The sequence below is a fragment of the Callorhinchus milii genome, unplaced genomic scaffold, assembly GCF_018977255.1.
Source record: "Callorhinchus milii isolate IMCB2004 unplaced genomic scaffold, IMCB_Cmil_1.0 Scaffold5, whole genome shotgun sequence".
NCBI classification, from domain to species: Eukaryota; Metazoa; Chordata; class Chondrichthyes; order Chimaeriformes; family Callorhinchidae; genus Callorhinchus; species Callorhinchus milii.
In genome coordinates, this window is record NW_024704746.1 from 36,420,836 (window position 1) to 36,539,277 (window position 118,442).

The window sequence follows — 118,442 nt, forward strand, 5'->3', positions numbered from 1 at the left end:
ACCCCTCACGCTGCTGAAACCCTGGTTCACGCCTTTGTCACCTCAAGGCTGGACTACGGGAACTCTCTCCTCGCCGGCCTTCCCGCCACCTCCCTCCACAAGCTGCAGGTCATTCAGAACTCTGCAGCTCGTGTACTGTCCCGCACCAGGCTTCAGGACCACATCACTCCCACCCTCGCTCGCCTCCACTGGCTCCCCATCCCCCAGAGGATTGATTTCAAGATCCTCATCCTCACCTACAAGGCCATTCACGGCCTTGCTCCCTCCTACCTCTCCAACCTACTATCCCCCTACCTACCTGCCCGTACCCTCCGTTCCTCTGGCTCCGGTCTGCTCCACGTCCCCCGCCCCAACCGCCCTACCACCTTCAGCCTCTCAGCCCCCAGGCTCTGGAACTCCATCCCCCAGTGCGTTCGCCGCCTCCTCCCTTTCCTCCTTCAAGGCCGGTCTCAAGACCTTTCTCTTTGACCGTGCCTTCAGCTCCCCTCTCGACTCTCTTCCCCCTCCTCGCTCCCTCCCTTCCCTCCCCTCACCCTGACCATTTCCTCGCTCCCTCCCTTCCCTCCCCTCACCCTGACCATTTCCCCCTTCCTCGCTCCCTCCCTTCCCTCCCCTCATCCTGACCATTTCCCCCCTGCTCGGGTCATGACCCAACTGTGCAGCGCCTTGGGACGTCCTCCTGACGTGAAAGGCGCTTTATAAATGGAATCTTGTTGTTGTTGTTGTTGTTGTTGATAGATTTTTGGTAGGTCAGTGATATGGTGAAAAAGCAGGAAATTGGAATAAGTTGAGGTACAGATTAGCCATGATCCAATTGAATGGTGAAACAAGCTCAAGGGGCTGAATGGCCAATTTATATTCCTATGTAGTAAAGTACCCGAATGAACAGTGAATGCATCAAAGTGAATATCAGATACCTTGAAAAACAGTTTCACTTAATAAATCAAACAATTTCTTTGATATAAATACTGAAGTATTTATTCAATATTACGTCTAATTACTGTAGATATTGTCTAGAAAAAACATGTTACTCTTCAGTGCATGAGCACATATTTTATTCCCAAATCAAGTGTGTATTCATCGGTTTATTTCATCATAGTCTATGAGTGACGAGCAAATCTCTGGGTTAAAATGTGGATAAGTTTCGCAAAGTATCATTAACTTTAAGAAGTCAGTTTGAAGTATTTTAATGTAGTTAGACATTCTCTGGTCTTGGCCCAAATTACATTTGCTGTAAGCACTGTACAGTAAACTTGGAATCACAGATGTAGGAATTAAATTGAAGGTTCCGAGTATCACAAACCATAGTTAACGCTACCCAAAATGCTAATTTAATGGCCCATTTACTTTGCTGCTGAAAACAGCTTTGAGGTTGGCAGCAAAGTGGTGAGCAACTAAGGTGATTGTAACTCTGCCAGAGGCCTGCACATAAAGAGGTGGGTGAGCTCCTCCTAGTTAAACACTTGCCAGCAGAGGGGATCTTGTTTCTTAGCCATGTTGGGTTGAGAAACTGAAGCATTCATTCATGCCAGACCCAGTATAGCGCAGCAAAGCATTATTTTTTCATCACCCCTCCCCCCACGTGCCATTGATTTTGCCATTTGGGGACATAATAGCAAGCCCTGACAAAAAAAATTACAAATGGTAAATCAAGTAATTAGCTAAAAGCTTGTTTAAACACAGTTATTTAAATGTGTGTCCAGTGCTTTAGGAACCATTCTGCAATGTAAATTGAAATGATCTCTGCAGGCAGCACAGCAGAACTGCATCCTAAAGTGGCTTCTGCACTACAAATCCAGCCGAACTAATCGACCCAAGTGAAGCTGAAGATTGTGGAATTGCCATCTTATCAGCACCACTCAACACTCCAGTCACACATCTCAAATGCCCAAAGAAGGACATTTCGCACATGTACATAATGTATTTTTGCTGAGGCAAAATTCAGAGCTAGAACGCCAAGTGATATCTCAGTAAGATATGAACCATTACCATCTTTAATTTTACAACAATAATAGAGTAAGGAGTCAATGAGCTAGGAAGTTTAAACCACTGCAGTGCCAGGTAGTTAAAATCTAATGTTATGGGACAGTGGTTGTCTGATGCTGGACTAGGGATAAGTAAAAGAGCAGTTTCCAATCTGTTCAGCTAACCATGTGAACGTTACAAAAAATATATAAAATATTTGGTTTTGCTACAGTGTAATTGATTGATTCAATATTTACCTTGCATGCGTTACACAGCAACGTTTTAGAATATAGAAGGAAAAACAAATCTTTCCTGCATATTTTAAGCAATACTGTAAATGGTGTATTTCTAAAACCTGGGACATATAGTTGTTGTGGTAATAGAGACAGGATCAATCAATTTTACTAACTGGACCTAATTTACCTAATTCCACTTGCTTAATTACTGTGTGAATGTATCTCTGGTTTACGAGATTGTTAGTTTAAATCTATTGATGGCTGCTGACAAGGTACTAGTGTCTTCTGAGAACTGTATCTTAAATTCATTCACCTTTCACTTGTTCATCCGAGCATTAGTTAACTGATTGTTTTTAATACTTTGGGGGATACATTTTCAAGGTGTTGGAAGCTAATCCTGCAAACAGAAGCGTCAGTAACAATCACACCCAGGATAAGCATAATTGATGGTTCTTGCAGATATAATCTGTTCTCAAATATATTCCACATCAGCCATCCTGGTGTTTCTGATGAAGATTGCCAATTTAGTCCTGAATGATGGCTAATTTATGGCGAGGAAGGACATCTATTGATAACTGAGTTGAGATAGCTCCAGGCTTATTTAACTTGGGATGATTACAGCCAGCAAAGAGATGTCAGAGTGTATTTGAATGCAGATGTGTCAGTCAGGGTTTGGTGCAGTGAATATCTATTGCTAAAAGTGGATCTCTCCTGATTTGAGGTTCCAGTCTGATTGGGTAAGTACCACTCTCACCTCTGAGTCAGGAGACTGTGAATTCAAGCCCCATGTCTGCACTCTACACTCACAGTCTTGACACTTCAATGTAGTGCTAGGGTGCACTGTATTGTCAGAGATGCAGTCCTTTGGTTCCGCCCTGTCTGTCTGTCTGTCTAGGTGGATGTTAAAGATCCCATAGCACTTTTGGAAAGAGAAGGGAGTTTTTTCCAGTTCCTGCCTAACAATCACTCAAAATAAAATTGGTCATTTAATTCATGGCTTCATATACATCATTGTGTGCAAATTTGGTTGCTGCATTCATCTATATTAAAACCTGTGAAGCACTTTGAGATGTTTTAATAATGTTTTGATGATAATCAAATGCAAGGAATGTTATTATATCACAAACCAAAACATTGAGTTAATAGATGTAAACATTTAACTTGCACCTCCAGCTGTGTTCAAAGAACATTTGTTTTGTTTTGAGATATTTAGGTTTGGTTTGCAGACAGAAGCCTGGAGTTTGTTGTTGTCTGTTGCTGAAAAATGTTTGTAGGTTGTTGAAAGACTGAATTGAGTGCATTGTAGAAGCCTAGATTTGCTTAAGGTATGTACAGTATTTCTGTTTTGGAAAAAAAAGGGATTTTGCATGCTTTGGAGTAAAATTTCAAAATGGATGTTAATAGGGTCCAATTTTTGATCTTCACAAACTGGATTCACCACAACATCTGGTTTGCAGAATTCCAGTTTGTGACTTGTAAACCGTGAATTCCCAGTTGGCAACATCTGAAAATAAAGGAACGCAACACTGGCAGGAAATGCTGATGGTTAAGCACAGAGGATGATTCAATTTAGAAGAGCTACATATACAGTTAGAAAGATTGACAGAACAACATGATTTATCCTGGTCTTTCTGAAGGAACAGTGTGAGAACGTTTTCAGATAATGCAGGGAAGTTGTTATTGAGATCAGAATTGCTTACTCCACAACTGGGTTCTGCTCCTATGAATCCCATTGTTGTGATAATTGGGACAAGGACTATCTGTGACAGAAGTACCTGTGATCCTTTATCGGGTCATCGAAACATTTCAAATCACCTCTGAGAATTGTTGAAATGACTTTATTTGTAGGCGAGAGCGAGAATCATGGTAGTTTTTGACTTTTTTTTCTCTGGTATGGTTCAAACAAACTTTTAGAATTGATTAAAGCATTCGCAAAGCCCATTTTTGCTTGATGCCTGGAGCTTTTATGGTGAACTCTTCATGCTTCATTTATCTGTTTTAAAAAAACAATCAATGACCATTTAAAGTAGCAGAAATTCTATGGAATAGCAGGATTTCTGAAAGTTCAGGGTCTTTTTGTCTGAACACATCAGGAAACAGACATTCTCTGAATTACATCAAATGTCAAGGAGTGTCAAGATGTCAAAATGTCAAGATGACTATCAATAGTAAATCTTTGAAGTGTAGGAATATCACACATTTGATACATTTAAGGAGGTAATGAATTTTGAGTGTGTGCTAAACTTTGTCTATCACATCACAAAATGTTCCTCGGTGAATGATTTAAAGATATGTGTGATCCTGGAAATAGGAAGTTGTGGAAACAATGAGGCACCTGAATGCAAAGCATGTGCTTCTGGAAAGGATATTGACACAACAATGATGAAGGAGTAGTGATATATGCTGATAACAAAATGGTGTGTGTGGCTGAAGAGGAGCTTGGAGGTGATGATGCTCACATAATAATGCTATTCTTGTTCTTCTAGACAATCATAAAAATAATAATCCATGCATTTAATGTTATATGTGACCAGTTCCAGATACAGGTATACAGTTTGGACTAAATTCCTAAAATGTTACTGTAAATGTTTGCACTACAATATAAGCAGTGTCCAGTGCAGTTCACTAATAATCCTTGAATTTGATATAGCATTTTGTCACATTGTAAAGATGTCTCAAAGTGTTTCACAGGGTACTGTATACTGTAAATTACATTCACTGTGGATTTTGTTGACGAAAAATATGCAACATGGCAGTCTTTGAAGCTAAACTAAGTTTGCAGAGTAAATTCTTCCAGGAGCTGATATGTGTCTTGTGTCTGAATAAGGGAAACATTTATACCAATGCTGATCAACATGTCTTTTCCTTCTTACTCCCAAGAGTAATCTATCTCATAGGAACAAACTACAAGTCCCAGAAAGCTATGAGCTGCTACAAAGTACAGCTCCCATCAGGGTTTAGATGACAAGTTCCTTCATTCAAGATGTCTGCGATGTGAAGAAAATTTGATTGTGAATATTTGATGAAATTAAAGCATTTGCACATTAATGATTTTAAAATTACCAAGCAAAAGAGAGTGCAGAAAGTGTAAGACTCTTTGTAATTTTTTTAATAAAAATAATTAAATAGGAGCACTATTGCCAATATTGTAGCTAAGCTGGAAGAATCTGCTCTGAAAACTTGGCGTTTCAACTATTTTTCCATTTAGATACTGCACAAATCATTCAGAGAGCTTCTTCTACTTACAGTAATTAATTGTTTGCTTCCAATTATACAGCCACAGTACATTAACGTAAAGTACATGAAGTGCTTTGATACAGTTCAGTACTGTGATAAGCTTCTATATCAAATAGAGATTATTATTTTTGATTAATTATAGGCTACAATTAGTATTCAAGAGACAAACTTCACATTCCTAAGGTCAACTTCTATTTACTAGATTGATGTCTCAATGATATATTTTTTTAAAAAACTATTGAATTTACCATAAAATTAAATAGTTTTGTATCTTGAAAATCTTTAGATCATTTTACTGTATTATGGACCAATTGGCTGAAACTGCCTAGGCTGAATAATAATAATAATAATCCTTGCTTTTGATATAGCGCTTTTCACGTCGGGAGGACGTCCCAAAGCGCTTCACAGAACACACTGTAAAGTGAATTGACTGTATATTTGTGGGCGAACGTGGCAGCCAATTGCGTACAGCAATGTCCCACAAACAGTCGTAGATTGAAAATGACCAATTTATTATTTTGGAGGGTTTTGGAGGGATTATTATTAGGCGTGTGGAGTAAGGAAACTTGCCCAAGGTTTCGCCCTGCCTGGAATTGAACTCAGGTCTCTCACTTGCAAAGCGAGTGCTCTAACTACTGAGCTACAGGACTCCACCAAATTATTAACCTTACTGGTATGCCTGTGCTAACAAGTGCATTCACCAGGGGTCAATGGGTAGTGATTAAGAGTGAAAGCAGTGAGATTAATTTTTGGAGCACCATCAACACTTGTTTAAAGCTCTCTGAAATCAGGTGTGTCTTTTGAAGGTTTTTTTCCTTTTAGCTTGTGAAATGTTTGGCAAGATGTACACATCTTTCTTTAGCCGTTCCTTTTGTCTAGCAGTTTATGTAGGTTCAAGATTAAACTGATTAGATTCTGCTCTTCTGGTTCACATCAACACTTGTGATGTGAACTTGTGTCGTGCTTTCAGCCACTAAACCCCAAAACTGTGGAACATTCTCCCTCAATCCCTCTCTTGCCTTTTTCAAGTCCCCCTGAAAACCTTCCTTTTCGACCACCCTTAAGGTCACCTTCCTCACTTCTCTCTGACTCGGAGTCAGGCTCCGCCACTGTTAAGGCGAGACGCTACCCTGCATGGATGGCACTATATAAGTGCAAGTTGTTGTTGTAGTCACGATTTGTGACCAATGTCACAGATCCTTCCTTGTGATCTATAATCTCAGTTCCCATTTGTGCTAACCTTCCATGACCTACAAAAGTGGAAGATTGTCTTGATAACAAGAATGCCTAAGAACACTTTCATCCAAACTCAAAGAACTACTCAAAAACAACTGTACTTTAAGGAGGCATTCTTTTAACTTCAGACTGAGCAGGGCAATGACTGGAGACAGGAATTGGAGAGAAGAATGCAGCAATGATGGTGATAATGAGGAGAAATGAATCTGAATTAGGAGCAAATCGCTGTGATATAGCATACTGGTTTCTAGAGCAAGTCCTTTCATATGAGGGCATCATTATCATCCAGTTAAACATTCCACATTGTGAGAATGAAAGGACAAACACCGTTATAAATCTAGGAATACAACTGCCTAAATATATCTTCCCTCAACACCTTATAGTTATAGTTATAACTAGACTTATAGTTTTCTCAATTAAAGTACATTTTATTTGTTTATTTCACTACCCTTTACCCTTTGTGTAGATTTAAAACAAAAGTAATGTGCGTTCAGAGAGGTGGAATACACTGGGTCTTCACTATAAATCCCTACCCAGTGTGTTCCACCTCACTGGCAGAGAACAATGCAAGGAAAAGGTGATGGAGATGGGTAAAATTTGGAAGTCAGAGAAGGCTAGACATGAGAGAACAGGTAAATGGAGATGAAAGATTGCCTGCACTATAATAGGTGAGCACTTGGCAGGTTCCCAGTGCATAAATCAATTGCTGGAAATAAGCCATTACTTTTGTGTGGAATTGTCTACCTTAACCAATCACTTGTAGTGTCAAGATACAATCAAATTAATAAGTAATTATTGTTGCAAACATGTGGGCCACCAGTGAGAAACTATTTCAGAAGTCAAACAGTGAATGCCATTTGGTGCAAAGTGAAGCCAACATTGGTTTTAACTTTGTCCAACCATGATTCTGTTTGCAAACTGTAGTGTAAACCAGTGAAATAAATTTAATGCACATGTTATACAATAACACAAATCTATGGTGTTTTTATAGTTTGCAATATAGAGGCATTAATTACACATATAAATATTGATGTTTCAAACATGAACCGTAAATGTTGATAAAACTGCTTGTCTTGGTTCTTACATATGTATCATCTGAACATGTTGTTTGTTGTTCGCTTGTAGCACACACTTAAATACAACAAACACAATTATCCTAGAGATGTTCCTCAGTTGGTTGATCATTGCTACAAACTGCAGATAAATGCAGTATTTGCATTATTGGCAGGAAAACAATGCTTTTTTATTGAAAAAAGTTGGAAGACATCAAACCTGATGCAAGACAACTCATAAAGTATACTGATACTCTTTTCAAAATGCTTTCATCAATTCCCCACACGCTCTCTGAAAGCACTGACTTTTGCTGGAGCACGAGTCCATAGGGGCAGGTGGAACATCCAAGGCCTTACCTCTGTGGCCATTCTATTTGTTTTGGTCGGCCACATGTCTGACACATGCAGAAACCCTTTTCCATGCTTAAGAGTATCCAAACCAAACGAGTTCCATGCATCCCACTTACACGGAAATTCCAAAGATATTTATTGAAATGGAATGTGCACTCTCTCGCTTGAGGGACACATCCTACTTACTTAATTCCAGAGAGTATAAGGTGCAGGTTGGCAAGAGTCAAGGCTTGGGGACCTCAAAGTGTGTGTTGAGATATTGCTGGAATCTAACCAGCTAAATCCACATAGCTTGCCATTGATAGTGTTTGTCTGGCAATCGTTCTCGCTGCTTGTCCAGGTAGGACCACGACACCCATTAGGTCTTTGGCTTGCAGGTTTAACAAGAGCTGAATGGGGAGGATTTCCTGCTCCCAGTGGCTAGTCTGTCCTTCCAAGTCCTGCCGATGAGCCAGGCTGGCTGTGCTGTCATCAGCAGTGCCGTGGTGTACTGTGAACCTACCTGGCTGAAGAACCAACTGGACTTCTGAGACTGCCAGAGGGCTGGCTTAATACTGACATTCTGTTACCAAACATATCACCTTGGAACCAGTTCAGCTGGAAGACCCCGCTTATCTTCCCCCCAGGAGGAAAGTCACTTGTTGGTCATTTGACATCCGACAAGTGTGGGTTTGAGCCCTCACTAGGGGAATGGTAGGTACCAACACAGCTCAGCATGAAATGCGTAAGAGCATTGCTGCCATCTTCCTGTCCACAGCTCAGGCACCCATCCCTGGGCACTGTCCTGAGTTGGGTGCTATCAGCATACATGTGGAAATTAACCCCATGCCTGCGGATGACATCACCAAGTGGGAGCATGTAGATATCAAAGAGACTGGGACCATGTCCTGTGGAACAATGCACATGATGGTACGAGGGCATAAAGAGAAGTCATTGGTTGATACATAGTGCAGTTGATGGGAAAGGTAAGATTGAAACCAGGAAAGGACATGCCATGAAGGTTGAGAGGAGAGATGGTGGAGAAGAATAGAATGACAATATTGAAGACGGCAGAGAGATCGAGGACAAGGAGACAAGAGAGTCCTGGTCATTGATGGACAGAAAGTCATCTATAACTTTGACCAGGGCTGTCTCTGTGTTGTGGGGCAGATTTGAGGGGTTCATAGAGGGAGTGCCTGGAGAGGAATGAGCAAAGCACAATTTGTTCCAGGATCTTTTAGAGAAAAGGAACTTTGGAGAGGTATGGTAGTTGGAGAACGATGGGTCAAGGGAAGGTTTCTTGAGGGTGGAAGTGGGTATGGTGCTTGTGGACAGAAAGAGGTTGGTGATGTCCATCAGAAGGGGGCAAGGAGGTGGAGCTGGGAGGCAAGGAGGTGGAGCTGGAAGGTAAGGAGAATGGTAGGAAGGATCTGCTTTGTGGTGGAAAAGAGAAGCTTGGGGTTGATCCTTGGCCTCCAGGATGACTTTGGAGTAGGATGATTTAGCTGAGGTGTGGGTAGAGCGGCAGTCCTGTCAGATCTGGCGAGGGACTGTTAGTTTGGATTTGTGCCAACTATATTCAGTGACGTGCACCTGTGACTTAAAGGAGATGGCTGGGGGATGAGGAGACAGGAGCAAGGATGACAAAGAGGGAATTGTGGCGGAGAGTGACTGAAGAGGGTATGTCGTTTCAGGAGGAAGCCCAGAGGGGCAAGAGTTCAGATGATTCTAGGGCAGGGGAGAACATGGAGGGAATTTTTTTCCTGAGGCGATTGGAGATAGCAGTGGGGTGAACGTCTGAGAGGGGTATGAAGGAGTTAAGGGAGATGAAATAGTGATCTGAGTTGGCTTTATAATAAATCAATAATAAACCTTGCATTTGATATAGCGCCTTTCACGTCTTCTAGATGTCTCAAAGTGCTTCACAGAATATACTGTGCAGTGAATTGACTGTACATGAACTAAATGAAAACCTGTGTTATTTGCAAGCATCACGACCAACCAAATGACAGCCAAGTTAAATGCCCTTGAGTAATAAACAGCCCGGTGTGCAACTTAAAAGAATGAAACATGGCTGTCAGTGAGGTAAGGCAGAAAAATTGTATCTCGTGGTTCTGATGATGGTGAAGCGCACCAGGCGTGAACAGAAACCCCTCCGTTGAAATGAAGATTTCTGCGCCACCGCACAACACTTGAGCTCCCACATTCAACCACCAACAGACATACAGCCGGGGAGAACTCGAGGCGACTAAACTCCCAGTGAAGCATCAACAAAACCTTACAAACCAGCAGAATAACCCTCCCCTGTCTCTCTCTCTCTGGTGGCCAGTAAACGGCTTTGAATGAAGTCACTGGATTGCCCCCCAAACACAAGACACATCTCTCTCTCTCTCTCAAGTAAAAGCACTCAAAGCAACTAAAGCTTATCCAATCCATCCCATCTCGCAAACAGGACGTAAGTGGGCAGGAAGGGGACTTGTTGAGATATATCTGTGGACCTTCTGTGATGTGAGAGAGAGAGAGAGAGAGGGGAGTGGTATTTACGTATCGTTTGCACCGAGAATATGGGGCCCTGTGTGTGTGTGTGTGTATATGTATGTGTGTATATGTATGTATGTGCAGGTGGGGGTTTGGGCGGCAATAGAGAGGCCGCTCACATCCTCCTCTGTCTGTCTGTCTGTGTCTGTCTGTCATCAGAGCTCAGCCATGGACTGCACCGCCTGGAAAGGAGGAAGGAATAAATATAAGAAATAAAAAGTGTTGGGTGGGTGGGGGGAGGGAGGGGGGGGGGGAGTGTTTTTTTTTGGTCTGCGCATTCTCTCTCTCCTTCTTCCCCCCCCAAATAATAATAATAATAATAATAATACATTAATTAACCGCTTGAGGTGTGGTTGAGGATTTTGTGGGGGGGGGAGCAGGCGGATAGGCCGCAGACAGGGGGAGGGCGCTGAGCTTCTCCGGGGTGGAGAAGAAGAGGAGGAGGAGGAAGGAAGGAAGGAAAGGGGGGAGGTGGGCAGCCCCAGGGCCCCCACTGTGGGCTTTGCCGGGAAGAGCAGCCCAGGGCCTGGGGGTGGGGGTGTGGGGGTGTGTGTGTGTGTGAGTGTGTTGGAGAGAGGGACGGGAGACTGGTGTTGGCGGCGCCTGGTGGCAGCTCCGAGACTGAGAGGGAGGGGGGAAGGAGGGGGGTGTGGGGGGGAGGAGAGAGAGAGAGAGAGTGAGTGAGTGAGAGAGAGAGAGAGGAAGGAGGGGAGGAGGGGGGGCAAAGGTCAGGGGGTAGAGAGCAGCGCCCAGCATCCCCCCCGTCCAACACACAGCCATCTTGGAGTTATTTCAGGGGAGAGAGAATTCATGCGGTAAGTTTTAACCTTTCTCCCCTCCCGCTCTCTCCCTCTTTCTTTCTCTCGTTCCCTCCTTTTTTTTCTCCCCCCACCTCCCAAAAAAAAAAAAAAAAGACTCTCTCGCCTTCATTTTCTCGCTCGGCTATCGCCGCCACCGCGCATTTCTCTCTCTTTCTCTCTCTCTCTCTCTCTCTCTGTGCCTCCCCCCCCCCTCCTCCTCCTCTCTTTCTTTCTTTCTTTCCTTCTCTCTCTCTCCCTCCTTTCCTCCTTCCCTCCCTCTCTTTCTCCGGGCCGAGACTTTTTCCTCTTCGGATGGGATGAGGGGGAGGAGGTGGTGGTGGTGGTGGTGATGGTGGTGGGGGGGGGGCGGGAGAGGAGAGGGAGAGGAAGAAGGTTTCAGGAGCCTCTCGGTGGCGGGGAGAAGGGAGGAAGGAAGGAAGGAGTGAGTGAGTGAGAGAGAGAGAGAGAGAGATAGAGGAAGAGGAGGGCGCCGTGACCGTGCGGATGTTGGGCGGCTGCTGATGCTGCTATTGCTGCTGTTGCTGTGTCCGTCTGTGTATGTGTGTGTGTCTGTTTTTTTTTTGTCCCCCCCCCCCCCCACCACCACCTCTCCCTCCCTCCCTCCCTCTCTCTCTCTCTCTCCCCCCCCCTTCTCCCTTTCCGCTTCTGCTCGACTAACGTTTTTTCCCCCCCAACAAGAAAAGCAGCAGCAACAGCAGCAACAGGGCCGACAGGGCCTGAAGCTGGAGTTCAGAGCCCGCCAATATAGCCCCTCGCAAACAAACAGGCTCCATCCAGCACCGACTTTGCCTTTCTCCTTACGCTTTATAACCGTCTCGGGTACATAATTTTTTTTCTTTACACACCGAGTCCCCGTGTCTGTGTGTGTGTGTGTATATATATGTGTGTGTGTGTGTAAGTGTGAACCCCTGACGTTTCCGCAGTCGTACTATTTTTTTCTCCCCCCTCTCCCCCTCTCCATCCGTTTATGTGCTGTAATTTTCCAAATTCCTTCCCTCTGGTGAATATCTTGGGTTTCATTGCATTCATTGTCTTTTGTGTGTGTGTGTGTGTATGTTTGTGTGTGTGTGTGTATGTTGTGTGTGTGTGTATGTTTGTGTGTGTGTGTGTATATGCTTATTCCCCCCCCCCCCCCCAAATGGGTAGGTTGATTTTGTTTTTTAAGTCTTGTTTCTTTTCGGATGCGACTGCGTTGAAGCTGTGCAGTGTTTTTCTTCTTTGGAAGTTGGTTTGGTTTTTTTTCTCTTGTTTCGAGCAGAAGTTTTGTTTTGTTGCATACTCTCTTCTCTATCTTGCCTTTGTGGAAAGTTCCTCGGTTCATTCACAACGTGAGATATATTGATGATCTCAGAGTCGTGTCACATGGCCAAGGTTGAACGGTGCATTCGATAAATATGTAGCTTCATATTTCTTTTTAGTGATTTGTGTACTACTAAGTATCTCATCTAATCCAAATATACACTAAATCATTGGTTATGCAGCATTTATGGTGGAAAGAGCTGAACACTTGTGCAACGTTTTTAGCAAATATCAGTTTTGTTTTGCAAATAACTTGCTATGATCAATCTTTGCATGGCAGTTTTAGGCATAAAAATACTGATCGTGAATGTGAAATGATCATACTTAGACTTCTGCTTGCAAACAAACATCATTTCATTGTGTAAAAAAAAAACCTTTCATATGTGTGCATGGATATTTTTGAATCTTCAGGCAAAACTTTTAGAAGTTGACTTTCAGAAATGTAAAATAATTTTTTTGAGGGTTTGTGATTATATTTATTTGTGTAAATTTTAATTTGAAATTTAGTTCCCATATAAGGCATACATCTACTTAGATTAAGCAAGTACTTATGTTAACAGTTTTGGTAAACTAACAGCAATTCTATGTTCAGATGTATTCTCATTACTTGGTGGAGCTTTAGGTATTCTGGGGAGTTATGAATTTTAATTGATTGGAAATCAGTGGATTGTGACAGCTGGTATGGACAAGCTACTGCATCTGCATTTGATTTGTCAGTAACACTGCAACTATTTGCAAACCAATTAGGTTTTTCAAACCTCGATACTTGTGTTGGTTTCATACACTAATGGAATGTTCAGCCTTATGTCATGCACAGTTGCATCAGTGGTGCTCAGATCAGACAAAAGGGGTGATTCTTTTTATTTAATGTATTTCAGATGTGCGCAGCTTTATTTCTTTGTGAAAATAAATACTGTTACAAGTCTCTATAATGGCGTTTTCTCACTTTTGAACATCTGTTTTCAGCTCACTTTAGGGTTGCTCACCTGATGTTTTTCAGTTTCATTGTGTGTGAGGAAATTTGGGGAGTGCTCAGCAGTCAGGGATTTTTCTGGAGGTAATATACAATTGGCGATCTTAGAGGCATTATATAAATTAAATGAATTGCAATTTCACAATTGAAAGGTTTCAATTGCTGTGTATTTTTTTTGTTTAGTTCCATAATATTTTTAATTTATGTATTCTCTTTGAGTTTCAAAAATATAAATATGCTTAAAAGTAATGTACTGTTGAATAAAATCCATTACATTAGTGAGAAAGGTCATTTAAACTGCATTGGAATGTATTCAGCTTGACATTAAGATATTAGTCACAAAACAATTGACACAGAATATTCTGTTTTTTTCAAACTGGTGAACTGTGAGACTTTAAATATCTTATTTAAAGAGGAACAAAAGAATTCAGTGCAGTTAAAGCTTTCTGAGTACTATCAATTGGAGTTTTTAGGGGCTCTCGGGGAGAAAGGGGACAAGACTAGAAGTTTACACATTTGTTGAATAGATGATCAAGAATGAATACATTCCAATAGTTATTAGAGCGTCTTACATTGAAAAAATGAAGCTGGCAGATAGTGAACCAATACTGATTTAATGTTTTCATATTTCTTAATCATTTATGAAAAGATTTTGTTATCCCCAAATTGCTTTTTTACACACAAGGCTAGTAATATTTCTTTTGATGGAAATGACAGGCAGACTAATCAGTAATATGTTTTTTCACTGACGCTTTTTCTTTTTTTTAAAGTGAAGAATGGCATCTTCATCCTTATTCTTGCTCAAATATAGACCAACTCACAGGCATACCAGTCTTTCATGACTCCATAAGGCGTATTTTCATTGCAAGCGGTTGACTTGGGGGTCACTAGAATCTGAATTAAGCGACTTCGCCTTCTGCTGCGGAAAGGTTTGGACCAGAATTCATGTGGTGTAGATATGAATTTTTACCTATGCATGTTATCCTGGGTTTAATTCTGGGCAGATTGGTTTCTACGCTGTGGTTGCTTAAAAGATTGTTGTGAATTTCCTGATACCTTCACCTGAGTGAGTTGAATTGGAATTGTTGCCTGTGCTTGTTGGTCTTTTATGCGGATGCTGGTGCTGACAACTTGTGAAATTTAAAGTACCGTTCAGCTTCTATTGCTTTCAGTAATTTGTGCTTATTTTTCTCGTTACTTTTCCTTTCTGAATGTTTTCCTTCTGGAACATGGTTCTATGGGCCCCAGGTACCATTTTATTCTTCATCCAAATGGCTGTTATTTATATGTGAGCCTATCCAGCCAGTGTTGGTTGGCTGATCAATTAGTGGAGACATTGAATCCTGTACTCAATCCTGTACTCATTCAATGTGTACACCTATCCACTCCCAGCAGGAGTGCTAGATGGTCTTGGCTGATTTTTGCTTTCAAACAATACTCCTTGCATTTGATGCAATGCCTTTAATATTGAAACGTCTAAAAATATTCCACAGAATTTTTGGTCAAGTGTTACGGCTGTGTATTTGTAGGCAAATGTCTTACCCTGGTGAGTTGAGGCCAATTTATAGCGCCCTTAATGCTGTGCTAACTGATATCAGTTAATTCAGCACAGACTAGAGATTGAACCTGGAACCTTCCCAGTCTGTATGCCTCAGCTACCAACTGGATAAACTCATTGAGTCAGCAGCAACCTTAGTCTATAAAAAAGCATGATGGATTGGGCAGAATATAAATCTAAACCTGTTCCATCAGTTTGGAAAACATTCCTACTCCTCCCATGCATAAGTTGTAGGCAAAGTATGATCTCCATCTCCTTGCTGCTTCTCCAGTTCCCCCCAGCTGGATCCCCCATTTTTCCTTACCTTTGCTCTTGTTTGGGGATTAGCTGAACTGCCGCAAAACAGTTTAAAATGTACCTTATATAGTGCATGAATGGCCTTTCTCTGAATCTTACCCTCCCCTCTCAGTTACAATGCAGAGCTCTTCAGCTTGTCCATGTGCAGTAATGTAAATAGGAGAGAAAGGCTACAACTTGGATCATGAGATGGAAGGAATATTTGGAGGATTTACTGGCAATTTTTTTGGGAGTGGGGGCTGGATACAGGAGTGGAATTCCTGTCTGTAATGGTAATGACTTATCTCAATGTATAGGTCTTAGATCAAGATCCAATTTGGGACTTGACGAGTTTAGACTTTGGGAATTCAGCAGAATTTTGAACATTTGTGGAGTAAATTTAAAAAATACCTGTGAACCCCGAGACCTGTTGCATGAATTGAAGGTTAAACAAAAGATTAGACACAACTTTTAGAATATCACCAAGTTTAGTACCTCTCGATTATTCTAGAAATCTGGATTCTTTATCAACCATTCACATCACGTATTGTATTTAAATATGTCAGCCATCACTGGGATTATGTTACTATACATGCATCTTGATCTTACAGTCTGCGACTCGAGTGCAGTGCTGTAATGCTGAACTGAAGTCCTGTATGCATTTTCTGTTGTTTGTTAAAAATCCCATAACACTGTGTGTCCTAGCTTGTGATCCTCAGGATTAATTGCTCATGCATCTTGTCCCTAATTCTGGGATTTTGCTTTGTGCAAACTGACTGCCCTGTTTGTCAATAAAAACAGTCATTAGAACTGTTTCAATGCAATAGGTTCAATATCAAATGCAAGGATTATCATCTGGTAGAAGTATAATCTACTTTTCCAAGGGGGTTAAAAGAATGCAGTGATCTTGTTAACAAGTACCTGTGAGTTTGTTGATGGACAGGCACAAGGCACAAAATTATTGGTGCACTTTTAGAACCATTGTCATATTCACTCCAAATAACCTCTTAACTTGCTGTTGAATTATATGGTAGCTGAGATACTGAATACATTTGTGATCTATCTGTAGTTTAGAAGCTTATGCATATATGCAAGGTGTGTGAGGCGTGTTTTGAAGTTATTATGCATTCTAAGAAATGGGACCGACAATGGATTTGGGTAATTCAGTTCCCAGAATGAAATCAATAAATTGCACATGTAGGTATTAAATCTTGGTCTTCCTGGCATGCAGTTCCTGACATAGACCTGCCAAATTTATGAGAGAAAGCCATTCAGCCCATCAAGGTTGCTGCTTCGATCTCGTACAATATACTTCATCAGAGTTTTTAACCAATGTGTTTAATCTCTGGAGGAAACGTTCTGTTAATTGTTTTATCAAACTTGATATATTGCATTATTCATTCTCAGTTGGCATATTACCATAGTACCAACCATCTTGTTTCACATAGCATTTGAATATCTGTATGTGTGCTTTTTTTATGGCTCTTTTTTCTAATCAGGCACAACTTACTGTTACTCCAGTCCTGATGCCAAAATCGTCTTTTCCTCTGCCTGACTTTAAATCTCTCTTAAAGGCCGACCTCTTCGGACTTTACATCACTCCTAAAAACGTACCTCTTGGATTGCACCTACAGTCACTGCCCCCTCTTCCCTTGCTCTGAGTCCGCGTGAAGCACTCTGCAAGGTTATCTTTTGTGAAGGGTGCTCTATAAATGCAAGTTGTTTGTGGTGTTATTGTCGCTTAGTGCAATTACTGTTAACAGTTTAAAAGAGCTATTTTGACATATCAAATGGCACCAGAAATGTAGGGAAACATTTTTGTTATACCTGAATTTGCTCCATTCTTTTGAATAATACTGTCTTCTCTTGTTGTCGCACTTCAGGTCTTGAATTTGACAGCCAACTCTGGCAGGTGCTGACCACTTATTCCAATTTGCCAACTCAAATTATGCTGGTTGGCAGCTGCACGACTAGCACAGTTGAGGTTTGTTGGTTCGACTGTAAACTAAGTATATCCTTGACCATGATAGCAATTTTGAAGCACACACCAACTGTGTATAACTGCTGCTGTTCAATATGTTTGTACAGCCTGCTTCATCTTGTGATTGTGTCCAATTGATGCAGACTAAAATATGAAAACTCATTTCTAAATTATGTCTTGAGGATTAAGAACTACTGGGGGAAAAAATCTATTTCTGCGAGTTAATATAAAATTAAATTTCACAACTGTGCTGCACTGATTGCAGCCTGTTTTTGTTTTTACGCTATGTTTCTCTTAATGAGTATTGTAAGTCGTGATTATGGTATTCTTGAGACTGTCCGCTTTAAGTCCCCATTCAAGTGTTCTGCTTAAAGAATTCAATACTGTACCTGAATCCAGAGCTGGTGATCTCCAAAAATGAAGCGAAATGTCTTGGCAGCAGAAAAATCCAAAAGCAAACTTCTGCCATATAATGATTTTTTTTGCTACGCTATTGGAGTCTTATTATTTTCCAACATTGGAAAATTTAATTGAGTGCATGTTTCTAGGCATACTTTGTTAAAATACGTATGTACAAATACAAACCTGTGCTGGTTGTTCAGGGTAAAAGATGCTGATGTTTTGTATGGCATTACGTTTAGTATGTTGTTGTCTGCTCGTTGATAGTTTTCCTGTTATGTTCGCTCCGTCAAAGTTATTGAACTTACTGTATTGAGCAGCATACCATAGATGTTTCAAAATGCCAGTAAGTCTTTGGGTTTGTAGACATTAGCTAATTTTATGGATAACAATGTGGGATGAAGTTTATATGCCAGGTGGGGGCAACTTTAAAAAGATGTAAATTTCAGTATAAAATAATTTATTGTATGGACCCCAGAGCTGGCTTTGAGGAGAATGTGTGGAAGATACTACTGTAATATGTTGCGAATAGAATCAACAGGATGCAACTAGTTAATGTTTCTAAATCTTTCAGATGTTCAAGTAAAACATAACAATGGCAGAGTATTGGACATATTGAAACTATTATAAGAAATAATGTATCTGTTTTGCTGAATATCAGTGTTGGGTTCATACTGTACAGATGTCAATGAGTTGTAGAATAAGCTTATCACAGTAATTCACCGATAACTCAACGGTAAGTACTGTGTGTCTTAAAGAAAATGTAAACCAGTATTCTAAATTAGATGCAAAGTAATATAGATAATGTTCGAAACCAATGTTGGGATGAGTATATGCTTGCAAATTTGTGCTTTTGTTTCATTTTCTTCTCCCCCACATCTTAGTTTTATATTTGAGGGTAAATCGTTTTAATTCAGCAAACCAATACTGGCCTTGGTGTCCACCAGCTGTCCCCTTTAGCACTAAATTCAGATGATTGACACGTCAAGATAGTAATGGAATCAAATTGCTTAATTTATATAGCACATTGGAAGAGCTCTATACCATTGAAGGTTCAAATGCAGAACAATTCATTGACCAAAACTTGGAAGGGTCTGATAGATACAATTAGGTGGATTTCTTTTAGACAATGATGTTTTACGATGAGTGATATGGTGACATATAGTAAGTGTAGTATAATAATAATAATCCTTGCATTTGATATAGCGCTTTTCACGTCGGGAGGACGTCCCAAAGCGCTTCACAGAACACACTGTAAAGTGAATTGACTGTATATTTGTGGGCGAACGCTTGGAATATATATATTCCAAGTATAGCTTGGAAGAACCAGGCAACTTTGGATCTGAGGTTCCCAAAGCTTTCTACTCTGTTGGGCAAGTTTCTTTACTCCACACGCCTAATAATAATCCCTCCAAAAACAACAATTAATTGGTCATTTTCACTCCACGACTGTTTGTGGGACACTGCTGTGCGCAATTGGCTGCCACATTTCGCCCACAAATATACGGTCAATTCACTTTACAGTCTATTCTGTGAAATGCTTTGAGATGTCGAAGACGTGAAAAGCGCTATATCAAATGCAAGGATTATTATTATATTAATCCATACAGAATTAATTGCTATCAACATCTCCATAATTGTAGCATTTAAGTACCAGGATGGTCGAAGGTGACCAAATGGACCTTGGGTCTTTTTTCGTCTAGCAATTCCTATGTTCCCACGTACCTAAATAAGGAATCTTAAGTGAGAACTGCTTCCTATAATCAGAACTTCAGTGTGCTGACCCGTGGTGACTTTGCCCTTAAAGTACATCTTGTCAGATATAAGCTAGATGGACAGTGAGTTTTTTTTTGTCTAGCAATTCCTATGTTCCCACATGTGATTTTAACTTGAAAGTTGTACCAGAATGTCTCTGGCTTTGGTTAAAGCTTGTAAATTACATAAAATTACATTTTCTGTTTGTATCACAGCTTTAGCATAGGTTGGGGTTCTGATTATATTGGAAACCACAAGAATAAAACTTCAAGTGCTTTATATAGTCATTGTTAGCCTTGTAATCATTTCCTATTTTCTAGGTAACACACTCATAGTTGCCTTATATAAATAACCTTTGCAAGTTGATTTGTTTGTTAAATTCAATATAAGATGGGAAGTGGAACATACTTTCTTCTCACAAATGCAAACACCTTCACCAAAACAAACAAAATGGGTTTGTTCATGCTTTTTACTGATCCTTTTGTGTTTATACCCGATGGTTTCAGCGCCAATGATCTGTCTTTCTTGTTTTGTTACATTACAAATTTAAAAAAATTGGCTGTATTTGCAGTAATGGTAATTTCTGCTATATGCACAAGTACAATGCACAGTGACCGAACAAGTAGTTTGATAGCACAGATTGCTATTTCAAACAGTTTTTCTTCATAGATAAGAATTCTTGAAATATTTTGTATGTGATTTTCCCGTTGGAATACTTTGAGAAATTGCCTGTTACTCTGTTTGTTGCAGAATTGTGGTTTCAGGTGACTAAAGCAGTAAAAGAATGTTTTGAGATCAGGTACTTTCCCTGTTAAAACAAAGGAACACCACAGTAACCAAACGGGTGGCTACTTGTATTTCTTAAGGAAATTAAACTCACAATATCAACCTTCTTAAAATATTTTCAGTATTGTTATAACAATAACTGTAAGGTCTAATTAATATAAATGGAATTTCTTAACATGGTTTTGAAGAGGATGCCTTCCTGCATTTCTTCCCCTCCCTCCCCCCGAAACGTTTCCTAATTAAGCATGGATTACACAACAAGGGATATTATATAGAGGTATTACTACCTTAATGGTTTAAGGGATCTTAAGTTAAAATACTCAATTAGGATGGGAACCATTTCCATTTGTACCACGTCTGTATCTTTATATCCTGAACATTTAGTTCAAGAATTTTGAATTTCTTTTTAAAAACATTTTTTAAACTTTTTTTAGTGAAAGAATTGTGAAGTGCTCTGAGACATCTCAACAATGTGATAAGGCACGATATCATATACAAGGATGATAATATTGTTATTATTAATAAGAAGAATTACAGAAAATTGAGCTTAGAAGATGTATGTTATTGCACTTATTAGGAGACTTAGTGATGCTTGATACTGGTTTTGTTAGGAGTGGTCCAGTGATTGCTTACCAGTTTAATACCTTGGCTGAAGGGTTACGTTTTTCAGTTGTATTTCATAGAGCTGAGAAAGTTAAGAGATGATCCGATTGAGATGTTTAAAATAATGAAAGGATCTAAAATATGGCAACATAATTTTAAAAGTAGAGCTAATGAGAGTATTTTGAGAGCTACTGTGGAAAATATGAATGGTAATTTCAAATTATAAATTTATGCAATTCATAAGAAATCTATTTGTACTTAGTGTCAGCTTTTCTTTTTTGTGAGTCTTCTATAGAGGAAGTTTTTTTTATCATAGGTATGCATTGGTGAAATGGGCAAAATATAATAATAATCCTTGCATTTGATATAGAGCTTTTCACGTCTTCTCGACGTCTCAAAGCGCTTCACAGAATAGACTGTAATGTGAATTGACCATATATTTGTGGGTGAAACGCGGCAGCCAATTGCGCTCAGGGATTGACCAATCGAAGGCTACCCACAAAGGGAGTCTCAACTCAGGCAAATGTGAAGGTGCTAATCTGTACTGGAATAAATCTAAGGATGTTCAAAGAACAAAAGCAGTGAGTCTCAAAACCAACTATGAGTCTCTGATAAAAAGATTTGGATTCAACTATTCTGGTAGGAAGTGTATGTATATCCTTTATGCTTGTAAAGGTGCTAACTGAAATTAATTTGGTAACCTCAAATGAATTCTTAGCAATGTGAATTGCACAGAATCCATAATTTGAGTTTAATTGGTAGAAACTTCATTTCTGTTGAGGGAGGCAACAAGGATAGCTGGTGTGGGAAACCTTAATTGGCACAGTAGGGTTTGAGCTGAATTGCCTTTCACACATTATTGTTTCACGTTCTGCAGGAGGAGCCAACAAAGAGAAGCCACTGTAAGATGTACGTAATTCTGAAAAACGCTCATCTGATTCTCACTTTCTACACCATATAAGAGGACACCATTCAAAGGGGGTGTGCTCTGATGTCTTTTCTCTCTTGTTAGTCATTCAACTCCCCTGTTAGTTGATATCTGTGTTCCTTTGTACTTCCTACTCAAGACAAACATTGCTTAGTCAGTGCTTCATGCTCTTAATTCTTCAATCAAGATGCCTTCTGCATTAATATCTTGCACAAAATATTATTGGGGCTTCACAATGGTAGGTGGCCACTGTTGGTGCTGGCAGTGATTTCTGTTAAAATTTGAAGGATAGTTAACAATGAAGGGCAGCTTGCCAGGTTTGAATAATAACAATATGGGCAATAGATGAATATTCTCAATTTTGGCTTGATTACATTTTTGAGAACATTGCTGCAGGCGATGAACTGGATAGTTTGAGGTGAATTTTATGTCGCAACTGAGTTTGATGAACCAGTTGACTGAATAATAATAATCCTTACATTTGATATAGCGCTTTTCACATCTTGTAGACGTCTCAAATGATCTTTTCTTGTCTATGTATTTTTCCGTTCTTATTGCGGTCTTAACTATTGTCACATTTCATATTGCTTCCTTGGAAGGATTATTATTTTTTTCAGGATTAAATTATATTAGTTCGTTGACCCCTTATATAGAAGTTTTGCTAGAAAATTAGTTATTTTTGGAAGAGCTCTGGTACTGATCCACTGGGATATAAATTTAAAAGCCTTGTAGGTTTAGTGATACCAAAGTTGAACAAATTTATGGAATTCATATGTAAAACTGTTAAACTATAGAGGAAATTTGATTTGTTTCGACCTGGCTTTCAGTCACCGCCCCCACCCCTCTGCATCATCTTCCTACCTTCCTCAGCTCTCTCAACTGCTCCCCCCCCCCCCCCACTCCACCCCACCCCAAGCTCAGGCTCCCAGTCAGCAGGTGAAGTGCCATGATACGATTGCCTAATGGGAAAGTAGCAGTACTGAATATAAATATAAATTGTTGTTGTTGATACTATTCTGATCCCAGAGTCCAGTTCAGGCAATCTGACGGTGAAGATTATATACAATGGAATCCTTGAAAGTTTATAGTATGAGAGGAGACCAATTGGTTAATTGCATCTAATCCATTCATAGCAGCTCTAGAACAAAGTAATATTAACTGATTGCAGTGATACTGATGAGCTTGGCAATATTCCAGACCAACCAAAATAGAGCATGGTATGTAGACTCTGATAGTGTGCAGGTAGTTCACACAAAAGTTTATTTGGTGTATCTTAGGTGAAAAATAAAACCTTGAAGTCAATGGGCTGTTTTATGCTTTTCAGATTGACTTATAACTGGACTGACATCCATTCCCAGTATCTTTCCTATCAGTCACATTTAAAGCCTAATCACGGAGATTATTATTGTTGACTCATCTCCAGGGCTGCCTTGAACGTTTGCCCAGCAGTATCATGAATGAATACATTTTGGTAGAAGTTTTGCAAATGTAATTTGTTTGCAGTAATCGCTATTAATCAGTCATGCCATTCATATATTGCATTTCATTGTTCATCATCTTAATTCAAATAATAAATGCTCTTTGCATAGAGTACATTTTCCATTCTTCCCTATCCTTGTTTACTGATATTATTTACTTGAGGAAAAAATATTGTGAGAGAGGGGAGAAAAGCATTATTTACTTTATTTTCAAGAAGATAATGTTCTTTTGTTGGAAGAATTTCATGTTATAGAGCAAATGCAATCCTGACATAGAGTAAAAATTGCTATAATTTTCATGGTCAGTGCCAATCAAACCTGAATAAATACCATTTAATGTATTTATGCAGTGATTGAGCCTCTTGTTCTTTTAATAGTAATCATTGAAGCGCTCAGGATGCTACCTCACGAGAAGGGAGCTATATAAATGCATGCTGTTGATGTAGTGATGTGCGGAACTTAATTTTGAGCAGTTTCATTTGTTTCTGAGCTGTCACTTTCAACCATCTTCAGACCTGCAAATGTTCAAGGTTTTGAATGTACTTTATAACACTTATTTTTAACATTGACATTTTATACATTCAGAGATTGACTGGAGTAACAACCTCTTCCTCTTGCCAGGAAAATTAAAAATTTCTTAGGTTAGGAAGAACTCATACTTTCTAACAGAGGAGAAAAGAACCTAAGAAAGAAAAAAAATCTCATACCTCAAGTTTTTTTTGTATAAGCAGAGATAATGAGGAAGTGGAAACATTTTTGGGGCGGGGGAAAGGAAGAACAATGTTGTAATATGGTATTTTCCTTTCTATGGTATTCAGTGGAACTGTACGACCCTGTCGCAGTAATTTGGAATAGAGAAGGAATTCAGAGTAATTTTGAAGTATAATAATAATAGTCTGCAACTAGCTGGGGCTGTAACTTGAATTGTTATCCCAAATCTAAGGTCATAAAGTTGAGACTTTCTAACAATTTGTAAGCCTCATTTGACTGCATTTTGGATAATTGCTTCAGAATGTAACCTTGGAATTATACCCAATACAAGAAAATAATAAACTCCATCTAGAACTTGGGGTATTTCAGCTTACATTATGTGATAGTCAATTACATGAAATGCTTAGAAGAGAAATATCAATTGCAGCGATTATTATTATTATAATGATGTGCTCTATTTTAGTTTGCCCAGAGTAGCAAAGTCCTGCAAATCCTCATCCTGAAGAGCATTAGCAATCGGTTTTCAGTGAAGAAACTGCGTTCAGTAACCTTTGAAGTCACGTGTGACAGTTGCTGTATTATACTGTTCGTATCACACTCAAGTTGGCTTTTAAGCCGTAACTGTTAGAAAGAAAGTGAAAAGTTTTGAATGTGGTGCTGATGACTGTGTGGAATAACTTTATTTGCCCTCATATTTCTTTGAACTATTGTGCTTTTTGAGGAATGATTGATCTGCTGGGGCCAGAATGAGTCATGTTTCCTTGTGATTTTGGGATGATGCAATTGGTCTCAACAGACTAGTGTGTTCTTCAAATCTGTAATAGTGAAATTTAAGTTGGAACACACATTGAAAGGTGAAATGGTACACCGTTATTGATAGGTTGTAGTTTTATACTTAATATGTTGTCTTCCAGAACTTTGAAATACGCAAATAACCAAAGCTAGAAATTCTATAACATTTAATTCAGGACAACAGAGCTAACCTAAAAGTTGCCTGAAAGTGAATAACCGCAAAAAAATTTACTCGAGAGTTGTAATGAATTTTAATGCCATTTGCTTGGTTACAACTTTTCTGCATCCCTTGTGACTATTTGTACCTTTGGTATTTTTGCTTTTTTAAATTAAAAAAAATCTTTTATTAAATTTAGCGTTTTTAAAACACGAATTGTTGATTTCATCAAAATGACAGATGTCAGTGCTGTGTAATGATATAATCATTTTTCTGTGTGTAAGACACCAGTTTGCTCAGTAAAGTGAAAGTGTGAACAGTGAAACATTCGTTTTTACCTATCGTTTAACAAAACAATTTATTTGGCTTTCTTAATGTTTTGTGTTTCTAATACAAACTTCAAACAAAATCATCATTGCAGTTAGAACTAATCATTGATGTTTCCATTTATGGTACATTGTAACTTGCACACCCAAGTTTCAAAGGGGTTTCAAAAATAAAATCACCAAACATTTGAAATTAAGTGAATGAAACGATTGTAAATAGCAGCCATTCCTATATTTATTGAGCTGAATAAGGTTAAATGAGTGAATGTCGTGATACATTTGGAATTCTATATTTATCTTAAAATCTGTCTTGTCTCTGATTGTTGTCCCATAGCTTTTGCTTGTGTTGATTCATATCTCCAGTTCATATCTTTGCAAAATGTGTGGAATGTGATATTGCTGCAAAGCATATTGAATGAAAGGAGTTTGATCCCACTGATGCTGTTTGGAACAGACACAGTCAAATGCTGATGTCACTCCAATGTGTTCATTTCTTAGGGAACTGTGATCCCATGCACACAAACATTCAAGAAAAAATATCCTTTTATGGATGGTCTTTTTGTCTTGTCTTACTATACAACTACTTAACTGTGTCACATTACCATCGTAATGATTTTTGCAATATTATGAAGTTGTAGAAATTTTCAAACTAGTATTAGTCCATTCACCATCATCGTTGTGTGTCTCAAGGCCTACTACCTCTTTTATCGTGCTTGTGGTCATCTTTTCCCCTCCCCACTCCAGATCGGGTATCTAGCCAGTACTTTTGAGTAGTTTGAAATGTCCTCCTGATGCGAAAGGTGCTGCTTCAATGTAAACTGTATTGTACTCCATTCAATTAGCTTTCTGATTAACTTGCGTGTTGTTTTCGGATGAGAATATAGTGAACCAGCAATTTGTATGTGTTCCACAGTAATGCGTTAACACTGAATACCTGAGTGCTTGGATTATGGTACGCTTTGTTAATCAAACGTTGTGTAATTAAATAAAAAACCCAGACACTCATTCTTTTTTATTGCAACTATGTTATCTCGTCACCCTAAAATAGGATCCAAATGACTTGAATATTGGCTGAGAAGTGAGACATACTTTAACCAACTGTTTCAGTTTTTGTGGGATCAGTTGTAACAGATTAGTGGAACCATGCTTTAGCTCTGAATTGTTAAACCACAGAAATATAGGAACAGACCCCAGGATAGAAATGTTTCATTTTACACAAAGGAATGCAGCACTCTGATTTAGTTTAGTTTTAAATTTGCTGAGTACAAAATTATTTGCTTTATTTATTTTCAGTTTATGAATGGTGGGCAGTTTTCATTTATTAACTAGGGGATTAGTGGGTGTAGATTTGCACATTGTACATTTGCTTAAGGGATCTCACTTCAATTCTAAACCAGATTGATTGGGTATTCCATTTCCTTGCAGTGAATTTCCTGTTAAAATTAACTCATTCAGGTAACTCTTCATCATTTTCCTTCTCTAATGCAGTGTTTATATTTCATTTCTGCTGATGGACTAATTTGCAGTGGGAGCATTTATGAAAGGTGGAATCCTGAGTGTGTGCAGCTAACATAACAACAACTTGCATTTATATAGCTCCCTTCATGCAGGGCAGTAACCTGCAAAGTATGAATGTAATGTACCATGGTCTTCTGCAGTGGGGATAGGATGGGAAGAGAGGATAGGGGTTGTGCACTTTACTGTGATTGGAGTTGAAATATGTTCAGAGGCAGTGTGGGAGTAAAAGTAATCCTTGCTTTGATGTTGTCAATTTCTCAAAAGGGCTTCACAGGATTTTACTATAAAGTGTGATTGTGTATCTGCAGGCAAACATAGCAACCAATTTGCAAACAGAAATATCCCATAAATAGCGATTAAGCGCATGACCTTTTTATAAAAATAAATCTGTTGGCCAGGACACTGAAAAACTCCCTTTTTTCAAATAGTGACATGAAATATTTAATGCCCATCTGAATAGAGATGAAACCTTGGTTTAATGTCTCATCTGAAAGATGGCATCTCTGACCATGCAGAGCTCATCCAGCACTACATTGGTGTCAGCCCAAATTATAATGTCGAAGCTCTTGATTTGAAGCTTGAACCCACCCTCTCTTCTGATTTAGAGGCAAACGGGGTCTCCAAACATGTCACCTGAAGTGGCTCCAAGGTGACGTGTTTGGCAATGGAAGGTATCAGTCTGGATGCACTTTTACCTCTGGGTTAGAAGGTTGTGCATTCCCTTTTGTTGAAGCTGTGAACTCATCATCTTGGTTGTCATGCAATGCTGGGAAAACACTATATCGTCAAAATTGTCCTTCTGATGAGACATCAAACTGTTCAGGAAAATGTTTAAGATCCTCTGGCACTGTTCAAAAAGAGAAAGGAGTTTCTCCTGGTATACTTACCCCCAGTCCTCTCCATAAAATTGGTCATTCAGATCATGCCTATTTGTGGGACATTGTGGAATGGATATTGGCTGCCATTTTCACCTACAAATACCATCACAATATTTACAGAAAAACTTTGTTTTGAGACATTCTTGATGTTTTACATGCATATCAAGTACAAGAATTATTATTGTTAACCCTTTTGCTACAGCTATGGAAATTGCTTTTGGAAATTGATAAACAGGAAAGATGTAGAGATTCAATGTGGAAGTGAGTACAGTATCTTGATATTTTATGTTTGAAATTTTTTTGTGATCATTAAGATGAGCGCTGTTGAATTTTTATACCAGGGTTAGCTCTATAGTGCACTCTGTTCTACCCAACAAGGTGCTTTAAATCCAATCTTAGAAGAGCATCTCCTCTTGCTCCAGTTAATTTTTCATGACAGTTATCCTCATGGGAGCAAATGTCAGTTTCCTGCAAATTAATGTTTAATTGACAGGAAACTGAATGATCAGTTTTGTACTGTGGACTCGCCCACAAAGAATTAGATTAACACTGTCCAAAATCATTTAGATAACCCACCCCCTTGGTTAGGATACCGTGAAAGAGAAAGGTAGTTTTAATAAGTCTGCGGGAAAGAATTCAGCAGCTTTTAGCTGTGTGTAAATTGCATGTGGAAACCCTTTATGTTCTCAGTATTGAGGATTTCATGAAGCACATGGAAACTGATTTGATTCCAAGACGATCATTTGGTAATGTGACACGCGCTAGCTGTTGCCACGTGCTGAGATGTTTGCAAGAAACATTCTTTGTTTTTACATTTGAATCACTGACTTGATGTGCAAGCTGCCCCACCCACCTAAACCGTTAAAAATTGTCCCATCTGTTTGAAATTATTTGTTAATCCATTTTAAATTTAGCACAGGAATTCTGTTTCTGCTGTCTGAAATACCATTTTAAAATCCTTGAATAGGTACTTTATTTTAATACTACCTTAGGTTGTCATAAAAACCTGCTAGTTTTAAAATTTTTACTCTTAAGACATTCCTGAAACACAAGAATGTATAAGTTTAGAGACACCACAGTTATTCAACCCATAGAAATTGTCTCATTTCTTTGGCCTCTCTGTTGTATCTCCTGATTCTGAGGTTTCTTGCCCCTTTATACCTACTCATTCTTTTCATAGATCCTAGTGTTTTTTTTCTGCAAGGCCCACTATAATTAAATCATTGTATGCTATCCTTAACGTCCAAAAGAAAGAATAGTCAGAGCCCTATGTAAACTGCTTTAAGTAGTTTAACTTTTTGAAAAAATGCTGTTTACTATAAAGATGGTATTGGTGCAGCTAGTTTGTGATTTGTATTGGCACAAAATAGTAAGATTCTTCCTTCAGGTGAAGGTCTTCCATTATTCATGTATTTTTTCACTTTAGAGTTCTTTTCTTGTATCTAAAAAAAACTTGCATTTGATCTAGCATTTTTCATACCAGGAGGATGTCTCAAAAAGTGTTTCCAGGGCTTTACTGTAAAGTGTAGTGACTGTATTTTGCAAATGTGGCAGCCAATTTGTACACAGCAGTGTCCCCAAATTTCCCAATGAATTGAATGACCAATTTTGTCTGTGGGGCTATTGGCGGCAATACCGGTAGAAAATCCCTTATCGTTTTCGAATAGTGCCATGGGATCCTTAACATTCACCTGAACAGGCAGATGGGGCCTCAGTTTAGCATCTCATCCAAAGGATGGCATCTCCAACAACACAACACCCATCCAGCACTGCGATGGGGCATCAACATAAACTGTGAGTTTCAAATTCCTTGAGACTTGAATCCGCAGCCACCTGACTTAGAAGCGAGAAGCAGAACTGACTGAGTTGGACTAACACCTAAACATTGAAGTAAATGAACAAAAGTACTTGCGCATCACTATTATTCTGTGAGGTTTATGTAAGCTTCTATATGCTCTTGCACTGAAAATAACTGGAGTCAGAAGTTCTTGATGTGTTTTGCGTAGTCAGCTTGTACATGCTGCATGAACCTAGCTGCTCACCAGATGTGTACAGTGCAAAATGTGTGAGTTATTTACTAAGCTGACTTCATATTATTAATCAAGTTTTCCATGTTGGGAATGCTACTAGTGGAGTCCTGCACGTAGTGGTTAGCGCACTTGCCTTGCAAACGAGAGGACCTTGATTTGATTGCCGGGTGGGGTGAATCTTTAGACAAGTTTCCTTACTCTACACGCCTCTGTTTACCCAACAGTAAATAGGAACCCAGTTGTTAGTCGATTCAGATCGCTTTCCGGGGTAATAATCCTTTCCAAATAAAAAAAATTGATCACACAGTCCACAATTGTTGTGTCCAATTGGCATTTTGCCCACAAAATACAGTCAATCTGCTTTACAATATACTCAGTGAAACGCTTCGAGATATCTCAACAGTGTGATAAGGCGCTGTATCACATGCAAGGATTGTTATTATTTTATTTGCAGAGACTGGACAAAATGTCAAATTACAGCCCTGAGAGGTTTGTCATATCTGGACCTAGGAGCTAGGATCAATGCCAACACAGTGTTCTTGTTTAGATGTCCTTGGCTTTGACGCACAGGGAGGTCCCAGAACATTCAGATAAAGGAACCTAAACTGCCTTCAGATATTGAAGCTGCTCTTTGGGGAGTAGGTCAAGGATACCCCTGTTAATTGCAAAGAAACTTAGAGCAGTCTGCATCTGAGGGCCTCGCTTGAAGAACATTCCCTGGAAAATCTGTTTAACTTATTAAGGTCGTTGAACCAAAATCACAAACAATGCATTGGAGTTGGAGAGTGTCAGCTATTATGGCACTGACATTTGCTCATATTGTATTGTAGCTGGTGAGGTGCCTCGCATGAGGACCTGGATTAAGCAGCTTGTGCTGAGTAAGCCTAGTACAAGACATTGGACTTGGACCTCAAGAACATCAAGGTGGCTTGTACCTCACAAGCTGTCCTGTAAAGTCCACCCGCCACGCTAAAGGCAGATGCCTGACAGATAGCTGATGAGGAAACTCTGAGGCCTGGGGCGACAGCTGTGGAAGGTATTACCTGGAATTCGAGTTTGTGAACACACGTTCGTCCGTCCAGCGCTGTGGAATCCACCTTGATAAGCTGCAGAGAGGGAAGCAGCTGCTGCTTAAATTCCACACCTCCAATTGGTTGAATCTTCGCTCAGTGGGAAGGGATTTGGTGGCAATATTCTCATGCATTCCATGCTGGGCTGAGTTGCCCACCAGGAAGCTCGCAGGGAGTTCCTTGTACCTACCGTCCATCTAGAGAGGGCTCAAATTCGCTCTAGTCAGATGTCGAATGACCAATTAGTGACTATCCTCCTGGGGCGGGGGGGAGATAAGCAGGGTCTCCTTGGAGCTAAACATGGAATGTTGGGATAGAGCAAACCCTCTGTGGCAATCTCGGTAGTCCGGTTCCTGAGCCAGGCGGGTCTGCAGTATTCCAGGGCATTGCTAATGACAGCACAGCCGGCCTGGCTCATCGGCAGGACCTGGAAGGGCAGATCAGTCACTGGGGGCAGGGAGTCATCGCACTCAGCTCCTGTTAACCCAGCAAACCAAAGCCCTAACGGATAGGGTGGTTCTAGCTGGACAAGAAGTGGGAAAGCTTGCAAGATCAATGGCAAGCCATACCATTTTAGCTGGTTAGACTTTGTACCTATGGTGAGCAATCTGTTTTCTTCAGAAATCATAGTTCATTTCTCCTCATGGTATTACATTTCATAGAATGGGGCCCTACATCAGAGGAAACTAAGGTAGTTCAAACCATGTATTACCTCTGAGCTGGCCTACTTTAAAATGAGACAAGATAATGGCTGTAGTTCTGTTGGAAAAGCCTTTAATCTTGCTGAAGGATCTGTCCCAATCAGCTGAGCACTGAATACAGTACCACAGCACATGCCACTTAACCCTCTATTGCTTTGTGCTGCAACAGATACAGTATATCACTTGCTGCAGTGCAGAGGTTTCTTTTGGTCAACATAGGCGAGGTCTATTCAAAGAATAGTGGTCTATTCGAAGAATTCAACTTGCTTGAAAACTTATTAATATGGAACAATGTGTTTTAAGATACTGCTTTGAGAGTTCTGATTAGTGCAAGTATTTATCTAATCTGATAATTTCCTTTATGAAAGACCTACTCATGATTTGCAGCTTTTCCTACTTCTGTCACTGCCCTGGTAGCTTGTTTGGTTACTGTTGTCTATTTGCAAATTATAGAACCCCAGTGATATTTTAGTAAAATATGATGTTTAAATGTATTGAGGTACATGAGGTCTTTGAATCTTATCTGTGAAAATTAACCATTCATAAAATACTTTAGGGCTTTAAATTAGCCCATGGCACGATTTTTTTGACAACCGTTAGACCATCTTCACATTGTGTTACTGTGTACTATTTGGAATATGTTTAGATGCTCTTGGGGTGATATTTTTTTTAAAAAACTTCAGATTGCACTGGGGTTGTTTATAGCAACCCCCACGCTTCTCAAGTATTGGCATGTTGAGGGCAATGTCTCGTCTTAAGACAGCTGTCAGGGGAAGCCCTGGGATTGCTCTTCTTTAGGGAATACTCTTCCCCCACCCCCCCCCACTCTATTTTATTATTTTATTTTAATGAGGGGTACTGGTTTAGGATGGGTCTTTTCTTGAATCATTTAATAGAAATATGCAAGGATTTTTCTAGGGCTGGGGAAAGATGGACCGGGTGATATGAAAGCTTGAGTGTTGAAGTGTATCTTCTCGAACATTACAGCTGTGTTTTTCTCCCCTTCCCCCCAACACTCATTGCTGCGCTATTGGTAAGGCGCATTCAACGCTAGACAAATGAATATGTTTAAAATGAAAATTGGGTTTAGTTTTGAAGAGCAATTGCTTGCCTTTGTAAAATCAAATACTATTTTGTCTCCTTTCTGATTGATATTCAAGATAAAGGCATTTCTCCCAATGTTCTGGCCAAAAAAATCATACAACTTAATGGTCTTTCATCTCATGGCTGTTTGTGGGACATAACTATTTGTGGGACTTTACTGTGCTCAAAATGGCTGCTGTGTTTGATGACAAAAGTGCTTAATACATATGGCAGTAATTGCTGTGAAGAGTTTTGAGAGATTAATCAACATTGTAAGCGCTATAAAAATGTAAGATCTTTCTCATGTTTTTGGTGGTGGTTCGTATGTGGGCTTTAGTTTCAGTTGATTTAGCGACAGCAATAAAGCTTATAGAAATCTTAGCCTTTTTTAATTTAGTTAACAAAGATCACCAACTTTTGATTATGATCACAGATAGTTAATTTCACAATGTTGTTTTTGAATATAATTATAATTGTTCCAAATTTGAATCGGAGAATAGCAGGTTAAGGAATACTTTAGAAAATTTTAAAATGATGAATGGTATTTTTGTTTGGTAAAATTATGTTTTGATGTGATATTACCATCTATTGTCCAACTAAATGGTTCCTTTTTTTAAAAAAAAGAGAACTGAATTGGGGAAGCCTTAAATGCTTTGATCATTGTATGACTCTGCAAATGAACTATCTTCTGTTGTAAATGAGGCTGCCCCCTTGACTGCACCCAAGCTGTGCTCATTTTTGAGCTATGTGTGCTCTCGGATCTAAATCCTCTCATGGCAAGTTCTTCACAATGTATTAAAATCGGAAGAAAATATCTTTCCAGCTAAGATTACATGATTTGGATACAAAAACTAATCACGTACCTAATTGGTCTTTCTGTGTAAAGTAAACTCTTTAGTCAGAATTTCAGCTTGTGGTGCATTTCTGATGCATAATAAAAGTTTTAAATGTTCTTAAACAATCTTTATTTTCAATATGTCGAGATGGTGTAATGCTTTCAGTTGCATATAAATTTGCCATTTATGTTGGCTTAGGTATAGTACACTGGAAATAGTTTTATGTTTTCATTCATGTCAGTCAATCAAGTTATAAACTCAATTTGCAAATCAATCTGCAAATACCATTTGGTACCTTTATGTCTTTAAAATGCCATTCAGGTGACTGGTACAATGCACTGGCTGATGTTGAAGTGCCCTTCCCCAATTGTACAATAATTTGCGTGAAAGTGGGAGGAAAAGTTGGGGAAGCAGGATGGGCAACAGCAAGGAGCATGGAAACACAGGTACAAATAAAACTAGCAGAAAATGCATAGAAAAGTCATTGGCACTTGAATTGGAAAGATAGCCTAATGTTTTGGGTGTGACCTTTCATCAAAGTTATTATGTTAAGTTGGAAAAATAGTTTTTCTAGGTCTGGCTAAGACAAGTTTGGACATGCCCAAGAAACACAGGGGAAGGGAGAACATTATTAAGAAGTCATAGTCATACAAAGACTAGCACAAAGGGACAAATTGGTGGGTCAGGAAGAGTGTTTGAGGTGTTGGAAAAAGATATAAATGCTGTACATAGGAGGAAAATCGGGTAGATTTCTAAGGTCTAAAGTTGTCAACATTATATTGCCATGCCAAAGCATGGCCAGGCTGAAGAAATGCTGCTTATGAAATGAAAAGGGAGTTGAAAGTGGTGAACTGCAGGCAAATGCAGATCTTGCAGGCCAAATGGAAATGCTTTGTAAAAACCATCACCGAATTTGTATTTGGCATCATTAAGATAAAGAGAAAAAAAAATTAGAGGAGACACTTCCAATTTGATATCTTGCATTGAAAATGTATGTGAAGTCGAGAGAGCAATGTAAAAAGATTAAAGGTGTAGGTGCTGCACCTGGTGTACCTTCGGGAGAAAGTGTCAGAGCAAGAGTGAGGAAGTCCATCTGAAAAGCAGAAAGGGATAGATGTATTTGCTGGGATCACGTTGAGATGCTGAATATGAAGTTGTGGAGGCTCTGGGATAGAGGGAGACTATTTTTAATGTGAGAGGGGAGGGGAATTGGGACACATGCAAACCAGATGAAAGAAAACTTAAGAGGAAAAAGTAAGCGATCTCACAAGCTCCAGTGCAGAAAATGGAATTTTTAGAACCAATATTGAGACAAATAGAATGGGAGTCTTTGCAGGTAGAAGTTCCTTGTGACCATCTTAGGACTATGGTGATAATGAATAACTAACATAATCCTTGCCTGCTTTGTGCAGCAAAAATGGGCTGATAGTTACTGTTAGCTTTAAGTATTTGTAATCATTTTTGTGGTTTGATTATATAGGACAATGAGATCTTTGAAAATGTCTCACTGATGATCTTGTTTTGAATATTTTGACAAACATTGGGCTGTGCCCTTTCTTGGACTTAAAAATTGTTGAATCCTGATGTTTGTTGTTATAGTGAAATTATTTGTGCGGCCTGGAATTCACGACTGTAAACCTTACTCTTCGATCGTGCTTATAGTTGCCTCCTCTCCTCCCCCCCCACCCCACCCCCAGCCTGAGGTCAGGCTCCACCACTGTTAAGCACTCCGAGACCCTGCCCTGTGTGAAGGGTGCTATATAAATGCAAGTTATTTCTGTTGCTGGAATTTATCATTCTGAGCCTGAGCCAATTTTGTTTAATTAATATAATAACTTGTGGGAAAGTACAATAATTTGAGTGAAATTAGAAACAGCTTGATATACAATATTAAATGAAAGTCACACAAAATGCGACAAAAATTATTTGATGTAATAGCCAGCAAATTATATCTTATAGCGCCTTCCATGTCAGGAGGACATCCCAAGGCGCTGAGTATAAGTGTTGAATGGTTTTGTACCATTTTTCATTCTGTCTTTTTGACGTATATTTTTAGTGCAGTATTTGCCATTTTACATGAAATGAGGAATGTGTTGTGAAGTGCGCGCAATGCAATCGCCATCCTCGCAGGGTTAGCCGCTTGACACTGACATGGTACATTATGTGAAATGTGATTTGCTCCTCTCTTTATTCTCGCAGGGCCAGCAATCTAGTGACAGTAGCAGAAGGATGTGTGGAGCTAACATTTCCGTTTTCTCTGTGAAGATTGTTTGTTAAGCCGTTATATTTCCAAAAGCACGAATATGTTTTTTCATGTATGTGCAGAAATGAGTTTAACCATAAAAGAAGCAAGCCCAGGTTAGTGGTGGAAATTACTAATGTAGCGATTCTACCACTAACAATGAGTCAGGTAGGGTTTCCGTTTTTCAGTGTTTATTTTGTTTTCTTGTGCAACGTTTTAGCATTTTACAATGGAAACTCACTATTAAGAACAGTTAGATTGACCAGAATGATACCAGGGCTTAAAGGGTTAAATTACAAGGACAGGTTGCACAAACTTGGTCTGTGTTCCCTTGAGTTTAGATGGTTGAGGGGTGATCTAATTGAGGTTTTTAAAATAATAAAAGGATTCGACTGGGTAGCTACAGAGAAACTATTTCCTTGGTAGGGGAATCTAGAACAAGGGGGCATAGTCTTAAAATTCAAGCGAGGCCATTTAGCAGTGAAATCAGCAGCATTGTTTCACACAAAGGGTTGTGGAAATCTGCTTCTCTCTCCCAAAAGGCTGTTGATACTGGATCCATTCAAATTTCCAAGATTAAGATTGATAGATTTCTGTCAGATAAAGGTATACCAAGGGATTTGGGGCAAGGGCGGGTAATTGGAGTTGAAGTTCAGATCAGCCATGATCTTATAGGATGGGGGAACAGGCTCAAGGGGTTGAGTGGCCTATGTTCCTTTTCCTGTGTTAGTAGATTGGATGATTTTTACCCATATTTGTGCTGACATTTGTGAGTATAGTATTATCAATTTCAAATAGGGCAAAAAATGCATACTGTTGCATTCAAATGACCTGAATTATGCTCAGTCCTGAGGTGCCCACAAAGCTGATGTTTCACTGAATAGGATTTTTAATGTTTTTTAAATAAATAAAAATTGGAGGCCAGTGAGCGGAAGTATTGAATACACGATTAAGCTGAGAAAGGAATTGTAAATACCTTCTTTCTAATGTGTTCACTGGGGAAAGGCAGCATTTTGTTAAAAAAATCAAAAAAGTCTAGCTAAATGTGAGAATTATGTACCATGCTCCCCCCTTCTCCCCCCCCCCCCCCCAAACACACACACACAGAGTTTCTCTTGGCAATGTTTTGTTGAGTTTAAACAAAATTCAGAAACTCTAGTCATAAAGGTACTGAGGCCTCTTTGCTCTCATGTTGCGGAAAACTATTCATAATTGTCACTGAAGGACAATTCCCAATTTCTTTTCTGACAGTATTTCTCTATACTCCATTTTGAAAAGTATCCTTTCTTAAATCCCGTATTCCTTTTATTCATGCAGGAATCTATTCTATTGTTTGTATGGAAGTGTGTGGTTTTGTAGCCTGTGCAGTAAATGTTCCAAATGCTAACCTATTAGGTCATCTAAATGGAAATCCTAACCGTCCAAGCATGAACTCGTAAACACAGCTTCAAACTGACATGAACAATTTTCAATATAAAGTGCTTTATGTTTGAGGATTTTAGGATATAAAATATGATTTTACTGTGAAACACATTCAATTATTCTGCTCCTTTCTGAAACCTTGCCATTCTTTGCTCAGTCCATATGAATGGATTCATGTTCACTAGGCTGTTTTTAACTCACTTTTGCTTGATTGGTCTCCAATAGCTTTGCATTGGGAACCATTGAAAACTAGCGGAGCCTCACTTCATAGCTTGGATTCCGTCTGAAGAAGTTGTGGGTGTGAATGTAGAAATTAGTTACTTTTATAGAGATGAAGCATGAAAGCTTACAGGCACTTTCGTTTAATCTTTGTTGTCCACTGGAAGGCTTTTTAGTCTTTGATTGCAAGACCATTTTCTCTTGAAATTTTCAGAATAGTGGAAAATTCTTAAATTGGTTTTAATTTGGTAATAGGATTTTGGAGTTCTTAAAGAGGCTTCCAAATTAAGACCGGATTTCACATTGTCTCACATTCTGTATAATAAATGTTATCACACAAAATGGTTTTACAAGGTAAGACTTGGTGGAATTAGGCCTCTTATTTATTTTCTCACTCACAGAAAATAATTCTGAAACTGCAGTGGCATCTTGTAGTGGACAGACTTGATCGCCACTAGGTTAATGTCATAGTGACATAGTGTCATCATAGTGACTAACGGAAAAGGATTCATGTCAACCGAGAATTGGTTTCTTCGGGAAATGATGGCTAGCAGAAAATGGTGATATTTTGCTTTCTAGTAGATAATACCATCTAATGAGGATGAGAATTGTATTTAGTATTTCACAAGTAGATATTCAAATATCTGAAGTTACATTCTAATTTTACATTTTATTTACTATGTAACATGCTTTACATGACTCGCTTTGACAGCACATTTGCTAATAGGTCTTCCTCGTCTCTTTGAATCTGTTTGTATTGTGCCTGGGATTCTTTATGTGAAGAAATAAAAATGTGTTTACTGAGATTACAAAATAATCGCTAACTGGCAGGCGCCAGTGACAAACTTTTTAAATTAAACAAAGCTGTATTTGCCAAATACAAAAACTTTGAGCTTTATAAAGGGGACATTTATGGTAATTTTATTGGTCTACTGTAATTTCTGATATAAGTATCACTTCTGTGACTGTGTGGGCTGGTGATGTCATCGAGACTGCAAAATGCTTGTTAATTTGTTTGCAAGCATGGTGCACCTGCATCCTCTAACTCAGAGCTACAGTGTATTGGAATTGCAGTGTTTTTGAACAGCATTGTTGTGTGATATCCTTGTGTAAAGCACTACTATATTAGTCAGAGAAGACAATTTTATTTCCCACCTAACATTGTTTGGATTTTCCTTTTTTCTTTCTCTGTCACATTCCTGACATGTTCCTTTCTCTTTTCATCTCTCTTAACCTCAAGTTAATTGAAGCCTTTTGCTTTTCCTTGGATCGCTTTAATGTTACAGAATTATGTAGCGATCTACAACTAGTAATTTACAACTATTTCTGTCAATTCATGAGGAAGACCTGCATTAAATAAAATAAAGAATAAGACTGCCCTTATGAAGTTCCTATTGTTGCTGCATTTTCACCCTCACAGCATGACCTAGTTTCCTTGCTCATCCCAAGTACAGTGTAAAAATGGAGACTTTTTCTGTGTTCTTATTATACTGCATCCTGAGTAACCTAGTCTTTGTGTGTAGGCCACTCCTTTAAAAAAAGAACTGATACCTGCATATGGCCTCATGGAGATTTGAGTTTGGTTTTCTTTTCAATCAATCTGCTGTAATGCTGCTCCTTTTCCGGACTTCTGTTTCATAGACTGCAATTTATCTCTGGTCCAGCTTGTGTAGAAATGATGGTACACTTGTTGAAGGGAACAAACTGTAAATCTTAAATATGAAATACTTGGAAGATGTATTGTGCCATCTTTATGTCCAGGAAGAATTTTATTTGTTCTGCCATATAATGGTTTGCTTTTAGTGGTCTGCCCAGAGGTTGCTGAACCTTGTTATGGCCTCTGATGGACAGGCTTTGTTCTCAAGGAGTTCAGCAGAAAGTCCTCTACTGGTTTCTTTTAGTTTGTCCAGTGCCGTTCTGTAGATTCTATCAGCTTATTTTGTTTTTGTATTAAACAAATGGATGTCAGCCCGTTCAATTGGTAGCACTCTTGCCTCGGAGTCGGACGGCTGTGGGTTCAAGCCTCATGTTGGTACTTGAGCTCACAGTCGAGACTGACACTTCAGTACAGTGCTGCTGGTGGATACATTGTTGGAGATGCTGTGCTTTGGATGAGGTATTAAACCAAGGTTCTGTCTGCCTATTCAGGTTGTCATTAAAAATCCCATGACATTACAACAACAACTTGCATTTATATAGCCCCCTTTGCGTGGGGTAGCATCACAGAGTGCTTGACATTGGGCGGGGTCTGATGCTGAGCCAAGGGAGAGCGAAGGGTGAAGATGACCGTAAGGAAGGCCTTTAGTCAGGATTTGAAAGTGGGAAGGAGGGAGCAAGGCGGAGGGATTGAGGGAGGGATTTCCAGAGTTTCGAGGCGTAGTGGCTGAATGCACGGCCACCGAATGGGGGTGAGGGACAAACAGGAAATTAGAGCCAGGTGAGCGGACCCAGCGGATGGTGGAATGGGGGGGATAAGTGGACGGATAGGTAAGGAGATGTGAGGACATGAAGGGATTTGAAAATGAGTAAGAGGATCCTGAAATCAATCTGTTCTGTAATTGGGAACCAGTGAAGCCTGAGAAGGACTGGTGTGATGGGGGTATGGAGTTTTGTGCGGGTGAGTATCTGCATTCAAAAAGAGAAGGGAGTTTGTCCCAGCGTCTCGGCCAACAAACCCTCAAATAAAGTCATTCACTTCATGGCTGTTTGTAGGACATTGCTATGTGCTAATTGGCTACCATGTTCACCCAGGTAAATACACAGTGACTTTCCTGTGAAGCACTCAGTGACACTCACCTGACATGACTGACATGAAAGTTGCTGTTTCAAAGTCCAAGGACTATAGAAAGCATGATTGTCGCTACATGCTTTCACTTTTACATTTCCGTGTTGTTTAGTAGAGCGATAAGCTACAAATCCCTCCTTGGCTTTGCCCTCCTGGAACCCTATCAGCAATCACCGTCAGGCTTCATGTCCCAGTTAACAGTGCTCTGGAGTACTGCGGAACTACCTGGCTCAGGAACCATCGTGCCATAGAGGGTTGACTAGATTCTGACATTGCCAAGTTCCAAGGAGACCCCACTTATTCCCTCCCCCATTAATCGCCACTCAATGGTCATCTGACCCTGAAAATATCTGATCAGAAAAGAGAGTTTTTCATGTTCTTAAGCCTGTTTGGAGTCCTGTAGCTCAGCGGTTAGAGCAATTGCCTCGCAAGCAAGAGACCTGGGTTCAGTTCCGGTCAGGGTGAAGCCTTGGGCAAGTTTCCTTACTCCACATGCCTGATAATAATCCCTCAAGAAAAAAAATAAGTTGGGTCACTTCAGTCCATGACTGTTTGTGGGACACTGCTGTGCATAATTGGCTGCTGCATTTCGCCGACAAATATACAGTCAATTCACTTTATTCTGTGAAGCACTTTGAGACGTCTAGAAGACGTGAAAAGTGCTATATCAAATGCAAGGATTATTATTATTATTTCCAATGATTTATCCAGGTAGATTCCACTGTCTTGTTTAGATGGATTATCCACAGTCTTGTTTTTGCTACACTGTTTTTATTGTACATCCTATGGATTGCTAGTGTGAATCCTTTTTTTAAGATCACTGGGCTCCCTGATTTGCACTTTCCAGTTGGCACTATTAAATTCAGATAGTTATGTTCTTTGTTCATTTCTTTTTCCAAGTGAAACTGTGGTTCTCGTTTCAGTTTTATATTGTTGTTTTGCTGCGAGAGAGGCACCTTGTGACTGACAAGTTCTTGCTTGTGGTAGAAGATTCATTTTTTCACTTATTCTGTCAGCTGCAGGTGACTTTGTGGTGTTCCCAGCATCAGAACTTTTTAAAAAAAGTCTTCTTGCCATCTGTTTTGAAGGTATTCACTTATGTTTACAGTATGGTTACACCGACTGGCAATTCTCTTAATACTTCAACTAAGTGGGCACTCTTTATATCTAATAAGTACAGGCAATAAGTTTTAGGCTATTTTATAATGGGTTGGAAGGGAGGGAGTTGAGGGCTTGAATGCCAAACAGATCTTGCATTTACCTGAAATGGAGACCTTTATATATTCCAGAAAGCATTTTCGATAGATTTGGAGATGGGAAACTAGGTTGTTTTTCCACCCCATTCTTTTCCACTTATTTTTCCCTCCACCCCATCTCCTTCAAATGAGGGCAGTCGCAATAGACCTGCTGTTGCGCTATTTGAGCCTAGATCTGCTGTGTACAAATTGACTGCTGCAATCGCCAACAAAACTGCCACCTTACATTACAATAAATCCTGCGGCATGCTTTGTGACATCCTCCTGATGTGAAAAGGATGATATTAAATGCAAGGATTACAACAACAAAATTACATTTGTATAGTGCCTTTCAAGTCGGGAGGACGTCCCAAGGCACTGGACAGTCAGTGTTTCAGATTATTAGTTATTAGTGAATTACTTTAAATTTGGCACCTTCCTGATCCGTATAGTTCAGTTGCACATATGGTGATGCATCTATCAATTGAGGAACAAAGAACTATTATAAAAAGTGGGAGTTTTTCCCAGCTGTAGGCTTATCCGTCACCTGAACCCTGAGATTATGTTACTGCCCCTGACTTATTTTTTTTAAAAAAAGGAAACACAGTTAACATTTCATGTGGTTGTTTGGTGCTGAGTAATGTAGGACCTCACAGAAACTGTGTTCTCCATGGATGATCATGGATGCCTCTCAATGAAATAAAAGGCAGAAATCTGACAGATGGGTTCAAAGTGGTCTTGTAAACTTTAAGAAAGTTTGATCAGTTTGTCATCTGTATCCTAAGTGTGGATTTGTGACAGAAATCTAGATAAGTATCTTGTTTATGCTAGAGTTGAAATTGTTGAAATGACGATAGAAAAATTGTTCATTAAGTCCCTTTAGACTTTATTTTAATCATTATTTAAGTGCAAGTTGTTTTACCCATTGTCCTGTAATATAGGGCACAAAATAGTTCCTTTATGGCATCCAGGTACACAAGTATTTTTGGACTATTTGCAGCAAGCTTTTTTTAAAAAAAACTTTGATTAGCTTAGAGCTCACCAAGTGAGATGTCAGTGCTGGAGAATGGATTATTTTGCTCACTTGGCGACGACTATCAACATCAAACACTCCTTGGTCAAGTACAAGATGTCCCAGATGCAGTATAAACCTTTCGCTGCTCTCCCTCAACCTGAGTCTCAAAGAATGCTTAAACTGCATGACCCAGTGAAACGTTTTCTTTTCCCACGTCAATTGTACTTTTGGCCCTTCTGAGTGCTAGAACGGCAAATTCAGTAATTAATTGAAAAGGTTTGTTGTGTGCCTAACCAGAACCTAGATTTCAGACTTAATAGTTTTAGGATCTGTGTCGCCATCAGTGAGGGGGATTTTTAATCCATTTGGAACAATGTGCAAAATGGGTTTTTGTGTGCATTTTGTAAATCCGTTTATTGTTATACTTGCACAGTAGAGCTTCAAGCATTCACCCAAAATTTCTTTGCTTATACAACAGCCACAATTTATTATGGGGATATGTAGTGATGCTTCTTGCAAAATGATTTTGTGAATTGAAATAATTGTGCACAAATAAAATGCAGCTTGAAAGGAATTGATTTAGTTAACTCTATTTGCTTTTTTAAAAAAATTGAAGTGCAGAGCTGTGCTGCATGCAAAACAATTTTAAAAACACCATTTAAAAAGTAAATGTTGACTGGAAAATATTTTTTTTTCCCTTTTACTCCTTAAGAAAGCTAGCAATAAATCTGTGACACTGAAAATAAAAAGCTACTTTTCCTGTGGGAATACACTCTGAAATCAAGAGGTGTTGAGGAATGGCCAAGTCAACCCTCATCTCAATTAAAGACTTAGTCTTTGCAGTTGTACGTCTTTGCTCCATGCTGCCCATGAAGTTTGTATTTTCCATTCATGCAAATAGTCTCTGCACCCTTTTGTGAGTTTTACAAGCAAACATACAAATTAAATTAATGTGTCCCTTTTATCCTTGACATTTTCTGCACCTCAGCAATCATTTTGTATAAAAATATGTCAAAACAGTTGTTGAATGTTCTAGACGGTTATTTTGGATATTATAACCATGCTAAATTGGACCAAGGATCAAAAACACTGCAACTCCTTTATTATATGTGCTTATTCAGGTAAGCACTTTCCCCTTCTAATTGTGATGCGCCACTCATTGTGCCTGATCTGACATAAAGGATGCTTTCCATCCCCGTAAGCGGCTGCCAGAAACTGCCAGACTCCTCGAGCATGAATTTCTTTTCTGATTTCCCACCCTTTGCTGGGAGTTACTGGAATGTGCCTTGATGACCACAACTCAAGATCTGAAACTAGTGGAACAAACCTTGAAACTGATTTTGTCCCTGTTGCATATGTTGAATCTCAAAAACTGGAGTGATGAGTGCAGTAGAATTACTCCTGCTGTCCCTTCACCTAGATTAGCTTCTCAAAAGCTAAAATCCAGACCTGAAAGATAAATATACAATATACCTCAATTGTGTTTTTTGAAAGAAAACTCTTAACTAAGCTTGAAAGCCATGTTGTTTTCCCGTATTCTATTCAATGACCTCTAGACTGATTGGAACAATTGCACAAATTAGAAATTTTGGAAACTTGCTGTAGAATCACAAGAGTATAGTGACTGTTTTGTTGACAAATGCATCAGCCAATTTGTGCCCAGCAGTGTCTCACACATCAAACATTTAGTCTACCAGGGCTCAAGGGCATTTACCAGATCCAAATTATTGATAGAGTAGAGGAAAATATTTCAAAGAAGTTATCAAAATTATACAGATGACATTCCGTAAGTTTGTTTTCAAATTTCTTTGAAATGCAGCTGTTTTAACAGATGTGAAAGTGTAATCTACCGTTAACTAAATTGTTGATGTTTGATGTAGTTATTGTACTGTACTGAGAACCTGGTTGAAGTCTTGTCAATTGCAAGCAGGTATAGACTGAATTGAGCAACTAGAAAACAAGACTTGTGTTCTAAGTAATATCTGGTGGAGATATTATACATTACTTTCATGTATATGGTAAAAAGCTCTGGAATGCTAAAGTACTTTGAAATGTCTTTCATGTGTCTTAATTGATTGAAGAGAAAGAAATTTCAAAAGGCATAATTTTAATCCACGTTGTTGAAATAAGTTGTGCCAATAATTTTTAGTGATTGAATAGTTTCAAAGACGTTATTAATTTTTAAATAAATATCTGCAGTTGATTCTTGTCAAATTTGAAGCACGCTGATTGCCCATTTATTGTCTTGTAGCTTCATGTTTTAACATTTCCTGAGTAAATGTCAGTTGTCTCAAATTTGTTGTTCAGCTGTAGTTATTTATCATTTACCCCACTTGTTTTTTAAACACACAACCTTTTGCAAATTGAGTTCAGCATTACAAATTTCCCAGTTGTATCATATGGGACATTTTCGACTGCACAAAGGTTTTTGTACACATTGCCTTTTACCAGCAGTGCAAGTGAGGAGTTGTAATTCCACCAGTTGTTTATATTGCAGTGACGTAGGATATCCCTGCATGTACACAACACTTCAAATGTTTGCTTTTTTGAAGAATTTGTGAGCTGGTCAGATCTTTTTCAATTATTAGTGTTAGTATAGAATGCTGCCAAGCGATTTTTCTTTGGGTAAAAAAAATGTACCTGTTGCAAACTGTTTTGGTAATCCTACCATTTTGTTCCTTGCCCTAGCTGTTGTACATTACCACCATTTATAGTTAGTGTTCCATGCAGCACTTTAAAGCACATATTCCTGTTTTACCTTGCACTTTGTAGTCAGGTTTGTGTCAATGGGGTTACTGTAGCAATGCTAATGATGCAGAGGTAAAGCAGCTTCAATGCACTATTTACCTTTTTAATGTTCCTCTATCAATTGTCATTGGGGGATGATCTTTATGCTCCAAGTATTATTCTCCATTATTATCAAAGTTATATAAGTGGATGTTGGAGAAAATCAATCATTCTAGTCAGCTTCTCCTTTTTTCCAAAGTTTGTGTACTTTGAAAATGGGATTCATTGTGGAAGCTAAGAGTTACTGTTTTTCATCTGGAGATGCCAAAATGTACCCTGGTGTATCTGCAACCATGCTGCATCCATGCTGCATGGATGGCTCAGTGGTCTGTGCCTTGTGTGTAGTACTTTATGAATCAATCAAATTGTACTTTGTTGTCCAACTTGGTGTGGAAAATAAATCTCAACCCCTTTTATTGGAATGGTAGATTAAATATGAAAAATTCAGGTTTATTGAATAATACAATTTTCTGGATTTTAAATTTCTTAATGGTTAATTCTTGTATATTTCTGCACCTGACTTTTCTATACAGTAATTTTGCTAACTTTTCAACGGTTGTCAAGGGTGTCTGCCTGAACTTTCCTATGAGGTTATTTGTGCTCTTGTTGTCTACCTTGCTAAAGAAGGTTGCATTGATTTCTAAGATCATGTCTGAACTTTTGTGTTATACGAGCATTATTTAGATTGATTTTTGAAAATCTTTTTCTTAACAGGTGACAAACAGCATGTTTGGTGCTGCGAGAAAGAAGTTTGTGGAGGGAGTGGAGAGTGATTATCATGATGAAAGCATGTATTACACCCAGTCTTCAATGTTTCCTCATCGAACAGAAAAAGAGGTAAGGACATGTTTTCAGTTCGATGCATTTTGCAGAACATTTTCTGATTGTTAGGGTGATCCATGAGTCTGTTTGGGAGTTTTCTAATATCTTTGCAACAATGGTAACAGAGCTGAGTATCAGACCAAAATAAACTGATGAAATTAAACCACTAACGCATTCAGTAATCTTCTGGACTGAAATTTAGTCAGTTATCATCTGAACCAGCTGTGTTGTTTGAGCAATTGATGCAATTATTTCAAGCCATTAATTATGTTTTAACATAATAATTATCAGGATCGATTGTTTGATACACTTAATGGAATCAATTGCGGGCCTTCTGCCACTCTGCCCCTACACTCTGGAACTCCATCCTGCATCGCCCCCTCCCTTGCCTCCTTCAAGACCCACCTCAAGGCCCTCTTACTTGACCGTGCTTTCGATCACCATGCTCCCCCGCCCACCCTCCCCTGAATCCCGACCCCCGGCTCGGTCCGAAACACTGACTCTCCAGCATGTTGGGACGTCTTCCCGACGTGAAAGGCGCTATACAGGTGTAATTTGGTGTTGTTGTAATGCCAATCTGGCATTTTATAGTTGTATTGATCCTAGCTCTGGAGCTGTAATCTCATTGTGCTTTTTCTGTTCTGGAGTTGTCAATCATGATTGATTTCTTAAGGTGGTATTGGTCAGTGTCTCTTCACCAAACTTCTCCTTCAGAAACAAATTGCAGGTCTCTATTCCCTTGAGTTCAGAAGGTTGAGGAGTAATCTGATTGAGATTTTTAAAATAATGAAGGGATTCGAAAGAATAGATACAGAGAAGCTATTTGCTCTGGTAGGGGAATCCAGAACAAGGGGGCATAATCTTAAAATTAGAGCTAGGCCATTTAAGAGTGACATTTAGGAGGCAGTTTCTCACCCAAAGGTAGTGGAAATCTGGAACTCTACCCCAAAAATGCTGTGGATGCTGGATCCATTCACATTTTCAAGATGGAGGTAGATAAATATTTGTTAGGTCAGGGTATTAAGGGATATGGAGTAAGGGTGTGTAACTGGATATGATCTTATAAAATGGCGGAACAGGCTCGAGGGGCTGAATAGCCTAGTCCTGTTTCTATGTCTCTGTATGTATGCATGCATGCAGCTCTTCATTGGGATCCTGCAACTTCTTTATAACTTGTGGATGAAAGGCAAGAGATCCCAACATGCTTCAAAAGAGGAGATAGGATAGATCAAGAAGCAGTGGTTACTTGAAAGCTTGTAGGTTACAGGGGGAAGGCAAGGATTGAGAGTGATAAGGAGCTGACACTTACCAGCTGCAGTGACAGAGGTGAATTATGCATGTGCGGTGTAGGTTATTGATTAAACCTAACTTTATATACGACATGTACAAGTTTGTGTGTGTGTGGGGGGGGGAAGAGAGGAAAAGATATCCTGAGATCACCTCATTGTTAGGTTTTCCAGTTGCCATGGAAACTGAAAAATGGGCGCTAAAGAATCTCTGCAAAAATGTGAAAGAAGCTGCTGCTTATCTTGGGGACAAAGCCAACAGGGACTCTGTGTAAAAAAAAAAGTAAATAATAGTGAAGAAAAGGGAGTGAGAGAAGAGAAAGAAATGGCCAGAAAAAGGGGTGGGGAAAGACAGCACAACATGTAAGACAAATAACAGTAAAGGAAGCAAGAAGTGCAAGGTATAAATAATCTTTCAGTGAAAGCATAACATAAGTTCTATTTTTCCATTTGCATTGTGTTTTCCAGAATGAAAAACAGAATAGTGTTATGGTATGCTATAAAACTTGATCAATGAAAGGACGATAGCACTTTGTTATCTCCTGTTATAGGCAACAATTCCTATCCAATTCCTATCTTAGACATCTTCTGTAAGTGTTTAGCACTGAAAAAAACTGTAATAACCTTTAGCTTGTGAATTTGAGATTCAGTTGAAAATGTTTAATTAATATGTTTTCCAAGTGACGGCTTTAAAACCTACAGAAATTGCAGGTAACCCTCATGTTCTTGAAATCGTCACTAAAGATTTTTCTACTGCCTGAGGCTTGCCTAGTTGATGTGCAGTAGCCTTTTATAGGATGAAAGAGTCCCATCAGTCCAGACAGTTACGGGGACAAGTAAACACTTGATTGAACCAAGGTTTGCATGTCGTGTTGTAGATGTCATTGTGGTTGCTCATCAACAAAGTGACATCTGCAACACACGAAAATCTTGGCAAGCTGGGATCCACCAGGGTTTACAGTTGCCCCTTAAACAATACATATATGTTATGTGTATGTTGTGGAGGGGAGATAATCTTCCAGGGTATATGTGCTAGGCAGTGACCTGAAATGGTATGCATACTTTTACTGACCGTTATTGTCTCAATTTGACAGTTCAGGATAAATGCTGCAGGCCGTCATAAGCTTCAAAATCTATATAACTTGCCATTTGAAGTGCTCAGTCATTGACTGACATGACTGTTGCCAATGGTGTCTGCAGGGCAAATGATTTCTGATAATCAACTTAAAACGTTAGGAAAAATCTTGTTTAATTCAACATGGCCTTCAAAAAACAGACCATTGTATCCACATGTCTTCATATTACAAGTAATCGGGAGCTTTCTCGAGGAATTGATCTTTCATGTTCTCGCTGAACCCAGAATAATTCTAAGAATAAATGGCTGAATGGTGTCCTACTTGCTGTATGGGTCTGATTTTTCACATTGATGAAACTAGGAGAAAGTAGCAACAGACTTTACAGCAGATACTGTAGCTGGATTGAGTTTCTAATAGTGTCAAGGCTTCCTGGTTCTTGGCAATCACTTGACTTTCAACAATGACATTGATACTAAACCATATAGATTATTTCCTCGGAGTCACCCAACCTTATTGACAGCTATGATACAGGTATTCACTTTAGGGGGTTGCACAGCACTGTTCATTTGGGGGTGTGGGTCAAACATTGGAAATTGTTTAATTGAAAGACTGAAAATTAACACACTCTCAGACACAGAGAGACACACACTCACAGACACAGAGAGACACACACTCACAGACACAGAGAGACACACGCTCACAGACACAGAGACACACACTCACAGATACACCCACCCACTCACAAACACACAGCAGAGGGGGTGGGAGTAGTGGAGTGGGTAGCGGAGGTGGTAGGGGTAGAGGAGAATTGAGTTTTTTTTAAAAGGAATAAGTACTATGTTGAATTATATAAATGTACACAAATATATTGTGTGTATATCCCACACTAAATTTATCTTAGCGCTCAATCTTCGATTAAATCTATCATTTGTTTTTTTTTCTTACCCACTTCCTCTCCCCAAACACAAATTTGGTATTTTTTAAGATTAAGGAGGAAGACCATATTAGAAAGATGTGAAGCTCAATGTTGCACATTTTATACCAGTTCCCTTGAAACCTGTCAGAGAATATTGATATAAACAACAAAGGGATGCTATTAAGACAATTAAATTAGCTTGTTGAAGACTGTCTTACACAAGCACTGCCAACTGGGATTGTAAGATTAAAAATGAAAGGAGGGTAATTTAACTGTGTCTCTTGAATGCTTTCTGACAACCTGTACTTAAAAATGTAAATGGCGTAATTGCTTTGACACCAGTTATTTTCCACAGACCTAACATTGCACTAACCTGTACATTTGTATCGAGCAAGGAAATAACCACTGCAGACCTGGACAGGGCGAGCTATTGCAGTTCAAATGTACATTACCTGTTAACGGGACTAGTTCCTCGCTTGTTTTCATACATAGTTTTCTTAAATCTTTTAAATAATATTTCAAAATAGATTGCAGTGCCTTCCAATGGACAGTGCACAGTATATTCCATACAATCATCAACATTTGCCCAGTCCCAGTAGTGCAGTGAGAGGCCTTGCCTTGGAGCAATGTGATCACAAATGTAGGGAAGCTAGATTTTGTTGTAGTGTACTATGCTGACTACCAAACAGTTTAAGTGTACATTTTACAAACCAAAGTAAGATTGCATTATAGTTATTAAGTATCTTGGGTTTTGTGGTACAAAAAATAGATGGCAAATTATGCTTTTGTTGTGATATCCCCACTGTTGAAATGTTAGTGTTGATGAGTGTGTATCTTGGCACTTTACATGAGAGGCCACTTAAGAGTGGTTTCCTTTTGAACTATATCACTAGGTGCCATTGTTTGGATAAATCTGGTGAAAGCAAATTTTCCAGTCTTATTGCAGGGAGAAATTGTGGGTTATGGTGATGTTTTGTGCGGCTTCCTTTATTTACTTTATAGACAGGAAACTGCAACTGAAGTGAATAAGATCATTATGGTGGCAAATATTCACTTTCTATTTTATAGAAATGAACAATGTTGAACGAAATAAAATTTTCTAATTCAAGAAAGTAGTATTTCTAAGGTCTTTAACTTTGATTTTAACAAAAATCTTTATTTTTAAATACATTTTTAATCATCTTAATTTTTATTTTATTACAAAATATTATTTTCTAACCTGTGATGAATTTATGTAATTCAGACCATCGCAGTATTTATGTGCTGTACAGAGGCATGGTGTCCGTTAAGATTTGCAGTATGTTCTCAGTATTTCTAGTTCTAGTATTTCTTGTGCACCATCTAATCAAATTGTGTGGGGAGGAGATGCAGGAAGATTCCTGAACCAGATGGGTTGAAAGACCTGCTTCTGTGCTGTATAATTCTATGATTTTATAATGTACATTAGAGATATGTGCTTTTTGTAACCTATAGATTCCTTTGACTGGTTGCCAGTGTTTGAATCCAATTTTCACTGTGTTGGGCTTATAATGCTATATTCCGAATTATCGAAAGATGACATTTACAAGGACCTATTTCTGTTGTGTGTACTTCAGATTCAATTCTGTTAGATTTAAGGTTCTACCAATTTTATTTCTGACTGCACCTAATTATTGTTTCCTAGATACTGACATCGCCATCACCATCAACATCAGGGCAGCTATCTCAATTTGGTGCAAGTTTATATGGCCCGCAAAGTAAGTACACTTGTTTGTTCAGTTGTTCTTTAGGTTACCATTACCATGTTGGACACCTATTAATGAATGACATTTATTTAAAGGTGAAGTAAAATGTTTGCTCTGCCATTGAATTCTTATATATTCTTATGGAAATACTGCTGTCTTAAAAGGAATAGTTTAGACAATTTTTGTTGCTTTATTAGCAGGATGTTTAGGCAGCAGTGGAACTAATCTATTACCAGATTAGCAAATGTAAGTACTTTAAATAAATGAAGTATAGCTATTGTTTCTCTAACCACCTCTTATTATCTTTGAATAGACTTGTCCTAAGGATCTGAAAAAGTTTTACACCCAATGCAAACTGATGTTTATAAATGTTATTGCTCTTGAGGAATATGCTTTTAATATTTGATATATATGATTTTAATATTTGATAAGATACGTTTGATAATTGTAACAATCTGCTTGCTACCTGGGTGATCCCATTTATTGCTGGTTTAACTTGCGTGGAAGATGGTAATCAGAGCAGTGTGTACAGGGAAGGAAGCTGTGTGTTTTGCTTTCTGCTGCACATTTTATCTTATTTGATTGCCACCACTTGGATAGTTTCTCTTCTATTTGTGCGTGCAGTGAATGAGGTAATTGAGGATACAGCATGACAGTGTCACTTGTAAGAACCAGGACTGGTGAACAATAAGTTGTAGAGACCTTGGCACGATTAATAGATAACTTTTCCTTTGTGCCATTTTCCAGGTTGCCCCATTACTTTTGTTTTGGGCTCTAAAGGGAATCTGTAAATGTGCAATAAGTGACATCATGAATTCTGTGTCACATTGCTCTCTTAAGTGTATTACCGTACGAGGTACATGATATGATTGCTCTGCACTCAGCAGCAGACATTTAATTCCCTGCAATATCCCAATAGCTACTAATTACAAAACACCACTATTTGAGAGGACGCAAACCATGCAGCTTCAAATATTTCAAAGTGCATCAGCAGCGTAGGGCTGTTGTTGCCTGTAGCGTAAGCTAAACCAGGCATAGAAGGCTTGTGCTGAACAAAACTACTGCGTAATATCGATAAATGACTGCAAAGGTAACTTGATGCATAGTTGAAAAAGATTATATTCCTGTCTTCACAGGTGCATTAGGCCATCCGGTGAGGGGAATGGGCAACAATAACCCTCAGTTAAATCGCAGCTTATCACAAGGTACTCAGTTACCTAATCACGTAACGCCAACAACAGGAGTGCCCACAATGTCACTTCACACTCCTCCTTCACCAAGCAGGTAAAGGGACAAACAACATTTTAATGTTCTCCTACAATAATGCTTAAAATGTAAATGTTTGTTTTTCATACTGAAGCCATAAATTGCATAAACTGGGCAGATCTATTTGTTGCGGTAGATATTTTTGTAGTGGAAAAATTGCTGGAAAAAAGCTTAAAGTAGATACATAAATGAATTTTATGAACTTGGGAGTATTCTGTTGGATTGTTTTGTATTTTTTTAAAAAAAACAAGTATGTAAACAGCATTTGTATGCTTTATGAAATTATAACAGTATAACAATATAATATTGGATTTATCTCCATGCCGGACGGCATCTCAGAGCGCTTTACAGTAACCGATCCCGGGGCTGAGCCAGGGGGAGGGGGTGAAGGTGACCAAAGGCGCGGAGACCTGAAAATGGGAAGGGAGGGAGCGAGACGAAGGGAGTGAGGAAGAGAGTTTCAGTGCCTTGGGGCATAGTGGCTGAAGGCACGACCACTGAGGGTGGAGCAGAGGACTCGGGGGACGAGGAGGGGGTCAGACCCGGAGGAACGAAGGCAATGGGTACTGTTTTGAGGAGAGAGGAGGTCAGAGAGGTAGGGGGGTGCAGAGGAGTGCAGGGACTTGAATACAAGGGTGAAGATCTTGAAATCGATCATCTCTGGGATAGGCAGCCAGTGCAGTCTGGTAAGGACTGGGGTGATCGGGGAGCGGAGTTTTGTGCGGGTGAGAATGCGGGCGGCAGAGTTTTCAATGATTTGGATTTTATGGATGGTAGTGGGTGGGAGACCGGTGAGGAGGGCGTTAGAGTAGTCCAGCCGAGAGGTGACAAAGGCATGGACCAGGGTTTCAGCGGCTTTTGGTACATAAATATTGTTTCAAAGCCTAATTTTGGAGGCGCTGCCATCGCAGCACAAATAACAGTTAGTATTTGCATAGCAGGACACCTGAAAGGGCTTAATGAACAATACTATTGTTTGCTGTAGTACTAAGCCATGTAGACCAGAAGGCCACCAGTTTGATTCCAGGCCTTTTCTGAATTAGCTGAGACAGTTGTTTGAGACTGTAATTTAACATTGGTGCTTTTGGATTGGATAGGCCAAAAACAGACAGGTACTTTCTTCAATTCTGATCATCACCTGAAAACCCATGTGGGAGAGCTGGTATCCCAGTGACGTTGCTTCACTCCTGGCAGTGTAGACATGTGGAGCAGGAAGCAGCAGGCTATACTTCCTACTAGATACTTCTGTGAATTGAGACTTTTGAAAAAACAAAGAATGTTTTGGGCGTATGTGCAAAACACCAAAATTGTGTGTTATTTAATATTATTGAAGAGGTAATTTCATGATCTTTTAAAAATTGAACTTAACAAATAATGGTTAGTAATGTGTAATTTTTGACAACATTTGGTAAGTAAATTTCATACTAGCAGCCATGTTTGTTCCTCACTATTGTCTCATATGCCAGCATGAGAGATAGCATTTGTATTATAAGGCGCATCATAAAGCAAAATGGTTTTCTCTAATGTTTTTTCTGCAGGAGCATTTTGCCTATGAATCCCAGGAATATGATGAATCACTCCCAGGTTGGGCAGGGAATTGGAATTCCAGGCAGGACAAATAGCATGAGCAGCTCTGGTTTAGGCAGTCCAAACAGAAGCTCACCCAGCATAATATGTATGCCAAAGCAGCAGCCATCTCGACAGCCTTTCACAGTGAGCAGGTAAGATATGGTCAGAGTTCATAATAATCAAATAGTAGTCTTCTCATTACGTTCTTAGATTAAAGCACTAAACATGATTGAAATCTACTGCTGGTTACACATTTTTGTAAGTGTTAGCCTTCAGTAAGGAATCATAAAAGAGTGGAGATCCACTGAAGTCATGTGTTTTGGGCACATCTATTTCTCTGGCCAATATGTAACTTACCACTACTGCTTTCTTTTTCAGTCACTATTACACAGTAAAACTCACGTAAGTTGTATCAGTTGGGACCATAACATTTAACGACTTATGTGAAGTATGAGTTGCAGGCAAATTGTGTTTGTAAGTCGTTTAAAATCCGATTTAATCAATCTACACAGTGCATACATAATTCAATGCAGCCAGTAAGTGCGCATCCGGTATTTCGTCACTGGAGCTGGTTCATGTGCATGCGGTGATGGGTCAAGAATACGTTTTCTATAATTAAATGCGCCTTGACCCATCACCACATGTGTACTTACTGACAAGCAATGAAACTGCATTGAGTCTCTGGAGATGAAGTTATTTTGCACATACGTCCAAGGATTAAGACTACGTTTCTTGTAATTCAATGCAGCCGTCCAGTAAGTGCGCATGCGTCGAAGAGTCAGGACGTCATTTCCCGCAATTCAATTTACGGGAGTAATGGAGGGTAGGAGAGTGGGGTTATGAGTTAGGAGATTTTTAATACCTGTTTTGATAGGAAACTGAATGGGTCTTGGGTGAATGTACGATTTAGGTGATTATACGATTTATAAAGATAACACTTATGCGAGTTTTACTGTATAATCTATTGCAGGGTATGTTATTCCCATGTAAGAAGTAAGTATATAATTCCGCAGCCTAATGCTGCCCATTTTAACAGCTCCCTGTTTTGAAAGATAAATGGTTGCTGAGAATGAAATGCCATTGACTTATGACTTCTACAAGATTTATTTTGAAGACGAGCAGACCATTCAGTTAGAGGGTTTCAAAGACTTGACACATCTAGTGGTGGAATAGTGTTGATACACCACCCTATTTGCTAATACTTGGTAAAACATTCCGGCCGGTCTGGTATTCCCTTTCCCTTAATCTGAATGTGAGTGAAAATTAGAATTTCTACACCTCTTGCAATGGGAATTTATTGTGTGCATAATTGTGTACACCTGTTGTGGTTTTGATCCAGTGAACATAACATAGAATAGATGGTTGGGAAGTATTGTGAAATATACTTGTGTTGTGTTTGATATATCTTTGGAACATTCAGCATTTATTAAGATGACAAGTTTGAACTAGGTTGAACTGGAGAAGGGTGATGTTTATATCATTACAGCACAATATTTTATTTTGACTTACTATTTAAGAAAACATTTACTTCTTGTTCAGTCAAAACATTTAATTAAACATTTAATTAAAGTTTAATTTTGTTTAAATAAAGTTTCTTAAATCTTTATTGAAGTGTGTGAACTTACCATAAATTTCTGTACCTAACCATAGTTTTATGTATCTAACTGGAATAAATATCCCCAGGATTATATTGTGCTCTGCCAGAATATTACTGACATTGTTTTTGCTTTTTACAGTATGTCTGGATTTGGAATGAACAGGAATCAGGCTTTTGGGATTAATAATTCAATTTCAAGTAATATTTTCAATGGCACAGGTAGGTTTTTTGCTGGCTTTCTTTCCACTTCCGGAGGCATTTGACTATTTCTACTCAGGTATAGTTAGTTTAAAAACAATACATTTTGGCCCAGCAGTCACTTGCACAAAAGGTAGTTGTCAACAGAAACAGGCAGCCAGGAAGGCTGGTTGAGGCCAGGAAGGACCTTGAACTCTTTAGAAAAGGCTTGTACAATTTTTTTTAGGGTTTGTGAAATCCATTTATCAACAACATTGATATGTGATACTTTACACTACAAGGTTAGGAGCTGATAACATCTACAAGTGGGAAGATCCTTTCTTGATCTGTTTAGTGCCTCAAAATATGAAGTACATTTTATTACTATTTTATCTGTTGGAGTAAGATGAAATTGTTCAAATTAACATTGTGTTAAAATATTTTTTGTGTTTTTCCTGGCCGAGAATAGTTTTTTTTCCTGTGAAATATAATAAATTAAGAATGAGGTTGTATGTTGAACCTATTTCTATAAAGATTAGTTTAGACTGATAGCAGTTTTAAAGTGACTTTGTCTTTAGGGGCTTTTGGTTCAGTAGATCTTCAGCTCATGTGCTCAAATGGTGAAAAAATACTAATGGCTATATCATAAGATGAAACATGACATAGCCTTATGGCTGCAATATAACCCCAGCACTCTTTAAAATAATTTTCTTAAAAGATCTGCATTTAAACCCTGATTTCATTTCCTTTTTTTCTGCTTGTCTCTTTACCTTTTTTGTTTTAAATCAATTTTATTTTTATAACATTTGAATTGATCCAGCTTTGTCTGGTGGATCAATTCAAATGTTCAGGATGGAGGTTGATAGATTTTTGTTAGGTAAGGGTATCAAGGGATATGGAGACAAGGTGGGTAAATGGAGTTGAGGTATGGATCAACCATGATCTAATAGAATGGCAGATGAGGCTGGAGAGGCTGAATGATCTACTCCTGTTCTTATGTTCCGATTATTTTACTACCTATGTATTTCGCCCACAAAATGAAAAATCCAAGGATTATTATTATCTATCTGTATCCCCTTTTCTATTGTTTCTAACATTTACTGCTGAACTAATGTTGAAATATACTGCTTACCTCTCTCCTGATGAAAGATGAAAACAACTTTTTTCCAAAATAATTTTCATTGGCTGAAAAACAGCTATTCAGAATTGTTTTGTGCACAATGAAAAGTTAAAAGATGTAACTTTTCATTGTCCACAAAACAATTCTGAATAGCTGAATTCAGCCGGTCTATATCAAGAGCATTTTGGGGGATTTAAAGCAATAAATAAGGGCCACAATCAGCCATGCGTATTGAAACTTCCTCAGACCCAGTTGTCAGGTTTCTGAATTTGTCCAAAGAAAACCATAGGTCTTTTCACACATGCATGTACAATAACATTTGATTGAACTTATGGTTGTGAATATTTTGTAAACTACATTGTTGACGATTGTTTCTGTTTTAGATGGAAGTGAAAATGTTACAGGGTTAGACCTCTCAGAATTTCCAGTGCTAGCAGATCGAAGCAGAAGGGAAGGAAGTGGCAATCCAACTCCATTAATAAATCCATTGGCGGGACGGACTCCTTACGGTAAGGAAAACCTTTATTTTCTTTGAAAAATACATTAGAGTTGTACTGTTCCCTCTATTAAGATTATTATTCTGGGCGCCAGATGGTTAGTTAAAGACTAAATACATTGCATATGTGGCACTGAGCCATAGAGCCAAGGTTCAAATTCAGGTTAATTCCCTGAATTTGCTAAATTAGCTAATCTCAGCTTGGAGAGCAGCAAGGGAGCTGGAGTTGTTCTTCAGTAAGGAGAGGAAAGAATGGCCAGGTTAGGTAGCCTATTGGGGAGATTTTGTTTCCGTTGTTAACTAGCCCACCTAGGGCATGTTTCTTTTGATTGACAAGCTCATTGAGGTTCACAGATCAAACTCTCAGTTCACTTGGATGAGCTGCTGGAGAGAGGTCTCCTGTAAAATTGAACCAGTTGTGCTCTTCAAGGGAAAACAATGAAAAATAAACTATTTAAAACACAATTCAGGGTCCCTGATGTCTTAGTGGGTAAAGAAGGAACATGATTGTTAACATCAATGTCTTTGGGCTGGAAGAGGGGTCGGGGGAAGGGTACGAAGGTGGAGAAATTAGCCAGGGTTTCTGCTCCTGATTTGTATCCAGTCATTTCTTCTGGAAAATGTGTGAACGTTAACTGAGGGCAGTATTACCCCCACCACCAGCTGATTAGTTTGCTGTCACAGACCACAGGGGTAAAATGACTACCTGGATGGCTTGCAGGTCTGTGGAGTTGTATCCCAGCATGATGCAATGCCTTGAAGACAGGAAGCATTGATGTGACAGGTCTATTTCCTCTCCTGGATTTCACCTCTTTTAGTTCTTCAGCACCATTGCTGTTTTTCCAACTGAGAACATTGCATCCAACTTGTTTATATGCTACAGTCACCGTCTTCCTTGAGCTGACTGTTCCATGTACAGGGTTATTTAGTGGCCTATGCTTTGAATGAAAAAAATGCTCAGCTCTGCTTCACTCATCTTTAGCTCCTAGCAGAGATCACGAACTTGCCACGTGCAAATGCCCCCACCTATTAGTGTAAGCTAGAATGATCTGTGGTGAACAACAAATTGGGAAAAACGTAACATCTTTAATTGTATTGGTTCACAAATATATACGGTTAGCAAGACTGCTTCTTTAAAGAGTTACAAGTTGTAAAATGTTGCTGGTATTTTTTTCAGCATTTTGATGTGTCTGAATGTTTGGAGTAAAATTATTTGAAGATTATTCTGTTTTTTTCATTTGTATTCATCACAAATAGATCTCTTATCCATTTATTTAAAAAAATCACAACCATTGCTGCCTATTTGAAGAGACTTTTGAGGCTGAAACACATGATCTTCCCCTTTTTGTATTGAATAAGAGAACAATGTAGGTACAGTCTTTAGTTCTTTTTCAACAGTTCAGTTGCCCATAGCATTGTGCCTGCTCAATATTCAAAGAAATTTAGGAAGTTATTAAGGGAAGGGCTACTCCCAAAGAGGAGCTATCAAAGCTTGGATCAGGAAGGTTATATTCATGAGTGCACTGTAATTTTTAGGAATACAAATACAAAGTGTGTGTTCTGAGAGGTGGGGAGATTAACGGTATAGAAGAATTTCAAGGCTAGGTGAGGTAGATGTTTTATTTAATAGTTGCCAGGAAAATTGGTAGATTTAGACCTTTCCTTGACCCATTAAGGAACAACAACTTGCATTTATTTAGCATTCTTTATGTAGGATAACTTCTCGGAGCACTTAACAATCAAATTGGCCAGCTGCTCTGTCCATTGCATTGTACCAATAAGCCAAGGGGCTGATTAGCACAATTTGCTGAGTTTTGCTGAGTCTGTTTTCACGCCACCACTTGTATTGCACTTGCAGAAAATATAGAATATTAGTATTATTCCAAAGTACTTAACCGCTTTTAGTCCTGGAAAGAAAAGTCTTCAGAAAGAGCCTGCCAGTATAGCACATGCACACATTCAATCATTCTCCAGCTACCTCTTTCTTGCCATGTTCATTATTTCAGAAATAAAACAAAATGCTTGCTTTCAATAAAATCACTTTGTAGTCTAGAAGACATTTGAGAACTTGGGAGATTTAACATTTTCAATACCATGTTTGGATATACTAAAACTATGGTTTACAGATAAAAATGTTCAATTAGCTGAATGGCTCAGATAAAGGTCCAAATCTCAACACTCAGCTTTCATCTTTTTGCTAAATTGGTGTGAAGTCCCTCATGGGTAACTTGGTGGTTTCTTGCAGACTGAAGATTGCTACTACAAGGTGATCTAGAAAGAGGATTATGTTGTTCTCATCAGATGTCTCTTAAAAAGGCAAATACTCCTGTGATTTTTTTTCTAGTTGGATGGATTACTTGCCTATGGCATCTGGAATGTATCTCATTTCAAAAGCTGATTGCAGCCAGAGTTGTGAATTATATTATTTGAAAGTTACACAGTGCTCCAATTACAAAGTCTGGTTAGCACTGTGGCTAATGACAACAGTATCTGTGCTGTGAAGAGTAACACAACTACAGGATTAGACTTTGCAAAAGCTCATTTAAAAAATATCTGTTTTTGGCATTTTGCTCAATATCCCTTAGATAGAATCTGATGAGCACTTTGAATTTGTGAAGCTGATGCATTAATTTAGAAACTGATCGGACCAAAAGGTACTTTATACAATAAGCATTCTGTAGTCTACACACAAATGTATCCCATGGGTAAGTTACTGACCAAAAGATTAAGGATTTATATGCATTTATAATTGCTCTTTCCCTCCTTTCCCAGTTTACTTGTTCTTCCTCTATCATCTAAAAACAATTACTCTTGCTGGGGTATGGTTCTGTGTGTCAGCAGCCCTCTTGTACATTCCCTAAATTGCCATTCTTCGTGTGAGCTTAGACTATTAGTTGACTGTATGCTATTCAAATGTGGGGGACATTATGACAGCCCAATACTGTCCGTCAGTTTAAAATTATATATCTGTACTTACATTCTAGGAGAGGTCGTTGGACAGTGATGAGGATGGGTAGCCTGCAGTGTTTCTTCCTCTCCAAACCTTTATTCTAGCTCAGGAATACTGAGAATCATTGATCACCCACTGACACCATGTCATAAAATAGCACAGATAAATTATGCCTGAGATTTTGCTAGTCTGTACAACTCATTGCAACATGTGCATTTACTGCCATCAGATGAGTTCTTTCTTCATAGACCTCTAAAATGACAAAGTGTTTAAGCATGGAAAGTAAAAATGATTGCTTTCCAAGAAAACTTCTTGCCATTAACTCTTATTGCAAGAATGTTGGTTGAGCCAGTAACTTTGTTTCTTTGTTGTAATGAAAACCGTATTTTCTATTGCAATTATTGGTTTAACCAGTTAGTATAATTTGTTGCACACATTAAAATTTGCAAGCCTGCAATCTTTATATATTATTTAAAATGTATGTTCCCTCTGTCGCAGTGAAATATTCTACATAAACAACCTTGCAAGAATAGCACACTTGAAATGCAATTTGTTCATTACATGTCAGGTCATTGTTAATTCATTATTTTATTGTGGCAATCTCCTTACCCTGTCTTGGCTGTGTTTTTTATATGTTTCATTTCTGTTTGTGGGATTGGGTCTACCCTAATAGCTGTTAACTGTTAAATCCTCAGCAGCTGAAGAATATTCCAGGCTTTCTTTCTCCCCCACTACCCCCTTTGGTTCTTGGCTCGTGCCATGAACCTGAAAAAGTAAATCCATTTGTTAGAGCTGCTCGGATGTTGGCACTAGCTTTATTACTGTAATACTAACTTTACACAACAAATATTTAAGAATATGGAACACTTTTGATCATTTTGCCTTTCCTTTATTCCCATTTTAATTTGACTTTATTTCTAACTCATGGCTTTAATTCCAATATCTAAGACCTTTCTTAATGTTTTAAATACGTGTTTTTCTTTTTGGGTGCACTGGAATTTTTTTTAATGGGTCCTACATTGTACAGTTTTGCCTTTGGGTATCAACTGCATCGAAATGACAAATTTCTCTCTCTTTCCCCATCTCATCTGCAATTTTCTGTTGTATGCTGTTGAATGCACTCTCTTGAATGCACAAATGATGATAGGCTTTGATGCATCACCCAAGTGCTCATTCGTCATCTGTGAGTTTAGACAATGAATATTAGCAAACTATTTGACTGTTAGCACGTGTCACTCCAAACCCAATCCTCTCGCTCCTAATGCCACACATCCCTTTCCCATTGGAGATCACTGTATAATCAAGAATGAAATCCTAACCAATTTTTCCTACCTATCCTGGACCATTAAAAGCTCACTGTAGCACCGTAGTGTTGCTCCCGCTGCTAATAGTAACAGTACCAACAAGAAATCTAACATGGTACTTTCTGGATCTGTATTGCTTAGTTTAACAGTGACTGTTTTTACCACTAATAGAGGCTTAGGAATGTAAAGATTGTCATGGTTGCATAATTGATCTGACTATGTGAACTTTTGAGAACATTTTTAAGAGCATCAAACAGGAAGTGTTCAACTGTAAATAGAAAAATCCCTAAGGGTTTGAAAAGATAATGAAACAAAATGCAATGATTATTATTAAAAAAATTAAGTTTGTGGATGTCTTATCTGTAAAAGAGGTGTATGCTCATAAAACCTATGCTCCTAAATTGAGGAACATTTTATGTGATCCCTATATAGTATTTGTGGATGTGATGTGAAGTATATTTAAATTCAAGTTTGCAATAAAATATGATTGTAATGAAATGACAAGGAGCTATGATCTTAGTAACTGATGCAACCATGACTGACATGCTCCAGTATAAACTCCATGGGCCAACCTGCCTTCAGATTAATTGCTCATTTACATTGGCCTTTTATGGGGCCTTTCTGGTGCAAATTACTAGTGTTTTCTTACATAAACACTCACTACACTCAACAGTATTTACTTGTGCAGCAGCTTGAGATGTTTCAACATGTCAAACTCCTTTCTTTAAAAGGAATATTGCTGCTTTTGGCCAATTGCCATAATCAAAACTCCAGAGAATATGATGTTTTGAGAAGGTTTCTTCTGTTAGAAAACCTCATATTTGGTCTAGGGGGGCTTTTAAGTTCAATATCTCCAAATTTTAAAAACATTCTATATAATTTTACTTTTTAAAGTGGTTTGGCAATTTTTGCCAGCGGATTGCCAAATGGCTAGAGTAGCAATTCAGCTACTCGGAAGCTGTAGTTATCAAAATGTCTCCAACATTGTGGACACATTTGAAATGTAAGCTTAGTATATAGCATTATTTCCATTGGTAAAGTTCTGGCTGTTCTGATAACCAGCCTCAGTGCAGTTGGCATTAGTTATAAAGAACTTATTGGGAAAACTGTGCCTCTGTTCTTATTGGTTAGAGACTAAGAAGAGTGTCAGGAGACGTTTCCTTTTATCTTCTAAAATGTATAGAAGAAATCACTACAACAGATATGTGATGCAGATGGCTACAGTAAATTATTTAACTTCTATGGAAATGTAACAGTAATTTCTGTTTGAAATTAGCACTTCCTTTAAAAAGGTGCAACGTTTATTAAATTTAGGCAAACAGATTTACACAGTACCTTTCTTTATGTAGTGCAACTCGAATAGTAACTTTGGTATATTTGAAATGATTGTTCCTGCAAATCTGTTGCAATTCAGCTGAAAGACAAATGCACAGCAACAGCAAAGGAAGAATAGGACTGTTTTTCACTTTGTAATTTTATATGGTCTTTATAAGTGGTTCTCAAATTTACACGTTTTCATAAAGTTGGGAGAAATAAGATTATTATAGGGTTTTTACATTGTAATTGTAAACTTCAAAGCTCCCAAAATATTGGCTGTTTAACAGTACATTGATAACATGTTGAATAGTTCATGTTAGCTAAAAACACGAAAAAGCCTCTTTTTGATTGATCTACATTTCTTCTATCCTTCTATCCATTTATACCCAAGAAATAATGTTTATTCAACACACTACAATATTCCAAGTTTTTTTTTTAGATATTCTCTTTTTAACTTTCCCATGCCTTTCTCACTTGAGAAAACAGACTGCAGACTTGTTCCCAAACTATTCCAATGATTTAAAGAATAGAACAAAGAAAGGACATTCAATCTTACACAAAACCTACTGTATTATGGACGCCACAAATCCATTCAGCTTCCTTAAGGGAAATGCCACCTAGGCACTACCTAACGCTTCAAAGACAAACAAGCAAATCTTTAGTGTTTTCTTCTATCCCAACTTTTCAAACCAAGACAAAATTCCTCCTCTGTTCCTTCAGTCCCAGCAGCATTCTAATATTTCTATCTTTGGCTAATTATGTCCTTGGATTATTTGTTAATTTCAGTCTGTCCTTGTATACTTCAATAGTATTCTTAACAGCTCCTTATCCCTTACTTTTCTAAGTTCTCTGAGGTGGATTGGACGGACTGATGGGGGTGTGGAGGGAGAAGAGAAACTAGTTTCTAGCCTCTAACTCCACTTAATGCCTTTTACTTACCCACCACTATCCTCTAGCTTTTCACTATGCTTCATCATTTTAAAGAACTTGCCCCTCCCTTAATTTTCTTCCTTCTAAAGAGCACAAGAAAAGTTCCTCAAGATTACACTCATTCCTTCAAAGCCTAAGGCTTTGTATAATCCCTTCACTTTTTGTTGAAACGCCATTGATATCAAAGATAGGGACCCAAAACAGCAATAGTTCTATATCTCTGCATTTAGAATAATTTTTTTGAGTCATGTGCCCTAAAGATACAACCCAAATATTTCATCAGTTTTGTTGACAGCAAAATGGAGTTGGTAAAAATGGGTATTCAGATGATTGGGATACAGACAAAAAGACATTATACTGTATCAGAACAAATGCTCTACTCGTTTATGAAAGTTGGGAAGAAAGGGAGACCCAGAAATCTTGTGGAACTCTGTTAGTCATTGCCACAGACAAAATGTTTTCCCTTTTGGCATCATCTTCTGTTGTCAATTAAGAAACGTATTTTACTATTAATTCCATTATCTTGAATGTTCTTTAAAAGTGTGGAACTTTATTCCATTCCTTCCGAAAATCCAAGCATATTCATAACCATTATCCACTAACTTGTGGAAAGGTTAATTTCTTGCTCAAAAAGTTCCAGTAGCTTTGTGAGGCATTTGCTTGTTGCTTCTGAATTAATGTTGATGTATTCTTATAGGTTCTGTGACTCTATCAAGATGAACATTTATAACATTTCAAATAATGCTCTCAAGCCTTTTCCCCCCACTACAGACATTAGGCTATGATCTATAATTTTATCCACAATTTTAGGCTTGGTATCTCACTCCATTTTGAATAACTGTTTTGGCATTTATTGTTCTCCAGTTCTCAGTTAGTATTTTTCTGTTTAGAAATATTAACCCTGGAAGACAAAGCCCTAACTGGTAGGGTTGCCCTAGCTGGACATGCAGCAGGAAAGCTTGCACGACAGTACTCTCAATGGCAAACTATGCGGTTTTAGCTGGTTAGACCGCAGCATTACCCCAATGCACACTCTGGGGTCCTCAAGCCTTGGCTCTTACCAACCTGCATCCAGTACTCTCCAGAACTAAGTAAGCAATCTGCGTCCCTCCTGGAAGAGTACGCATTCCATTCCAACAAGTTATCTCTGGAATTTCTATTTATAGGTAAGATGAATAGACCCCTGTTTAGTTTAGACACTCTTTAAGCATGATGATGGGTTTCCGTATGTATCAGACACCTGGCTGAGAAATACATTAAAAGAATTCTGACTTAAAGTCAACTCTTAATGGACTTTTCACTTGGAACTTCCCTGCCCCATCTACTTTTTTAAAAATCTGCTCCAGTGAACAGATATTTAGATATACTGAGGAATGCTTATTGCTGAATACACAATGCCTTGTTGCATCGATCAGATTTCTTGTGGATTATTTTACTCTTCTGCAGTTTTGCTTTGATTAATCATAGTTTGTCCTTACTTTGGTAGTCTATTAATTAAAATAATCTGAGACTTTATAAAATAACTCCTAAAAATGAAAGTTTGTTAATTAATTTTGAAATGTTAAAATGTAGTTCAGTGAGAATGTATTTCCTTTGCCCATGGGTATGAATGATTTCCTGGACTACTGCTGTTAGTCAGGTTGTGCTGTGTGAGTTAGCTGTGCACTTTTTCATTGTGGTCTGAAAATCTGAGCAATTAAACAAAAGCATTTGATTTTAGGAATTCTTGAATATCTGTAACATTCAGATATTCAGTAACATTCCGAATGGAGCATTCCTAAAATTGGAAGTAGGAGAAGTGTTTGCAGCACACACATTTGTTCCCTTCTGTGACTCACTGGATTTGCTTCTTTGAGTTGTACCTATTAAGCTTTTTTTGTTGTTGGCGGGCTATTCCATTGGATGTCACAATTGCATTTTATGGCAGCAAAAGACCTGGTTTCTCTCAAAAATAAGTATGGGAATTTTTGCTAAAGTCCTGCTCATTTTCAATGAATGCCTTTAAAGGGAAAATCATGGACTTTAAGCACATCATGGATGCATTTGTTGAAGATCCTCTTGTAGGATTCAGCAAAGTGCTTTGGCATCCATAAAATAGTCCTTCAGTGAAAGATTAATTTTAAAGGGTACACTCTTGCTTGAAGAACTCATGTCACAGGGCATATAGAGGGTAAGTATTTTCAATGAAATTGCTTCTTTGGTTTTTTTAAGGGCTTTTTTTACATAATTGGCTCATCAAGATTACCGTTTCCAACATTTTATATTTGCATAGCAGTCGTAAATATCCTGGAAGGTTCTTGGAGTTCATGTAATAAAATGCAATACATGATAAAATCACATCAGTTAAAATACCAAAATAACATCTAAAAATCTCCATTTTAGCTCTATTCAAGTTCATTATTAATTCAATTAAATTATACTGTCTTGCTCTCCTACTGATATGATCTCAGAAGGTGTTTGCCCTATAATAATGTGGCTACAGGCTGATTAAAAAGAAATCAGCTTTTCTGTAACACAGTTGAAGCCTCTTAATGGGAACATAACTTGGCTTGTAAGCAAATCATTCTGATGTCTAAATTTGTATTCTGTAGTCAGAAAGGCTGGCAATGCACTCATAGTATGTGTCATGTTTGCTCACCTTGTCGCTTGGGAGCAACTCCTGCTAGCAGCTATTGAGAAATCACAACTAATCTTGTTAGCTATCTTATGACCAACGTGTGTCTATCCTCCTTGGTGAGGAGGGTCTTCTTGTGGTCTAGGTGATTCATTGAAAGCTCTAGAGTATTAGCTTGTTAATCTCCAGCAGTACCCCCAATGGATGCTCTGGGGTACCCAAACTTGTCTTTCACAAACCTACTCCAATTACTCTCCAGAATTAAGTAAGTAGGATCTGTCCCTTCAGGGAGAAAGTTCATATACCTTTCCAGTGACGGGGAAATTTGCATGTGTAGGTGGCGTATATGTGTGGAACGTGCTCTGATCCAGATACTCTTAAGCTTGGTCAAGGGTGTCTCCGCATGTCTTGGATACCTAGCTGATCCAAAAAGCAAGCTCTTTGATGGGATGGTTGTGATAGGGAGACAGCTGAGTGGTTGATTCTGTAATCTGATACCTGAGTCGGGCAGATCTGTAACACTACTGAGTACTTGTGATGATTGACCATCCTCTCTTGGTCATCAGTGGAACTTGGAAGAGTGGTTATGTAATTGAGGAGCAAGGTTCTTTCCAGTAGACAAATGATAACCCTGTAAGACAACATTGAAATACATGAAAAAAGGCTCCTTTTTTAAAGCCTCAACTTAATATATTACAGTTGGATGTGGTCACATAATTAAAGTGATCCCTTTTTTGTTCATCATGACCATTGATTGGACCCTTTGCTCACTTAGTAAGGTAACATGTTGTCCCAGTATAGCAGGGCAAGCAAAATGAAATGGAGCTTTAAAAACATGTGTTTATTATCAAGCATCGAGTGTTAAATGTGGCCTGTTGAAACGCTTTAAATTGTGTCAGTTATGTAGGAGATTGTGGGAAGTTTGCTGAACCAATCACAAGTTGCACTAAACTTTTTTAAAAATGGTTCAATTTGTTAAACCAATAATGGACCAGTTCAAAGTGTTGCTCATAAATAAGGAAACATTATATTTGATGAGAACTGATGTGTGACTGGATGTTTTAATGGAACATCCCCATTAATTGGCTTGTGCTGCATTTCAGAATTGTTGATGTATAAAATATATAATACAGTGATTTTATTTTTTTTCCTGCTATTTTTTGAAAATATCAGCTGCTTACTTGAAACTGTTCTGAACCTATTTAACAGTCATGTTGCCACTGAATATTCTCAGTAATGTAATGTCCTCTCATGTCAAGTCATTAATTCTTTGTATTGGTCCATAGCACTTGCAGGACTGTACCACTGTATTATATATTGTGTAACATAGGGTAGTTGGCAGCAATTGTGGTTGGTAACAGACCCAATTGTTTTAGATATTTGTAGTTTGAATATAATTTTAGCATATTAAGCAATGTTTTAAAGGTGAATTACATAAGGATACTGTTTAATTAAAACATTCCAAACATAAAATTGAGTTTGAATATTTAAAACTTTACCCAATTCTGGTTCACCTGTGGTTGGATGTGAAAAACTCTGGCGACGATTATTATAATGGGACTGAGTCGGTCCCCTGCCCATTCTGCTTGCTGGAAAGGGAGTGGGAGTGAACAACTTAAGAAAGTGAGTGGGAGATATTATGGAAGTCCAGAGAGGGAAGAAAATAGTGAGTTTAGCAGATCTGTTTCAAATCCGTTAATACCAGGACACTGGACTCATTTAAAAAGCAGCTTGACGCAGTGAATGGAGGATTTTGTACTGGAGGGATTCTATTGGATGAGCTGAAAGCTCTTCTGCATCCAGACCGATCTTCTGATTAAGTAGATCAGATGTTTAGACCAAATGTTAATTGGCATAGTTTTTTTAAAATGCATTCAAATACTCACTTATCATGATTCAATCTTAATGTCAAAGTTTGGAATGTTTTAACTATTCTCCCTTAACATGTTCTGAATAACAATGTGCATCTTTAGTTTATCCTGAGATTTAACCATTTGGATTAATTGAAATGCTTTGAAATATCTGTTGGGTCAGAATTGTGTGTGAAATTTAACAATAATTTATTTTATATTTGCAAAATCCTCCTCCTGCGCCATTAGACACAAGCTTTGTTACAACATAGTCTATCTGAACACTAACTTACCACCTCAACTTTTGGCAACACTTAAGCCTTTCAATAAAAAATGAATTTTTCATCATTAGTTGTGAAAATTATCATGCTAAAAACATTCATATCTTGTTCATGTGTCTGAACACTGACAAATCACTTTAACTCTCTGTATTGAATTGTCACCAAATCTCTCATCAACCTGTTTTTTAAAAAAAATAAGTTTATTTATAACCACAATTGCATCAAATAAAAAAAACTCATCAAACATTAATTTTTCCATAACAAACTTACTGCAATTTCACCCAACCGGAATAGGGACTTTCTCTTACCTGACCCTTGATTCCTTTTGAAAGCAGATGTACACGCAGGGCACTTATCACCTCAGTAAGTTTTTTTTAAAAAAATAAACGCTTTAATAGATTTTAACCAAACTTCATAAGTGACTTCCTCTCATCAGACACTGGGTTCCTTTCGAAAATGGGCATGCTGGGAACTGTCCGTGTGTCCCGTCTTCAAAAATCAGGTAGGGACCTTCATTGTAAAAGGCACCAGCACTTCGTTTTTAAAAATGTCTTGAGCTGTGTGATTTTGGTTAAAAGCTCGTTCAAAAATTACTTAAGCATTTTACCATGTACTGATATTGATTTGATGCAGAAAGAGATCTCCATAAGCACAGAAGTCAATTTGATGCAGAGCTCTGCAGATATTAATGAGTTTAAGAAACTGTTGCCAGACATTATGTCAAATGAAGTGCAAGAAAAGAAAATTGGAAATCATTAAGATTTTTTAATAATTTAATTCAAATGTTGAAGAGAAAGCAGTATTTTTTTAGTTTTCTTTTGTACTGTGCTTTAACTGATTAATCTGATTTTTTTGTTTTGAGTATTCCTCCATTGTCCTCACATAACAATAGCATGGGATTTACATTAGTGGCAGTGTCCGTATATCTGTTCTGTCACAGACATGTATTTGCTGTCTAAAAAAAATTGAATGTACATTAAACTAGAATTCAGTCGGACTGGATATAATCCCCCACTGTGGGTTTAGTTGCTTTTAGAAACATAATCCACACAGTGCATTTCAAGAGGGCTCTTCTGGCTGTTTGCTTTTTTTCAGGGTCACTGTGTAATTTTGATATTTTTCCAGCTGTTTCTTATTCTGACAGCACTGTGCTTACTGTTTTAATTCTCCTAAATTAGTTTTTTTCTTAAGAATTGCCAGTATTTTAGTCGACCACCTGTGGTTAATCGATCAGTTTAACAATATATATATTTTCTGGAACACTTTCTATTACACATTGTTTGCATATCAGAAGTTGTATGAATAAATGGATTTTAAAAGATATCATGGGTGGATATATAGGAAATAATCATTAATTCTCGATGTAGCTGATTTTTTTAAACAAAAAATCCAGGCTAGCAGGTCCTTTGTGAATCCCATTTTCTGCAATGTTCTACTATTGATGTCCTTTGGGAACTAAACTTTGTACATAAATTACTTGATAATATCATTTTATCCATGTTTTTTATTAAGCAAAATTGTTTTGGTAATTTGAATCTCCTAAATAGCAAGTGTAAGGAGCTCTGGAGGAATGAGATAAATGAAAGAATCACTATCATGTAGCGTACCATGAGTAACACAATGAATGACGTAACTGCCAGTGGGGTTTAAGTTACCATTTTACTATTTCGATACATTTAGAGGGAAAGTAATTTGATCACGTCATGTTGGCTGTTCAATGTCCCCGAGTAGCTTGAGAAAACTTTGGACTGTACCAAATTCCTTAAGGATCACATTCTAGATCTTTTTGAAAATTGGGTTACTCTCATGAAATGCAAGTTGGCTGTCTGACTTCGTGTCACTTTCTGTAATTTTTTTTGTATCAGATTCTATGTATTTAGATCTGTCTAATTTGTTTTTAAATTGGGCAGCTGTTCTGAAATTAATCCAGTGTTGTCTGCTGTATTGGTTTTTAATATTGTCTGAATAAGTTGATGATTCTGTCACAGACTGGCACCAAGTTAATTTAGGTTGACGTTGATGTGCCTTGATGAAATAAGAACCCAATCTAACACCAGCAATTCTCCCTTACTCGTGCCATTTTCACATGTAATTTAGCATTTTTACAAGTATCACTCATAATATTTATTGATACAAGCATCAACATAATGCATTCCATTATTGATTCAATTTACAATACATGCAATGACCCTTGTATAACATTCTTAAACTTCCATGACATTGTAATTCAACAAAGTTTGAAAGATTAGTACAGAAAATAATTGAGCTATTCCTCAAATTCTATAAGTGCCAGTCGTCTTGCTTTACAAATGTGCATCATGTAACCATTCTTGCTGACGTAGGAGGATTCTTTGTAGTTTCATCATTTTTTTAAATATGAAAGCCCAACAGATATTTATTCCAACCATCCCTGTTGAAAGTATTAATTTTGAACTGCAGTTTATATTACATATTGTGTGTGAATTTAAGCCAAGTTTTGAACAAAATATCTCCTCTGTAATTTTTTTTACCTTGGATAGTAATGGTTTTATGAACCTGGGTTGGAGGTCTGGGGGATTAGTATTAAATTTGTAGGAATTTGGTCTCAATTATATGGAGATTTAGAAAAAAGCTATTACTTGTGGAAGGAGTTCAGTTGCCCATTTGATTCTATATTCAAGGCTCCTTGCAGTAAACAGGCTAACAGAAAGATTCTGTGTGGGGTGGAGGTGGGTGGGAGGGATGGAAGAAGTGAGGGGACAAATCTACTCAACAGCAGAAAACTTCCTGAAACAGAAGTGCTCTTAACTTGTGGGTGACCTTAATGTATGTTTATGGCTTGAACATGTATATCATGCATTAATCTTTCCAGTGTGATTTCAAAAGTGAATCCAACGCTGTAGCCTTTGGTGCAGATAATTAAACAGGTTCCAAGTTTGAGCTAATGCAGATTGTAGAGTCTTGTGAATACTACCTTTGGGTACTTGCAATAAGATGAAAAATTAACTTGGTTTTCTAAGTACATCAGCTAGAATTAAAAATATTTTTTTCCATTTACGAAGTGGAACCCATTAATCATGAATCTTAGATTTGAAATCTCACCTGTAAGACTATTTTGCTTTAATATTTAAGATTGCAGGAAATTGTGAACAATTCTTAAATTCATTCTGAATTTGGAAGCTGGATTTCCACAGTTCTTAAAAGGAACTTGCTCTCAAATTAGCTGAATTTAAGAATTCTGGGTCTCCTATTTGCACAGAAATATTTTCAATGCCTAGGTTATGCTAATGAAGCATTACTAAATGACATGGAGAGCTCTTCCAAGTTGAGTTTCATACATTAGCTCCACTTGACATGATTGCATTCTTAACATTGATTCAAAGAATTCAGAAAGTTGTTGCATTCTTGGTTCCTTTGGCCTGCAAAACTTAGTTCAAACTGCATGTGCACTTTTCAAAGTCTGACTGACTTGTTGTTGGATGAGACTGAATGCTTACTCAAAGGACCACGCTTCTAAACTGTCTTTATAAGGTACAAACTCTTAATGCAACGCACGTGTAAGTATAGTTTTGGACAGGAAAATCCAATTAAATCAAGATTAATTAAGATCGTTCCTGCAGGAAAAACAATGTGCAAAACACATGCTTTATGATGGGAGGCCTTAATTCTATTGATTTTATGAAATCCATTCCACAAAAGTTATGGCTTAAAATATTGAGCATTGGTGTTGAGATTTTCATAATGCTTTGCTAATAGATTTAGCATAATCACATATGTCACTGCCTCAGTGACCTAACGGGTAAGATACTACCTGGAGTAGCACTGAACCATACAGGTTAGAAGGTCACAGATTTGATTACTGGTCTGACTTAATAGGCTAACCTTGTTCATGGTAGAAATTACGTTGTTAGAATTGGCATGAGCCCACTGGGCTTGGGAGGGTAAAATAGCTAGGATTATCAATCACTGGCCAATGACCTCTGCTGGAAAGCTGCCAATTGGGAACATTGTCAGATGCTCTGCCGATATTCAGTCAAAGCTCAGGTATGAAGAATGGCTACATGGGCAGAGTACTGGTAGGCTGCTGATGCCTGAGGACCCATATCTCAGCAAGAGTCTGTTGCTTCAGGAGAAGAGAAAATTGGCATAAAAATGTCATTTCATTCAGTTGCATGGTGCCTAAATTTGGGGTTTATAAATTATTTTCATTGCATTAGAGTTCATTGTAAGTAGGTTTCTTGGTATCTGATAAAAAGCATGGATATTAATAGTGCCTCTGATAGTTTTTTTTAAAAAAAGAGAAACAAGTATCTCGTCCAAATCGATTTACACAAGTACCAGAAACCATTGAGCATTACCAGATTCACCAGCTTAAATTTCAGCCATGTTGTGTTCGTGGTTTGTATGTTATTTGTACGTTAATTTGGATTGTTCAAATTGTTTCATTTTAATATCAAACCTTTTCTCTAAATATTTTTAAATTTAACAATTGCGAATTCTAGATATGCCTTTTCCAAGTTTAAGTTGAATTTAACAGCAAAGAGCTGACTTTAATGAAGGATGACTATTAAATGCCATTGCACATAAAGATAACTGATGAAGAAAAAGAAATGGGCAACTTGGAAGCCAAGTAAAAAGAAAACATTAAGTTACCTGTTACCTCTGGTCACAAAGGTGTGGTATCCTGAATTTATCTTCCTGGTATCGTGACCACATTTGGGGGAAACTGAATTATTTTCACATCTGGACAGAACGTGTTTTGACCTTGCTTCCACACCACTTTTTTCTTCCAATTTGAAAAGTTACTTAATGAGATTTGAAGTGCAATGTGATAGGAGTTTGGATAATTATTAACTGAACTCATGCTTGCTGTGACATTCCAGATCGAACCCGTTGTGAACAGTGATGCCTGCTTAAAGACTTTAATTCAATCAAAAGGTTCTGATGGCTGCAAGACAGCAACAAAGCCTTCAGATGAATTAACAGTGTTTAACGCACTCTGAGTTTGATATTTTTATTAATGTACACTGATCTTATATAAATACACATATATATATATTTTAAAATGTCTTTCTAAGATAAGTATTTTAAGTGACTGGTGGGTTGTCATGAATACCTTAATATTAATAAATAGTAAATAATGGAAAGATTTGCATTCAGAATGAATGAAAATGTTATTGTAATAAAGCTTAAACCTAATGTGCCTTGACTTTCTTTACGTGGTGTAGTTGGGATGGTGACAAAGCCAACAAATGAACAGTCCCAAGACTTCTCAATCCACAATGAAGATTTTCCTGCACTTCCTGGCTCCAGCTACAAGGATCCAACTTCCAGTAATGAAGACAGTAAATCTGTAAGTACTAATACAGTGGAGTCCGCTTAATTTGGATGTCGGTTAACCTTAGATGCTGTTTATTTTGGACAAATTGCCAGGTCCAAATTTATTTGTATTGTAAGCCTATTTAAAATATTCTGTTTTATTTGGAGATAAATATAATAACAATAATCCTTGCTTTTGATATAGTGCCTGATCACTTCTTCGAGATGTCTCAAAGTGCTTCACAGATTATACTTTAAAGTGAATTGACTGTATTTTGTGGGCGAAATCTGGTTAATTCACAGACAATGCTGCGCTGGTGGTCACCCCTTTTTGATAATCAGCTCACTTGTTCCATTGTGTGAAGACTATCATTCCACTCTTTTCATGTGCCGCTAAAACATTCTGATATAGGAACGGCACCTTACTAAGTGTGGCTGCATGCAAAATCCACTTAATCCTCTCACACAGCGCCTGATTAAAAAAAATGTAGCTCCCATCTCTCACGATCAGTTTGTATAAAAAATGTGTTGGAAGAAAATGTCTCTAATGCTCCTGCAGAAGTTAGAAGTTTTAGAGTGTGAAGATGACAGTCTGGGACTCCTCTACGGGAACTAGCCAGAAGACTTGAGAGAATTTATCATTTCAAAAGTTTAAACTTTTGTAACTTGAGACGTTGTAGAACAGCATCAATTTTTTTTACTGTTTGTTGGAAAACTTGTTTCCTTGAAAAAGGAAAATGACGTGTAATACAGTCCTGTACTGTATGGGGAAAAAGAATACTGTACTTTAAATTTATAAAGAAACAATCACTTTTTTTCCATGTAAATGATCACTGAGCATTCATTTCAGGCCTTTACATACAGTACCCTGTAATTGGTGCTGTAACAGGTTGTGCAGGCAAGACAACTAGGTGCTATTTAATGCATTGACTTCAGATAACTTTGGACATCAGTTAATTTGGACAAAGCACCCTGCACAAGTCTGAATTAAGCAGCCTCCGCTGTAATTGAAATGTGAAATTGATAGAACTTTGAAAGCTGCATAATATTTATTACTAGTTAAATTCACAACTTAAGAAAAACATCATTACACACAAAGTGGGCAATATTTTGCTCAAATGCACATTCGGGTGAGATTTCAATTACCCAGTTGCACAGTAGGAGACTGATTTTATATGTCAGCAATGGCCATTTGAGGCTTGTGTTCGAACAAGGAAAATAAAGGTTAGGGGATAAAATAAATGTAAGATTCCTTGCATTAATATTTTATTGCAAATATTTGCTTATTATATATGGTATAAAAAACGGCAGCGCATTTCAAGGCAGTTAACATGTTGGTGTTTGGGTGACTAAGGTAGCTGGAACAATTTATCTATTCCAGGAAATCCTTGATGTTTTACTGCATTGAAACTTATTCCTGGGAATCTCGTTATCTTTCAATATGTATAAAATCAAAATACTTTACACACGTGACATTGGGAAGTATAGTCGTTGAATGATAATGAAGTGTGAGTTGGAACTAAAATTATGTGATTTTATTTTCCAGTTTGATACGGGTGAATTCTGTGTTTCATAACCATGATTTTAATGTATTTAGCATTTTTTTTACAATATTATCAGTACTTCTGATTTTCTAAAATGTGTATTTCAATTCCAGAATCTAAATACTCCGGGGAAAAATATAACCAATACAGATGGGCCCAAATTTCCTGGCGATAAGAGTTCGACGACGCAAAACAACAACCTTCAGAAAAAAGGGATCCAAGTGTTATCTGATGGTGGGTAACTTTGTTTTTTGTTACAATTATTATTATTATTAATAATAACAGTCCTTATCTTTGATAGAGTATCTTGTCATGTCAAAACTCAAAGCGCTTCAGAATTTCTGTAAAGTGTAATTGATTGTATTTGTAGATGAATGCAACAGGCAGTTTGCACATAGAATTGTCCCACAAATGGCCATGAAGTGAATGACCAGTTTTTTTAATCTGGGGTCTTGTTAGCCGGAGAAACTTCCTCTCTTTTTGAATAGTGTCATAGTGTCAACATCCACCTGAAAAGGCAGATATTTAATATCCTGAATCTCGTTTGATTGACAATACCTCCGCAGTGCCTCGTTTCCCCAGTATCAGTCCAGAATGTAAGCTTGAATTCCTGCCAACTGATGCCTGATGCATTATTGTTTAAACTAACTACTGCAGTTACAAATGCTGTGGCATATGAACGCAACAGGCAATTTGCACATAGAATGGTCCCACAAATAGCCACACTTTAGAATTCTAGTTATTAATGCTTTTCATTCCTTGTTTTAAGGGCGAGTCACTAACATCCCCACAGGAATGGTAACAGATCAGTTTGGGATGATTGGACTGTTGACATTCATTCGAGCGGCAGAGACGGACCCTGGAATGGTACATCTCGCGTTAGGCAGTGACTTGACAACACTAGGCCTCAACCTCAACTCTCCAGAGTAAGTAACTATCTTACATTTGCACCACTCATCTTTGTGTACCAAAAGTTTTTTTTGTGCAAAAAGAAGCATCCTGCATAATATTTCACTACAAAGTTACATTCATGTCTCAATTTACAACATTAAAACTAACAAAAGGCTAGGTCAGCTTCTTGGCATTGGTTTGAGGAGGATTTATAATTTATATTAAATAGTAATGTAAAACTACAAGGAGTAATGTAACCAGACCCAAAGGATCCCTAAATGTACACATGGCCATTAACTACCAATGATCTCCTTAGTCTTGTTGAATGTCATATTTGATAACTATCACTTAGTGAAGCTGCTGATTAATGACAGTGAGGAAAAAATATATATTAATTCATTTTATTAGCAAAAAAACAGGAGCCGGGAATCAGTTTCACGCCAATTCAATCTTTATGTTCACCTCGTGCTGACAAATTATTCAAAGGTGATTATGCAATTTAATAATGACTTTTGGCCGTCTGCACACTGAATTCAGACTGTCCCTTGTGGTATTCTGTATTTTACTAAAAGCTACATAATATGCATATGTTTATCCATACTAATAAAGACAAAATGTGTGTTTGTCTGCCAAGAATGCTATAACCGATTGACATAGAGACATGACGTGTACCTCTTCGGAAAGGTCTTGCAAGGAGGAGTGTCATGGGCATATTTTTTCGTGGGAATCTCCTATTGTTGATGAACTATATTAAAAAATATATTAACTTTTTTTTAATTAAGCCTCCAAAAAGGTATGCATAGTATTCTGCAACAAAGTAGCGACAGAGTTCACCCACCCTGCTGGAGAGGTACATCTTATATTAATAAAGACAAAATGTCTGTGCCAGGAGATCTCCCGACAGGAGTCCTCCCACAGGAGTCTTCCCAAAAGGATATGTGTGCAAATATGTGTACAAGGGATGCTAAGGAGTTCAATAGCACATTTTCTTAATCTTAAGGAATAAAGATGCCTAAGAAGGAAAGATCAAGCCTTTCAGGAACAAATAAAAATGCCAGGCGAAAGAGAGAAGGCCGATTTAAACTGGTTGCAGCTGGTATATGTGTAACTGAATTGTTTGGGACTTGCAGCATGACTTTGAATAGTTCCTCATATAATTATATGATTGGAAAGCCAGTTGTCTGGAGTGAGTCTGTTTCTAGTACAGAATGCAGTTTTTCTGTAGACTTAAAATTTGTTTTGAATTATAAGTTGTAGATATTATGAGACTGTTTATTCATACCACTCATCATATTGAGAAGCTTTTTTTTCTTGGAACAGTCCTTGTTTTTGTTAGACTTGAGTATGGGCACTAATGTTATGACAGATGGGTTCTATTTTCAGGATGAGCAGGCCTTTTTGAAGATGCATTGTTCTTGTTGTAGTCTGTTCTTTCTTGTGTCAAATTTGAATATGATGCTGTGGGGAATTACGTGTACTATTAATACAGATCAGACCATAATGGCCTTGGGCAATTTCTTCAGTGTTCGTACAGACCTAACCATTATGTCTGCAGTTTTCTGCAGATCTTTCTGGCTGACAGCTAACAATTTGCTCTTTGCTATCTGGTGAAATGTTTGAATGGCTTGTTAAGAGTAATGACAAAATAAGATGCATTGACATCTGACTGTGATTGAGAAAGGAAATGATCGACTTTATTACAATATTTGTTTTAAAAATTAGAAATAAATTATACAACCTTTACTTGGGCATGGTGGGCGGGGGTGGTCAAACATTTAGTTATAATTAAACTATTTATTCGGGAGCAATATTCATTTTTTGTGAATAATACGTGGTATTATTTTACAGAAATCTCTACCCCAAATTTGCATCTCCTTGGGCATCAGCTCCCTGTCGACCTCAAGATATTGGTAAGCAGTATTGCTCAGACATCTGTAATTCAATCCTGTGAAGCGCAATGCATTTTTCAATCCTTTTTATTTCTTCAGAAACCTGCACTCTTTAGAAAAGCTGTTTGAACAATTAGTGACTCACCTGGTCTTCCTGTTCCACAGATTTCCACGTTCCATCGGAGTATCTAACAAACATACACATTAGGGATAAGGTGAGTGTAACTGCTGAATGCCAGATATGTGACTTTAAATTACAGAATTAAAGTTTAATTATTGGCCTTTATTGACATATTACCTGCTTAAGTTTCAATCTCATGTTTTAAAAAATTATGATATTGTAGGTTAGGTTATATATAGGACAGTGTGTTTGTTCTAAGGTAGTAAGGAACCCATTGAGAGTTTTGGATGAGATTATAAACTGTCATGTCATATCAACCTTGGAGATGTTACAGCTTAGGTATAATGTCGGACAGCAACAGGCATTTGTTTCTTGGTTTTATACTATATAATTGGACAGACATTGTATTTTTGAAATTTATTTTACTGTAATCATTCCAAGAACAATTGCGAGGCACCTCTTATCAGGATTCATGACTACTTTGTTCTAACTGGAGCAATGTGTCTTACAATTAGAACAAAGTAGTCATTAATCCTGATAAGAGGATTATATGAATGTATAAATATACTGTAGTTGGGGATAGTGTGATTTTGTTTCACTGCTGATAAGTGTCATGGTGAGTATTTGCCATGGCTGACATGTATGAGTGAGGTCCATGCTAAACGAATAACAAATGTCAGTAAGTTATTGCAAATTGTTTGGGTGAAATTAATTTGTAATCGTGATTATTTTTGCCCTTTGCCTGGTAACAATTAGCTTTTGACAAATACGTGCAGAACACGTGTATAGAATAAGTTTCTGTTATGGTTGAAGTTATCACAATCTAAGCTTACATCATGATCTTCTCTCTACAGCTTGCTGCAATAAAACTTGCCCGTTACGGAGAGGACCTCCTTTTCTATCTGTACTACATGAACGGAGGAGATGTCTTACAGTTGCTTGCAGCAGTAGAGCTGTATGTTCTTTAAATGATTGACGTGTTCCGTTTCATCAATAAGTTGTTTATAGAGTGCAATTTTTTTGACATTATACCGGACACCTGACTTGATTCCTTTTAGGTTCCTGATCTTGTTTTTTTTAAAAAAAAACTCTGTCCTTGTTAAAGATGTTTTAGTGGACATTTTTCTATCGTCAATATTCATACAAGTCTTTTGTTGAATTGTCAATGTCAGATTTAACCGAGACTGGAGGTACCACAAAGAAGAACGAGTCTGGATCACCAGGGCACCAGGAATGGAGCCATCAATGAAGACCAACACCTATGAAAGGGGGACATACTATTTCTTTGACTGTCTTAACTGGAGAAAGGTTGCTAAAGTAAGATGATTTGCTATTACGTGATGCTTTTATTTTCTTTGGTTTGGATACTGTTGGGTTTTCGCATGCGTCAAGACACCTAGCTGACCAAAAAAAAATGCTTTTATTTAATTCAGGTATTTATGGCCTTCATTTGTAGATTAGTCAGATCAGATATTAATTAGTGCTTGGAGCGGTTGGTATTTCGGAATTGTGAGGTCTTCATCCAAACCTCTTGTAATCCTTTTTTTGGGAAAGTCTGATGCTCGTATGTATCTGAAGCTAAAGGTAACTGACCTCATCTGTCCTCCCCTTCCTTTATCTTCATAATCCCTTTGCTCTGTTGTTTTTTAATACAAAATTTTGCTTGTAAATTTGTTTATTTTCAGTTTAAATTCAAATTTAAGATAATAATAATCCTTGCATTTGATATAGCACCTTATCACGTCTTCGAGTTTCAAAATGCTTCACAGAATATATTGTAAAGTGAATTGACTGTATATTTTATGTTCAGTTCAACTCCAAATGTGAGATGGTAATCGACTTCCTTTGGCTTAAGTTCAAGTGGATTTACTCAAATGCCTCTATGGCTGTGTCCTTTCCTGGTTTCATTCTTATCTACTCATGTCTTCATTTCTCCTCCTGTGGCTTCTTCTCCCACCCCGCATAGTCACTTCCTGCATCCGCAGGGCTTTATCCTTTATCCTCTGTCCTTACCTTGTCATTGTATGCACCCGTGGTGAAGCATCCGTAGGTACCCAACTCTTTCTCTCTGCCTGTATCCTCGATTCCAGTATGATGTTCTCCTGACCAATTTCTTATCAGGCATCAAATTATGGATGAGTTCTAACTTTCCACAGATGAATGTCAAGAAGACCGAGATGCTCCTGCTTGGCTACCCCTTAGTGCCTTTTCACCTCATCTGCATGGGTGCTCACTCCACCAAGTTGTGCTGGTGGGGAGCCTCAGTGTGTTGTTGACACCCAACATCCTTCAAATCTACTTCTAGATTCTGATTTGCTCAACATCCCATCACCTCTGCATCATTGCCTGCTCCACAACTACCTCTCCTCCCGGGCTACCAAGCCCCTCATCCATACCTTCATCACCTCCAGCCTTGTATTGTTTAGTATGGGAAGCCTGCTGGGTCTCTTGAGCGCTGCTGCTGGCTGTTTACCCAATGCTGCCGTGGGCGGGGCTGTGTCTGTGTGCGATGCCAGGCCCAGGCTTACGGGCCTGCGCTAATGTTTCCTCCTCATCTCCCTTCTCTCCCCCCCACCGCGCACCCCAGTGGACTGCGCAGTTCCTGTTAAAGAAAGCATTAATTTTATGGCAACAATCTGATTTGGGCTATTTCTTCATGTTTAGTTTTTATCAATAAACTGAAAAAATGTAGATTGGCAATAAAAAGTTTCTCAATAGCACAAATCAACACCCGCAACTTCCCTCAAAATTTGGCAGCCCCCCCCCCCCGCAATTTGGGGCAAATATATTTTTCAATTTTCTATTGTCCCTGCTTATGACAAACTGACCCTGTTAGCATCTTAGTCCACAATTCATTTTAATGTCGTTTGAAGCTTTCCACTAGTAAATATTAGTGAGCTGTTGTCTATACATACAAACATTCAGATTGTTAACAGTAGAACGAGATGAATGTAGTTATTGAAATTGTCAAATTTGAAAAGATTTTTTCAATAAAGCTTTGAATACAAAGAAACTGGCTTCTTTTTAGTGTTGCAGACAGTACTAGTAGGCCATTGTTCAGCATGTTTGTGGTGGAAATGTGTGAACAACGTACTGAGCAGATTGAAGTTGCAATCTAGTCTTTGAAACTGGAGTTGATCAAGTCTTTAAATAACACTGATATAGAAACAAAAATCCTGGAAGATCAATATCTGAAAAGAAAAAGTACTTTACTGTTTTGGCTAGAATCTTCCAGCAGTTCTTTGAAGAGCCCTATCAGAAAGTTTAACAGATGCTTTTGAATGCTCTGTCGGTTTCTATCCATTGTATTTTTCTTTCAGATTCCCAGTAATTAAATGTTCTTTTTATCTCTCCTGAAATAATACTTCAAGATGGTACCAGTGCATCAGAATGATTGACAAGTGCCTTCTATTAACACTGAGGATTCGGGATGCTTCAAAGAACTTTTTTTTTGCGCAATGTATTTTTTCGCCCACAAATATACAGTCAGTTCACTTTGCAGTCTATTCTGTGAAGCGCTTTGAGACGTTGAGAAGACGTGAAAAGCGCTGTATCAAATGCAAAGATAATTATTATTAAATGCTACTGTTTCAAAAATTTGTTTTGAAATATTTTTGAGTGAATTTGACTGATTCACTTAGTACTTTAAGTGCATTTTATTTTTTAAAAAAGCCACTTACAATTTCAAGATAAAATCTATTTGGCACGATTTGGCTCATATGTACGGATTCACCTTGTAGTGAGAAATCGGGAATTAGAGATTGCCACCTGGAATCAGCACAGAAGGAGGTCATTCAGCCGGCTCTTTGAAAGAGCTATCCGACTAGTCCCACTCCCCGGCTCTTATCTCATAGCCTTGCAAATGTTTCCTTTTTAAGAACAAATCCAATTCCCTTTTGAAAGCTACTATCGAATTTGATTCCACCACCCTTTCAGATAGTGCATTCCAGAGCATAACAACTCGCTGGGTAAAATTTTCCTCGTCTTCCCTCTGGTTCTTTTGCCACATGAATTGGAAAGATTCAAAAACTAAATTAAATACCATGCTTTATGCAGCAACAACACTATTTGAAAATACTCATGTTTAGTATATCTAAATTTCACCGTGGAGCTTTGAATGCACTATTATTTTAAGATGCCACAAACAATGTCTTAGTTTTTGAAGATAGTTTTGTGGTCACATGGCTGACCTTGTTTCTTTATTTGGGATTTCAGGAGTTCCACCTGGAATATGATAAACTAGAGGAAAGACCTCATCTGCCGTCATCTTTGAACTACAACCCTGCTCAGCAAGCCTTCTAAAGACTTAACTGTTCATGGGGTATGGCTGTCTCAGCACAATACTCTGAAACTGCGGAAACCGAAGTGGCTCAGGCATCCTGGTTTTTATTCTTTGAGGATCTGGCAATTGGCTCATGTGGATGGATCGACATTTTGAAGTCCTGCCTTAGTAATTATGTGCTGCCCAACACAACTGAATTTGTATTGTTTTTTTTCGGTTTTTTTTTATTTTGAGCAGGGTATGTTTAAAAAAAATACACAACAAAACAAAATAATTCTTCAGCCTATTGGCAGACTTTGGTCAGCCAGGTGGCAAGTGGACCGACAAATTTTCATTGCTAAATTTCCAAAGTGTAAAAATTTAAAAAGTTTGCATTGTTCATTGTAGCATTACTGGTAATAAAAAATGTTTAGTGCATTTTTATGTGAAGATCCTCCTTGTATTTTCATTTGGAAAGATAACCAGCCTGCATTTGATTTGTTCATTTTACTTCCCCTTATGTTTTTGAATGGCATTTCGGCCAAGTTAAATGCAAGAACATTTGACTGTTTAAGTGAACGTTATTTTCACAACTTCTGGAGATTTTCCATGGTTGTGTATCACTGGGCTTCATCTTTCCAGAATGAGCAAAACACTGTCCAGTCTTTGTTACAATTTTGTAATAAAAGTGTACATTTTTTTAATTTTTGGACATCACATGAATAAAGATATGTATGTACGAATGTGTATATATTATATATATGACATCTATTTTGGAAAATACTTGCCCTGCTGTACCTCATTTTTCGGAGGTGTGCATGGATGCAATACATGAAAACAGGACATTTCGGGAACTGCTGAGCAGGGGACCGCTGTGTCGCCCTGTGCACTTAAGGGCCAGATTTTCAGCAGCCAAGGACATCCATACCCAATTGAACATGATGGGACTTCAGGAAGTGAACTGAGACAATTCACAATGGCTGGTTGAACAGCAGCATTTCATAGGAAAAAAAGAATTTAAAAAAATCAATCTTGTATTTTCTGACCACATTAAAGCTTCTTCTCTTTGTAATAAAGTAGAAAAGCTGTCCTAACTGCAGTGTTGACTTTAATTTGAAATTACTATGAGGTGATGTCTTAAGTAATTATGGTAAAGCTGAATAAAATGGGGGAAAAAAGGCTCCCAAGTATTTGTTGGAAGCACCGAAGATCGATAGCTCAAATGTTCTGCTCACTAGATTCCTATATGCAGGTAAGTGTTTAGGTTCTGTTTTATACCCTTGTCAACCAAGCGCTTTATTTAAATTGAAATCTGTTCAAAAAGGGGAGTTCCTGTTAAGCCCTGTGTTTAATCACGGTGGTGCAATCATCCATCATTGTACCCAGATAGCTAATTTTAAAAAAAATAGACCTGTATTCACTGAAAAGTGCGCTACTGAAAATATCATTACATGGATCCTTTGGGACAAGGAGCACTATATTAAGGAATTGTGTTTTGAATCCAGATAGCGCAATATGTACTGGCTTGATGACTGCAGACATCTGTTCAGACCATTCATCTGTTCATTTCACCTAGTTTCCTTTTACAAGGATATCCAGGTTAAAAGAAAAAGTGAAAATGGATCAACAAAATCATGAAACATTTACTGAAGACGAGGCCAACTCAGTACACCTTAAAACAATTGTTTTAATGCTCATTCACACAATGCTGCAATCCTTCAGTGATTGTCTCCTGAAGGGTCAACTGCTTTTTGGGTGGTTCTTCTGGCTACATAAGGAGATCAGCACATGTTGCAAAGGGAATTGCTGTGTTTTTTTCCTTTGATCTCAAGAGAAACTGCACACGTTTAAGCATGTGTTAAAGTGTAGCCCAGAATGTTTTGGTATTGGTACATGTGAAGAACGTCTATTTGGGCAAAGTGAGCAGAACTGAAGGACAGCAAACTCCCATTGAACACCACCCACAGAACCCCGGGATGGAGAAAATTGGGGGGAGACTAAGTCAATGTCTGCTAAGAATTTTTGGAAACCTTTTTGTCTTTTGAATTTGCCACCAGGATGTTCCTCACGGAGTGAGTACAAGATATTGGATTTGGAAACATTGGTGTAAAATGCACTCTAATAGGTCACTAACATGATGCTCAAAAACAACCTTCAGCCAATGAAACCTCCCTTTTTTCAGTCATTGTTTTCCTTAAATATTATAATTTAATATACCAAATGTTATCTCACTTAGATCCTTCCAACCTTTGTGATTCTTCCACTAAAATATAGGAATTCTGACAAATATAGAATAATGGTAAGCAAGGATGCACATCAAAGCTCCAATAATAATAATAAACCTTGCATTTGATATAGCATTTTATGTCATCAAAATGTCTTAAAGCGTTCCCTAGCATTTATCGTAGGCAAATTAGTTATAGAGGGGAGATTGTTTATTTTCTGGAAGTTGTCATGATCATGAAATAATAAATTTAATTAGAATAATTACCTTAAATATTGCAGGATGGCTTATTTATAAATGTTTTACACTGATCTAAAACTCATGGGATTTATAAGAAAATGGATTATGTAGAGTTCTTTAACTAGGTTTATCACGATTAACTGTTGTATGCAAAGGCATATTCAGATATACAACATTTACTAAATAAATCGGCGGACTGACATTTTAATGCACAAATGCTACGCCGAAGAACAATTATATTTGATTTGACATGGCTTGTGCTGCCTATAGTATGATTGACAAACACCTTGGAGTAGTCGACATACATGTCCTCAACTTGGAAGTGGAAATGTTGAAGAGTTAAGCCAACCAAAATTACTTTTGAGTATGAGAGAGATAAAAGACTGGTTTAAAGGTTTGTTGAGAAAGCAGTGGGTCTGTCGGTCTTTAACAATGAGAAATTTGACCCTTGACAGTTACTTGTCACTTCAGTGACAAAACGTTTCTAGATGTCAAATTGTGAGTTACTTACAGTAATGAGTAATGGTCATGCTGTGAGTATTGGTGCAAATTAGCATTTGGCTCAAACACTACTTATGTATTCTAGTGACCTTGAAATGCTTTGGTGATAACTGAAGCAAAATTTATTTTGTTCTCTCCCTGACACCCTCCCCCACCACCCCCCGCATACACACACACACTATTTTTCAGTGACTGATTCTCATTTTCATAAATGGCATCAGGAATGGCCTAGTTTTTTAGCATTTGGGGATGAAATTAACTATGTTTGCAATTCAATATAGGACCTGATAAACTCCGTTGGTTAACCAGGCCGTTGAAGCACTTTTTGCTTCAATAGAGCAGTTTCAACATATTGCTTTCCTCTATGCAACTTAAACATGCAAATGTATCTTATTGGCACACAGCTATATTTTATTTGCCCTTTTCAAAGCTTCTTGAACAATGCCAAGAGGAACAATATGGAAGATAAGTCTCATTAAGCTGCTGGAATTATCACCAATGCAGGAGGGAGGACTGCACTTTTCCTTTTTGTAATACCATCCCATTTGCACCATGAGATGGTTTTGTTGGGTTCAAAGGTGTGGCCAACAGTTGAACTAACCACACTGTTAAGCCTGGGACAAAAGGTGTGGCCAGAATAGACCAGTTTATTCGGTTCAGCCAAATTATAAAGTCGGCAACCTGAGAACAGAGAAACCAAAGTCACTTGTATTCTATCCTTAACAACTTATTTAATTACTGAGGCAAAAAGAGGTATAGTTTCACAGTAATTCAATAGACATTTATAATAAGCAGGGTTACAATAGACAATATTATGCTCATGTCACCATGCTGACAATATCAAAGTTCATGGGCAGCAGACAAAATTGACTTGTTTTGGGAAAGCTGATAATAGCGGGCATTCAATCTTGCAACTGTGTTGTATTGTCGATGTCTTCTTATAAAATAACTTTGAGTGGCTTGACTCTGAATCTTGAGTGGAAGTTCTTCCTTCTTGGAGGAGTGAACAATGTACTTGCTCTCACGCCAACTCCAACTGCCCAAGTGTCTGAAACACTGATTGTCCAGTGCCTTGGGATGTCCTCCCAACGTGAAAGGCCTTATACACAAGTAATTTTGTTGTTGTTGTGGAAGTGTAGCTCAGCTGTACTTTATTATCATGGTTATCTACTGCAGGCCGATCAGTGCATATCAGCACTTTTTCACCCACCTGATTATTTTAATCACATTGCCCTTGGCTGACTGATTGCAATAATTCTTGATACAACAGACGCAACAACAAATTCAGCTACAGTAACAAATTAATTTCTTTCTTAGCCAATTTAACTCTTCATAATGCAATATAGAGCATGTTGACATATCATTTTATCTAATCTTATACCAGCTATCCCGTGATACCTGTTATGCTTTGATAAAAGTTCTGCAATTCAGCTCAATTTAATTAAAACAACATTTTATAATCAAGATTGTTCTGAAAATCATCTCGACACCTGCTAATGAGGATAAGGATCCTTCACTTCATTAAAACATGTTTTAATCAAGATAGTAATTCTACAGATCAGCTCCACTCTGGTTAACAAGCATAAACATACCTAACCGAGCTATAACATTTTAATAATTCACGTCTGATCCAACAGTTTCACCCACAGGAGTTGGCATTTTCAAAAGCAGCTGAGCATAACATGGGTAAATAACAACATTTGTTAGCATTCAGTGCTTCTTCAATAATAAATAAATGTTCAAATTCTCAGTATGCCCACATTTAAAATAGCTGGTATTTTTAATGATTATATATGCTGTAAAGAGAAATTGATACCCAAATATATTCTGGAGTGCATTATGGCCAAAACTTTTTTGTTTTATGCTTAAGTATAAGTGATTGCTTTATATTGTGAACCTAAAAATGTCACTGTAAGTAGAGTGCACTTCCTTAGTAAAAGTAGTAGTGTTCTGATTGAAAAGCACAGAAACTTATTTTGCCTGCAAATGGAATGCCCTCTGCCAATTGGGTGTTAAATCTTAAGATCAATGCTGTGTATCCATCCTATCATAGCATCCGACAACCTTAGCTTAAAAAATGTATTTAAAAAAAAGTTCTATAGCACTCTTAAAAGCAATAATAAAATCTTGAATTGTATGCATTTCATGGGTGAGCTACTCAAATCCAAAGATTGTTTTTTTAAAATAGGTCACACTAAAATTTTTAGAATACCCTTGTCATTTGTTGCTGCTTTGCGAAATCTTGTACGCTACGTAATGCAAAATAAAAGTAAGCCTTGGGAGCTTTGAAGCTGTTTTAACAATCTTTCTAGACAGTCCACAAACACCTTGACCCAATTGCAGTAATTGGTATGAGGATCTTTAGCTCGCAGCCAACTGAACTCTATACATAAAAAAGTGAATCAATTGAAAGTTGCAACCTTTTCCTTCATTTGCGAATGTTTCACTAGTCCCATGAGAATCATAAATTGGATGATTTTATTTGTGCAAGTTCTAGAAACATTCTTTTGTGACTTGTCGGATTTGTACTCTAAGATATGTTTTATGAGAAAGGTAGTCTTACTTCTAGTCACATTCCGAAAAAGAGGAATTTATTTTTTCACTACCTGGCTTTGTACAGATTTCCCCTCCCCCCCCCATCCTCCAGCCAAAAATATGACCTTAGTACTGCACGACAAAGCCAAACATTAAGCTAATAGCATTACTTTAATCAATGAGAAACTACAGTCTTGAAGTCATTTTGAATGTTTTCCAAAAGCATTTACATTGATCTTGACATTTCAATCTTTGTTTTTGGTACTTAAAGGATATTGTACCATAATGAACTTGTCTGCTAAAAACAGATTCAAATGCCCACTTTGAGCTCAACACAGGAAAGCCTTTTGGGTTATTACAGAATTATATATTTAATCCTAAATAGTTTTGATTTTCAATTTTATTTGTATTTCCATTTATCAAGATAACTATTGTGCAATTATAAATATTTAAAACCAATCGTCAGTCTTGTCTGCCTTTGGATTTTCTGATGGGATTGAGATCAATATATTGGTTACTATCTCTTAGTTTCCTGGTGAATGAGGGGAAGACTGGAGAGGATACAAACACAAGTTGAAATTTATTAGTCTTCCACCACAAACCACCACCACCAACTGTGGCAAAACAGCAAGATTGTTCTTGTGATTATCAGATTGGCACTATAACTGAAGAACACTTGTAATAAAATACATTTTAAATATTGAAAGAATCAGCAAACTGTAATGTCAGGAGGACATCTCAAAGCACTTAACACAACTAATGTTGAGTGATCAACAAAAATAGGCATTCAGACATTATTTTTATCAGTCTCCAAATACAGTAATGCTCTTACAATCAACTTGCTCTTGCAGCACCCCTTGCTACCAAAATGAACGTTTTATTTTGGAAAGATGGCAAAATAATAACAATAATAATCCTTGCATTTGGTACAGTGACTTTCGTGTTAGGAGGATGTCTTAAAATCTTAGGATTTTACTGTGGAGTAACTGTTTGTAGGGGAGTATAAAATAAGTTTATAGTCTGGGTTGCTGACAGCTGGTGGCCATAACCTGCTGACAGTAAACCACTACTGGAACTGGGGCAACAGAGTGCAGCTCCAACAATCCAGTTCAGAATGGCTTACAGGAGTTAAATGCAAGGATTATTACTTCTAATGTTCCTTGATCAGGGAAGAGCACATGGATGCATGCTTTATTTTGCAATCTGCATTTCAGAAGGGAAATGTAACTCAAATGTATTTAGGAATTAAGAGCAATCGGTGTAAATGCTGAAAATGTGGTACAGATGACTTATTGTACAAAAAATGATTTTTACTTCAAGAGAAATGCAACGCTATGGAAACTGTGACCTCGGTGAGAGCAATGATGGAAAAGCTCTTTTGATCTACTGAAGCTCATTCCGGAGTTTAACTCGCATTAAGATCTTGTGCCCCCGCCAATGGTTTTACTCCTTTTGAATTAATCCTTCAAACTGATATAAAAAAATAATCCATTGGGTGATGTATAAATCCACCTCGTCACTGTGATTTTCATGCAAAATAATGATGACATTGACGCAAAGAGATACCAGCCCTAGAGTTTCACAAAGATAATCTCACAAGCAAACCTCACAGAGTGCAGACGGAGTTGCGAGAATTAAATAAGAGTTAATTCACTTTCCAGTATATATTCTGTGAAGCGCTTTGAGATGGTCTCGATGACATGATAAGGCTTCATACCAAATGCAAAAGGATTATTATCTTTATCTGCAATTTCATCGGAAATTCATTGATGGTTTTCTATTTGCAATCAAATTCGTGTCTGGCGGTGTCTAGACTTGATATATATATATATATATATATATATTTGTATCCCTGGGCTTTTATTTTCAAACCTAAACAGATGCAAACTGAACAAAAACGCACAGATTCCAAAGTGCAGCTCCAGTCTTCATCGATGCAAACTTCCGAGTTCCAGTTTAAATCGATTGCATATCGCCAGGTTTCGGTTGCACTGCACACACAGACCGAGGTTCAATTCCTCCCTCCTCCCCCCTCCACCATCGGGGGAGTTTTAAACCTGCCCTTATATATATATATATTAGCTGCAGTGGGCGATGAGACACTTTCTTTTTTTTAAAATCTGAATTCAAGAGTTGATGGAAAATAAATCAATGGCAATGCAGTCTCGATGCAATTCCAACTCCCCCCGTCCCGTCCCGTCCCCCTCCCCATCCCCATCCCCCTCCCCACCCCATCCCACTCCCCATCCCCATCCCCTCCCCATCCCCTCCTCGGCTCTGGTGATGTGGATGGACCATCATCACACACCGCAAAGCTGCCAATCCGGAAAGAAGTGCGGAGTTCTGTGGCTGTGGAGTGTTTTCTTGTACCATCTTCTTTTTTCCGCTACTCCGGTATCGAGAAGCTCCGTCAAATGCCCTCCGCCTCTCCCTCCCCCCCCCCCCCGGAGGGGGAGTCAGACACTCCGACCCCCCCCCCCCCCACCCGCTCCCGGGTACCCGCTCCCGGTGATTGACAAGTCCACAGATGTACTTAGCAGAGCTCAGTCAGCGAACAGCAGCGGTTCCGAGCCCCGCGCGCTATTTCTGGGTTAAGAAGCTTTTTTTTTTTCACATCATCCCCGGCATTAGCTGTCGGGCTCTGTCAGTGACTGCAGGAGAACCGGAGCGGGAGGATCGGCGGGTCAGGCAGTGGGGGGGGATTTCATTACTGTTGGTAGTGGTGGTGGTGTGTGTTGGTGGTGTGTGTTGGTGGTGTGTGTGTTGGTGGTGTTGGTAGTGGTGTGTGTTGGTGGTGTGTGTTGGTTGTGTTGGTGGTGTGTGTTGGTGGTGTGTGTGTTGGTGGTGTGTGTGTTGGTGGTGTGTGTTGGTTGTGGTGGTGGTGTGTGTGGTGGTGGTGTGTGTGTTGGTGGTGTGTGTTGGTTGTGGTGGTGGTGTGTGTGGTGGTGGTGTGTGTGTTGGTGGTGTGTGTGTTGGAGGTGTGTGTTGGTTGTGGTGGTGGTGGTGTGTGTGTTGGTGGTGTTGGTAGTGGTGTGTGTTGGTGGTGTGTGTGTTGGTTGTGGTGGTGGTGTGTGTGTTGCTTGTGGTGGTGGTGGTGGTTCCTACTCAGAGGAGGAGGAGGAGATCAGCACAAGTTCATCAACGAACTGACCCAACAGTGAGCACAAGGGCTGTGTTTGTGGGGTGTGGTGTGTGTGTGGGGTGTGTGTGGTGTGTGGTGTGTGGTGTGTGGTGTGTGTGTGTGGTGTGTGGTGTGTGTGGTGTGTGGTGTGTGTGGTGTGGGGTGTGTGTGGGGTGTGTGTGTGTGGTGTGTGTGGTGTGTGGTGTGGGGTGTGTGGTGTGGTGTGTGTGGTGTGTGGTGTGGGGTGTGGGGTGTGTGGGGTGTGTGTGGTGTGGTGTGTGGGGTGTGTGTGGTGTGTGTGGTGTGGGGTGTGTGGGGTGTGTGGTGTGTGGGGTGTGTGGGGTGTGGTGTGTGGGGTGTGTGTGGTGTGTGGGGTGTGTGTGTGTGGGGTGGGGTGTGTGTGGGGTGGGGTGTGTGTGTGTGGTGTGTGGGGTGGGGTGTGTGTGTGTGGTGTGTGGTGTGGTGTGGGGTGTGTGTGTGGTGTGTGTGTGTGGTGTGTGTGTGTGGTGTGTGTGGTGTGTGGGGTGGGGTGGGGTGGGGGTGGGGTGGGGACCAGAAGTTGCCGCGGATGCCCTGAATGCAGCAGCAGTTCGGATGCTCTGTGGCTGGAGTCCGGCTTTCGCTTCGCTCCGCTCCGCTCCGCGGCCGCCGCCCGCCGGCGGTCTGCCCGGATGGCCAAGATCAGAGTGGCTTACGACTACTCCGAAGCCGAGGACAAAAGTATCAGACTCGGGCTGTTCCTCATGGTGTCGGGCATCGTGTCCCTGTTCGTGTTGGGCTTCTGTTGGCTGAACCCCGCGCTGCACAACATGCAGTGCAAAGCCGCCAACTGCTCGGTGGTCTCTCTGCAGCAGATCGGGGAGATGTTCGAGTGCACTTTCACCTGCGGGGCGGATTGCAAAGGCACCTCTCTGTACCCCTGCCTCCAGATCTTCGTCAACAACTCCGAATCCAACAGCAAAGCCCTGCTCCATTACGACGAGCAGCAACTCATTCTGAACCCCAAGGTAAAAAGTGGGGCTTGGGCTGGACTGGGCTTGGGCTGGACTGGACTGGGCTTGGGCTGGACTGGGCTTGGGCTGGACTGGACTGGGCTTGGGCTGGACTGGGCTGGACTGGGCTTGGGTGGGACTGGGCTGGGCTGGACTGGGCTTGGGCTGGGCTTGGGTGGGACTGGGCTGGACTGGGGCTGGACTGGACTGGGCTTGGGCTGGACTGGGCTTGGGCTGGGCTGGGCTGGACTGGGCTTGGGCTGGACTGGGCTTGGACTGGACTGGGCTTGGGCTGGACTGGGCTTGGGCTGGACTGGGACTGGGCTGGGCTTGGACGGACTGGGCTTGGGCTGGACTGGGCTGGGCTTGGGCTGGACTGGGGCTGGACTGGGCTTGGGCTGGACTGGGGCTGGACTGGGCTGGTCTTGTGCTGGTCATCTCGCACCCAAATCACACCCCACCGACCCCAAAAAAGGTGTGGGTGGTTGGTTCGAGGGGCTCTCGGTGTCCACGCGTTACTTTACCCATTTGTCTACAACTTTTGTTGCGTTGCGCTCGACATCTCCGCCTCTCCTCCTCCTCCTCCTCCCCATCACCATCACCATCATCCATCCAACTGCGCGTGTGAACTTTAACGTGGGAATAAATGTCCCGATGACTTGACTTCTGCGAGGTGTTGTCATGGCAATTTGCAGCAGGAATGTCACACAGAGCTCCTGCCCTGTCTTGCCTTGGTCTGTCTGTCTCTGTCTGTCTCTGTCTGTCTCTGTCTGTCTGTCTGTCTCGACCAGAAACGTTAGAGATGTCACAACAACATTAACTGGGACCTGCCTTCTCCTCCCAAGAGCAGATCGAGATGAACGGTCTGTGTGAACTGTTGCTGCTTTTTTAACGCAGCGCCCACACCAAGGCTTCGGCACACAGTGATGGTGGACATTTATTCCTGAACTGATGAAAATGCACAATTTTCACCACTCTGCACTGGGAGCCTCCAACGCGATCTGTACCTGGGTTTGGGGTGACTCTGCTGTGCCATCTTCCAAAATGTGGTGATGTTCAGTGAAGCCACGTAATGTGTGTGTGTGTGTGTGTGTGTGTGTATGTGGGAGGGAGGGAGAGGGTTTTACTGACTAAGGCAGTTGATTACATTGGTGAAATATTGTCAGTCCAATATTCCACACTCACCCAGTACTTCATTAAAATGTGTTCATTATCGACCCCGGTGCAGTTCGTGAACTGATGGGCAGAGAAAACAAATGCTGCAGGGCACAGATTTCTATCAATTAGAAGTCAGGAAGTCAATATGATTGATTCTCTGGTGGGTTTGTTTACTTTTGCGTATCTTCATGAACTGGTCGTGCCAGGAGCTGCTCTCTGTTAACCCGAGAAACTTTAGAGGACCTTAAAAATAAATGCCCAGGGTCCATCTATGGAGAGAATCGAGCTCAAGTTCTGGAAAAGAATTGCACAGCGATCTGCTTACTCTTGTACTCTTGAGTTCACCTGCTAAGGATTTACTTAAATAGGAAATTCTGCCGTTAAACTGGACTTGGTTTTCAAAGAACGTTAAGGAACCGTAAATTGTAAGAAATGATCTGAGTCATGCAAATGGAGATCGCATTCAGTAACTGGAAGTATGTCTTGCCATCTTAACATTTACCACTTAAGTGATGTCCCTTTTGCATCGATGGGAATTCTAATTGGTTTCCTTCGTCAGAAACGCCGCAAATTGGACTCTGTAATACACATATATAACCAATGATCAGATGGATAGTGAAAAAGACTGCCATTCTGAAGTTGCAGATTCACAAAGTTACAATAAACATGTATGTTTCAACCAGTGCTGAAGTGATGAGAGGATGCAGCACTCCACATCATCTTGTGCCATTTGCTGAGGTGAAATTGAATGTGACAGCCCAGCTAAATACTGCTGGTTTGATCATCCACAGTCATGCCTACAATGGAGTCAAATCTGTTGCAAATGTAGGTAGTGGTAGTGCTTCTTTGAGGGATAGGATGTGAGGTTTGAAAGGAAAGCACAATAACAAGCAAGATTGGTGATTTGATTAGTTAGGAAACCAAAATAAAATAATGAAATACATTGTGAGTTTGGTTCAGGTGGTTCTCAGAGGAAGAAGCAGGTATGTGGGTCTTTAAGAAGAGAGTGGCTAATGTATATGGTCACTCAACTAAAGAGAGCTGCAAAGGACCTGTAACATGGACTAAGCAAAGCACAAAAGAATTTTCTTTTTGAATAGTGAAGTAAATACTTCCTAACAAGCTGCTAGGGGAATTTCTGAGCCACCTATAATGATAATAAAAAATCCTTACGTTTGATATAGCATCTTTCACATCGGGAGGACATCTCAAAGCGCTTCACAGGTTATACTGTAAAGTGTTGTGACTGTATTTTGTAGGAAAACATAATATGTGTGAACCCTCCAGATATAATTTATTTATCAGTAATGTAAGGGATAAGCTATTCGTGATGTACCATAGCACGCTGAGATTGTCGTAAAATTCAAAGAAACAAAAATAATACTATTCAAAAGTCACTAGTTCGGTGATATAGTAACTTGGTGTATCACATAATAGAATGAAAGATTTGTGACAACTCCCCTTATAGTACAGAGTTACTGATTTTAAGAATTAATAATAATCCTTGCATTTGATATAGCGCTTTTCACAACTACTAGACGTCTCACAGCGTTTCACAGAAATATACTGTAAAGTGAATTGACTGTATATTTGTTGACAAAATGCGACAACCAATGCGCACAGCGTCCCATAAACAGTCATGGATTGAGTGACCAAATTATTATTGTTTTTTTCTTGAGGGATTATTATGAGGCTTGTGGAGTAAGGAAACTTGCCCAAAGTTTCATCCTCCCGGGAATCAAACCCAGGCTTCTCCCTTGTGAGGCAAGCGCTCTAACCACTGAGCTACAGAACTCCAAGTGGCCCATGAAAGGGAAGAGAGAAATTTTCTATCACAGGAGGTGATCATAAGCAATCACCGGATGAATTGTTGTTTGAGTGAACTAGTTGACATGGTTCTCATACAGTCCTACTCAGCACTGAGCTGGCATTGAGTCCTCATCCTCAGTTTAAGAGCACTGGAATAACTTGAATACAAGATCATCTACCTCAAGTAAAGTCCTGTAGCTTAGTGATTAGAGCACTCGCCTTGCAAGCGAGAGACCTGGGTTTGATTCATTGGCAGGTGCAATGTTGGGCAAGTTTCCTTACTCCACACTCCTCTGCTTCCCTGCCAGTAAGTAGGAATCCAGTTGTTAGTCAATTGGCAGATCGCTTTTCTGGGAGTAATAATTCCTTCAAAAATAAAAAAAATTCACTCAATCCACGACTGTTTGTGGGACACTGCTGTGCACAATTGGCTGCCGAGTTTCACTCACAAAATATGCAGTCAATTCACTTTACAGTATATTCTGTGAAGCTCTTTCATATATCTTGAATTTATGCAGTGAAGTATCTATTTCTGAGGCTTTTAAACCTGTGATGTATAAATAGTTTTCTAGGACACCGGATCCACAACCAGTTCATTGTTTGATCTGTTATAAATTTGTGGTTCCATCAGCAACAACTTTTGCCTTTACTTGTATCAGATCCACCAAATGTAATTTGTCACTGGGATCCAGTAATGCATATACCTCAGATAAGATACACAGATAAAATTATTTTAAATTTTTCTCATCCAAGAGTTTATGGTGCTGAAATGTTTCATCTATTTGTTTGTGTTTGTGTGATACTGCTGTGCGTAATTGACTGTCGCGTTTCGCACGCAAAATATATAATCAATTCGCTTCACAATACATTCTGTGAAGGGTTTTGAGACATCTCGAAGACATGATAAGGCGCTATATCAAATGCAAGGATTATTATTATTATTATTGTATATCCCTACAACTTGTATTTAAATAATACCCTTCACACCAGTAATGTCTCAGTGGTGTAGCTTGACATTGAGCTGGAAAGAGAAAGGAGATGACCGAAAGCACAGTCGAAGAAGAAAGTCTTCAGGTATGTTTTGAAGCCGGGCAAAGAAGGGACAAGATGGAGGGGTTGAGACATGAATTACCAGAGATTCAGGACAGTGGCTGAAAGCATGGGAACCCTAGGATGCTTTCACTGTGTTGACATTGTTAGAACAGTAAGATAATGTACCAAAGGCTTAAAATCAACATAACTTCAGCCAGTTATTTGCTTAATTTTATGATAAGCCTATCACAATATGTCAGGTTCATTTAGTAGAAAATGATGGGTAATGGATGCAAACCTTCTTGTACACGTTGGTAAATTGATCGCAGACAGAAGTATTCCACCTTTTGGACTTAATGATGATAACTTTCGAATGTCCTTGTGGTAAAATACCAATACCAATACTGAACGATACTGTGAGCATTTATATTCTGAAGAAGAGTCTAATTTTTGGTGGCGTTTGATCAAATCAAAAAGAAGCCCATTTCATATTAGGAAAGTGCATTTTCTATCCATCTGTCTCTTTGAATTGTAGTTCTTGGGAACTGCTGCTTCACTTTGGACAATGTATATTATTTGTTACATTTGTGTCTCTTGAAAAGAGTTCCATAAGATAGTACCTTTTATGAACAGTAAGATGGATCAAACAAAATTTAGAAATTAAATCTAGTTTTTTTAGTTCAATGTCAAACCAATTGATTCAAATCGCTGGAAGCGAAGAACCAAAATAAGTTATCGAGTAGCTTTTTATAAACAGTTCCCCCAATCATAATTGGAAATCATCTTGCCATCTGAGCATAAATTTGTTATCTTATTTTGCAGTTAACAACCGCAATGCTATATTTTCTAAGACATCTGCCCCTGTTATAGTTGCCTTTGGATACATTATGCTGTGAAAAATACACACCCAAATCTGATTTGTTAACATGTATTCTTTCCCAAATATTTGCCATCAATTTTCCGTTTACTGTTATTTAAAAATACTGAACCTGATAAAGATTTTAGCTTATAAATATCAAGTCAAAGGTCAAAGCAATGAGTAATACAATACTGTACAAATGATCTCTACTTCTGCAAAACTGCTGTCACTCTTTATTATATTCTTCACCTTCAGTTACCTAATTTAACTGAAAAATGTCAAAGGATAACATGCTTAACTACATGGTTTTGGGGGATAATAATTTGATACACTGCTGGGATGTGCCATGTCAGATCAACAAATTCTGGAAACTGTCCCTACATGAGCAAAGCTGTTGTGGCATTTTCTACAGTCCCACAGCAAACATGTTGAAATCCATGTGAAATGTAGATTTGGTGATTAATGGTTTTCAATTTGTACTTGTCTGTCAAGAGAGATCAGACTGCTAAAATGTAATCATTCTCATTTACCCTCAGGAAACAGGCCTTTCTGATTGGAAATCATTAAATTGTGGATTGAGAAAAAGCTTTTGGGTTCTTCCTCTATAAAAGGAAGTGTGTTGGGTTTTTAACAATAATAATAATAATCCTTGCATTTGATGTAGCGCCTTATTATATCATTGAGACATCTCAAAGTGCCTCACAGAATATACTGTAAAGTGAATTAACTCTATATTTTATGGGCGAAACACAGCAGCCAATTGCGCACAATATGTCTTAATTAGGACTTCTATATGGTTAGATCAACAAATAAGATAAATGATACTTATTTACTGTATACATTCTTTTTGTCTGGATAGTCGAAAGAGAAAATAATTAGGTATTCATTGCACAATGGAAAAATATTGCATTCCAATCATTAGTATTCCAGTTCATCTTTGAATCTATCACCCAACTTAATATTGTAGAAACAAATTTTAATTTAATAGTTATTTGCTAACATGGTATGGATTTTCTAGTTTTCTAACCTTTCTACTTGGACCAAATCTTGCTTTTGATCAATGGGAGGACTGGTGTTCAGAAAGAATTCCATCAGAAAGACACTGTTCAGTGAATTTAAATCTTTTCGAAAAAGTTACTACACTGAAACATTGAGCCCTCTTTAGATTATCACCTGAACATGATAACATTAGGGAGCAGTTCCACAAACATTAGTGGCCTACACAAACATTACAGAAGCCCTCCTCCCCATGAGCACACTATCTTTACGTTATCTGGGTCTGAAGTTACCAGCTCTGTTTGTTTGTATTATGGAAAGAATCAATAGCATTTATCAGTATTGTATACAGTGTATCAAACACAATGAAAAGAATCATCCTCATAGGATGTTGTTGAGAAATAAATAGTTTGCTTTCCACATGGAAAAAGACTGAATTTTCAAAATGATTAATTTTATTTGATCCCAAAGGGATTCATTTAGCAAAAACTAGTAACAAGACAAGAACGAAACGAGTTTCCGTTTTGATGTGATAAATATAATATGTCACCTCTTAAAGCAGTTTGGGAAAGTAACCCAAGTTTAGCTATTCATGAGATAAATTGAGAAGAGATTTTGGAGTTTGTCCACAGATGCTCCATCTGCAACAACTTGAAGGGCATCCAAGTTAGAGTACAATAATGAATTTCAATTGTAAATAGAAAAGTAGATTTTCATCCTTACTCCCACTTCTTTAAATACTGAATAGATTTTGCGGAAAATATAACAGCATTTATTTCCTACTCTTTCTTTTCTGGAGAGATATTCAAACTAATGTCTAGATTTACTATATTGATGGAATCAATTCATGATTTATCAGTTGTGCCAACAATTCATCTGTACAGTTCGGAGAGAGACAAAAGAAATCCTTTTATGAGCTGGATTTAACAATTGATGTTTTAGTTGAAAACTCTTTACTATCTAGACTCTGTAATTCTATTCAAATTGTATAGCTGTGAGATATAATATGCAGTGTGTCACTTCTGAGACCTATAATAATAATAATAATAATAATAATAATAATCCTTGCATTTGATATAGCGCTTTTCACGTCGGGAAGACGTCCCAAAGCGCTTCACAGAACACACTGTAAAGTGAATTGACTGTATATTTGTGGGCGAACGCGGCAGCCAATTGCGCACAGCAATGTCCCACAAACAGTTCGTAGATTGAAAATGACCAATTTATTATTGTTTGGGGTTTTTGGAGGGATTATTATTAGGTGTGTGGAGTAAGGAAACTTGCCCAAGGTTTCGCCCTCTGCCTGGAATTGAACTCAGGTCTCTCACTTGCAAAGCAAGTGCTCTAACCACTGAGCTACAGGACTCCACGATTTAAATCTATTCTGAACTGCTGAAGCTGAAATTTTCCTTGCTCGGTTGACTGTAAATGCCATATAAGAAATGATTTGGAGCAATCTCAAACTAGGTTTTATGGTTGGGTAGGTGAGGGTGAGGGGGAGGTTAAAGCACTGAGTAATTTATTTCATTTGTGAGAAAGATTAGGAAATTCAGTCTTCGAAAGAAAAGCAGATTACAATTCAAGACATATACAGTCAATTTCTTTAAAGATAGTCTGTAATCAATACAGATATACACTCACAAGAGTCTATCCTGCAATTTATCTGCTAAATTTACAACACACATTTTAACACTACATTTTCTATAAAAGCTTCAAATTCTATTGTTAAAGTCAATTCCTTCCAAACAAGTTTTACGGTGTAGCTGTGGTGTTTTTGTTATTCACTTCATGGCTGTTTGTGGGACATTACCGTGTGTAGATTGGCTGCCATGTTTGCCTACAAAACTACAATCATTCTTGATGTGAAACGCAAGGATTATTGTTAGGATTATCACTGGTGATAATAATCACAACACCACATGCTACAATGTCCACCCAGATGTTTATTAAAATTAGACTAATTTTAGATTCATTTTTAGCACATGAAAGATTGAAAAATAACCATCTAAATTACGGCTGAATTTCAGCATTTTTGATAATTTCGTGCAATGTTACATTTTAAGACAAAATCTAAGACCAACGTGAAAAGTCAGCATGTTTTTTGGAAGCAATAGGTCTTGCCTCACTGATCTACTGGAATTCTTTCCGGGAGGTAAGCTAAGCTAGTTTAAGGGAACAGTCCAGCGGATATAATTTATTTGCAATTGAGAAAGCATTTGATAAACACGTATGAAATTAATTGCATTTAAAACAAATTTAATTTAAAAAAGCTTGAAAATAGAAACCCAAAGACTTTGTCCAGTAGTACAATGATTAATTTATGGATTTTAAGAGCTAAGAACTGTAAGTGCATTCAAAGCTGAATAAGAAGGAACAAAGGTTAACTGTAGGCTAATTCTGATGAAAGCCTAGCCCCACTTGAGGTGGAAACTACACACTGTTTTGCACATTAATCTGGAGAATATGATTGGATTCCTTAATCTATGATTAATATAGACTGTCAGCAAATTTGTCTCATTGGATTCAGTGCCGTTTAGAAACCGTACGACCTGATGTCTTCCAAGAAAGTTATAATGGTTTTAAGATGAGGATTAAATGCATTATTTTTTTAACAACCTGAGACTCAACAGATGTCTGAAAGAATGAACTGCATTATATTATGATGATTTTTATTAAAAAAAACACTGGAAGCCTTTAGCATTCCTCAGAAAGAAATATGTGAAACAGACCCAAGGCCTAAAATTCTATGCAATCGTTTTTAATTTGGAAGACAATTTTTNGCAATTCTTTAAAAAAAAGAGTTGTAAAAAAATAAGAAGATTGGGTTTGACTTTATTCATTGACAAGGTTGTATATGAATAATGACCATTCGGATGCAATACTGGAGTGTGCCATGTTTCTGTGGGATTGCCTACATGTAGAAAGCAAAGGAATTGAACACCATCAGTTGAAAGTACAAGGGAGAAGGAGATATTTGGTGAATGACTAAATGAAGGATAGTATTCCTTGCAATACAAGGAAACTTTTCTGTATGTAGCAAGGATTCCGTTTCTACATGTTCTGTTTTTACTGGTAGCAAGGTGCAAAGTGAGGAACAATGTGAGTACAATGTTTTTATTGATCTATTTCATTTATGGAGACGTCTGGGTTATTTTCTCATGTCTCTCTTTTGTGCAGTGTTCCTTCATTCCTCCCTGTGAAAGAGACAATCAGAAAAACTCTGAAATCGTCATGAGTTGGCACGAATACTGGAGGGATGAAATTGGCTCCCGGGATTTTATTTGTTACATTAACCAGCACCGAAGGTAAGTGAAGCACTGAGCGCAATTAATAGCAGCAAACACTGCCCACAGACAACTCACCCTAAATAACATTTCTCACGAAAAACAATTTATACAAAATAATATACCATGTGCCTCATTCATTGAATCTTTACATTAAGCGACACATCTTTGATGACACAAGTTTATTTAAATATTTTGACAGCTTTAATGCAGCACAAAAATGGACCTGTACTGGTTTAAATAACTAAATAATGAAGTCCATTTAACAGATTATTTACATATTTAGTAAAAAGGTGAAGGATCACAGAAGGTTTGCAAGAAAACAGTATTTGTTTTATTATAGAATCATACAATCATAGAACTGTACAGCACAAAAAGAGGCCATTCGGCCCATCGAGTTTGTGCCGGCTCTTTGATTAGAGCAATTAATGTCAATCCCACTCCCCAGCCCTTTCCCCATAACCCTGCAAACCCGTCCTCCTCAAATACCCGTCCACCGCGTTTTTAAAAGTAGTTATTGAATCGGCCTCGACCACCCTTTCAGGCAATGCGTTCCAGATTTGAACAACTCGCTGTGTGAAAAAATTTCTTCTCACCTCTCCTCTGCTTCTTGTGGAGACTATTTTGAATCTGTGACCTCGAGTCACCGACACACCCACCAGTGGAAACAGTTTTTCCCTTTCTACCCTATCAAATCCCCTCATGATTTTGAAGACCTCTATTAGGTCTCCTCGTAACCTTCTCTGTTCCAATGAGAATAATCCCGGCCTCTCTAGCCTTTCCTTATAATCAAGGTCTCATTCCTGGTACCATCCTCGTAAATCTCCTCTGTACCCTTTCCAATGCCTTAACATCCTTCCTATAGTGTGGTGCCCAGAACTGGGCGCAGTATTCTAACTGAGGCCTAACCAGTGTTATATATAGATTAATCATAACCTCCTGACTCTTGTACTCTATGCCCCTATTTATAAAGCCTAGTATCCCATTTGCCCTTTTTACAGCTTTATCTACCTGTCCTGCCACCTTCACGGATTCATTTACCTGCACCCTCAGGTCTCTCTGTTCTTTTACACCAGTTAAGATTGTATTACCAGCCTGCATTGCCTCCCCTCATTCTTTCTACCAAAATGCATTACCTCGCATTTCTCCACATTGAAACTCATCTGCCATGTGTCTGCCCATTTTACCATTCTGTCTATGTCTTCCTGCAGTTGGCTACTATCCTTCTCACTGTTTACTACCCTACCTAACTTTGTGTCATCCGCAAACTTGGAAATGGTGCTTGCTATACCCAAGTCCAGATCATTTATGTATATTAAGAAGAGCAGTGGTCCTAATACCAATCCCTGGGGGACGCCACTGTACACTTCCCTCCAGTCAGAAAAGCAGCCGTTCACCACAACTCTCTGCTTTCTGTCTCTCAGCCAGTTCTGGATCCATACTGCCACTCTCCCTTTTATACCATGGGCTTCTATCTTTCTTACAATCTTTCTTCTATCTTTCTTCAGTACAATTATTGTGTTATATTCTTTAATGTGAAGAATGTAAAACAAGGAATAAAATTCATAAACTAGAGACACAGTGCACATTATATATTCTGATCCTCACGCTTGCATTCAAATCCATTCACTCCCTAGCACCTCCTTACCTCTTCAACCTCCTCACTCCCCAATCCACCACCAGGCGCCTCCGCTCGACCGGCACCGGCCTCATGCTCATCCCTCGCACCCTCGGCCCCACCATCAGAGGTTGTGCTTTCATCCACCATGCCTCAAAGCTCTGGAACACTCTCTCTCAATCCCTCTGCCTTGCCCCCTCCCCTCTTTCAAGTCCCGCCTGAAAGCTTTCCTCTTCGCACAGAGGGTCACCACTCCCCTGCCCGTGCCTCGGAGTCAGGCTACACCATTGTTAACGCTCTGAAACGCTACCCTGCATGGAGGGCACTATATAAGTGCAACTTGTTGTTGTTGTATATTACATACTTCTATCACCATGAACATGGGTATAAACCAAGTCAACAACTTAAAAAGAGGAATGATATAATAGCACACAATGAAACATTACCAATATTTACATTGAGGCATTTCAAATTGTGATTACCAGATATGAGTGGGGAAAATTGCTTGCTTATGAATATGACAAAATTCAAGATAAGGTTGTGGATCACCTTTATCATAGGAGGTACCGGAAAAAATAACCTCTGTTTAAGTTAAACATTCCTTTTCCTGTAAGGATCATCGCCACACAGTTCCCTGATTCAGGGCTGCTGATCTTGCAGTGTTTCCGAAGTCAACAACTTATGCCATTTCACCCTCTTCCCCATTGCTCATTAATTCAGTAAGACTGTAACAATGGCACCAGTGATCAGCAGGCCAGCCTCTGCCTATTGAACCCGAAATAATCCATAAGAAATAATTTTTAATAGATGGCATTTTCCCCACGAATAATCAAGGCCAAAAAGCATTTGTAGCCACTTACTCTCAAATATTTCCTAACAAAAACAATTGACAGTCTACCATGTAAATATAGCTTGCATTCTTAATGCTCAATTCAAATGCTGAAATATTAGTTTGCCTGTTCTTTGTGTGGTGCAATGAAGGTGGTGAACTCTTAGCTAAAGCCTACACCTTGGTGCTTTTTCTAGACCTGATGATGCACTACTGAAGCGTGTTCATGATGAAAATGTTCTCCTGCACTGTGTCCTCTGGCCTCTCCTCACTCTCTTGGTGGGTGTCCTGATCGTGCTGCTCACTGTCTGTGGTAAGAGCCTTGCTATTCGAGCAGAGACAATGCAAAAGAAGAAGTGCTCCTAGTGAGAAGACTTACAATTAATGGCATCAAACGTCATTGCAATAGCTATCTAATCAGTAGTGCATTCAAAGGGAAATCTTTGACTACAAAGACCTGAAATTACTTTGCTCGACTGTTGATTTTTAAAGTTCTATGCTGATTTAAGCTTCCGGGAAGAGTAAAACTGATTGATTGCAAAAGCTTTGGATTTATCATGAGAAGACTACTGAATTATTATATTTTTTAAAAAGCAGACGTAATGTAGCTTAAGCCTTGTGGTTTTTGAATATAACTTTCCAAGGTCCCAGAATATACAATGCAACCCCATATAACTGTCAGTAAAAGCACACAAACTCTCTGCTGTTCAAAACCAGTCGAATAATGAAGCTGTACTTTATAATGCTGTAAAGATGCAATTGTCAATAAAAAATAGTTTAAATATTGGAAAATAAAGTCTCTTGAAGACCTAGAAGCTTTGTACAGTTGCATGTAATGATTGTTTTTCTACCAGCAGCAGTCAGTCAATAATATGACACATTTAAAACCATTTATAGTTGTTAATGTTGCAACTAATGAGGAAGACCTGCCTCAATAGGATTTAAATAGGCCTCACAGGTAAAGAAGCAGATATAAAATAGTCTGGGGAACTGTGTTGACAGTCCAGTGCACACTGGAGCAATGTTGCTTGCTGAGTAGTCATCCTTTGGGTGAGACATTAAACTGATATGTTGTTTGCTATTCAGTTGGATGTTAAACATGTCATTCCACTATTCAAAAGTTTCTCCTGGTGCCCCAGCTGGGTTCATTGATCATTCACCTCGTGGCTGTATATGAACTTTCCTATGGGAAAACTGATTGCCAACTTTGTCTACAAAAATAGTCACTATACATGACATTTTGGCGTTATAGGTGCTATATGAAATGTAAGGATTATAATTATAAAGATGCAGTCAGAATTGATTATAATCATGTTATTATTATCAATTATATTTTGCATTTCCCCCCTCCCCCATCATATGTGTCTGAGTTTTCATTGTGCAGTTATGATTAATGCTACCTCAAACCAACAAGCCATTTGATCCATTAAATCTACAGTAGTGCTTTTCTCAACATGAGCCAATTAGCCAAGTGTCCCTCTCCTGCTCACTCTTCATACCATTTGATATTATTTTTCATGGATCTATCAAATCTCTTTTACAAGTAATTTGGTGGTTCAGCACAATAATGATTGTGGCAGAGAATTGCAGCATTCAACTTTTCTCTGCATAAAGGGTAGTTTGTGTCCTTTCACCCTTACCTGCCATGCAACATATTAGTGTTCAAGATCCAGTTCAAGATCCTTGTCCTAATTTTCAAGGCCATCCATGGACTTGCCCCCTCCTACTTCTCTGACCTGCTGACTCCCTACCAACCTGCCCGCTCCCTCCGTTCAGTGGGCTCCAGTCTGCTCCATGTCTCCCACCCGACCCGCGCTACCATCAGTGGCCGGGATTTCAGCCTCTCTGCCCCCACACTCTGGAACTTTATCCCACGGTCCCTTTGCCTCGCTTCCTCCCTCGCCTCCTTCAAGGCCGGTCTCAAGACCCTTTTCTTCGATCGTGCCTTTGGTGGCTCTCCCACCTCTCTGCCTTCCCTCACCCCTACGCCACCCCAACCCCATGCTCGGGTCCCGACACTTGTGTTGAACAAAGTGTTCAGCACTTTGGGACGTCCTCCCGATGTGAAAGGCGCTCTTTGAATGTAATTTTGTTGATGTTGTTGTAGAATCCTAGAGTTTGTTACCGTTGCACTCAGATGTCAAGTATCAAACTTCTGCTGCTCATTAGGTACAAGACAGAGCTGAGGTAAAGTGCCCAGTTGATGAGACTGAGCATGAATTAATATAAAATTAAACAGTAGCAGTTTGACAAGTTATTCTTCCCCTTTCTCTGCTTTCTGGCCTGTTGGCCTCACAATAGTCCTGGCAGTAGCGAGAGAGGCATTGGAGCTTCTTTGCATTCTATCAGCTGCAGTAGTTTACAGTGTGTGGCCTAGAATCAAGAGGGGAATTAATGATTTGACAGGTTGCCAGGAAGGGGAGTTGAAGCCGGAGACTGGACTCATTTAGAAATGCAGCTTGATACTGTGATAGGAGAATGGTAGGGTGGGTATTCTGAAAGGGTGAGGTCAACTGGGTAGAAGGGTCTTCATCCAAACTAATATTGTGATCTTATGAGACAAAATCACATTTGAAAATGTGTTGTATAAATGCATGGCTCCAGACAAACATCTGACCTTAATGATGCATGGAGGGGGGGAATAAATGTTTGCAAAGACAATGTGATTAAACAATATCCACTGTGGAGGTTGCAAATGAAATTCAGCACCACTCTAACACCACTCACAAAAAAAATTACACAACAAAACCCATTGACTAATGTGCTCATGTTCTGCAACTTTCAAAGTCGTTTGATGGTGGAACTTAAAGTTCTGAACATAAAGCTTTTTCTTGAATCTTCACTGTATTTATTTTCAAGTGGGATGTAAAGTGGAAATGGAGATTACATTTCTGATTTATAAAAGCAGATCACATACTCTATTCATCTTGAGTACATTGACACTCTGTGCTAGTTAAGTGTTGCAAAATGTTCACTGATTGAAAAAAAATGTTCCATAATATAACATCCCTTATTATTAAGATCTATTTTCAATGCAGACTATTCTACCTATTTCTTACTTTTTATATGCTTTCCCTTTCCTTCTTTTCTAGCTTCCAATCTTTGCAATAGAGCTACAGCTAAATGAATGGAACCCAGTCCACATCCCAATATCCTTTCTTCTCTGTACATGTTTGCCAGTACGTGGTGTTCTTCTGAAACTCAGCCACTTAGGCATAGGCAACATTTCTGTTAGCCTTGCCTTAGTTGATGGATGTTTCGCTGCTGATTCCAATACATCCACAGAGCAAAGTGCAGAAGAAGGCAGTACTAAGTACCTCAGGGACAGGTGAGACAGGAAGCTGAAGCTAATAATAGCCCTACGAAGGTAGATAGCAATCCTTGAAGCTCATTAGTCAACAATGGTTGTTGTGTTTTGCATTTCAAAAGTGAAATGATAATCACCTTTGCTGGGGTAACAGCAAGTTTAAGAACAGCAACAACGGTAGTGGACAGATTCAGTATTCCACGATCTATCAATAATCATTTGAAGAGCATTAGTAACAGCATCTTAATCGTGGCACTTTTTCAATGATGATCTATGGTTGAATCAATTTTACCCTACATTTATTGTACAATCGTTCCAGGCTGTTCCCATCTTTGCTCCTAGTGTTTTAGGTGATGCCATGGCTTTTCATTTGTTTGCTTGCAAGAGAGAAAATGGACCACTTTTTTTTTACTCGTCCACAAGGAAAAACAAACTCTGTAACAGAGGTATGAAGCAATTGTTCTATCATTGATTCATGAGGCTGCCGAGGACATTTTTGATCATAACCAATCATTTTCGCATTGCCTACTCCATATGTGAAGGTAAGATAATAGTCAACGGAGTTTGGTAACAATTGGCGAACTAAATTTGAAACAACATTCAGCTGTTAATGTATTTCAGCCAACCCTTTATAAATCAAATTCTTAAGATAAAGCATTGAAAACTTGAACAAAAAGATTATTTCACAGACCTTTTACAATTTCTCCTATCGTGGATTCTACCCTACTTATTTAAGCTCTGAAAGAGCTTTAATTAAATACAGGGAACTTTTATATCTCAGCTCATACTCATAAAGGGATCTGCGCACATTTCTGTGACTAGCTAAACCTAAGACGTTGTGCTCTTGCACACATATCTTTTGTATTATTATACAGGGACGAACAAAAATGATGCATGTTCACTTGAAAATAATATTCTGCAGAAAGATAATTGAAACCATTGTCATTTAAATGAACCTGATACAAAGCAGTACTTCAGCAGAAAGAGAGGGCCAGGAGGCTTTTGAGTGAAGGCAGCTTTTGCAGTACATAAAGAAAACAGTCCATTAATGAGTGAACATCTGTTGCAATGAGTGGTTTCTTATACTGCTTTTCCATTATGAGTTTGCCTGCAGACGTTTACATTTTGTATTTGCCAATGGAGCCAAGACCACTTTTACAAGGAAAACCATAATGCAAAATAGCTAAATTCTTAGTCCTGTTTTTTCACAGACCCTCTTTTGGAATTAGAGTAGCTTCTGCCTCCACAGGTAATTGCATCGGTCTCCAGTATGATATTCCTAGTGTAAGAGAACCTGATGTCTATATACCATAACCACATACATGGCACAATGACTTTGTGTGTGTTGCACATCTACGAATAATAATAATAATAATAATAATAATCCTTGCATTTGATATAGCGCTTTTCACGTCGGGAGGACGTCCCAAAGTGCTTCACAGAAATTACTGTAAAGTGAATTGACTGTATATTTGCGGGCGAACGCGGCAGCCAATTGCGCACAGCAATGTCCCACAAACAGTCGTAGATTGAAAATGACCAATTTATTATTGTTTTGGGTTTTGGAGGGATTATTATTAGGCTCTGTGTGGAGTAAGGAAACTTGCCCAAGGTTTCGCCCTGCCTGGAATTGAACTCAGGTCTCTCGCTTGCAAAGCGAGTGCCATAACCACTGAGCTACAGGACTCCAAATAAGTACATGATCCTTGCTTTTATGTCATTAAACGTCTATCTCAAAGTTCATGTACAGGTTGTACTGTAAAGTGTAAAGTGTGATTGTCTATTTCTATGAACAGAAAATGTTAATTTTCCGGATCGCTTCTGTTGAAATGACCTTGGCAGAATAGGGAAAAACGGATGGGAGAAATATTGGTTGATATTCAGGTGTACCTCCTTGGCTCTGATCTATTATTTCAGCAGTGTCAATTGTGAATAGAAATGTTTAACAATTTTCTGTGTATCAATGAATCTGATATCACTCTCCAGTTACTGAGATATGTCAGATGTTTTGTGATTGCTTGGATTTCTATTGCAACAAAAGCGCCCGGACTCCACTTTGAGAAAATAATTTTATTCTAAATAGACACCTTAAGTGAGCAGAGAGTTTGCAATAGAAGGAAATGAATAAGTGAAATTGATGATGCAAAATATAATGGATAATCACTCTGCAGGGCATTACAAGAGTACCTTCTGGTTTCTGAATACCAGATCGGATCTGAAAAAGTCCACAACACTGTATGGGCAATGCTGCAATTTAATAAACGGCATAAGGTGAGTAGGTGGAGTGCAGGAAATTGAAAGACCTACTTTTATTGCAGCTTTGTATGTCAGAGTTTTATAAAACAATAATAAAATGTTCTTCCAAATGAGAACTGAAAGCATCATGATGTGTTCCCAATAATACATTGTGGTTTTAATCTGAACAAGTACAGGATCAGGCTGGTGATAAAATCTAATAACTCACTAATCTAAATAGATTGCTGATATAAATTCAAAAGTGGTTTCACTTTTTTATAGAAAAGATGCAGGTTGAAACTGCATTAGATGAACAATTAATGACCAGGACACAAGTGAAAGTTAATTGTATTTATTTAGCGCTAAATCAGAAGAAAAGAATAAATGACACATCATTGGTAAAAAGTTTGTATCTTGGACAAAAGACCACTAAAAGGAGGAGGAAACTGATTTAAAGAGGAGTAAGTTGATTTTTGATTGATTTTTGGTGTAGTAGTGCAATTACAAAGCAGACTTGATGTAGGAGGCAAATTAAATAATGAATTGAGGGATGTTCAGGATAACAAGAGGTACTCCAGTAACACATAAATTGAACTGTTCTTGCAAAATTACTATATGCTGCTATGGAATTTTGCACCATGAATGGGCACACTCAGGTTTCAGAGGCAGCGACGAGCCTGTTTGGCTAAAATTAGAGTCAATTCATATCCGGGATATGGTCACGATATCTCTGGAGGTTAAGCACTGATTAATGACGAATTTTAAGATTAGATGCAAAAGTGAATCACACTTAACTAGGACAGCGAATGTGTAATTATTTCCCTTTTGCGGGTTAATTATGCAAAGGCAGAATAATTATACATTTATTCATTTGTACCTTTTTAGAAAGAACAATACCTTAGTTTTTTTACAATGTGTTCATAAATAAAAAGATATGCTGACTTTCAAATGAGCACGGGGGCGGGAAACATATGCCCATGTTGGTGCACATCATCAAAGATGCTGTACTTAGCGGTGTGAGCAATGGTTCACTCATAGTGTTGTTTAGGCTTTTTGATATCTCCCTCAATTTGGATAGGATACATTTCATTTACTGAGTAACTGAGCACGTGGATAAGTATGAACAGGAAGAATCAGCATGGGTTTGTGAAAGGTAGGTCACATCTAACTAGCTCTTTGACTGAACCACTTTGGTGACGGACAGAGGAGGCTCAATGTATATGAGCTGCATGGACTTTCAGAACACTAATAACACTAATTTGCTGAGGTTCGGCAAAAGAGGTCACTAGCTAAACAAAATGAGATGCTTGGAATTGGAGGCATCCTACTGGCTTGGATTGTAAATGGGTTGAGATGCAAGAGGTAGACTGTTGGGATCAAAAAGGACATTCTTTGATTTGTGAGCATTGATGAGTGGTTTGCCTAAGGATCAGTGCTGGGGCCCCAGCTTTTCATTCTCTGTATGAAATACATAGAAAAACAAAGGGAGGGTTTAGAAGACATGGTTTAATAATAATAATCCTTGCATTTGATATAGTCTCAAAGCGCTTCACAGAATAATACACTGTAAAGTGAATTGACTGTATATTTGTGGGCAAAACGCTGCAGCCAATTGAACACAGAAGTGTCCCACAAACAGCTGTGGATTGAAGCGACCAATTTATTATTGCTTAATTTTTTCTTGAGGAATTATTATTAGGCATGTGGAGTAAGGAAACTTTTCCTGCTGGGAATCGAACCCAGGTGTCGCGCTTGAGAGGCAAGTGCTCTAATCACTAAGCTACAGGACTCCACTGGTTTTACCCTGAGGTTTGATAAGGCATGGAATGTCCTACTATAAATACACGGTTGAAGCACTCTGTGACGCTGCCTGGCATGGAGGGCACTGTACAAATGCAAGTGGTTGTTGTTGTTTTTGAAGCATAATCCATAATAGTTTTTAAAAGGGAGCTGGGCAAAAATTAAAATAAAAACACAGGGTATATGTAAAGGGTAGGGAAGTGGGGCTAAAAGAATGGCTCTTTCAGAGAACTGTTGCAGAGCTCAAGAGGGGCTAAGTAGGTTCTGCGCTGTAAAATTATATGATTCAATGTGGGAAGAGAAAAGAGTATATAGAGTTTTCAGGTGACACTAAGATAGGAGTTTTAGTGAATAATAAAGAATATCAAATGGGAATATTTTCTACACCAGGAAGTACTAGGCAGGGGTAGGTAAAGAACAAGATTGGGGGGGGTGGGGGGAATGTACATTGGAATCAAAGTTAGTTGACAAACCGTAGAAAGAAATCAAAAAGGTTAATGAGATGATTTATCACAAGGGGATAGAATATTGAAGCCAGAAAACTGTACTGCAGTTACACAGAATTCCAAGTGATGCATCTTTCAGACAAGCAGTTCACTTTAAATAAATCTTACTTATTGCTGTCTGTGCGTGTGTGAGAGAGAGAGAGGCCGAAAGAAGAAAAAAAGCTGAGGTAATGCAGTCAGGGATGTGACCGTTAAAGATAAAAGTGGAGCCAGCTGTCTTCTTTGTGATAGGTAGTGAGAGTGGAACAAGATATTGGATATTAATTTATACATTATGTATGGAAATAGAATTTTTAATAATACAAGCAACTTACTCCCACTGTCTGCCCTCTGTAATAATTGCAGTCTGCTGGTGATGTTGGTAACAAGACTGGAACTCACATAACTCATCCCCTTTAATTTCAGTGGGAGGATAGCATGCTATTTTAAAGAGGAAGAAATTGCCCTGTATTTGAACCAAACTAGCAGAGTATAAAATGTCACATGGATGACTTCAGGGTTAAATTCCACAGTTTCAGGAGCTTCGAATCATGCTTTGGTGAGAGGTCACAAATTGTTTTCTCATTAATTTAGACATTTTCGTCTTGTAGAAACATGTCAACCCTATTGTCATCAAAATAATCATTTACACTGACCTGATTCAACTCAGCCTGGGATCTGACCATTTATCATTCGCATTCAGTCTCGGGTTTTCAAGGAAACAGAGTCCCAATGATAGACTTCTCCTCTCAGGGGTACAGTAAAATAAAATATATGTACAGTTATCCATTAAAATGGAACACGTGCAAACTATTGTAAAGGTATTTAGTCGGGTTATGTTCGCAGAAATGTTAATTAACCCTGAAATGCTAACTGCAAGAAATCATAGTTAAAATCTGAGTCTAAGTTCTTATTTTTCCAATTTTCACTTGGAAATTGTGTGAAGCAAATGATGGTGCAGGTGTGCAGAAGTCCTTTCGCTAATAACTCTTTGTTAGAATGAGATTGTTAGGTACAGTGGCAAAGCCGGTAGCAGCTAATGTGCATTTGTACAGTGCACAGAAGGTCACAGTCAAAACAAACCCAGTGCCAAGTGACTATGGTAACAGTGCTCTGGAAATTAGCACTAGGAGAAATGTGAAGGCTGGGCAGACACATGACTCTGAAATATTGAACCCCACAGAGCTAGGCCCTGAGTCTGATATACAGTATAATCCAAATGGTGTTATTCTTTCGTCGAAGTGTACACTGCTATGGGTGAATGATGCTACCTGGACTTCCATGTGATATCGTTTTTATTTTGTCCCTGACTGATAATCAGGTGGCGTGACGTTTTACTGCATATATTTTATCTCACGTTCTTAAGGCTGATCACATTATTGTTTTCCACTCATTCTCAGTGGTGGCATAGTAAGCAGACTGGCAACTCTTCAGGCCACTCCTTCAGGGTAGAAATTCTTCAGTGTTATCTCATATCTAAATTGGAGCCATTGTACTGTTCCTTTAACTGTATGTACGATCGTGATCACAGTAACAATTCCACTCATCCATACTGCTCAATTAATCATTCGTCTACCTTGTTTCCTTGATATTTCTGGCTAAAAGAAAGAATCTTGCCTAATGTCTTAGAAATCGAATTCATATCTATTTCTTTTAAAGTTAGCTCGCTATTTTGATGGATTTCATTTCCCAGATTTGTTTCCCGGTTTGTTCTTTTCTCTCTCTCGCTTTTTCTCTCTCTCTCTGGTTCATTCTCAAACTAAAGTAGCGACCACCTTTTAGTTCCCACCATTATGCGATTGAGTGCAACAGGTATGTCATTATTCAGTTTGAGAGATTTATGGAGGTTTAATGTTGTCAACTGGATACATTTCATGCAGCGGAATATAGCACAGTTGAAACTTCACTGTTTGTTTAGGTCCCATTTGCCTTCTACTTGCAGGGAGTGCCTGCCCATGGGCTTTCTTGGAGATGATGATGTGGGAGTAATTGTGCCCTCCTATAATTTTATTGGCTCACTATAATAAAATGTAAGAAAATAAATAATCCTTTCATTTGATATAACTGCTTTCACATTGTTAGAAAATCTGAAAGTGCATCCAGTGATTTAATGTAAAGAATAGTAGCTGTGTATTTTGTAGGCAAACACGGCAGTCCCATGAACAGCCATGAAGTGAATGACCAATTTTATCTGGGAGATTGTTGACTAGGACACCGGTCCCTTCTCTTTTCGAGTAGTGCCATGGGATTTTTAAAGTCCACCTGATCAAGCAGATGGGACCTTGGTTTAACGGCTCTTCTGAAGAATGCAGCATGCCCTCAGCACTGCGATGTCCGCCAAGGTTATGTAAGTTCAAAGTCCCAACTGGGGATTGAACTCACATCCTTCTGACTCGGAGGGTATGAAATGAGAAATTGCTGTTCAGTCCATTGAGGCCGCTGCTTCCAATGGGATGTGTACAGTCTGCACTAGCACAGCTTCGCTCAGAATTTAATCTGCCAGTGGAGCCAGATATTCACAGGTAAACTTTCAAGAATTGAAAACTATGAAATTTGTCCCTGATTCCCAAATGTAATTGAATATAAACCTCCAGGACATCACTCTATTATCCAACAGTTAAACTCTGCAGATCATATTCCCAAAGTCTCATACGGCAATATGTGAAACAAGAGGCCCATAGTTCCAATAGAAGTACTGTATATAACAATTCTCTAACACTGAGATCAGTACCAAAACTTAACGTTGTGTATTATACAATGAGCTCAACTGCAGAAAATGTGCTCCTGATTTTCCTTGAGTGTTTATACATCACAAATAGGGACATGATTCTACCAAGGCACCCGCTTCACTAAAAAATCATTTACAGTTTGAAAGGCGAAGCTACATCCATTGAAACATAAAGATTTTTTCACTTGCACCCTTAATATTAAAATTGAATCTTATTGTTGTTTCTCAGAGGAGCTTGCATTAGTCTAGACTGAGTTACATTTTGATGTAATTTATGTTTATTGCGGGTCTAAATTGTAGGTTGGGCAAATAGCCCATAGGTGAATCATGTTCAAACAGAAATTTTTAACAATCCTATTGTTTTAATTGGTGGTCAATTACATAATTTAAGGGCTACCCATATGAATTTGAAAGAGTTTACCCCACTGGCATCCTTCAGTGAATGAGCCACGAAAATTCTGTTTCAATTTCCAATAGTTTAGCAGTGGGATTTATTTATTCAAGAGCTGAGAAGGGATTAGAATAATAATAATCATCCTTGCATTTGATATAGCGCCTTATCACGTCTTCGAGATGTCTCGAAGCACTTCACAGAATATGCTGCAAAGTGAATTGACTGTTTATTTTGTGGGGATGTTACATTTACCCTTTTGTTACGTCATCCGAGCGAGCTGCCTGGACGGGAATTCTTTAATATAGTTATCTTTATGGATGGTGAATCGGAATGTCAGCCACTGAAAGAATTGAAGAGGAGACTCCTTAAAATGGTATTCATCACAGCTGGAGGCCACTTCTCATATTGTTATATTCCATTACTTTAAGCACTTACAAATATTACATTTTCTCTAATGAGTGCTGTACAATGCCTGGAATGAATTACCCCATAAACTAAAATGCACAACATTTTTTTTAAGAATAAAGGAAAACAGCCAAACCGAACCCTAATGGGTGAAGGCACCACCCTGGTGACTGTCTAGACTCTAGGTTTGAATCATACTTTGTACCCAGTTAGCTGATCTTAATCAGGCAGCAAATGGGGCACTACAGTTGGTCCTAGATAGGCAAGGAAGGGGAAAATTCAGATCAGGTTCCCACTCTTAATAGCTATTCCGAAGTTGCTTATGGATGTTTAGAGATATCTTCTAGAAGATAAATCTCTTTACCCCGAGGGTAATTAACGACTGGAACAGGTTGCCAGGAAGGGTGTTTGAGCCCAGGACACTGGACTCATTTAAAAAAACAGCTTGCTGCTATGATGGGAAGATGGTAGGGTGGGTATTCTGGAAGGATGAGATCAAATAGCCTTAGTATCATCCGATCTTGAGGCACATGTGCATGGGAGAGGCTAGTATTTGGCTCAGTCTTAATGCCCACTGTGGTTGAATAGCTCACTGTTAGGTTCACGTAGGAATAATGATCACTTGAGTGAGATACTGGAGGGCGACTGGTGATCTTGGAACTGTACCTGAGTGAGAAGAAATCAAAATGAATCAAAAAGGCCTTCAGGAGAGAATATGGGAGGATGGGGGAGAAAATTGGAAAAGAGAAAACTTGGCATCAAAAGAAGTCAGAAAGTGTACACAACTGCAAATCTGACATCAGCAAATTTCCTGTACATCATTCTTTTTTTCCGTTTTTTTACCAAACTTGTTTGGGTAATACGCTGTTGGGGTGATTTGTATTTTGAAAAGGGAACAAACAGGTCAAGGGAGCTGGGATTTTCACAATGTGGAATGCCAGAAGCTAAAATAATAATAATAATCCTTGTATTTGATATAGCGCCTTATCGCGTCGTGGAGATGTCTCAAAGAACTTCACTTCATCGGTATACTATGAAGTAGATCGACTGCATTCTGTGGGTGAAGTTCGCACAGCATTAATAATAATCCTTGCATTTGATATAGCGCTTTTCACATCTTCTAGACATCTCAAAGCGCTTCACAGAATAGACTCTAAAGTGAATTGACTGTATATTTGTGGGCGAAACCCGGCAGCCAATTGCACACAGCAGTGTTCCACAAACAGTCGTGGATTGAAGTGACCAATTTTATTGTGTTTTTTCTTGAGGGATTATTATTAGGCGTGTGGAGTAAGGAAACTTGCCCAAGGTTTTGCCCTGCCCGGGAATCGAACCCAGGTCTCTCGCTCGCAAGGTGAGTGCTCTAACCACTGAGCTACAGGACTCCAATGCCCCACAAATGGGCTTGAACCTTATGACCATTTTTATTTTGGGAGATTGTTAGCCAAAACTCCGGGAGAAACCTCTTCTCTTTTCGAATAGTGCCATGGGATGGATCTTTAACATCCACCTGACCTCGGTTTAAATGTAAAATGTTTGGGATGATTGACAAAACTTTCATCTCTAATGGACGTTCTCTCAAAGCCCAACAGTCAATTCATTGGAATAATTGAGACTTTTGATAAGAACTCCATTCAAACTTAAGAGTGACAGCAAGTTATGTGAATGTGATCAGCATAGTTGTACCTCTGGATAGGGTGGAAGAGGTAGTATTTCTGGAACGGCAGCAACAGTCGTGTGAGAGAACTGAATGTGAGGGAACATATGTTGTATTTAAATGATACAGTTGAGTTGAAACAGAAAACTGGTGAGTTTGAGTACAAGAGATAATTATATAAATTAAATTTGAACACTAATATTTCTTCACCAAATTACACACATTTTCCTCTTTACATTGGAAAAAAAATCAGAGGGGGAGTGTGGTTCACTGTCAACAACCAGCAGCAACCATTTTTATTTTATGATTAAATACCATAAGAGATGCACCAATCAGTGCTTTTACTTGATGAGTAAATTTGGCATTGGATGTTTAAAACACATGTTCAATGTGAAGCCATCTATGCATGTAATAGATTTCCATCCAGAATGCATAAAAAAGACAATTCCCCAACTGCAAACTGGAAGAGAGCATATTTATTTAATCCTAAACATGAGCAACTGTCTAGGCAAACAGTACAGCAGATTATATCCATATTATTCATTCACCGTTTCAGTTAGTGGTACTAAATATTTATGCGCTGGGTTACTTTCTCCAACTGTGGGAATTAGTGGTATGAGTCTATAAAGTTATTTCCAGCTATATACAAATCTAACACAGTTTAAGGAGCTGGTTTCTCCTTCCATCTCTACTTGGAACATGTAATCAAAATAAATGCAACATGTTAGATTAAAACACACACCCATACACAAACTTGCACCCCTAACAAAACGAAGAACATGCTCATTTAACATTTAATGCAAGCCATTTCCTCTCATAATTAAGTTAGCATTTACAGGCTAACTTATTCCATATGCATGATGTTTTTCGAGTGTGATGATCATCGCCTGCCAAAATAAAATTTCCGCCTGGAAATGAAGCTGAAGAAAACTAGAATCTATTTTAAAATAGGATTCTGCAAACCTCAGTTGTAGGTTTACAATGGCTCCCAGTTGCGTAACTGCTGTGCGACTGTCATCTGATTTGATGAACAGATCAATTAGATTTCACTGTCCTAGTCGTGGTTTGTGAGAGAGCACATTAAAATCACATTATGCTCTTTCTCATTTTAAATGGATGCTTCGAGAACCATGGGAGCACTTTAACCAGGTTAGCTATTTGTTATGTTATTCAGAAATCCTACAAATTGGTAAGAGCTCAGGGCCTCCGTACAGTTTCTCCAGCCGTCCTTATAACACTCAGCCTCGGAAGTTTACAGAAAATCATATGGCAAATATTAAATGAAAGAGCATGTTTATAAATAGAAAATCAACTGAATAAGCCAGTGTTAGGAAAATTAACAGGAAATCACTTTACTGTTTCTTGAAACAACTAACCCATAAAATGAGTAAGCATAGATGAGTATCACATAAAGCCCGTAAGACTCAGTGAATCCATCAACATTTTTAAAAAGAGATGATAACACCATTCAGGTCTGCGCTGTTGATGTCAGCTTTTCGTCTTTCATCAACAAAATATTTCTGGGTTTGCTGCAAACTGAAGGTGATACTGCTCCTTATCCTACCCGAAGCATCTTGACTTAAAGAATACGATGGACAAAAGAGCTGAAAACATGAAAGTGCACATCACTGTGGTGTTGTGTAGGATGCTGCATCTTGGTGAAAAGAGTACCTTGA

General features: G+C 38.6%; 2 protein-coding genes across 5 annotated transcripts; both read left to right on the forward strand.

The window, feature by feature from the left end:
• The first annotated feature begins 11,305 nt into the window (after positions 1 to 11,305).
• On the forward strand, positions 11,306 to 83,651 carry cnot2 (CCR4-NOT transcription complex, subunit 2). Of its 4 annotated transcripts, XM_042335190.1 has the most exons (17): positions 11,368 to 11,409; positions 35,753 to 35,911; positions 45,973 to 46,095; positions 51,022 to 51,094; positions 52,219 to 52,366; positions 53,887 to 54,069; positions 55,654 to 55,733; positions 57,195 to 57,320; positions 68,990 to 69,055; positions 73,761 to 73,885; positions 75,509 to 75,629; positions 76,165 to 76,321; positions 78,135 to 78,196; positions 78,341 to 78,390; positions 79,151 to 79,251; positions 79,469 to 79,613; positions 82,512 to 83,651. In XM_042335190.1, the coding sequence occupies exons 3-17, from the start codon at positions 45,985 to 45,987 to the stop codon at positions 82,596 to 82,598; spliced, it is 1,635 nt and encodes a 544-aa protein (XP_042191124.1). In that variant the 5' UTR covers positions 11,368 to 11,409; positions 35,753 to 35,911; positions 45,973 to 45,984; the 3' UTR covers positions 82,599 to 83,651. The 4 variants fall into 4 exon arrangements, with proteins under 4 accessions (XP_042191126.1, XP_042191124.1, XP_042191125.1 ...); XM_042335191.1 differs by lacking the exons at positions 11,368 to 11,409; positions 35,753 to 35,911 and adding an exon at positions 12,035 to 12,234; XM_007903750.2 differs by lacking the exons at positions 11,368 to 11,409; positions 35,753 to 35,911 and adding an exon at positions 30,867 to 30,899.
• An 8,050-nt stretch (positions 83,652 to 91,701) lies between these two features.
• LOC103185321 (calcium-activated potassium channel subunit beta-4) lies at positions 91,702 to 104,570 on the forward strand. Its single transcript, XM_007903753.2, has 3 exons — positions 91,702 to 92,185; positions 101,202 to 101,329; positions 103,953 to 104,570. The coding sequence occupies exons 1-3, from the start codon at positions 91,850 to 91,852 to the stop codon at positions 104,119 to 104,121; spliced, it is 633 nt and encodes a 210-aa protein (XP_007901944.1). The 5' UTR covers positions 91,702 to 91,849; the 3' UTR covers positions 104,122 to 104,570.
• The last annotated feature ends 13,872 nt before the right edge of the window (positions 104,571 to 118,442 follow it).

Bases quoted from the DNA above. Each gene is read 5' to 3' on its own strand.
- LOC103185321 (XM_007903753.2), top strand. From the start codon at position 91,850: ATGGCCAAGATCAGAGTGGCTTACGACTACTCCGAAGCCGAGGACAAA. The intron at 92,186-101,201 runs GTAAAAAGTGGG...TCTTTTGTGCAG, and splicing joins AACTCATTCTGAACCCCAAG to TGTTCCTTCATTCCTCCCTG. The intron at 101,330-103,952 runs GTAAGTGAAGCA...TGCTTTTTCTAG, and splicing joins TACATTAACCAGCACCGAAG to ACCTGATGATGCACTACTGA.
- cnot2 (XM_042335190.1), top strand. From the start codon at position 45,985: ATGTTTGGTGCTGCGAGAAAGAAGTTTGTGGAGGGAGTGGAGAGTGAT. The intron at 79,252-79,468 runs GTATGTTCTTTA...TGTCAATGTCAG, and splicing joins TTGCTTGCAGCAGTAGAGCT to ATTTAACCGAGACTGGAGGT. The intron at 79,614-82,511 runs GTAAGATGATTT...TTGGGATTTCAG, and splicing joins ACTGGAGAAAGGTTGCTAAA to GAGTTCCACCTGGAATATGA.